The following is a 144179-nucleotide window of genomic DNA, read 5'->3' on the forward strand; positions in this document are numbered from 1 at the left end:
CTTCGTCTTTACGCTCACATCTCTTCAAATCTGCAAACCAAAATTTAAAAGAAAAAAATGTTAATAAACTTCAATTCTTATATTAAAAACGAAATAAATACAGTCATTATAATAAATAATAGTAAACTTACGTAAGATCGGAGGAGAAAGGTGAGCGAAAGAGAAGAAGTCATAAAACTCGGAGAGTTTAGGCGTCGGGCGAATGGCCGCCATGTCCCAACAAGACGACAGAGGCGACATAACCGACGCGCCATCGGAGGGTGACGTGGCGCGTAGCCGATTTCGGTCATCAGACGGCGCAGGCGTATTCGATGCAGGCTGGTGAGGCCTACTTCCGTTCTTTTTGGTGCGTGATTCTGATGATGGCGGTGACCGGGCGTTTCTGGTCTTGGAGAACCTGGTGGTGCACGCTACGATATCGAGGAGTCTCCGCACGTGAGCCACCGCCTGAGATTCGTCGGTGTAGTCCTCTGTTCCACATAGTGGCAGAAATGTAATAACAAAACATTTCAGGGGCAAAATTTCATACTTTAGAACTAAAATAGAAACAATATAATTTTCACTTAATTTGAGAACCTATGAATAATATTACAAGATTTAGAGTAAACTAAACGTTTATTATAGTCAGTCCCCTTATATTTGCTGAAATAACAAAGGTCACCCATAGATATCAGAAACATAGGGTGTTTTTTGCCATTTCATGAAACATACGGGAGTTGATTAACAACACTTATAAAACAGGTGCGGATTTAAACACATAAATCATGTCTAACCTAACCTAAAAAGAATCTTAGTCTTATGTGGGGTGACAAAGTGAGATTAGATTCTATGGTACAATATAGAATAGCAATTTGAATAAGGCCAAGCAATGGCCACATTTGACAGGTCATTTTCATGAAATAAGGTAAACTAACCATTAGCTATAAAAAGAAAGAATCTTTACATCTACCCAAAATACAAGAATAAACGTTTGCTTCCTTGACCTCACTATCCATATATATTAAACTCATGTGTCTTTCACCCACTTGCACTAATCAATACCAAATATCAAACTACAAAATTATTGGAATAATAATATTACGTGTAAACTATTCTTAGGTGACTGAATGATTGGACCAAGACTCTTTGGTATATTATTTAAAAGGTTTTAAGTTCAAATCACCTACTCGATCATTAACTTTAAGAGTCATCTCAATTGTTAATAAGGATACCCACTAAAGACTCAGTTTCTAATAGAAATACTCATTGAAGACTTCAATTGCTAATAGAGATGACCTTAATTACTAATAGGAATACTCATTGAAAACCTCAGTTCCTAATATATTTACCCATAATAGAAAATACCCGGTCATTAACTTCGTGGCCCTGGCATTAGGAAAATGCAACTAAACAAAACTTGAAAGACCTATAGTGAGGCCCTAACAGAACCAACCAATATGCAATAATTTTGAGTGCAAGGCGGCAGTGGAATGGAAGCTAATGATGCTTAGCGTTGGCGATAAAAACAATGTGCGAAATTAATGAAAATGGACCCATTACCAAAAAGGCAAGATTTGCCCATTTTAGATTTTATTCCAATCACGGTTTCAAGCCGAATACTTCATTGTGAAATCTGACCTCTCTCTGATACAACATGACTAATTTTAATGTACGTTTAACACGTTTTTTTTAATATAAAAAAAAAAAGTATGTGAAACCTAAAATGATATTATAAATAATTAACGTATTTGATAAAATATAGTTTACAAGTATATTTTATTATAAAATAACTAAATAAAATACTATATTAAATAAAGATATATTATAAAATTTTAAAATTAAACAAGGATAATATAGTAATATACTTAGTCAAATTAACTTATAAGTAAAGTGCTATAAACAAAATAAAAATATCTCTCTCTCAAACTTTTTTTTTTTTTTTTTTTTTTTTTGCTTATAAACTCAACTCCCAAGTTCAAAAAAGTATAAAACAAACAGATTAGCTTAATTTTAGAGCTTATAAATTTAGACAAACGCTCCAAAAAGATACGTACGCACAAAATAGAAATTAGGCATACTAAACATTGGAAAATGCCTAAGGTTTGGGCACAAATTTTGTCCTATTAAATATGATATAAATATTATATTAAAGGTCCACTGCAAACTGTCAGTCCTGAAATTTCTAGAGCTATTAAAATTGTACCTTGAGTTGGGAATACTTGAAGCCTCAATGTACAACCACAAGAAGCATGGTGTCAGGTTGAAGATGCAAATTTCGTCTTCCTAGGAATAATTTTTACTATTTTTATAATGGTTAAAAAATTATTCAAGAAAGTTTAAAATTTAATAACTTTTTTTCATCCACTTTTAAAATACAATTTTATTATTTAAATATTCTAGCATAGTTACAACCTCACACCATTATTCTCTTTATTGATCATCACTCACCAAAACCTCTCAATCTTACTCCTGCCAACCCCTCCAATCACCGACAATCAAGTGATTTGTATTTACGCAACCGTCTCGCCCAAGTCAAATTTCGATCAATCTCAATCACCAAAAGACTCATCGACCTTCCCTTTTCAAAAATTTAACAGCTTAGAACTGTCGGAATATAAATTTAAGTGATAAAGTAATAATTTAAAAGTTTGTGGGTGAAAAAATGTCATTAAATCATTATTTGGGTGAAAAAAAGTTGTTAACTCAAAAATAATTTTGTGAAAGAAAGAAAGGACTACCACTACCCACACTTTGTTTTACTGGGTTTTCATTATATTTTCAATTTTATCATCCACAAAATCTACTCAATTTATGGTTTAGGAGAATATTTTATAGTTTAAGCCCGCCTAAATAAATAAATACAAATTAAAAGATATTAAAAGAACCCACATGGGAGGGGTGATGCTGATTGTGAAATTTTATTATGAGAAAAAGAGTTTCACCTACCTTCAACCATTTGCAGCAAACATGGCTTCAAAGTAACCACCTCTACTCTGTCATTCAATCTCTGGCCTTTGACCTGATAATTAATTAATTAATTATAAATATTTATTCAAAGTTAAATATATATATATATAGTGAAAAATAAAAATACCTCATGAGACAAAGAGTAGTTTGTTAGGTGGCAAGTTTCTACATTCACAGCTAATAGCTTTCTCACATCAAGTATCTTGTCAGTGGAGATGCCCTTCACATAAATAACAAATAATTATACCATTTAATTATCTTCCATTAATGCAGAAAATATAAAGAATATGTTTACCTTGAGAATCACTTGTGATTCAGATGGAGTGATGACTGTTATATCAAGAACACTAGGCACCACCACTGCACAAAAACAAAAAATATGAATAAATGCTTTCATTCAAACAACACCTTCTGAAAGTGATTTTCTTCGTTCCAGAAACAAAAAAAAAAAAAAGAAAGAAACTACTGTCAAATAGATTCAAAAGTGATTGAAATAAACCTTTCTCTTCTTTGTTCTTCTTCTTCTCAGCCTTGGTTTTATTAGACTTCCCTCTTCCAGACCTTGGAGCCATTGATACTTCAAGTAATCTCTCTTTGATAATCTCTTCAAAAAACCAGACACAAATTCAAGAACCCAGTTGCAAGAACATTGATATTGTCACCAACAGACATTCAACATAAAAAATTTCACTCCACCAACGGCAGGAATGAACCAATGATGCCTAGATAGGAACAAGCAGAAGCAGAAATGAAAATGTCTTTCAAAAAAAGCGCTTTTGTAAAAAAAGAAAAAGAAATACAAACTGGTAAAGGAAGATAGGATAAGGGGTTTTGGGTTTACCCTCTTTGTGGATTGTTGAGCAATCCTGGCCTCTCCTTGTTGCTAAAAGTCTGATTGCCTTTCTCTCTCTCTCTCTGTCTCTGTCTCTGTATCTCTCTCTCTCTCTCTCTAATTATAGGAGGAAGCGGCACTTGCATGAAGACAACGACTCAAATTGGTGGGCCAATGGGTTCAAGATTTTGGGCCGTTGAGATTGTGACACGTGGTGGGTATGGTGGGTTTGCAGTTATAGTTGAGCCAGTTTTGTTTTATCAGATGTTTGGGGCCGTTGGGTTGCGGTCTCACCGGTGCATGAGTGATTAGTGTAATTAATTAAAATCAGGACTCTTAATTTGGCACATTATTACATGAATGAAAGGTGTGGTGTGGTGTTTTTTGTCACATTTTTAGTGGTAATTAGTGCTTGTCAATTGTCATTATCGAGTCTCTTCCCATTATCATATCTTTTTTCCAACTGAATTTTTTTTTTTTTCCATTTTTCTGAATAAAAATGAGAATTTTATTTGGTTTAAAATTTTTAATTGCATATTCCTTTGATTTATTTGATAAATAAAATAAAAAAGTAATTTACATTCATTTGAAATTTCATATTCCTTTGATTTATCAAATAGAGTAAACGACTTTTTCTCACCCAAGGTTTGCCTTAATGATACTTCCCTATCCAAAAAGTTTCAAAATGCTACTTTTCCACCCAAAGTTTATATTTTGTTGTTACCCAAAGCTAATTTCAACCGATTTCAGCGATTAAAATTCTCTCTGTCACCGTCATTTGAACATCCGGTCTCTTTTATACAAAACTTTCTCACTCTAACACCTGATCTCTCGTCGATTTTCGAACAACGCAAAACTAGGTTTCCTGTTCTTAGCTTATTTCGACTGATTCCGACGACGAATATTTAATCTATCACCACCATTTAATCCACTGGCCTCCACTCTATAAGATCTCTCTTACCTTAGCTCCAAGTAATTCGCTGAACACCGATTTAGAAAGTGAAGTATATTTTGATATTAACAAAATATAAACTTTGGATAAAAAGTGGTATTTGTCGAGAATGTCATCAAGGCAAACCTTGGGCGAGAAAAGTCGTTTTCTCTTATCAATATCATTCCTTCCCACATTGGAGCGTCTATTAATATGGGTTAATATATCAAATATACGTTTAGTCCCATGCTTTTCCAAAACTATCACTTACAAACCCTATTATAATTTATTAGGTGTTAAATATATACAAGTTGATCATTATTGAGTAAATGTATTTATATATACACTACTAAATATACATTTTTAATCCTGAATTGACTATTTCACCCCTAGAAAATTATTTGAATTAACAACTGAAACAATTATTAAAAAATTCCAAAATCTTCAAATCAATCACAAAACTTGAATTTCCTATATTCAAGATGAAACTTAAAATCCAAAATGTTTTACATGTTCCAAATCCATGGTGAAAATGTTTGACATGGTCCTCAGCGTTAACCACGATCTTTGATAGTGAAAATATAGTAAATAAATATTTTGTCACATCAATTTACTGTTAGTATTATTCTGTCATATCAACACATCATAGATTCATAGTATATGGTAGGAGTGTTCAAAAGAACCGGTTGGAATCGGAGCCGGCGGGTACCCGAGGTTTGATCCCAGTTCTTACCTAGAATCGGCCGTCAATGGGTAGGTTCCAGTTCCAAATTTTTGGAACCATTATTGTGTGGTTCCGGTTCCAGTTCCTATAGTTAAGAACCGGAACCGAGATTAATATAAAATAAAATTAAAGAGTAGGGGGGTTAATAAAATTTTTTGTAGAAAAAGTAACGTGAATATATTTATATTTATATTTATATTTCATAACATTTAAAGTAAGTTGGTTTGATTTTTGAGAATCTTCCTATACAAAGTAATGGAGTTTGTAATTTTGAATTTATAATTTGTAATTTTTTTTTTTTTTTTTGTTAACAAGTGCCAAGTGGGGGCGTATTTGTAAGTTTTTAAGGTTTTTTTGCCATTTTAAAAACTTTTGGGGGGTCATTGTAATTTTATAGGGTACCCAAAACTAGGTTCTAAATTTCAAGGAACCGTCAGTTCCGGTTCTGGTTCTGGTTCCTTCAAAAAATGCAAGGTACCCGGAACCAAACACCCCCAGTATATGGGATGCATGTGAATCACAACCACCTAATTTATGTTGCATGTATTAGCAATTAATTATTAATTAAGGAGTTAGCGACTTTTTCCCACTCAAATTATAGTTTAATGACACTTTTTCACCCATAAACTTTTGAAATATCATTTCACTATCCAAAATTATATTCCAACGACGAATCGAAAGCAAACTCCGTCCAAGCTATCAACTTTTGAAGGGGAAAGTCTATGAGTCTTTTGGTGATGGAATGTTAGATTTTGGTAGTTGAGATTTATCGGAATTTGACTTGGGAGGGACAATTGAGTAAACCCTAATTGTTTGATTGCTGGCAACTGGCAGGGTCAGCAGAAGTATGATTTTGAGGGGTTTTGGTGAATGATGATCAAGAAAGAGAATGGTGATGGTGTGAGATCGCAACGATGTTGGAACCAGAAAGAGAATATAAATTTAAATAGTAAAATAATATTTTGAAAGTCTGTAAGTAAAAAAATATTATTAAATCATTATTTGGGTGGGAAAAAATCGTTTACTCTTAATTAAGCCAAACAAATGTATGTCCACATAATGTTAATGAAATATGTACTAGCTATATCTTAATAATAATGCATATTTAAAAGTAAAAAATTTAGGTTTGTCAATTATTGAAATTAAACGTGAAAGGGATGTTTTCATCCTTTTTCTAAATCACCGCTGTTCATTCATAATCACAACCGTGGACTTATCTTCCCAAATATTAATTGGAATTAAAAATAAATAAAACAAACCGATCACTTTAACATATGTTTATTTAATAAAATTATGTAAATTTAAATTTATATTTAAATTTATATTTTTTCATTATAAATATTGTTTTTAATAAGTTTTAAATTATATGTATTTTAATTTATTGAATATGTAACCTGTGGTTATAAAATATTATTTGTTTTAAAGTGTGAAGATTTTTTTTTTATTTAATTTGTATATATTAAAATGCAACTCCCAACCGCCTTAGATCTCACATGCTAGCCATTAATACCAACTCGCAAGCGCCAAGCATGCTTTAGCTTTACAACCAAATTAATTTAAAAAGAAATAAAAAAGTGTAAAATGAGTAAAGCATGTACAAAAATGTTTATTGTAATTTTAATTCTTTAGTTTAATTAATTTATTATATCTCTACCAATAGATTAATTATTGGTCTGACATGAAATGTTTCTAAGTGATCACTAAAACAAGAAATCGGCAGACATATAATATGAGATATTTATTTTCTTAAAATTTTAATATTTGTATTTATTTTAAATATTACAAAGTGTATATAAAATAATTAATGTGACATGCAAGAAAAGTTAGGTTTCATAATAAAAACTCATTAATTTAATATATTAATTTACCAATATCACACCAAAATCATGAAGATATAAAATATCACACCAAAAATCAAGAAGATATAATAAGACACATGTTTTCACCCAAAGTTTAGCGAAATGGCAAACTCCTACCCCTGGTTTCAGAAATTTTAGATTTTCACCCTTAAAATAATATCGTTAACAACTGTTGGGTTCTGACACAGATGTAGAGGGTGCTATTACCAAACTGCCCTCCCAATGACCCAAACCACCAACGCACGACCGCTGTCTCAGGGCAATCCGACTTGATTCTGATGTCGTCCAACACCACTAACACACTCCCCTTAACCCAATCACCAATACCCCTTTCATCCCCCACCCAATTGCACCACCATTCGTTGGCCATCGCCCACTATCTTGACCCATGGGTTTCAAGCTTTTCCTGTCGAATCCGTCATCAACAAACGCCCCCAACCCCACCATCAACCTCACTAGAGTCCCCCCACCACAACCCCCGACCTCGCCCACCACAATTGCACGTCGACCGCCACTACCAACCCTTTAGGGTTTTAGGCAATTATTGTGCCTTCCCATCAAAATTCCGACTATCAGTAAAGTAACAAGTGTCGAAGTAGAAGCGGTTTTGTAGTGTGGAGGCCAATAGTTCAAAAGGTGGTGACAAAGATAATTTTCTCCATAAAAATCGATCGGAATCGACTTAGAATAAGGAGAACGATGTTTTGCGGTATCCGACGAAGGGTGAGAGCAATGGAGCTGGAATCATAGGGGTTTTGGTTAGTGGAGGATGGGTATATTAGTGATGAAGTTGGAGGAGCAAACCATGTCGGGAACCGGCCAAACCAGGCTTGAGATGGTGATGCGCGTGGCTAACAACAAAGCGTGAAAATGGCCAAAAATCGGCCAGAAAACCAATCAATAAGGCAAGAAGGCTAAACAAATAGGACAAGGATGAAAATTTCCGTTAATGTTCAAGTGAAAACCGTCGGAAATCAACGCAAAAACAGCCAGCGGAGGCACCGACAATGGAGGCCAGTTGAGATCAATTTCCCTTATAAATGACAATTTTAGTCTTTAATAGTTAAAAAAAAAAAAAAACGGTGTTAATTTAAGGATGATAATATGAAATTTATGAAACTAGAGGTGGGCACTTGTCATTTTGCTAAACCTTGAACGAGAACATGTTGTTCACTCCATATAATATTTCAAACATAGCATGATCATGTCAAGATTTTCGAAGCTTAATACTTGAGTGGTTTTTTATGAATTTTCTGCTTCAATGAAGATTTGTTGGATGTTAAAAAGGAATAAACAAAGATTTATATTTACCTAAATTAAAGTACATTTAAAGACTTAAATTGAAGTACATTTCCATAATAAACCTATGAGTAATCATCTTCCATTTATTTTTTATTTTTATACATAGACGGTACACGAACTTTCTATTTGACTATTTGAGATATTACGTAATAATTCTCACCAACTACAACCGTACACATGTTTTTCCTTTCCCTTTTTCTAAATTAACATCTCACGAACTTGAATTTGAACTATATATACATATATAGAAAATATAAATTAAATAATTATTAAGAATATGATTAATAAAATACTAAGTTTTAGTGTTTTACAGATATTTTAAATGGGCGGCATTTCATTTTCTGGTATTTCCGGTCCAATCTACGTAATAAAACTTCATCAAATTGTGTAGCATTGTCTTACTATTTGTTTGGCCCAATTCTTAATATTATATAAAACTATTTTAATACATATCATAACACTAATTTCTTACATGTTTGATATACATATATGAGTAATACATGTGATTACTAATTTTTTTTTTGTTTTTTTAATAACTGAGGTGTTCAGACCAGATTACGCATACCTCAATTAAATCATCAGGGAAAACTATCTTACAACAAGTCAACAACCCACTATAGCGGCCCTCAGATAAATCATAGATAAATGTACTACCTTTTGCGCCTAGTGAGGAATTGAACCTGAGACTGTAGGTTGAAGCCAAACATAACGCCCTTAATTATTAGTGTTAAAAGATAAAATTTCGGAAAACTTTCTTGCATTCAAATTTCAAAAGGAAAATATTTGCATGTAAAAGATTTCGTGTATATAAAGTTATATGTTTAAACAAGAATATTATAATCCTGCTAAGATCGCTTAAACTTCACAAGTTAAACAGATATATGATATCATATATATTAAAATGTACTGAATCAAATTAGTTTTAATTTACTTAATCAAATTCATGGTTTTCCAAGTCATGATTATGTAAACTCGACGATTTATAAAGCCCTATCGTAATTTTGAAGTCGTTGAAACTCATATTTAAATAAGAGTATTTAACTTAAACTTAAACCTTTAGATCTAATTATTAATTAACCATATTATTAAGGCCAATACCCCCCCTCACCCCACCAGACATTTTTATAATAAGTTAGGTTTAGGGTAATTAAGACGAGTTTGATTTGCAAATATTAATGTAGTTTAATTAATTAATTAATAGGATTTTGTAGCCCATGTTTAAGACCAATGAAATTATTTTAAGTGAATATTGCAGTCCACGATGTTAATTAGTAAAGTGAGATAAAATTTAAGCACGTGATGCATAATCTTCAACTACCATTATTCCAAGTTCCAAGTAGTAGTTGAGAAGTAAAATTTCAGACAATGAATCAATTAACTGTTGACGAAGAACATAGTCAATGCATTGACTTTGGGGATTTCCACGTGTTTCATAAAATCTAATTAAAATCATTCATATATTTCATGAATAAATTTCCATTTGATATGTTTAGGAGAAGTAATATTATTTAAAATATATATATATATAAAATCAAATCCAAATCAAGATTACTATCTATTTATCTTCTTATATCAAAAATAAAGATTAAATTTGAAATGATATATCATAAAAAAAATTAATATTTTAAATAAAACATTATATATTCTCTTTGTTCTGTTATATTTTCTCCTTCTTTCTTAAAACAAATTTTCTTTTTTTAAATCAATATTTTTAATACAAAATTACAAACGGAAATCAACCAATGACATATTTGAGACAAACTTTTCATGATTAATAAAATAAATGATAATTTAAAGAGGTTTTTAGATAAATATGTCTTATGCATTTTCATTTTTTATGTTTTCGGACAAATATACTGAATACGTTTTCATTTTTTGCCTTTTCCAATCATTTTCAATATTTTCAAAAAAAACAAAAAAAAAATAAAACCACACCACACACACACAAAATCATTAAAAAAAAAAATACACTCTAATTATTCGAATTAAAGAATAGATTATATGAATATAAAGATCATTAACGTCTTTCTGTCACGAAGATGACACATCTCAAGTATTATCTAAATTTCCAACCGCAAACAAAAAGTCGAAAACGCATGTTATGCTTGAATATTGGAGAAATTAAAAGATTGTAAGTTTTCAATAAAGTTGACAAAATTATTTCTTTTTTTGGTAAAAGTCTCAAGTCTCTTGTACTCGTGATCAGGGCTTGGGGTAGACTCCTAGCCACAAGGGCTTCCAGTGCGGTTCAAACAACTTGATATTGCAAGTAAAATTCGTCCCACTGGAGCCAAGTTACCAGCTGGGCCACGCCTTATGGTAGACAAATTGTTCTCATATGAAAAAAACTATAGAAAAAAAAAATAAGGAATGTTATTTTTTAATTTTAATTTTAAAAATTTTAAATTGTGTATTTAAAAAATGTTTTTGAAATTTAAAAAAAAAAAAAAAACTATAATATTTTAAGGGTATTTATAAACCTTCTGCCTATAACCTATTCTAAAATAAATTTTTTTGTTCATATTATTTTTCAAAGTCATTTTGTAAAATATTTTTTTTTTATTTCGTACTTTCAAAATTTTAAAACATGTATAATGATTATATTTAGAGACAATTGAATTTCTGAAAATAAAAATAGTTTAAACATGTACCCATAATACGACTCTCAACACTTCTTTCTAAATATATTCGATCCACAAAACAATATGTATTCCAAAATCGGCCCAATACGTTTAAGGAAGGCGATGTGAGATAGCTTATGTGGCAAACCAATTGTCATCATTTTCGAATTCTTTTTTAAATTCAATTTAAATATTAAAAAAATTATAATTTGCTTGATAAGAATATTATACAAAACATAATTTTGAAAAAGTGGAAATAAAAAATCAATTGTGAGTTTGTTTCTCTATTTTGAGTAGGATTTTTAATATCTTGACTAAAATACATATTTGTTTTCTTATTCTATAAATCTAATTCTATTATATTTAACTATAAACCTCCAAGGTTTATTAATTTAACTGAACACCCCTAACAAAATTTTTTTAAAAAATTAACAGAAACACCCTTACCTATCCACATTTGTCAGATTCTGATCACTACTGTCGGAAGGTGGCCGGAATCATGCATAATGGCATACTACTGGCTAGATTTGGCTGGTAATGCGCCAATCTAGCATTTTTCAGTTAGAACCACTGTGAATTTGGTCGAAAAGACCAGATCTATAACCAAAGATCTAGTCATTGATGGCCAAATCTGGGGACGACCAAATGTGGCTAGATCTAGCTGTCAACTAGTGATGGCAATGGACCGGGCCAGGCCGGGACCGGGTACCCCTTGGCCCAGGCCCAAGCCCGATCCAAGCTCGTCACGGGTATAACAAGTAAAGCCCAAGCCTGGCCCGACAGGCTTTTTGTAACCTCAGGCCCGGCCCAAACCCACCCATTTTTATAATGTGAATTTTTAAATATTAATAAATTTCAAAATTTTTTTTTATATTTTTAATTCTAGAAACAATTTTTAAATATTAATTTTTTTTTGAATACTCACAATTCATCCATGTAGGGTTTGGGAAAAATGAGTATATATATGTAGGATACTCTTGTAATTAAATATATAGTATAAGGGTAATTTAATATAATTAATACTATAATTGTCGGGTCAAGCTTGAAGACATACCCAGACCCAGCCCGTACCAGAGGTCGGGCCTTAAAATCAGGCCCAGGCCCAGGCCCAAGTTCAAGCCCGAAAACATCGAGTAAAACCCGACCTTTTTGGGTCAGGCTGGGTACCCAGAAATATCGGGCCCATTGCCATCTCTATTGTTAACAATTAGATCTGGCTGTAGATTTGGCCGAAAAAAGTCATATCGGCGCACGACCAGCCAGATCCAACCGGTTGTACGCCATTACGACTACTTTTGACCACCCTCTGGCAGTGGTGGTCGGCTGCTGGCATTTAATGGGTGAGTGAGAGTGTTTTTGTTAATTTTTAATGTTTTATTGTAGGGGTGTTTAGTAAATTAACAAACTTAGAGGGTGTTTTTGTTAATTTTTAAATCTTATCTTGTAATAACCACTCAACTTAACTTTTTCAAAAATCATACCCAAAATAATAAAACAAACACAGTTTTAATTTATCTACTTTGTAAGCCATAGATGGAAACCTACAGTCAAGACATCTTATTTTATATTATAAAAAGAGTTAACAACTTTGTTCCACCCAAATAACGACTTAATGATACTTTTCCACCCTCAGACTTTTAAAATACAATTTTACTATCCAAATTATATTTTGGTGGCGAACAAAGAGCAAACTTTATCCAAGTTGTTAAGGCATTTGAAGAGGGGAGGCTGATGAGTTTTTTGGTAGTGGAAAGTTGAATTTTGGTGGTTCGGATTGATCAGAATTTGACATGGGAGGTGTGGTTGCACAAACCCTAATGCTCAATTATCGGTGATTGGTAGGGTCGACGAGAGTAGGGATTGAGGGGTTTTTTTAAGTGATGATCGGGGAAGAGTATGATAGTGGTGTGGGGTCGCAACGATACTAGAATTAGAAACAGAATATAAAATTGGTTAGTAAAGTGGTATCTTAAAAGTATGTGGGTGAGAAAGTGTCATTAAGTCATTATTTAGGTGGGAAAAAGTCATTTACTCTTATAAAAAATTACAATAAGTATGATCATAATCAATAGGGAGAATAACATTTTCCCACCCAAGGTTTGGGAAAATGACACTTTCCCACCCTTTAAGTTTCAAAATGACACTTTCTCACCCTTCTTCACTCTTCAGGTTCTGTTATGTTTTCTGTTACTATTTGATTGGAAAGATGAAAATAACCTTAAATATTTGATTTTATAAAATTTTTATTATTTTTTAATTAGCCAAAAAGTCAAAAAAGAAAAAGTAGTTAACCACAACTAAAAAGTTAAAGAGTAATGTTATAGAATTGTTTAAAGTTAAATGACCTTAATTTTTATTTATTTATAATATTATCAATATCCCATCACTATTATTCAATAATCCACTAAATTTATAATATTTTTCATTTTTATTAATTAATATAGAAAATCAATATTCCTATTTAATTAAATAAACAAAAGAAAAGATATATCTTTACACTTGAACTAATAAATAATTGAGTAAATATTTTGACTTAACAAAATTTTAATTTAGAATAAACTAATTAAAAAGTAAACTATTTAGGGGTATCTTTGTCTTTTCAGTCAAATATTAATAGAAAATACTTACAAAACCTAACGAAAGGGTGGGAAAGTATCATTTTGAAACTTGATGGGTGGGAAAGTGTCATTTGCCAAACCTTGGGTGGGAAAATGTCGTTCTTCCTAATCAATATGTATAATTTCCTTGGCTTTCCTTCAAGTTTGCGGTAGGGATGGGCGTTTGGCCCGCCCTCCCCGACTAGGGTGGGGATCCCTCGAATTTGTAATAGGATGGGGACGGCAGGGAAAAAATCCCCACCCCTGGAGACGGAGCAGGGATGGGCATGTAGTTTGCCTCGACGGGGCCTCGCCCCACCCAGCCCATCTACAACAAATTTATTAAAGACTTTATTTTTATTTTTATCTTTAATAGATTATGTATAAAATTAGAATCTCATGATTTAAGATTTTAAGTCATGTACCAAATTATCAAGATTTGTGATAGTTATCTTAAATATATTATTGTACATTTTAATTATGGAATAAAAGTAACTTAAAGGCATATGGTCTAATTTCTCAAAAGCGGTAAATTAATTCTTCCATGATGGAGATGAAGTATGGAAATGAATAAATTTAAAATTGACTCAACGAAATTGTTAAGATTTGAGAGTCAAATAATAAAATTGAAACCATTGAGAGTCAAATAATAAAATTGAAACCACTCTTGGGTGGCTAAGTGGTTGAATAAGGACTCTTGGAGTATTATCCAAGAGATTCTGAGTTCGATTCACCTCAGTTGTTAATAAAAAAAAAAATAAAACTGATATATGAAAATGTTAATTCACCAAATAAATTATGTTAAGATTGAATATAGTTTATTAATTTTATGAAAATGTTAAATGTTTTTCTTAATTCTCTATAATATTTAATTAAAATTTGTATATTATATTAAACATTAGAATACAACTAAGATTTTTGAATTTAGCATCATATCTTCGTTTGAAAATAACATTATTTTATTTTAATTTAATGGTTTACAAATTATAAAGACTTAGACGTATGAATTATGATGTTGATTGCTGATGTATCTCTAATTATATTAATAATTTCTCATTATTTGATTTTGACTTATGTCCCCTTACCAGATTGTTCTTAAATTTTATTAAGTTTTTTTTTTTACTATATTATATGGCTTATTGCAAAAAAACTATACAAAATCAATATAAAAAGAAGTTTGAAATAATCCACTGTTCAGGGAAAATTCCCCGTGGAGATTAATACTCTCAATCCCTGAACTCCGGGGAGGGGTGCGACGGGTGATCCCCCAAAGGGTTGGGGACGGGGTCGAGGAAACCATCCTCGCGTCCATCTCTAATTTGCCTAATAGTTTTAGAATTACCTGTTACCTCCTTTGTAACCGTTTTCTAGATTAAAGATAGTAAAAAGATTCAATTATATTTGATAACAAAACAAAATATAAAAAAATTTCATTGGAAATATCTATATCAACATATGATAAAAAAAAATTTATAGAAAAAACAATAGATTCAAACTAAGATTAATCAATTTAAAATCCTAGATTGGTCTTGAAAGTCTTTTAAAAGTTAAAACCCATCTATTCTATAAGCATTTTTGACCTTTTTTAAGGTTTTGTTTAATTATCAATAATTGAAGACACTTTAGAGGAGATTTAACTATTCTTATAAGGAAGATTAACCATAATTTTCAATTTATTGGAGTTGATTATATTGCAGTAAAAGTTATGGGATCTAATTAAAATTTCCCCTAATTAATATCACTCAAGTCTCGTCTCGTCACTCACACCTCTGTCCTCACTATCAAAAAGCGCGCGAAACTCAGCGGCCTAAACCCTAGCGAGTATGCCGGAGCTACCGGAGGTGGAGGCGGCCAGACGGGCCATAGAAGAGAACTGTGTGGGCAAGAAGATAGTGAAGTTGATTATCGCTGACGATCCCAAAGTGATCGACGGAGTCTCTGCGTCGGAGTTCGAGGCCTCTCTTTTGGGCAAGACCATCGTATCTGCTCATAGAAAGGGCAAGAACATGTGGCTTCGTCTCGATTCTCCGCCTTTTCCTTCTTTCCAGTTCGGTACAGTTCAGTACAACCCTAAAAAATAGAAAAAACAAAAAAATCACCTTTTTGATGTCCTGTTTGGATGGGTTGTTTACGCTTTTAGTTATATTATGGTGTTTTTATTATCTCAAAAGCGCATTTGTGTTGCTTTGTAATGTATGGAGAAAGGGACAACATTTTGACACTAAAAATGCGTTTGTGATACTGCAATTTGGAGAAGCATTTTGTATGTTTTTTTTTCAAAAGGCACTTGCTTTTTGAGTCAAGGAAATACATTGACAGTACTTTTCAGAGAACTTGGTTGCTGCTTTTATGGAAAGTTTAGTTAAGAGTTTTAACAGGAAAGTTTTTGGCACTAAAAATGCATTTATGTGTTCTTTTTTTCGAAGAAGCAATTCTTGTGTTTTTCTTAAAGAACTTTTGCGTCAAGGAAAAAAATACTTAAGAGAAACCTGGTTTGCGCTTTTACGTAAGGCTTGTTCAAGTGTTTTAACATGAAAGCTTTTGTCACTAAAAATGCATTTTGAAGATGCACTTCATATGTTTTTCTTAGAAGCACTTTTTGGGTCTAGGAAACACTTGGGAGTGCTTTTAAAGGGAAACTTGGTTGGTCCTTTTACAAAGAGCTTGTTTGGTGTTTTTCCATCAAAGCTTTCAGTAAATGCGGCTGTGTGTGTTTTTATTTATTTATTTATTATTTTTATAATACATTTTCAAAAAGAACCCTTAGGATTTGATCTTTAGATATCGGATATGATATGAAACGATAGTAGATGAGTTTCCATGCTGATGCGGTTTAATGCATTTCAGGGATGGCAGGAGCTGTTTACATTAAGGGGGTTGCTGTTACAAAATATAAGAGGTGAGGTGTGGTCATATATATAGTTGTGTTGTATTGACTGATGCAATGAAATGTAAAGTTAGATCAATAAGTCATTTAATGAAGATTTGTTTGCTTTGTGGAAATGAAAGGCATTAATGCGACCTTTAATATGTTGTTTTTATGCTGCATTAGAAGGAAAGTGCAATGGGAATGTGTGCAAAATGCCATTTTTTGAATTCAAAATTTATACGAGAGCAATTTCTGATTATTATTCTTTTAGTGAATTATCTCAGATAACTTAACCAGTTTGGCTTTGATGCTTTGTTCATTTTACTAATTGTTCTGTATAGAACAATTTGCAGTCACTAATTTTAATGATTCAAATCTTGCTTACAGGTCTGCTGTAAAGGACACTGATGAATGGCCTTCAAAATATTCAAAATTCTTTGTTGAAGTAAGAATCGCTGCTCACAATTTTTTATATCATTTTGCTTTTACTCTGGACCTAACCATTGCATGCAATGCCCTATTTTAGCTTCTACTCTTGTAATGGATGCCCACAATACTCGGTGTTAATCTTATTAATAACCTTTGCTGCTTGACCTAGGTCCTGTGCTCCTATTTAACTGATTTATTTCCCTAAAAGGCTGTGCCCAATATCTCAAATTAGGACCACAAAAATCCCTGTTCAAATTGTAATTTGATGTCCTGCTGTGTTGTGATTGTGTGGGAGGAAGTTATGTTTATAGCTTTTTTCTTGACCTATGTATTTGATTAATTTAGTATGAGTTGCTTATTAATGTTATCTATCACTACTAAATCTTGATGGCCCAGTCAGTTTGTTTCAACTTTAGTGGCAACTAAGCAGGTTGCACATTGTCGAATGCTGAGATTATTCTCTGTTCATTTTCTCTTTAACACGGAGTCTCGGCTTTTTAATTATGTATTCTGATGTTAAAAGTCATTTTCTAATAGACATGAGTTTGAGCGTCTTCATAGTTTCTAATTCAAGGGTCTTCCTTTGATAAATATAAACAGGGAGCATACACTGTCCAATATTGTTTTAGAATTCTGATTTTGAATAAGTATCCAGGACTCAACTGGTCTTGATAAAAATAGTTCCGTGGTGCAGTCTATTACGTTTGTTGTTTCCTTGGCAAGAAATGCCAAACAGTGGTTGGAATTTCTAGGTGCCATGCCTTTATATGTCCTCTAAAAGCATTCCTTTATGTAACCTGCAGATTATTTGTTATCCATGTGGTATGTCTCTTGATATCAGTTTCTTTAGGTGTGCCATTGAAACAATGTATTCATAATAATTGAGGAAGTATGCATGTATTATCATAAAAAATATCTTATCTACCATTGTACTCATGAAAAAAGTAATTTCTCCATGTGCAGCTAGATGATGGTTTGGAGATGTCTTTCACTGACAAGAGGAGATTTGCTAAAGTTCGCCTACTCAAAGATGTAATATAACATCATTAGCTAGTCTATATATAAATGATGCCAATTTACTTTGGTGGCATTATGCTAATTTTTTTGTAATTGTTTTGTTGGTATAGCCGGCTTCTGTAGCCCCCATATCTGATCTTGGTCCTGATGCACTATTGGAGCCTCTGACAGTTGATGAATTTACCAAATCGTTAAGCAAAAAGAAAATTGCGATTAAGGCTCTATTACTTGATCAGGTTAAAACATTTATGCGTATTCCTCTTCCTATTTCCTAATATTGTTTACATGATGTTTGATATTCTAAACAATTTTAAGAGAAGGTATAAGTGATAGAACCTTTCTGGCCTGGTTATTTGGGACAGATTAGCTTCAGCCACACATCATAATTCTCTTTCTCTCTCTCTCTCTCTCTTAAAAGTACAGGACTGGTTCTTTTAATGTAATCTTCCACTATGTGATTAATGACTTTTGGTGACTGTTTATTTAAAATCATTAAAAGTACGGTTCTTTTAAACTTTCTTTGATACTCACAGCTCTCTTTTCCGTATCGTTATTGACCCTTATGATTTAATCACTTTTGCAGAGTTTTATTTCAGGAATTGGCAATTGGGTTGCAGATGAAGTTTTATACCAAGTTAGTGAACACCTTTTTGTCCAATTTCTTTTATGTATTTTTGCTAAGTATTTGGGTCATATCATTTGCTTAAGTAAAGAAACTTCAACATATTGTGTAGAGAAGGATGAAAACTGTTGGCTGAGGGAGGGAGAAAGTACATGATGGCCTATGAACTTATTTGGTATAAGGAGAGAATGTTTATAAGAATTTATGTAGCTCAACTCAGACTGAATTGCATGCTTTGTATTGTTCCAGCTTGATATTGGAAGCCAATATTGCTACTTTATTTATGTAATATTTTGGTATATGTAAGAACCATTCTGTTGTTGCTGGAAAATGATTTTTATATATATACTAGTCTCATCATCTTGTGAGCTAAATGAACTAACTTAAGCCTGAGTCAAATAATGTTGTTTGATGTTTCTAATTCTATTTCATGCAGGCCAGAATTCATCCGCTGCAAATATCTGCCGGCTTGTCCAAAGAAAGTTGTGCAACTTTGCTCAAGTGCATCAAAGAGGTAAGAGCAAGTGCTTAAATTTTGTGTTTTAATTGCAGTTATAGAAGTTTGTTGTACAAAATTTGTGCTCTTCATGGAGAATATAGAGAAAACCAATATTTGTAGGTTGTTCAAAATGCGGTTGAAGTTGATGCTGACTGCAGCCGCTTTCCTCTTAAATGGTTGTTTCATTTTCGATGGGGCAAAAAGCCTGGAAAAGTTAGTGGTAAGATACCTATGACTTGACTAATCTCTATGACAATGCAATTTATTTTACAGGTAATTGAAAAAGCAATTGAGGTTGGGGCAGACAGTAGTCAGTTTCCTAATAATTGGATTTTTCATTCCCGTGAAAAGAAGCCTGGCAAGGCTTTTGTTGATGGTTTGGTTTCTGTCCCTTGTGATCTCTCCTATATTATCACATTTAGTTCCCTCTTTTCATATAAACAATAGCTTTTGTTTGTGTCTGTGTAGCATTCTGTGCATGTGGTGGTGGCCATTATTATTATTATTTTTTTTTCCTGGAGTTCTTGCAAATTATTTTTAGTGTTGGCATCGACTTACTGGCTTGACTCATGATTCTCTAAATAATGGGCCCCTTAATTCATTTCATTTAAGAAAACTTTATCCTTTCTGTTTTTATCAGGAACTTTAGTTTCCTTGGTTAAAACATTGATGGTCTTTTGTGTAATGGCAGGTAAGAAAATTGATTTTATTACTGTCGGTGGTAGGGTAAGTAACTCTAATAACAGGGCTGTTTATGTTATTTTACTGTTCTATCGAACTAGTTGATGTGATGGGTCTGCATTCCTGGTTGCAGACAACAGCTTATGTACCAGAGTTGCAAAAGCTAAATGGAGTCCAATCTGCGAAAGCGGTTGTTAAACAAAAGNTGTGTAATGGCAGGTAAGAAAATTGATTTTATTACTGTCGGTGGTAGGGTAAGTAACTCTAAGAACAGGGCTGTTTATGTTATTTTACTGTTCTATCGAACTAGTTGATGTGATGGGTCTGCATTCCTGGTTGCAGACAACAGCTTATGTACCAGAGTTGCAAAAGCTAAATGGAGTCCAATCTGCGAAAGCAGTTGTTAAACAAAGGAAGCAAACTTCTAAGAGAAAAGGCAGTGAGGATGATGACGGAGACAATGGTGTTGATGTACCAGAAAGTGCTGTGGAGGAGGTTACTGAAAATGTAAAATCAAAGGGAGGGCGGAAACCTGGGGGTCAAGGTGCAAAGCCTTCAAAGAAAAGAACATCTAAAGAAAGTGATGATGATGACAGCGAACATCATGCTGGTGATGACGATGACGATGCTGATGAATTGCAAGCTGGTGATGACGATGACGATGCTGATGAATTGCAAGAAACAAAATCAGGGAAGGCTGATGAATTGCAAGAAACAAAATCAGGGAAGGCGACAAAGAATAAACAAGCTAAGGCTGTGAAGACATCGAAGGAAAAATTTACCAGTCAAAAAAGTAAGAATCAAAAGAAGAAAGCAAAGTAGGTTGCTGCTGAGGTTACCAGTCCATGTTCCGGAAGACTGAAACTGTGGTCGTATTTTGTAAATTATCGTAAATGGTGCATCCTTTTTGTCCTGACTCCATGTCAGTTCTGATTCATTGGCAATCTTTCCTGGACTTGCCAGTGAGTTCTGTGAAGTGTGAAGACTAACCAGAACTGGAATGACTCTGAATTTTGGATAAACCGCATTGTCTTAAATTCAATCTTTATGGAATTATCTTAATGCAAACAGTGTGTAGTTATTTTGCATTATTCATGATTTGGGGTTAGATTCAGTCATCAAATAGTTCAAAATAAACGGAATGCAGTGGATTTCTGAGTTGCTGTCACACTTCGGAATCGTAAAATTATTGACAGCTCAATATTGTATTTACAATAATCAACTTCAAACTTCAAAGTTAAACCCCCTAAAGGAATGACAAAAAAAAAACCTTCTTTATGAATTTTCCTATGTGGGGTTGACATCAATGTTGAATTAATTGTGTTTATTTGTGATTGCATATGTTCATAACCTTAGAGCATTGCAACTTGGCTTGTCCATTCAATTGAATCAATTCCAGATATCAAAATTTAGATAATAAATTTCGTAATCCAAAGAGATTCATAAATTTGTTGACTTCTCATTTTTCACTGTAACTTATGCATAGAGCTTTATACAAACAGAGAAACATTGATATCAGAATCCTTGCACAAATAAAAGCTATGCAATATTCACATTCAAGTGAGATGAATCTTGAAGGTATGGTGGTTCGGTGCTTGAGTTTAAAAGAATAGTCTCAAAGCATCGACAACTTTCTCAGGCCTGTTAATATTGTTCAATGATCAAAATGTTAACAATTAGAAAGGAGAAAGAAGTAGAAAATACAAATAAATGAGAGTGAATTACCAGTCTTCTTGGGGCATATGCCCAGCTCCTTCTATCAACTTGAGCTTCACCACACCAGGGTTTCCTTTTTGGAACTCTTCTGCCACAGATTGAGGCAAATACTTGTCTGATATTCCCCACGCAACTAGCACTGGTTTGTCCCAGCTGTAGTCCGAAAGCCATCAAGTTCATAATGCTCAACAAAGTCAAATATAAAGTTCATAGGCCAGAGAATAATTGAAGCAATACGTTAAAGCCTACAAAATACAATGGATTTTTGGAATAAGAATCATGTTATGGGGCAACACATGTAAATACATGCATTTCTGGTTTTATATTCAAGCGTTTGATCTCAATCACTCGGGAATTCCTGGCAAGCCCTTACGTTAGGAAAACTCCAAGATGACTACCATCCTAATAGTGGATTCAACATGAGTAATTATGATGAATATTTGAAGATGTTTTGCATCAGGAAACAAAAATGTCGTCGCTCAAATTATATTAAGCTTATAGATCATACATGAATAAGAAATGTTAAGCTACTTTTCAACACAGCTCATGCAGAATACAGAGCTGGTTGCAACAACTAGCACCATTTTACACTGGACTAATTTAGCCACTAGAAGCCATGTCTTGAAGCTTCATATACATTGTCGAACTTTCTTATTCTTTCATTATTATTGTTTATCTTTCATAATACTAACTTAAAGGTAAACTCTAGCATAGAACCAAGTACTGATTCATTAGACAAAATACTCTTTTCTAGTTCAAGAGATTTTTGATCCAATACCATATGTTACACTTGGTTTAATCCCAACAAATTATCAAATTTGGCCACTATAGAAATTCGATATGCTTGTTGTTAGCGTTACTAATTTTGTGTTTGTTTCATCCAAGGCTAAAACGAACCAAAGTAATTGCAAATACCACACCAATACAGTTTTCCTTCGGCGGTCTGGAAGCAACTAAAACTAAAATCCAGCCAACAATTTCTTGATTTTATTTTTTTATTTTTTTTCGAATCTCATAAGGCTCAACTTCTCTTATCATGAAAGTATTGATTTTCAACTTAAAACTGAAGGAGCATGTCCAAAGTAGTTGTAACCTAGAACAGAATTATAAAAAAGAAGATCCAGAAAAATTGTACCTTCCTGAAGCAAAGCCAGATGCTATTTGACTTAAGGTATCTGTGAAATTAATTTTTCTTGTGGCTTCAAGCAGAGCTGAAACACCAAAACCGAAAGAACATGAAAGTTAGCTGGTACCATATTTTTACTACACAAATCAATCCAAGGAACATTTATCAATAACATAAACTCGGCAGGAAATCTAAAAGCTGAATTTAGTCACAAACCAAATCCAGGTCCACTGCTTGATAGATATGGCAATCGATAAACGTCGGCCTTTTCCAGCTTCAAGACATAGCTGTGGATGAATATATTAGTTTTGTAAGAGAAATACCTACGAAATAATAAGTGAACCAAAAATAAAGCTTATTAGCAACTACGATGTTCAGTTATTTCTCTAGAAGCAAACTTACAATTTAAGTGTGCTTCCTATATAACAAAGCTGACCAAAAACTTTTATCTACTGCTCACTGAAGTTGCTCGTGAATGCATCATTCAACTTCAACATAAAGTGATATCATGGTGCAAAATTTTGAATTCAATAAAATAGTTAAGGTTTATCTACTCAATTCTATAAGGGCTGTTCTTAGGTTATAATCACAGATGATATGAACCATTCTTGCATAAGCATTTTTCAGTTCTGTGAATCTAAAAGCTTTACATTAGTAACTCAGACAAGTTATTGGAAAACCATCATAATTAAATGTCTCCCTCAGCACTGTGTATTTTTTATTCTGATATCAACTTTGCAAAAAATTATAGAGAAGAGTTATGTGAAGCATCGAGTTACTCTTTATCCATAAGTAGAAACACTTTGGATACATACGGGCTACCTGCTTCAATAAAGCGCTCTGCCGTGATAGCGTTCTGACAAGTAAATTCGCCATAGAGAGGGATTCTGGTAAAAGACAGAAAAGAAAAATCAAATAAACAATCTTAACTTTATCAAGCACAAGTAATGGGATTCCATTTTCTGCAAACAAAAGGACTTTAATTTTGAGTTGAAAGATCACACTTGTTTCCCACCACAAAATCTTTAATGGGAACGATATGTGGGTTTTGAAAGAGTAATGCATTTCTAACCCATTGGCAGTAGAAACATATAAAACAGTTGCTATAAAAACCGTTCAAACAAGTTTTTTATGCACATAAAAAGAGGAAATGAGGCAAGAATCTAGTGCTACATTCTGAAATGGTGTGTTCTGAAATCCTAATATATGCCATTTATCGTGATATATGGTTAGAAGGGAACCTCAGCTTTGTAAATAGTCCAGGAGTAGGAGATGAAACTGTCAGGGGACTATTTAGGATTACGAGCTTAGATATCTTGCTCTGATTTTTCAAGGCCCAAGTTAATCCATATGAACCTACAAGAAACCCCTTCAAGAGAATTTGGAAGAACAAGTTAGATATCCGGGTTTGGGGCAAAAATCGATCTAGTTATATTGTTGATTGAACATTGACATAAGTCTTTAGAGCTATTTACATATATGGCTCACGTAACAATTCATCATAGTCACTAAATTTGTTCAAACCTGAACGACTAGAAAGAAAGGAGATTTGACCTCCAGCCCATCAAGTAATTTATCCAATTCCTCATGGAATTCCTTCTCTGCAAAAACAGGAAGTCATCTTAGAAATATGAGACTTTTAGAAGAAGAAAAACGCATGTTACAAAGAGATTAATTTATCAGACACGATATGAGACCTGTGTAATTGAAACCATATCCCGGCTGTGGTTTGTCACTGAAACCGAACCCTATCCAGTCAGGTGCAATGCAGTGAAATCCAGAGTCTGACATCTAACAAGGACAAACAAAAACAACGTTCAGTGAATAAATGCAGCAGCCCACAGTGATAATACTTTAGTATTCTTAATAATGTATCACATTTTGGAAGGGTTTATTAGGAAAAGATCTTTAGTTTCATGTGGTTCAGGCTTGGCCTCTTTCCAGAAGTACACATGCATAACAAGAGAAATAAATTTACAAAAGATATGCTATTGACTCAAGGCATTTTATAACTTTCAGAAGAAAATCAACTAAGCAACCTGAGACATAACATTTCGATAGCTATATGATTGTGTTGGAGCCCCGTGAAGAAAGACAATTGTTCCACGCCTGGTCTCAGGGGATCCTGCAATCAAAGTTAAAATCGTCAAGGTTTTATGTAGAAATGAAAAGGAATAATTACTTATCCAGTGGAGAAAAGTTTACCAGTCCGTCTCACAAACCATACCAACTTTCCACATTTGATGTATTTGCCAAACTCCTTTCCCTTATCTTCTATCCTCTAGAATTCAAAGCATGTGTATTACAACTTAGAAAGTTTTAGTGTCCATGTCAAACAGACACTTCACATAAATTATCTGACAATACACTTGCAATTTCCAATTTCCAAACAGTTCTGTTGAATACAACAGGTTACAGAATTCTGTCCATAATTGCACAACTTTCACCCAATTGAAAATTAGGCCATCTTGAATCATGTAGAAATCATCACAATCTACCACAAGTTTCTTAAAATGGAGAGACAAACAGACAAATAATTTATCATTGAATAATACAAAAACTTGATAATTAATCATTCTTCTGCCAATACATTATGGTTTCTGTAAAGATTTTAACTTTTGGACTCTGAACTAATCCCAAAACTAAAATGGCATCCTTCCATTTTCTAAAACAAAACAACAAAAACCGTTATACTGTACGTATTATAAAATAACTACATCTCATCTCAATCAATCCAGGCAATAAACAGCTAGCTAAATTAAACCCACAGGTTCAAGATCAAAACTTGATCACTTACATAAAGCATTTGGCCGACATTTCCATCCTCAGCGGGGCTCTCAGGGAGCTGAATGGCGCTTCGACTAGAAGGGTTATCAGTGACAAAGCCAAAAGGGTTGAAAGCCGGAGAGTCTTTGTCACTATCATCGCTTTTACTTTCTCCTTCAGAAGCATTAGTTATGATTCTTGTAGCTCTCTTTCTTTCAGAATTACTTCTCCAAAGGGTGTGGCACTTGATGGTGGCGGCGGTGAGGGTGGTTTTGGCGGTGGAGGAGATGGGAAGAGTGAGAGGAGAAGGCGGAGAGAGAGACCAAGCCATTGGTTAATTGGGTGGTGGTGGCGAGTAAGTGAGAGTGTGGAGGTCGTTTTTTAACTGAATTAACGCACCCTGTCAGAAAATTTTGTGGATGATGTGCCTTTGTGTTTGTGTTTCTAAGGCCACGCTCTTCGACCACGCGCTTCCTTAAGTGAATTAAATTTTAATAATTAAAGAATTTTATTAATTTTCATTCTAATTTAAGTTATAAAATGAATTGAAAAATTCTTATTCTAATCCAATTAACCTAAAAGGGATTAAAAGATCTAAAATGATATTAGGATATTATGTTGTCCATACAATCAATTAGTGAATTTGTGCTGACTACAAATATATTCTCTCTCTTCAATCTTCATTATGAATATGATATATGTAACGTGTGATATCATATATGTTCTAAGAAAATATTTTGTTACTGATTCCATAATGTGATAGTATTTTGATTATTATGAATAATTTTTTCGATTACTGATATTAAAAATAGATTATATATATATATATATAAATTTGATTTAGAGTGATGTTATTGTCCTCTTGCATTCTATCTTTCAACAACCCATTTCTAAGATTACCCCATTAAAATATTTTAGCATATGCAAATGATTTTATATATCCTATATACTTCCAAAAATAATCTTTTATTTGTATTTTTAATATTTTTTATTTTTCTTATTTTGAATATAATGTTCAGAGATAAAATTCATTTGCACGTGTTTTTACTTCCAAGATTTTTTTTTTTTAAATGATTGGGGGTGTCTAGACCAGCTTGCGTGCACCTCAACTAATCTTTCGGACCCTATAACTATCAACTAGGTAAGAACTCCCGTAGCTACCCCTATTAGCAGTCGTGGGGACTCAAACTCGAGAGATCATGTTAGATCCTCCTCACCTTTATTCATTTACATGTGTTTTTACTTTCAAAATTGTAAGAATAATAGTTAAAAATTTTAAATTCGTCAAACTATCTTATAAATTTTGGAGAAGAAGAAAAAAGTAAATAAAAATGAAAAAGGAAAATAACAAACCCAAGAATTTAGCGTTTACATGATCTTGATCAAACTCTTTCAATTGCATAAATTTTGTCTCTATTGTTTGAAAATAGAATTAGGGTTTATGATTGAAAAAAGAAATAATTTTTTAGATATGTATAACTGTTTTATGTGTTATTTAGTAATTTTAATAAGAAATAAAATTATAATTAAAAATTTAATAATAATTGGGGTCCAAAGAGATATAATGTGAGGGACAATAGCATCGCTCTTTGATTTAATCTGATAAAAATAATATGATAATGTAAATTATCCGAAATGAAAAAAAATGAAAACAAAATGGAAAATGAGATTTGAGTCAAGTTGTAAATTACTCGATCAATAGTTTCAGGATCCTAAAAGATTAGTTGAGGTGCGTGTAAACTGATCCGGACACCTTGGTTATAAAAAAAAAGTTGATATGGATGGATTTTTTTTTTTTTAATTTTAATGACCTTACAATTACATTTAATCTCAAAATTAAATCATTTGAATAAAAATAATTAATAATGACCCATTAGTTTAATTTTGAATACCTGGAATTTGATTACAATCCCTAGTGCGTGCAATGCACGTAGAACTAGCGCGTAAAACACCACCACAAGAACAGCTAACTTCATATATTCAACAGACCCCCGTTAATTTACTTATTTTAAAAAGTCCCAATATTTTTAGATTACCCAAAAAACAAGGACCAATCCCTAAAAACATAAAATTGCTTACATAGGGCAAAACTAATTCGACAGAGAGCGAGGGAAGCATGACCGGTGGTAACGCGTTTTCTCCCGGCGATCAGGCGTTGTCACCGAACCCTAACCTCGAAATCATGGTAAGTTCCTGGATGATCTCCTCTTCTTCGGTTCTGTTGCTCTTAATCATTGTGTTTTCATGTGTGAGATTGTACTATGCTGTTATCATTTTCAAAATTTAGCATTTGTGTTTGAATTAGTTATTGAAATGTAGAATGAATTAAAAGGAGAAATTTGAGATCTTTATATATTTATTTTCTTATGAAGCATTGGTTCAGGGACGTAGTTGAGTATTTTGGATAGTAATGTTAATTGAGGAATGCTTATTCTGGATTATATGCAAGAAAGATGGATTACTGCAATCTAATCTAGTTTAAATTGCAAGTGCTATGTAACTGAGGAAAGATTTAGTGTTGTTTTTTTTTTTTTTTTTTAATTTTTTTTTAAGTTAATGAAAAAATTCCGACCCACTTTTGATAGAGAAAGTGTAAATCCTTGATATTTATAACTATCTACAAATCATTTATACCAGTTGAGTGTATTTGGATTGGGTTGAATATGTATCTGACAGCTTGAATTGGATAGAGGATGATATGACTTGAACAGTGTGATGTTAATTAAAGTCAGTCTGATATTCAATAGGCCTTTTTTTTTTTTTTGGGTATGCCACTAGAGTTGAGAATATTGATTGATATTTGTTATCTTGATAAGATCTTTGGGTTATGATTAGTATATTATGGGAATGACTTTGGCTTGAACTGGGTTTAGTAAGTGTGTGAAAGAGGAAACTCGGACGGGTAGATTCCCTAGCTTGCGTGATGAGATCTTTGAATGTCAATGAAGGTCTTAAATTTAGTTGAGAGATACAAGCAAAACTGTTATATTGCCCCCTTCCCCTGGAGTGACTAGTGAAGTTATTGCAAAAGTACATTGATGACTAGGTAGAGGAATTAGTTGGATTGAGGAAGCCCTAGTTGAATATATGATTAAAAAAAATAAGATGCTGCAGAATCTAGCGATGATTACTTTAGTAATCACTTGACCAAAAAGTTAAGTTGATAGGTAACAATAGTATCTAAGCTTTAACACGCCATTTAATGTGCACTTGCACATGGATCAAACACAAGGACACCATACTGAGCCCACAGACACAACTTTATTATCAGTCCATGAACACAATCAGGGGATTTGAACACAAGACCATTTGTTCAGCTTGTTTTTGAGACCATGTTAAGTAGCTAATTGACTCAAAAGCTTAATTTGCTAGGTAATGTCTTAAATAATAGTATAGAAGATGAGGAAATGTTGCAGGATTATATGTTGGCTAGATAGTGTGTCCATTAAAGAAACAATGAAGGAACCATAATAAAGGAAAATAGCACTTTCAAAAATCAGTGTTGTGGATGCTATTTATAGGTTTGGTTGACAATTTATTGTTTTGTGATTTTATCTTTCTTTTGAGTGTTAAAAGAGGAAAAAGTGGAGAAAATAATTATGTAAAAGGACTCTGCTATATTTTTTATTTTTTTATTTTATGTTTGGAAAGCTTGTGGATAATATTTTGCTACATGAATCTTGTCGGTTTGCTCTTTATATTAACTATCTGCTTAGTTCAACATTATTGATATTTGGTTCTTTGTTTTGTATTTCAGATAGAAGAAGTATCTCAAAACAGTGACCACCTGCTTGAAGATGAAGGCAACGACCTTGAGATTGAAGATAGTGACCTAGGGATTGATGGCAATGACCTTGATCTTGAAGGTGATGACCTTGATATTGAAGGCAATGAACTTGAGATAGAAAGTGATGGCCTGGAGATTGAAAGCAATGACTTTGAAAATGACAGTAAGCAAATCCTGGAGACAGGAAATCATTGCCATGAAAATGATGGAGATGATAGAACTGCACTTAATGGTCAAAGTGATGTATCTCAAGCAAATGAATATCCTCCACCGGTTGTGGGAATGGAGTTTGAATCCTATGATGATGCTTATAACTATTACAATTGCTATGCCAAGGAGCTAGGATTTGCTATTAGGGTAAAATCATCGTGGACCAAACGTAATAGCAAAGAGAAACGTGGTGCTGTGCTTTGTTGCAACTGCGAGGGTTTCAAAACGATTAAAGAAGCAAATAGTCGTAGGAAGGAAACAAGAACTGGTTGCCTGGCCATGATAAGGTTGAGACTAGTGGAATCTAACAGGTGGAGGGTGGATGAAGTTAAGCTTGAGCACAATCACTTATTTGATCCTGAAAGAGCGCAAAATTCCAAGTCACATAAGAAGATGGAGGCTGGGAGTAAAAGGAAGGTGGAGCCAACTGTTGATGTGGAGGTGCGAACAATCAAGTTGTATCGAACACCTGTTTTAGATTCCGTGGGTTCTGGAAGTTCAAACTCTAACGTAGGAGAAATTAGTAACCATGTAGATCTGTTGAAGCGTTTGAAGCTTAATAAGGGTGATGCCCAGGTTATATATAATTATTTCTCTCGGGTTCAGCTAACTGATCCAAATTTTGTGTACTTGATGGATCTCAATGATGAAGGGTATCTGAGGAATGTGTTCTGGATAGATTCTAAGTCTAGAGCTGCATATAGTTTCTTTGGCGATGTGGTTGCATTTGACACGACATGCTTGTCAAATAAATATGAGATTCCACTCATAGCATTTGTTGGAGTAAATCACCATGGGCAATCTGTTCTGCTGGGCTGTGGTTTGCTTGCAGATGAGACATTTGAAACATATATCTGGTTATTTAGGGCATGGCTTACTTGTATGCTAGGTCGCCCTCCTCAAACTATCATCACAGGCCAGTGCCAGGTAATGCAAAGCGCAATTGCAGAGGTTTTCCCTAGGGCTCACCATCACCTTTGTCTGTCACATGTCATGCAAAACATTCTTGAGAAGTTGGGAGATTTTCTGGACTTCGAGACATTTCAAATGGTATTGAGTAGGACAGTTTATGACTCTATAAAGGTGGATGAATTTGAAATGGCGTGGGAAGCTATGATCCATCGTTTTGGACTTGTAGATCATGAGTGGCTCCGACAATTGTATGAAATTCGAGAACGATGGGCTCCTGTTTACTCAAAAGACACTTTTTTTGCTGGAATGTCCACTTTTCGTAAGGGTGAATCTCTTTGCCCATATTTTGATGGCTTTGTGCAACGGCAGACTTCTTTAAAAGAATTTTTTGACATCTATGAGTTAGTTCTACAAAAGAAGCGTCAAAAGGAAGTACTTGATGATTTTGAAACAAGAAATTCAAGCCCCATCCTGAACACACAGTGTTATTATGAGTTGCAGCTTTCTAAATTGTACACAAATGAAATATTCAGCAAGTTCCAGGATGAGGTTGTGATGATGTCCTCTTGTTTTAGCATAACACAGGTTCATGCTACTGGACCCATTGCAACATATGTCGTTAAAGAACGTGAAGGTGAGGGAAATATGACTAATGTTAGGAATATTGAAGTCATGTACGATAAAGCTGGAGCAGAAGTTCGGTGCATTTGCAGTTGCTTTAACTTCAATGGGTATCTCTGCCGACATGCTTTGTGTATTCTTAACTATAACGGCATGGAGGAAATTCCATTTCAGTATATATTGCAACGATGGAGGAAGGACTTTAAGCGCCCCTACGTGCCTTATCTTGGGTCTAATAATGTTGACATCAATAACCCAGTTCAGTGGTTTGATCATCTGTACAAACGAGCAATGCAGGTTGTTGGAGAAGGGATGATTTCTCAAGATCATTACATGGTTGCTTGGCAAGCATTCAAAGAATCTCTGAATAAGGTTCGACTCGTAGCAGACAAGCATGTATAAATATTAATAATAGGAATGTATAGAAATTTTTGTAGCTAGTTTTCTCTCTTGCATGTACCAAAACTCTTCAATCTGTGTCTGCACATGTCATACTGTAATCTATGTTGTAGATTAACTCACTGAACAGCATTATAAACATAGTGATTTATATATTGCGGAATAAATCATTTAACAATCCAAAGGCGTCTTTGAGCTGAGCCGACAGTTATTGTCTTTTTGACCCCTACTGCAAATTTTCGTAGTATGAGTCGATTTTGTTTAGATTTCTTTATGTACTTTGGAGGTGTGGAGATTGTTGGATAAAAAACATTCACTTTCTGCTACTTGTATTTAATATATGTTGCAGGGAATAAAGACTTGAAGCAGAAGAAATCTGCTTAATCCTACCATTATTTCTGATTTGCTCAATTTTCATGGCTAGTTTTGTTGAAATTTGGCTCATTTGCACTCTGGCTTGCCATATTCTAAAACCACCATGTTCATAAAAGAACAAAATTGTACTTTGTAAAATCTTTTATTTGAAGAGAAAGAAATGTTGTTGAGCTCACAAATCTTAAAAAGTTATATAAATTAATATCAGATTTAAGGTTTTTTTTAATGAAAACATTGTTTTATCTAAAAAAGAGTTATGTTTTTCTTAAATTTTCACAAAGAATGACAATTGATGATAATTTTTTACAAGGGAAATTAAAAAAAAAAAAATGATTATTGTGAAATGCAAAGTTCAAAATTATTTATTATTTTACGAGTATGTTATTATTTTTTAATTTTAAATTATTTTAAAATATGTTAATTTGTATAAAACGTTTGTATATAAATATATATTTTTATTTTATTTCGATTGAGCTTAAAAAATATTCATGAAAATATACATATGTATGAAATAAAGAATATATTACTATTGGATTGCTGACGTGGCGCACTCACATAATGAACCTGTGATATCATGTAAAAGGAAACCGGACTGATACCTGACCTGGAAACACTAAACTCACCCGTCAAGCTCGCAGACTTTTTTTAACCACCAAACAAACAAACGCCGCTTCTCAGTCAGAATCACACCGTGATCTTCGGGTCATCGGGTCCTTCTCGTCGGATCCAAATCGCGACAAAAAAACGACGCCGTAAGCTCCTCCAAAATTCTCTGGTCCTTCCTTTAATTTTATCAATTGAATCTTGTTTAATGCTTCTTTCTCTGTATTTCGCTGTTTGGTTGCCATGAAAGTGAAGGAAAAATAAATAAAATAAGTAAATCTGAATATTTTCGTTTTGTTTACTTCTTCATTTTCTCGGCAACCAAACAACTTAGAAGATTAACGTAATAAAGTAGTTACAGTTTGGAGCTTATATTGAGAAAAGGTTATATAGCTCCAGAATTAGCGATTTTAAGCGATGTTTTCACTAGCACCTTAAATACTTAGTGATATGGAGAGGTTGCTATTTATTATTGTGATTTTTAATCTTTACAAGTTGTGTATGATAGAATTCTTCTGAGGTTGAGTCTACTGACATGAATAAAATTTATTGTTTAAACCCGTGACTGAGGAACAGTTATTGCTAGAACATGTGTATAGTTGAATAAATGGAAATGCTAGAGAGGATTTGAAACTTGAGGAAAATATTAGACACCAATAAGAAAGCCAGCTTTGCTATTTGGTTATGTTGAAAGATTCTGAACTGGTAAATAATAATTCTGGCACATTGTCGGCGAATAAATGATTTTGAAGTGTTTCTTGTTTCAGAAGTTGCTTCTCAATCCATTTGGTTGTCAGTAGCTTAACATTTTAATTGCTACTCTGGAATTCAGTCAATGTGAAATTGTGGTGATACAGAGAAGGAGTCTCTTTAACTAAATTATTCATCTCAGCATTGTTAATTTTTCTTTATTTGCTTATTGCTCCATTTTTTGTGTATGTTAATTACCAAGAAAATTAGTTGCCACCTTGGACAGGAGACATTCAATCTTGTATGTCGGGGTTTAGTTTCAATATTTGGCTGACTGAAGTCACCATTATTTGTTTGAGGTATTAGTTGGATTGCATGTGTATAATGTGAGTTTTGATAAATATTGCAGATGGAAGAAGCCCCTCTTAGTTGTGAGCAAGTACCTGAAGGTGAATACTGTGTGTCGCAGAAAGAAAGAGATGGTGAAACAACAGTATTAGATGGTCAGAATGGTTTAATTGAAGAGAAAAAAGAATTTGTTGCTCCAGCTGTTGGGATGGAGTTTGAATCATATGATGATGCTTATAACTATTATAACTGCAAAGCTAAGGAAGTGGGCTTTCGTGTTAGAGTGAAGAATTCATGGTTCAAGCGTAATAGCCGGGAGAAGTATGGTGCAGTACTTTGCTGCAGCAGTCAGGGTTTCAAAAGAATTAAGGATGTAAACCGTTTAAGGAAAGAAACAAGAACTGGTTGTCCTGCAATGATAAGAATGCGATTGGTGGAATCCAAAAGATGGAGGATTATTGAAGTTACTCTTGAACACAACCACATATTAGGTGCTAAGGTCTACAGATCAATAAAGAAGATGGGTGCTGGAACCAAAAGGAAGTCACAGTCAAGTTCTGATGCAGAAGGACGGACAATCAAGTTGTACCGAGCACTTGTAATAGATGCAGGGGGAAATGCAAACTCGAACTCAAATGGAAGAGAACTCAGGAATCGTTCTACTCATCCTAATCAGTTGAACCTTAGAAAGGGTGACTCTCAAGCCATTTATAACTACCTATGCCGAATGCAATTGACGAATCCAAACTTCTTTTACTTGATGGATCTCAATGATGAAGGGCATTTGAAAAATGTTTTCTGGGTTGATGGTCGGTCCAGGGCTTCATGTAGTTACTTCAGTGATGTTATCTATGTTGACAACACTTATTTGTCAAGTAAATATGAAATCCCACTAGTGGCATTCGTTGGAATTAATCACCATGGCCAATCTGTGTTGCTGGGTTGTGGCCTGCTTGCTGGTGAGACTACTGAGTCTTATATTTGGTTGCTCAAAGCATGGCTTACATGTGCTTCTGGACGGTTTCCACAAACTATTATTACAGACAGGTGCAAGGTGTTGCAGACTGCAATTATTGAGGTGTTTCCAAGTGCTCATCATCGTTTTGGTTTGTCTCACATAATGAAGAAAGTTCCAGAAAAATTGGGAGGGTTGCGCAACTATGATTCCATTAGAAAGGCACTTATCAAAGCAGTTTATGAATCCCTGAAAGTTATTGAATTTGAAACGGCATGGGGATTTATGGTCCAACGCTTTGGAGTTGTTGATCATGAGTGGCTTCGTTCTTTGTATGAAGATCGAATCGTATGGGCTCCAGTTTATTTAAAAGACACTTTTTTCGCTGGAATGTGTCCTACACAGCTAGGTGATATCCTTAATCCATTTTTTGATAGATATGTGCATAAGCAAACTCCTTTGAAAGAATTTCTTGATAAATATGAATTAGCTCTACAAAAGAAGCACAAGGAGGAAAATCTTGCAGATATCGAGTCAAGAAGCTCGAGCCCTACGCTGAAAACAAGATGTCCATTTGAGTTGCAGCTTTCTAAAATATACACTAGAGAGATATTCAAGAAGTTTCAGTTCCAGGTGGAGGAGATGTATTCTTGTTTTAGTACAACACAGTTACATGTTGATGGGCCAATCATAATATTTTTGGTCAAGGAGCGCGTATTGGGTGAAGGAAATAGGAGGGAGATCAGGGACTACGAAGTTTTGTACAATAGAACAGCTTGTGAGGTTCGTTGCATCTGCAGCTGCTTTAGTTTCTATGGGTATTTATGTAGGCATGCTTTGTGTGTGCTTAACTTTAATGGCGTGGAGGAGATCCCTTCTAAGTACATCTTGTCACGGTGGAAGAAGGACTATAAACGCTTGTATATTCCCGATCATGTGTCCAATAACGTTGATGCCATTGATCGTGTGCTATGGTTTAATCAGTTATATAAAAGTGCCTTGCAAGTTGTGGAGGAGGGAGTGATTTCTCTGGACCATTACAAAGTTGCATTACAAGCTTTTGAGGAATCGTTAAATAGGGTTCATGATGTTGAAGAAAAGTAAGAATAACTAACGATGCAAAGGTGCGATATTTTTTGTAAATATTATTCCTCTCTTTATCCTATTAGTTCTCCCCCCCTCAGTTTGTTCACTTTGAGGTTTTCAGTCTTGTGCAGAATATCAAAATGTCATTATCATACATAAAGAGAGTATCATATACCAATTTTCTCTAGTTTGTAGATTCCATGCTAATGAAACTAATCAAGTTTAGATTCAGTTCTCTGATGGTCAAGATAGTTTTTAATTAAGTTCAAACATTTAGTTAATGCAGCATATTGTTTCGGTACACAAAGATTTTGTGTATTAGAAACGTTTTGTATCATTTCAAATGCGCTTCCTGATTAATTACAGGACGAGAGACTTCATCCCAAGGATCGTATAAATACTTTTGTTGTTTCTTTGCGGTGTACAATAGATTACACTGGAAAAGATACATAATTTTGTACCAGGTTTTAACATTCAAAAGCACTAAAATTAGAAGAGAGCATTTTCCCTAAACCCAATTATGTAGCTTAAGGGAGCTTCTCAATTTTCCCTAAATTCTGTCTGTAAAATCCTTGGAGCATATAAATTAATTACCTGATATAGTTTTAATTGCAACTATTCGTTTTTGTTAATAGGACTTTCTATTCATGGCTTTAACTTTCAATATGAAAGAAAATATTTATTGTCTTAAAGTTGTATGTTGCAGTACAATTGAAGGGTATATGATTAATTAAGCCATCAGACAGTAATGGTCAGTTCATTATTTCTTCACTTAATTTTTTCATCTTTAATTTATATGATTGTGTCCCTGCTTTTAACAATACGGTGTTTCTATTTTTAAGAAGGCCTATATATTGGTTTTTGAATTCTTTACGGCCCATTAATACTCTATAGAGATTAGAGAACTCAATTAATTTCATTCCAATTGTCTCCTCTAAAACTTACATGGTTAAATTTAATCCATTCGGGGTCCATTTATGTAGACAACATTTCAAAGCAAAAGATGCTCTTTCAATCACTAGAAAATTATAGAATTAATTAAAATTGACTAAAAGTCAATGCATATATATATATATTATGATTTATATACAGCCTCCATTCTTGAATAAGATTAATTTGGGTCCCATACGTGGAAAAATTTCCTAGAACTTTACTGATTGAAAGAGCATCTTTTGACCAATTTTCTTCTTCTTTTTCTAAACTAATAACACATCATAATTGAGGGACAAAATTGTTTTGAAAGAAGATGGTCCTTGGCTTAAAGTTAATCGAGTGGGGGACAAAATAATTTGGAATGAAAGGAAAGAAAAGGAAAGGAAAGGAAAGCTATGTGCATTGACATGCTTGAGAGCACTAAAATTCAAGCCATACATGGAAAAAAAATTGCTAGAATTTGGACTATAGTGATTATAATTAATTATTTAGAAAAAAGTAGAAGAAAATTGGCCAAATTTTTACTGATTCCAGCCAGCGTCCAAAATTTAATCAAACACCACCATCTAAACCATCGGTCTCCACTCTACAAAACTCCTCTAACTCGGCACTTGATAGCTCCCTATTTGCTGGTCATGACTCTCATATTGGGTTGAATTTTCCAACCAAATTTTGGATTATTCTGACGTCCAAAATTCAATCCGACACCACCCCTCGAACTATCGGTCTCTATTTTACAAAAGCCCTCTAACCTCAATACTTGGTAACCCCTCGTTTGTTGATGATCAAATTATGGATTTTGTGAATAGTAAAAAATAGTAATCAGACCAAAGAGGCTACCGGTCTTGATTGGACTGGTCCGATTGGCTAGTCCAGTCTGGGTTTTAAAAGTGTAACAGCCCCCTACAGCACTTAAATTTTAGGGTTACTTCCATTTTATACATTAAAGTCATCTTACTCTTCTCATTATTTACCCTTTTTTTTTTTTTTTTATNTATGTGCATTGACATGCTTGAGAGCACTAAAATTCAAGCCATACATGGAAAAAAAATTGCTAGAATTTGGACTATAGTGATTATAATTAATTATTTAGAAAAAAGTAGAAGAAAATTGGCCAAATTTTGACTGATTCCAGCCAGTCCAAAATTCAGTCAAACACCATCACCTAAACCATCGGCCTCCACTCTACAAAACTCCTCTAACTCGGCACTTGATAGCCCCCTATTTGCTGGTCGTGACTCTCATATTGGGTTGAATTTTCCAACCAAATTTCGGCTTATTTTGACGTCCAAAATTCAATCTGACACCATCCCTCGAACCATCAGTCTCTACTTTACAAAAGCTCTCTAACTTCGATACTTGGTAACTCCTCGTCTGTCGATGATCAAATTATGGATTTTGTGAATACTAAAAAATAGTAATCAGACCAAAGAGGCTACCAGTCTTGATTGGAACGGTCCGACTGGCTGGTCAGTCTGGGTCTTAAAAGTGTAACAGCCCCTTGCAGCAGTTAAATTTTAGGGTTACTTCCATTTTATACATTAAAGTCATCTTACTCTTCTCATTATTTACCAATTTTTTTTTTTTTATTCCAATTTATTTACTAATTTTTTTTTTAAGAAATTCATGTTCCTTTTCATCTTCTTTCCTTCTATTCCATTTCTCTCTTCCATTTTCTGCAGAAAATTCTCACCCTTCATAATTTTCTAGGAAAATTTCTCATTGTTGCACTTAAAATTTGCTGCAAAATAGGATGCAAAGGTTCCATGGGAGTGGACCATAAACTCCCATAATCTGAAAATTCTTGAACACCCAGCACCAACTATCCTGACACCTAGCACCTCGTTCCAAACACCTTAACACACACAAAAAAAAAAAAAAAAAGAACAGAGAACAAACAATTCTTAGGCACCCAGCACCTAACAATCTCAAATTCTCAAATCAAGAGGTGGAGGATGAAGCTAAAAGATCTTTCGAGAGCATGGCCACTATTGTTGGTCCTGAGACACAAAAAATAGTACAAGATCCAAGTGTTTATTCGTCTCTGTTAATTTCTCACTACAGTTACTTTTCAGAGACATCATTTCTCAAAATAACAAAAGCACATAAAAGGTAATCGTCATTATTGTTTCAAAAGTCCAATGTCTCACATCTTCAGATCAAATGTTAGAAGTCCACAGGCTCCATGATGCAACTAAAGCAAACCGAAAAAAATTTGAAGAAACAAATTCTTTGTTTTCAACTGGAACCACCACCACCACCACCAGATAAAGTTAGTGCGTTCAAAAAGCTAATCTCATGTTTCTGAAAGAGTATAAAATATCCAACCTAAATTGATTTACAAAACAAAAAATAAAAATAAATAAAAATAAAAAGCAATTTTCAGATATCTCAATTAACCTAAATTATAAAAAAAGTAACAAATTTGTTCCAGCGTTGGTGTTGTAGACCAATTTCTCCGACCAGCTTAGGCCGCATTGTTCTGGCACTGCCCTGGGTGTCCGCAAGCATGGTCTGAAATGCCACTTCGTAGTCTCCTACACCAGGTCCGCATTGGAGGTTGCTGCTTTTCCAGTGGTGTAACCCTTTGAATATCAGATGTAGGAGAGAATTTGTCAAGCAACTAGGAATTATTCCTGACACAAGGAATGCAAACTCCACATACAAGAATCTGTCACCAAAAACAAACACATGATAGTGAATTACACACTAGAAAAGAAGATGTTATAAACCAGATGAAAAAGCACATACCAGTGTTATTTTAATGTCCTTTAATCATGAATCAGTAGATTCAAAACATGGAAGAAAAACATTATAAGTGGCTTCATCCTCCCACTGCAGCTCTGCACTTTTGGAATTAAGAGGAAGCTTCTTAAGCTTTAGGGGTATCGCCACTTTTAGTTCCTTTAATTGTGGAAAGGGCAGTGCTTCCACATAGATGTTAGTGAAAGAATTGGAGTTTTGAGATAAGAGTTTAGAGGATCACTCTCCTCCCACAAAAATCAAATAATAACACAAACTTCTTGCTTAAAATCTTGAAGATGTTTGTTGCTTTCTCGATCAAGACTTTTTTTCTTCCACAAAACATTGAACATACTTATTTGTTTATTTTTCCCTACTCCTCCCATGCCATATAAGCCAATAATTCCCACAAGTACTTGTTTATTTTTACCAATTCCTCCCATCCCATGTAAGCTAATAATTCCTGCAAGTACTTATTTGTTTAGTTTTACCCGTTCCTCCTATGCCATATAAGCAGATAATTCCCACAAGTACTTACCTGTTCCTCCATGTCGTATAAGCCAATAATTCCCACAAGTACTTATTTGTTTACTTTTACCTATTCCTCCCATGCCATATAAGACAATAATTCCCACATTTTCTCTAAGGGCATCTCCAACTTTACTAAATATTGATTCCAAGCCTACTTTTGTTTAGTAAAGAGACCTTTCATCCATTGTTTGTGCACGCACCCGCACACTTAACAATTGGAAAATTCCCTTATCCAATAGCTGTTACTATAGCGCCACTATTTCCCCCCTTTCAAGCACTGAATGCCATAACATAACCGTCCATTTCACTTTCAAGTTATGAAAATCTTTTCACATCTTTCCATAACCGAATATGATCGAACACCTGCAATACAAAATAATTTTTCTTCTCAAGCTACCCTTAAAAATCATATCACAAATCACATGCATTTATATACTACATTCTGCTTCTAATAAACACGCAAAAATAAAAATAAAAACACCAATAATTCTGTATCATAGATATTCTGATCCACAGCTATCTTATCCATCCACAAAAACCTAAGCAATCAAACAATCTATTAAGTTTTCTTCATAAATTCTATTGTCTTATGGAAATAAAGTTAAACATAGATATAATAAACTCATCATTCAAATTATCAATAACTAATTAAGAATCAAACCAAATTAATACACATCTTTTTCATACCTGACAAAGAAGGGGATGCGCAATGGCTGGATCACTGACTGCTTGTAGAAGACTGTGACTCTCTTTCTCCCTACTCCTCCCATCCCACATAACCAAACAGTTCATTTGTTCTCCCCCGAAGGGAAAACTGATATTCTCCAACCAATAATGTCGAGAGAGAAGAAAAGCACGGCCATTGTGGTGTAAAAAAATGAGGGTTACCTATTTTAGTAAAGTAGTGTTTGTCGTTTTATTCGGGTTAAATAACATTTTCCCCACTCATGTTTAATAAACAAATTTTAGCCCCTCCTGATTTGGGAAACACAAAATTGCACCATGTGATTTTCTCGCGTTGTTATAAAAATCCGCAACAACCAGCGAGACTTGATCGATCTTGGTAGGATCAAATCCAATGGGTGTGTGGTGTTAGACTTTTTATTATGGTTCTACACTTTTATACGAATGTGGTCATACGATTGTGTCTCTTCTCTTGAGCAGTTGTCTTTGATGGAAAGACAACTGCATATAAAAAGGAGACTTTACAGGTCCCCATTAGACGCAATTTTCATTTTAGATTCCCAGAAACCATCATTCTAAAATTGCAATCAATGGAAGATCCTGTAATTTGAAGGAGCAAGAAGATTAAACAATAATTGTTATGGCTGGAGGTTTGTCATTTACTTCCGCATATATTCCATGGAGATTGTATGATGAAACTGATTGCATTATCAACTTTTATATGAATATTGGAATATGAATGTATTTTTACATGTGGTTGTGGATCAACCAGCAAAGTGAGACGAGCAGGTCGATAATGGAAGATAAATAGGCCGAAAGTAAATAGAAACAAAAAAGGATTTTTAAAGAAGTGTGGCGGCTGATTTCCAAGCATATGTCCTTTGTTATTTTATTGCTCATGATTAACTTTACATTCAGGGCAATTACAGGGGGAAGTGTTAGCAAATAAGTGCACAACGAGGTAAACCGTCTGGCTGTTCTCTCTTATTCTCTTTGGGCTGACTATTTTTCTTTTAAGAGTGTAATGAAATGAAGGAGGTTTCCCTTTTATACCCTCCGTCTAACTGTGGTTGAGGGTTGGTGATTACGAGGAGATTTAAACGCAAGATCCCTCCTAATCCGGATTGTATTAGGTATGCCATGCCTAAGACAGTCAGCCACATGCCTAAGACAGTCAGCCACTGCACTAGTGCACTTGAAGCTGTCAGTCTTGATGGAGAAGTCTATGGTTGGGGCGATGCCACATGGGAAGAGAGTGGCCTTTGAGAACAGTAGGTGGACAGATTGCGTGCATCCTATGACTAGAAAATCTATCTCAAAACACTTCGGGACATGAATTTATGTGGCCGACGGATCAGCTATAACATTTGGTTGAAGAAAGAACATTAGCTAGAATAGAAGGAATTAACGATGTCTTCAGCACATGGCATGGTTCAATGGTTACGGTTGCAAGAAATATGAAGTAGTCCAAGCAACGATTACAATTAAATTTTTTTTTTTTTTGGACTATGAAAATGTTTAAGGAAAGCAAAACTTCTGATCAAAGAAATTAGACAACTGGGAAGAACTTAAAAAACAGCTTAAGAGATTTGTAAGAGATCTCCTTAAGAAGGTGCAATGGTTAATTTGGACCATCTTAAAAATGACCCTTTCACATTAAATTTACATGGTACCACTTCATTTAATTCTCCTTTGCAATTAAATTTTACAATTATAATGGAATCCAACACCATAACCTGGAAATTAAAGAACAGCATATGATAAAATACCAACCATTGGATTTTCTCCTCCTCGCGGATCAATGCTACACTGATCACGTTTAAAGACACAAACAGGTATAGGAAGAGTGGTTCTTCGGGCATTGGTTTGGATAACAGTGAAGGTTGTCCAAAGTGTTTCTTTAACTCCTAGAAGGCTTTCTCGCACTCTTCTGTCCATTTGATACCCTTGTTGCCCTTTAACACCTTGAAGAAGGGCAAACACCAATCCGTTGCTCGAGACACAAACCAGCTAAGGGCGGCTACTCGCCCTATCAAACTTTGAACTTGTTTGAGCTTCGTTGGACTTCTCATGTTCAACAGCGCTTGAATTTTTTCTAGATTCGCCTCAACACCGCGCTGGTTTACCATGAATCCAAAAAGCTAACCTTGAATGCACACTTCAGAGGGCTTATTTCATTTAGTATTTTCTAAGAATATTGAATGTCTCTCTAAGGTGCTCGACATGGTCTTGTGCATTTTTTGACTTGACTAGCATATCGTTGATGTATACCTCTATGGTTTTGCCTATCAGTTCAGCGAACATTTTGTTGCTAAATGTTGGTATGTTGCTCCGTTGTTCTTTAGGTTGAATGACATGACTTTATAACAGTATATACCATGGTTGATGACGAATGAGATATGCTCCTGGTTGGGCTTGTACATCAAGATTTGGTTATATCTCGATAAGTATCCATGAAGCTAAGTAGAGCTTTTTTAGTTGTTACATCTACTAGCTGGTCTATCCAAGGTAATGGGAAGTTGTCATTCAAGCACGCCTTATTCAAGTTTGTGTAATCGACGCAGGTTCTGTTAGGAGATCATGCAGCGGAAAACATACATTCGAGATAATAACATAGGAATAAATCATACCACACAAAGAGACATGATATTTATGTGGTTCGGTATAACCATCCTACATCCACGAATGAGGGAAATCTACTATATATAGTTTCATGAACATGATATACAAAAGTACACAACACCATAAACCCAGTATATAAAACAGAGCAAAAACATCCTAATTTCTAACCACGCTCAACCTAGTATCTAGAGTGGAAACAATCCTAGTTTCTAAGACATTCTCCTCATGGTGTTTAATAACTCTTACATCAAATACTCTGTGTTCTCATATTCACTTATAACCTTGAATTGGTTCTCACTCTTATATTTATAGGTAATATATGGGATATTTTATTTCTAATAGGACTCATATTTCAATTCCTATTAGGATTCCTAAATTATATTCCTGTTTACAATTGTATTATTTACCAAATAGTTTTCCTAAAGACATACAATTTTACATGGGAACAAATAGGAAAGTGGGCCATAATATCCCAAAAATCTCCACCTTGGCGAGTTTTCCATCACGGCGATGAGCATGACGAAAATAACGCTCCACCATCATTAGGGATGGGCACGGGGTGGGGGACTGGGGATTGGGGTCCTCGGACCTGTACCCGACTCCTTGGGGTTCACCCATCCCCACCCCATCAGTAGGACAAGGATGTCTTGAGATTTTATATTGTCCATCCCCGCCCCGAACCAGAGGTCAGGGAATTGTGGGTATCAATCCCCATGGGAATTTTTCCATCTCAACAGAGAATTTTCCCTGGGTGGCTTATAAGAATTATTTTAAAATATTGATTTTGTATAATTCTCCTAAAATGTTCCCAAAGTTTAGATAATTTACTTAGAAGAGAAACTCAATTACCTTAGTTTATGTAATAGTGCAATAAATTTACAAATTACAAATCTTTAAGAGATTAATTACTTACTTACAATGTGATTAGATTATTAAGTTATTAAATTGTATTGAATTAATTGACTAAATTTTAAAATATTATATAGAATATTAAAATTAAATATCAAGATTGATATTTGATAACTCATAAATCATAATCAATTATTTGATTTAATTACTTTTTTAATGAAAAATTTTTAAAGAATCAGAAACCATTAATGAAATTCATGACTAATTAATAAAAATAAAAATCAAGATTGATACATCATACATCATTGCATCAAGTCTTAACGAACCATTGAATAAAAATAAAACAATGTTAATAAAGTTTGTGACTAATTAATTGATTAGAAAGACATGAGAATAGAATTTGTGTAAAATAAAACAATGTTAATAAATAATTAATTAACTAATTAATTGATTAGAAAGACAACAAAATTTGTGCAATTTGATATTTATTTTCTAATATAGATTTCTCCTAAAATGTTCCCAAAGTTTAGATAATTTATTTAGAAGGGAAACTCAATTACCTTAGTTTATGTAATAGTGTAATAATTCAACAATTCAACATCATGAACATAACAATATGATTAAACAAGTCAATGTAATTTGTAAACCATTAAAAATAGTTAAAAAAATTAATATAACAATATGATTAACCTAGATTTTAATAAAGAGTAATACTACACTTACAAATAAATTTTACAAAGATCTTCATATAAAGTGATGTGACAAAAAATGAATGGAAGAGTGAATATAATGAGTTTGACTTTTCGTTTCACTCTTCCATTCATTTTTTGTCACCTTACTTTGTATGCAAATCTTTGTAAGGTTTATTTGTAAGCATAGTATTATTGTTTAATTTATTACCCCACTTTGGATCTAATATGGTAAAATAAATTCTAAATTTAAGAAATTATATTACATAATCATTCATCTTATTTAAAATAAGCTGAATTGTATTTCTAATAATTTATAAAATTTTGAAATATAACTTATTCACATTTAGTTAAAGATAATAAATGATGTAATTTAATAATGTGAAGCATTGAAGAAGATACTTGGACTTTTTAAGTCATATTGCTTTCGTTCAAATTAATAATCAAATGATGAAATGATATATAAATTAATAAACAGTCTTAGATTAATAATATTTATTCATCTAATATAAGATAAAAATGACTAAATTGCACGTATATGTATTGAAATACTAAATATAAGACCTATTTTATATTTCATTTAGATATATAATAATATATACATTATTATATAAAAAAAAAGGTATTTAGATATATAATAATAATATTACATTATTGTATAAAAGAAGGGGCTAGGCTACAATTTTTCAGGGCAGGGCAGGTCGGGGATGGCATGAGGCGGGGTTTTCACGAGGCCATCGAGGGCGACACGAGTTAGGGTTTTATGGGGCTTTTTGGAAGGGGGGGGGGGGGGGGGGGGTGAGGCGAGTTCCCGTCGAGGAAAACTAACCTTCATTCCCGCCTCGTCCCTGGGTGCAGGGATTTTTTTCTACCCACCCCAACCCATCACCCGAGAAATTTGGGGAATCCCCGCCCCAATCGGGTCGGGTTGGGGTGGTTCCCCATCGGGGCAAGCGAAACGGCCATTTCTAACCATCATGGCATCCAAGTCACAGACTAACCTTGTCTATTTTTTCTAGTATCCAGGTCGCACAGTAACCATGTCAAATTTTGCTGCCAAGATTTGAGAATGATCCACCTATAACTTAAACTTGTTGTAGTTCGTCTCTTATGTGCATCCACTATCTCAAAAGAACTCATCTCCCAGGTCGTAACTTGGAGCTCTAATACCGCTTGTTAGAAGATCGCGTAACAGAAAACATACATTTGAGATAATAAACACAGGAATAAATCATACCATACAAAGAGACACGATATTTATGTGGTTCGACATAACTTATCTACATCCACGGTTGAGAGAAATTCACTATAGTTTCATGAACACAATATACAAGAGTACATGATATGATAAACCTGGTATATAAAGCAGAGCGAAAACATTTTAGTTTCTAACCATGCTCAACCTAGTACCTAGAGTGGAAACCAATGTTTTTAAACCCGGACTAGACCAGACCAGTCGATCTGATCGGTTCGACCGGGTTTTGTTCAAAAATCCAGTTCACTAATACAATAAAAATGCATTAATTATTTAGACCATTTTAAACTGTTGTTGGACCGGCAAGACATTGCCAGACTGTCGGTCCAACTGGCCTGATAGCAAAATTTGGTCCACAATAAATCAAAATCCCTAAAACCATTTCACCCCATCTCTCCTTCTTCATTTGACATTTTCAACTTCGAAACAGCTTTAGCCTTCAAAGTTCAGCTCTTATCTCTTACCAAAGAAATTGATTTTGTTATTCAATTGAATTAAAACAAAAACACCCTAAATAAAAACAAACTCACATGTTCGCATATTGTGTGAGAGCATTGAGACAAAAAACACCATCGATTCAATCCCATTTCTCTTGCATTTCTATATATCTGGGTTTCACGTGTGACTTGCGGGCAAGTTGCTTTTTTTGGTTTATTTATTTATTTATTTTGTTTTCGTTTTGTTTTTAGAAGGCTGAAGCAAACCAAATCCACAATCCAAAATTGTAACTTGATGATATGCAGGGGAACTAGGCTTGAAAATCTCACCTAAAAAAGAAAGAGAAAAGGACAGGAGAAAGAGGAGAGAGAGAAAAAAAGATGAAGGAAAGAAGAAGCAGAGGAAGAAAAGAGGAGATGAGTTGATCGGTGAGAAAACAAAAAAAAAAAAAAAAAAATATATAATATATTATTATATATGAGAGAGAGAGAGAGAGAGAGAGAGAGAGAGAGAGAGAGAGAGAGAGAGAGAGAGAGTTGTTGACATCAGCTCTCTGACCCGCTAATCATGCCAGTTGGATCACCTAGACCGAAAACCGGTCATTTGGCCGAGTCACCTCCAGGTCCGGGTTTCAAAACATTGGTGGAAACAATCCCAGTTTCTAAGACACTCTCCTCATGATGTTTAATAACCCTGACATCAAATACCTTGTGCTCTTACATTCTCTCATAACCTTGAATTGGTTCTTACCTGTATATTTATAAGTAATATATGGGATATTATATTTCTAATAGGATTCATATTTTAATTCCTATTAGGACTCCTAAATTATATTCTTATTTACAATTGTATTCTTTACCAAATATTTTTCCTAAAGACGTACAATTTCATATGGGAACAAATAGGAAAGCGAGTCATAATATCCCAACAGGTTCGTCATTTGCCATTTGGTTCTTTGACGAGCATGGGATTTGCAAGCCAATTTGAATACTTAACTTCCCGAATGAACTTGATTTCAAGGAGCTTGTCAACTTTTTCTTTGAGCACTCGAGAGCATTTTGTATCCATTGTCCTTCTTTTCTGGCAGATAAGTCGAGCCTTCGAGTAGATATTAAGATGGTGGCAAATGACCTCGTGGCTTATACCCACCATGTCGATGTGGATCCAGGCGAAGACGTCCAGGTTTGCCTTTAAACATTCAACCAATTGTTTAAGCAACTTCTCGTCGAGGTTGCCCTCCTCAATCTTAAGCGTGTGAGTAGGTTCTTGCTCTTCGATGGAGACCTCGCGCAAATCCTCTATCGAGCCAATTGAAGGTTCGTCCTTGTGAGCGCGAGGATCAATGGTATCCCTGCTTGGTCTAGGCTGAGGCTTAGTCCTTGTGATCATCATTGCTTAAGGTCACGTTTCCTTGTCCCAGTGCAAGTGCAAACCGACGCACCATTTGTGGGTGTCCAATTGAAGTGAAGTGTGATCTTTGCGTGCTCGTGAGGAATTTGCTTGTCTTTGGCGTGGGTTCAAACCAGCAGGCTGGGCTTGATCATGCTCTCACTAAGAGTGAGCAATCTCACGACGACCTTCTTGATTGTTGTTTTCAACATTGTCGGCACGGTTAGTATCAATTTGGCTCTTGGAATTTCAGGTGCATACCATAATTGCTATGGGGCGGCTGTGATTGTTGTTGATGAATACGATTTCTTAGGGGAGACCCTCTTCTAATGCCAAAATATTGTTACAAAAATACGCAATAAATAGAGTTACCCCATTGACCTTGGTGGAATTGGATAAGATGCGCATGATTATGGAAAATCAGCAAGTGATTGATTAGAATAAAAATAAGAAGAAACAAAAAGGATTTTTGAAGCTGTTCAGCAAGTTTGAATGAAGCTTATGTCCAAATGTTATGTTATTAGGATGCTTTTGGGTTGATTACAAGAGAATTTTGAGCCGCTCGCTTACAAGAATAATGAATGGTGAGCTGTTCGCTTACAATTATAGTGTTTTTTTCTCTCAAATGCAAAACCCCCTTTCTTGATTTTATAAGGGTATTTATACTATCCGATTACAACATGAGAGATTTTAGGGATAATGGCCTGATTTTTTGGAAGTTAATCCCATGATTCTTGGCATGGTTGATACTTGATAGGCCGCAATTGTACGAACTGTTTCCGTGATCTGCTCGTTGATTTCCGTAGATAATGCTTTATCCTTGATTTTTAGTGATAAGGTATATCTGTAAGATGGAAGACAACTGCCTAGCAACTGGCTCTAATATGATCGTCGCTATGCTGTCTTTCCCGTGCTATAGCTTGCTCCGAGCTGGTGGCATAATAGTGTTAATTTGGCACCAATCCAATTAATTTTTTGGTTCGCCCTTTGTACGCCGTTCTACTTGACTATCTCAAATGCTTTTATCAAAATTCCAGATGCTTGCATGGCAAAGCTATCCTCAATGTAAGAGCATAATAAAATAACTACCAGTTATTTTCATGATTAAATAGTGGTTTGCTTATAACTGAGTCATACAACCAAACAAAATTTACACAAAATTTATGTAAAATGACTACGTTGTATGACTCAGTTGTAAACATACCATTGCTCTTCATGATTTGTCCTATATTGGGATTCTCAGATATCACAATTAACTTCAGATAAAAAGAAAATAGCTAATCTTTAAGCCTGGGTTCTTGGAACAATTTGTGAGTCAACCATTGAAAGAAAGTTCCAGATCCAATGCTCTATTGAAGAGAGAACAATATTTGGTAGAGGAAAGAAACATTACATTGGATTTTTAAAATGCAACTGCAATGGTATCACACAGACCCAAAAGGAGTTCAAAATTAACAAACAAAAGGCCATGTTATCCAAAATGTTAATTCTGAAACAGAGGACTTAAATACAACCAACTTATTCTTACATATTGGCTTCTTGACAAGATTATGGCCTTCTCAGGTAAAAAAGCAGAGAAGACTGCAGGGACAGAGGAAATGAAAAATAGAGATAATCAAATAACAGGCAATCTACTCATTACTCCTGATTCAGATCAACCTCAGAGTGACTCAATTTAGGGAAGGCAGTGGCTAGGCTACTGAGTTACCAAGCACATCGGCGGCGTGATCTGTGACTAGCTTTTGCTCTTTCATTTCCCTTGTTGGTTTCTTCTACTTCTTCTCAGATGCCACTGCTGTATTCTGCTGAGCAATGGAGAGGCAGATGAGAGTTAATCATTCATGAATTTGAAGCTGTAGAGACTGGTAAAGTACTGACCAATCTTTCCGCAGCCTGTATGACAATGAACCATCAGTTATCCAAATTGATTCCCACATGCTCAGAAGAACTAGAATGTAAAAGGCAGTCACCATGATTGTTTAGAATGTCCAACCTCAATTTAAAATGACACAATTCTCAGATAAAATTTTTGAAGTTCAAAAGTTCCATAATGTTATTTCGAAGAAAGAAAATCTTTTTTAAATTCTCACAATGATCTACCAACTAACAAATTTTGATGAACTAAAGCAGTTGCCACAGAACATCATTTTTGTTTGCCTGCCATCATGTATGGTGCCACAATAATTGGCCATCATGTATGGCCAATTATTGTGGCAAGTTGAAAACTCAATATGCTTAATTTCAATCTGAATATCAAACATGAAGCAGAAAATATGATCATTTAACTGTACATTACATGCAATCTTCTTGTTATGTTTGATTTAAAACAACCTCAAAAAGTACCTTGTTTTGGAGGAGACAGGGTTTGGCCACTGAGTTTCTTCCAGCAACTTCTATCATGAGTCTTCCTGAATTGGGTACAAAGAGTGGACGGAAACAATTGCAGGATGGAGCAGGAAGACTCATGTTTTTGAAAAGAATATCAGGAACTCCATGGAACTGGCCACAGCATAGTAAAGTACAAATTTATTATCAAGAATAAACCTAACTTTAAATTGATAAAAAATCTGAATGGTTAGATTTTTTAATATACTGGTTAACTTTAGATTGTAAAAGAAATAGCAAACCTTTGAATCTTGATCACAAGAGAAAATTTTTCAAGCAACTAACCAGCTCCCTGACACCAGCCACATGCATCCAAGAATATGACACACACAAACATAAAGGCTTTTAAAAGCAAATTACAAATCAGAAAGAAACAAGAAACCCAAATATATTAAATGGAAGAAAATTAGCAGCACATACCAGAAACCATTTTTGAAACAGGCTCAAAAATCTACATCCCGTTAGTAAGGTTGGAAACAAGGAAGAAAAGCACTTCGAGTGGCCTCGCTCTCCCATTCCAGCCCTTTCCACCAGTTTTCATTTCCACTAATAACAATTTTCTGTCCCTTTGCACTGTTGGCATCAAGTGGAAGCTTCTTAAGCTCGGGGCATACACGTACATAAAATTGATTAAGATGTGGAAAGGGCAAGGCATTCCAATAAATGCTCTTCAAATTTGGTAGATGCCGTATGTTTATAAAGTGAAGTTTTGCGAAAAGGTTTAGATTTTCCATCAATTCTGGAAATTCTTCAATCAATTTTCTTTCACTTATTATTTCTTTAATCTCATTACAATGAGATACAAAAAGATACTTGAGGTTTGGAACAAAAACAAGCCATGTCAAGTCTCTTATTCTAGAGCAACAAACTATTTGAACTCTGTTAAGGCTGCAGAAATTGTTAGGTTCTCTTGTTTTTTGCACTACTACCTTTACATGCTCCATCTTCAACTCTTCCAAATTTTCACAATTTTCAATTTCCAGTCTGCGAAGATGCTTGAGATCTGCTAAAGACAAAACATTGAGCATCTTAGAATCGTCAAGGCGTCGAAGCGTTAGACCATGAGTATAATTCTGAAACTTGTGGGAGTTCAGAAATGTATGGAGAGCATGACAGCTTTTTAAGGTAATACTCAGCACACATAAAGATTCCAAACCAAGCAATTCCTTCACCAAATCTTCTCCACCACCAAACAGAACACTATTTTCTACCACTTCTTGATTATAACCACAACCAATCATTCTCAGTATATATAATTCTGAAAAATTGGATATCAGTTGACTTGGAATTGTACAGAGCTTGTATGTATACTCCAGGCTTAAACATTTAAGATTTACCAAAGCTTTTAACTCCATTGGTAACTCAATTATTGTGGACCATGACAGATCAAGATGCTGCAGTGATACCAAATTTGAAATCCCAGATGGTAATTGTAATAGAAAATTATTATAAGATAAGTTTAAGACTTTGAGGGAAGACATGGATTGGAAAAAGCTACTACTAATCATCTTTAGGTTATTACCATTAAGAAACAAAGTCAAGAGATCAGGACAAGTGGGCGTCACTGATAATTCCTCAATTTTGTTTTCCATCAGGGATATCCTTTTCAATTCTTCCCATTCTTTGATCTTTGGTGCTTTAGTTAATCCAACACCCACCTGAACTAAAAACTTTTGCTGCTCCTCCTTAATGTCACATGCTATCCACAAAGTCATATCACGAATCACATCATGCATTTTTACAAAATAATCTCCTCTTTCTTCTTCTTCTTCTTCCAATAAACAGGCATGAACAAGAACACCAATAATGTAGTAACCATGGCTGTATACTTCACTTGGATCATATACATCCAAAAAGTTCTCACAAAACCAATAATCTATCAATTTTGTTTTAATAATACTAAAGTCTTCTGGAAATAAACTACAATATAAAAGACATGATCTAATCTTGTCATCAGGCAAACTATCATAACTAAACTTTAGAAGGGGATACACCTCTTTCTCCATACCTGGAAATTTAGAAGAAGCTCTCCTTAACACTTGAATTGCATATCTACATTCTTCAGGTGTCTTCTTGCAAGACATGGCTCTACCAATTGTAATGAGTGCAAGTGGTAAACCGCCACACTCTTTGGCCAAAAGTTTAGCTAACTCCAAAATATCAGGATGACTATCAAGAATTTCTCTCCCAATCTTTTTCTCAAACAATTTCCAAGCTTCCTCTTCTCCTAAACATTCCACTTTAAACTTCCTATCAGCTTCCATGAGTCCACAAACATCAAGAAAACGAGTAGTGAAGACTATTTTACATCCAACTTCCACACTACGAAGAGGGATACCCACTTTGATCAAATCAACCCTCTCCCATATATCATCTAATAAAACAATAAACTTCTTTTTGCGCAAAATCTTAAAGATGTCTGATGCTTTCTCATCAATACTTTTATTCTTCCATGACTCTCCAACTAAGCCTATCTTTTGGCCGATCCTTTCTTGAATCTTCTCCAGTTGCAAATCTCTAGACACCACTACCCAAATCACAGTGTCATAACTATTTGAAAAATCAAGAAGCTTATTGTTAATTTGGATTAAGAGGGTAGTTTTTCCAACTCCCCCCATGCCATAGAGACCAACCGTTCCCACTTGTTCTTCCTCAATACATCTCCAAGCTTCATCAAATATTAATTGCAAACCCATTGTAGGCTCACTAGGCCTTTCCTCCACCACTGATTCTAGGGGCCTCTCCGCCACTACTTCAAAAGCACCTTCACCCTTTAAAGTACAAACAAGTCTCAGCTTTTTAGCTACTTTCTTCCCAAATTTGTAGCTTGAATTGCAATTCTTAGAACAGTAGCCTCCACAACATAATTTCTCAATTTCTTGAGATCTAATTTCTGGTACTTCACCCAGCTCCAGCTTCCAAATCTTGCACCCTTGAAGCCAGCCTTGCACTTGATCCGTCCGTTTCATTTGTTGCTGTTCAGAATATTAACCCTCCTCATCACATCGTTTCTTGCTTCAATCAGTTTCTGCAATTCAGTCTGCAAGGCATCAAGATTATCTTTGGATCACTTTATACCTACCTTTCCAGTAGTGCAGTCTAAGATCCGAGAGACAATTGGGTCACATGAGACAGAGGCCGAGCAAACATTACCCATCGATTTCAACAAGGAGTCGAAGAAATGATTACTGAGTGGAGTAATTGAAAACTCGTTGTTGTATACGTTATAAGGGCATCTCCAACCCACGCCAATTTGTGTAAAAAACACCAATGGCGTGAGTTGTTGCTCCAACCCACGCCAAACGCCCGCCATTTGGCGCAGCACTGTAGCGCCAATAATTTTTTTTTTTTCTTTTTTGTTTTATTTTTTTTATTTTGTTAAGTTAATTTGAGTATTAAATTTTACATCAAAAATCATACCAAATTTGATTATTTATATTAATTTAATTAATTATTATTATAATAATAAATCTACTAATTATATAATTAAAAAATGATAAAAATTAAAACTAGAACTTCATTCAATGCAAATGTTAAACATAATAACTCAATAAAAATAACTCAGAAAATTAAATTACTATCGATATGAAATTTTACCTTTGTATTGTTTTTTTTTTTTTTATCATTTTATATTAGATGTATATTTTTCTATATTAAATGTAATGTTTTTTTTAAATAAATGTTATTTTTATAAATTAGTATAATTTTCAAAATAATTATTATTTAATAAAATATCATTCCCATATTTAATTAATATATACAAAAATAATGAGTGAAATATATTAATTATTGATTATTAGCGCCAATAATTTTTTTTTACTTTTTTTTGTTATTTTTTTTTATTTTGTTAAGTTAATTTGAGTATTAAATTTTACATCAAATCACACCAAATTTGATTATTTATATTTAATTTAATTTAATTATTATTTATAATAAAATTTATAATAATGAATAATTAAAAAAATGATGAAAATTAAAAATAGAACTTCATTCATGCAAATGTTAAACTATAATAACTCAAAATAAAAATTAACTCAGAAAATTAATTACTATCGATATGAAATTTTACCTTTGTATTGTTTTTTTTTTTTTTTTGTATCATTTTATTTAGATGTAATATTATTCTATATTAAATGTAATGTTTATTTGATTAAATAAATGTTTAATTTTATTAAATTAGTATAATTTTCAAAATATTTTATTATTTAAAAAAATATCATTCCCAATATTTAATTATATATACAAAAATAATGAGTGAAATATATTATTATTGATTATTAGCGCCAATAATTTTTTTTACTTTTTTTTTTGTTTATTTTTTTTTATTTTGTTAAGTTATTGGTATTAAATTTTACATCAAAAATCACACCAAATTTGATTATTTATATTTATTTAATTATTATTTATTTTTAATAATAATTTAATAATGTATAATTAAAAAAATGATGGAAAAAATTAAAATAAACTTCATTAATGCAAATGTTAAACTATAATAACTCAAATAAAAATTACTCAGAAAATTAATTACTATCGATATGAAATTTTACCTTTGTATTGTTTTTTTTTTTTTTTTGTATCATTTTTATATTAGATTTAAATCTTTTTTCTATATTAAATGTAATGTTTATTTGATTAAATAAATGTTTAATTTTATTAAATTAGTATAATTTTCAAAATAATTATTATTTAATAAAAATATCATTCCCAATATTTAATTAATATATACAAAAATAATGAGTGAAATATATTAATTATTGATTATTACAATAAAAGAAAAAAAAATATTCTAAAGAATATTCTTTTTGATGCAATATTTGGTGTTGTGGGTTGGAGATGGAATAGTGTTTTGCACCACATTGGTTTAATGGGTTGGAGATGGTCTAAGCAATGTTTTAAAACCCTAACGGTTGTCAGACCCAACAAAGTGACCGAGTCGCTGGTTGATAGGTCCAAACCAGCGACATAAGAAAGTTTTTGAAAAATTTATTAGTCCTTAATATTTTAATGTATTACAAAAATACCTCTAAAAACTTCAACTAATCCCAAAAAATTTTAATTTTCTACAAAAAGTCCCAAAAATTTATTAGTCCCTAAAGTTTTGAAGCATTAAAATACACCTAAAAATTTTAATTAGTCCCTATAGGTTTGAAATCTAGCAAAAACCTCCGTAGAACCTGAACTAAATCAGAGAGGCCGTCGGGTCCAGATCCGGGTTTCAAAACACTAGTTATAAGTTGCGTTGGTCAAAGGGGTTATTTGATTTGATTTTCTCAAATACTTATAAACTAGTATATTCATGAATGAGGGTAAAATGGTATTTGTGTATAATATTATACAAATCTGTTAATTTTTACTAATGTTTGTTAAATGTTTGGGTGTACTTATTACTTTCCAAAAGATTTGGGTGTAGGGAAAACTACGAGGAGGTAATAATCCCTTTGCTTTGTCTATGGAAAGTAAAACGCTTAAATATTGAGCAAACCTGTATTTAATAACTAGGCAGTCATTTCAAAATGCAAATGAATGTTTAACTTTTAATTAACTGCCCGGCCTATAAGATTGATCAAATTAAGAATTTTAGGGGCTAGCCATTTACATAAATAACCAGTGTTGAATAACATTATTAGAGTGCCAGGGGGGAATATGAGAGAATTTACGTAGGAGGAGCTAGCCATCGAAGCCTAGTCTAATTTACATAAATTAAGAATGGTACGGGCTGGGCCGGGGTATGTCGTCCGACCCGGCCCGATAATTTTAGTATTAATTATACTAAATTACTCTTATACTATATATTAAATTACAAGATTATCCTACACATATATACTCATTTTTCTCAAACCCTACATGGATGGATGGATGCACTTTGTGGAAAGTTATTTATATATTTGGTGAGTATTAAAAAATAAATTAATATTTAAAAATTGTTTATAGAATTAAAAATAAAAATAAAATTGAAATTTATTAATATTTAAAAAATCACATTATAAAAATGGGCGGGCTTGAGCCGAGCCTGAGGTTATAAAAAGCCCGTCAAGCCGGCCTTGGGCTTTAGTTGTGATACCCGTGACGGGCTTGGGTCGGGCTTGGGCTTTTGTTATGAGGTCAGGCTTGGGCCTGGGCCAAGGGGTACCCGATCCCGGCCCGGCCCATTGCCATCATTAGTTCAAATCCTTCATAAGTTGCTACTAAGGATAGTTACTGGAGCTCTTACCCGACCGGTAGTTTCAGGGTCCCAGAGAATTAGTTGATCCTCGGTTGCTAATAAGGATAGTCACTAGAGCTCTTATCCGGCTGATAGTTCTAAGGTCCCGGAGAATTAGTTGAGATGAGCGTAAGTTGACTTAGACACCCTCCGTTCATAAAAAAAAAAAAAATTATTTCACAATTTACCTTTATATATTAATATATATATGAGTACTGATCTATTTAAAACTTATTATAACTGTAATACCAAAGGGATTTCTATAATTAACACATCATATTTTGATCAATGTTTAGCTGCATTGATATTTTGGAGAAGATTTTTAAATTATTTTTTTTCTTTTGAATAAATATTAAATGAACAAACTCTTATACACAAACTATCACAATAAAATTGAAGGATAAGTTCATATAAAATTCAACTCAATAAATAGGATAAATGTTACATTATGTTATTTACAAAATTATAAAATGGCTTCTCAAACTTGGAGACTAATCACTCTATATTAATTGCTACATATGTAATCTCTTTGTCATTAGATTTACATTTTCAAACTAGTAATAGCAGAAGAACCCCCACCAATTTGGCATAAGGTTTTTACACAAAGAGTGTGAGTGTTAACATGACATTGATTCATGTTCGAGTCATCTCGGTCCCTAATGGGGATAACCATTGGGGAGTATATTCGGTCGTTAAATTTAGACCCGACGGATAGATGAGCATTAACTTTAATATTGTAATAAAACCTTACACATGCACAACATATAGGTATTTTTAATTTATTAAATTCACACACACACACAAAAACATGTCATAGTGATTAATATATTTAGATTTATAAATATGTATATATATTTATTAACTTTCTAATATATATTGGAAATAAAATTTATATTTTTGCAAGCAAGTATATAATATTTTTTTTTCTAAAAGCAAGTTTTACTTTAATTAAAAAATAATAATTCTTGAATAAACTAAAAATAAATATAAATGTAAATTAGCCATCTAACAATCATATATACATGCAATATATATATAGGCCGAACGAAATACACCCACCCATAGTTTGCTATAAAGATAACGTGGTACCTAAAAAGTAAAAAGTATAAAAACATCAATTACCTACCTATGGTCCAAATCTGTTAGTAAAGTTAATTTAAAAAATGATAATATGATAATTTTATATCCAAAAAAAATATAACATTCTGCCCAATTTCTCTCTTTAATATTAATTTTTTTATAATCTTTCTTCTCAGTTTTAATTATTTTATTTTTATAATTAATTTTAATTAAAATCTTGTCTTCATCTTCTTTGTCTCTCGCCAGAACTAGAGGACAACCATCAGCAAAAATGACCAAAGCCCCAAAAAAACCTCACTCAAATCACCAAAAGATTCAATGCAAAAAATCCCAAAGAATCACTCTTCAAACACTCAAAAGAACCAAAACACGCAAGGCACAAAAGGCTTGGGGCAAAACCTCAAACAAGTGGTGAACTTGGAAAATCAATCATCAATGCCAAAACCGATCAGAAATCCCCAAAAATCAAACAAAAACACACAGAAAAAAAAAAAAAAAAACACTCTCAATTAATCTCCAATCATCAATTTCCCATCAAAAACACCAATCAATCCCAATTCAACAAACAACAAAAACCCTAGGAATTCAATGGGCGGTGAAATGTGAGCAAACGACGAAGGGGAAAATGGGGGTTTTGGAGAGGGCACACCGAAAAGAGGCAGGGAGAGGAAAGGTTTTCGGTGACGGGGCTTCCGGAAAATGGGTGGGGAAGTGCAATAGCTTTGCAAAAGACCCCCCTTTTTTGCCCTTTTATGAGAGAGATGAAGAAGATGAAGACGAAAAGAGAGAGAGGAGAGAGGCGTTCGATCTGGTCATATTCTGGTGCCGAGTTTATGCCTAGTGACTGGAGGAAAAAGAGGGAGAAGGAAGGGAGATAATAAGAGAAAGGGGAGAAGAACTGAAGAAGACAAAGGATAAGAGATTTGGGCGGATTTTTTTTAATATTTTATTAATTCAATTTTTTTAACTTTTTTTTTTTATGCACAAACCCTACAACACAAAAAGCCAAAATTACCCCCACAAAAATGATAGAATGTCGATAATACCATTTTAGTTAAAAGATTTACTAACAGATTTGGATGAAAAGTGGGTATTTATTATTTCAAAACTTTTTGGGTACCAATTTATCTTTAAAGTAAACTCTAGATATGTGTAAGTCATTTCCCATATTTTTTATCTACGTAATAAGTCACTAACATGGACACCTTCTTATTGAAGCCAAAATATTTATAATTGTATGTTTGAAGCTCCCTGGCATGAAACTTTTGGTATTTTTGTACTATATTCATCCTCGTTCATTTTCTTGTCTAATTTCAGTAATGATTTCTTATTCAGTTAAAATATACATAACGTGTTGCTCATTTAGATTAATAAGGAAGATATTAATATCAATTTGATTAGTGTTGTGAAGTTGTTGAATCTAATCACTCAATTTTGTAACGACTTTTTGATATTAATTTTCATACTCAATTTTGTAACGACTTTTTGATATTAATTTTCATACTATTCTAATGGTAGTAAAACAATGAATCAAAATCTTAATACTACTAAAACATGAATTATAAAATAAGAAATCAAAATAATTATTTTTTAATCAAAATAATAATTTTTATAACTATATTTCATTAAGTTATAACTTGTTTATACTGATCAATTTAATTTGTGCCGATGAATGTTGTAGGGTTGCCATACTATATATATATATATATATATAATATAATATATATAATAAACAAGTGCAAAATACTGGTTTAGAAATTTAAATGTAAAAGAGAAGCAGTATATAAAAGAGATTTTTCAAATTGATGTTCTATTCATATATCTTTAAAAAAACATTTATTTTAGAAATCGCCTGTTCTTAAGAATCATTTTTAGTCAATCTTAATATTAGTAATTTTAGGAACTGCAGTAAAATATTTGGAATTGCAGAATAAAAAATCAAGTTGTCATACTTGTGGGTTTCCGATTTCTGGTTGTTTAACGACAAAAGCAATCAAGGAACAATTTAGTTTCAATTTCTGTTCTCGAATTTCAACTCAGTGCCCAGCTGAGTACAGGGCTTTAGTCTTTGGAATTCTCTCAAAATCAAATAAAAGTGCGGAAGCCCCGATCCCATCTCGAGAACGTTTCTTTGCTCGAGGAACTGATTAATCTGAGGTGGGTTTCATTCAATTTTATGTTTTTCCATTTATCTCATAATGTTCGATGGAATGTGTGAAAGAGTTGAAGTGTGACTTGCTTTAAAGAAATAGTTTCAATTCTTGTTCCACTTCGTTTATTTTCTATGTTTATTGTGGAAGTTTGATTTTAACTTGTGAAGTTAAATCTAGAAACTGGGTACATTCTTCTTTTGAGGTGAGTTTGGGGTAGGATTTTATTGAGTTTCAGTGTAAAGGTCTGTGTATTCGCATCTTTAATAATAAAAAAAAAATGTGTTGGCTCAAGGAATTACTTGGGTAGCTATGAGGGTGTAATTGAGAGCTTAAGAATGTTGGGGATTCATTGTCAAGGGTTTTAAACGTCTTTAGCTGGCGATGTGGAGCTTAATCTTACAAAATGAAGGGATGTTTGGATTAAAAAAGGAAACTTGTGCTACTTAAAGAGGAGATATTTCCTTCAATGTAGATGCTGTATACTTCATATTGAATTTTTTTATGGCAAAAAACAAAATACTCTTGAAAAATTTTAAAATGCATTTGGCTTTAGCTGTGGTTGTAAAGAAATGAGGTCGGCTGTGGAAAGTCTTATGTTAAGTTTTATCAAAGAAAATAAAAGAAGATTTGAAGGAGAAATGGGGTAATAGAGAGAGATTTTCTCTCCAAATTGTAAGAGGAAGAGTAACTTGAAAAATATGCAGTATTGTGGACAATCGACTTCAAATTATTTATCCTGTGATAGAATTTGAGGTGAGCCTAACTCTTTACCCAATAAGACCTTGTTGAATAGGAGGATTACCCCCTCTTATAAACCAGTAGGCTTGAGTGTGCCTAGTCGGTGTGGGACTCCAACACTCCCCCTCACGGTCAAGCCCATATGTTGGGTCATGTCTGTTGATGAATGTAGTTGTTGGCTCTAACTCCTTACTTGCTAGTCAAGGACTCAGCTCAACTGAATCTAGGCTTTGATACCATGATAGAATTTGAAGTGGGCCTAACTCATTTGAGGTGAGCCTAACTCTTTACCCAATAAGGCTTTGTTGAATGGGTGGATTATTCCCTCTTATAAACCAATAGGCTTGAGCGTGCCTAGTTGCTGTGAGACTCTAACACTCTCCCTCACGGTCAAGCCCATATGTTGGGTCATGTCTGTTGATGGAGGTAGTTGTTGGCTCTAACTCCTTACCCGCTGGTCAAAGACTCAACTCAACTGAACCTAGGCTCTGATAACATGATAGAATTTGAGGTGGGTCTAACTTCTCACCCAATAAGACCTTGTTGAATGAGAGGATTACCCCCTCTTATAAACCAATAAGCTTGAGCGTGCCTAGTCGGTGTAGGATTCTAACATCCTGAATTCCTATCTTGAAGATATAACATAAATAGATGTGACACTGGTCTTGTTATTTCTTTTGCCCCCTTGTCTTCTTTTTTGTGTTTCAATTTTTTCATGTAAATGAAAGCTTCAAGAAGTGATATAAAAGGGTTGATTTATTAGATTTATATTTATAATCTTGACTGCAACCTTGCTGATTGTAGACCATGAAGTTGTCTGTATGTGTGGTTTGTGGTTGTTTTGTTACCATTGAGGCAGAAATGTTGACGCGTGACTCAATAACTTTTTACGACCAAATTCCAATGTCGACTAGCCTATTCTTTTGTGTTTCTAGTCAAGTTCTTATGTCATAAATTTATGTGTTCTGGTGGTTAATTTGATCCTTGGTATGATTGAGAAAGGAAAATTGAGGAAAAACGATCTTTGGTATGATCGAGAAAGGAAAATTGAGGAAAAATTAATACAAGTGTAAGTGATCATTATAGAATCAAATTATTAAAGCTCAAGTTTTAAAAGACCTTTTTTAAAATTCCTTTAATTTTGTGAAATATTGAGCTAAATATGCAGCCTTGCAGAAGCAAATGTCTAGTTTCTTCATTTCACTTTTTTCGGCATTCATTTTCTTTATTTTCCTTTTTTCATAAAGCTCACTTTCTCCTACATCTATTGCAGATGGATGAAGTTTCTCTCAACATTGAGCCAACAGGTGATGATGATACTGATGATTTTGAGGTTGTTGGAGATTATGCAATGACAGAATATGTAGGTCAAACTGGTATAATCCAAAATCCCCTGCCTCCCGCAGTTGGAATGGAGTTTGAAACGTACGAGGATGTATATTACTTCTACAATTGCTATGCCAAAGAACAAGGATTTGGTGTCAGAGTTAGCAATACATGGTACAGAAAAAGTAAAGAAAAATACAGAGGAAAACTTAGCTGCAGTAGTGCAGGTTTCAAGAAGAAAAGTGAAGCAAATCGCCCAAGACCAGAAACAAGGACTGGTTGTCCAGCAATGATAAAGTTCAGGTTGATGGAAAATAAAAGGTGGAGAATTATTGAAGTCGAGCTTGAGCACAACCACTTGATTAGCCCAGCAAGTGGAAAGTTTTATAAGTCACATAAGCACATAGGTCCTGGAACCAAAAGAACATTGCAGTTAGATGGTGCTGATGAGGTACAAAAAATTCGGCTATTTCGAACTGTGATTATTGATGCTGAGGGAAATGGAAATGTAGATGTTAATGGAGAATTTGGGAATAATGTTGACCATGCCAATAAATTGAAGCTTAAACCTGGAGATGCCCAATCTGTTCATAATTTCTTTTGTCGCTTGCAGTTGATGGATCCTAACTTCTTTAATGTGGCAGATCTAAATGAAAAAGGATGCTTGAGGAATCTATTCTGGACTGATGCAAGGTCAAGAGTTGCATATAGGTATTTTGGTGATGTAGTTTCAATTGACACTACATGCTTGGCAGACAAATATGATGTGCCTCTGGTTTCATTTATTGGCATGAATCACCATGGACAATCAGTGTTACTGGGCTGTGGTTTACTTGCAGGTGAGACCATTGAATCTTATACATGGTTGTTTAGGGCGTGGCTTACATGCATGTTAGGACGCCCTCCACAATCAATCATCATGGACCACTGTAAAATTTTGCAAGTTGCTGTTGCTGATGTTTTCCCAAGAGCTTATCATTGTTTTTCCTTATCGCATATCATGCAAAATGTTCCAAATAAGTTACAAGGATTGTTTGAATATGAAGCAATTAGAGTGGCATTGAATAGAACAGTTTATCACTCTTTAAGGCCTGAGGAATTTGAAACATCTTGGGAAGACATGATCCAATGTCATGGAATAAGGGATCATAGATGGATTCAAACTTTATATGAAGATCGAAGACGGTGGGCTCCAGTTTACTTGAAGGAGACATTTTTGGCAGGAATGTTTCCAGTCCATCAGAATGAGGTTAATTCTTCATTTTTTGAAGGATATCTTGAGAAAAATACCCCTCTGAAAGAATTTCTGGAGAAGTATGATCAAGCTCTACAAGCAAATTATCAACTTGAAGCTTTGGCAGATAAGGAATCAAGAAACTCAAGTTATATGCTTAAGCCAAGGTGTTACTTTGAGTTCCAACTCTCAAAACTGTACACAAATGAAATATTGAGGAAGTTCGAGAGGGAGATCGATGGAATGTACTCTTGCTTTAGCACAAGGCATATGAATGCTGAGGGGCCAATTGTAACGTACATAGTCAAGGAAGAATTTGAAGTTGATGGAAGTAGGAGAGATTCCAGAGTTTTTGATGTCCTGTACAATCCATCCGAAATGGAGGTGCTTTGTGTTTGTGGGATGTTCAATTTCAGAGGATATTTATGTAGACACATCCTGAGAGTTCTAAACCAGAATGGTGTGCCAGAGATCCCATCTCATTACATTCTTTCACGATGGAGAAAAGATATCAAACGTTCTTATGTTCTTGATCATAGCTGCAGTGGCATCGATATTGATAATCCAGTACACAGGTATGATCATCTATACAAACACATCGTGCACGTTGTCAAGGAAGGGAGGAAATCTGAAGATCGTTACAGGGTTACAATACAAGCATTAGATGAGATATTGAAGAAGCTTCATCTTGTAGAGGATGGTCAAGTGTAATCTATAAAGGTTAGGATTAGATGTGTGTATTATGTATTTGATTTTCCCTTTGTTATAATTTTATTAAATAACAAATTTAAAATAACAGATGTATTTGGGAGGGCTTTAGGCAAAAGTGCTTGTAAAAACTTATGTCTGTATTTTCCAAAACATATATCAATTACTGGATCTTAATTTCCCAGTCTTTTTGGCTTCATTTTCTATTATCATTATTATTATTATCATTATATTCATCATCGTCATGAGATCATCATCATCATCTCAAAGCTTTCTAAGATATACTGATATAGTTGCAGATACCCACCAGGGCCTTCAAAGGAGAAATCTCCTTTAGCAGGATCATCTGACTGTCAAACGTCAAATTTCATAATTGGATAAGGAGAACTGAAGCCATATGTACAAGAAAATGCAAAAACAATATCAATATGAAGCCAAGACAACCCTGAAAAGACCCTGTACAGTATTATATATAATATCATATAGATGTAAAAACTTCTTCTGCAAATGTGAATTTGTTTTCAGGTAATTCAAAATGAAGGAAACTGATAAAGATATCCATAAAACACAAATAATCTGGACTAAGAGTAGAGCAGAGCAAGAATGATGATGAACACATCGGATTGTTAGTTGGTTGTTCATTTCATATGAAAGCTTGATCATCAGTGATGGCAATGCTTGAAGCTTCTTGTTGGCTGTTATGAATTTACTTGAGCTTTGTTTATTCATTTTTTTATTTTTATTTGCAAAACACATCTCCATTTTTCGTGTAAACGAGATGTCGTTCCTACTTCGATTTCAATTTTTTATTAATCGTAAATATCACTTTTGTCCATTAAGATTTAAGAACCATCAATTTTTGGGTTTTCTGCGCTTTATCAAATGATAGGGGGTGCAAAAAATATTTCCCATCGTGCAACACGCCGTTTACAAAACGGACGACCTGTCACTTTATTAAAAAGAATGATATCGTTTACACTATATGCTACGACATCGTTTTGTACTGAGCGAAACATAATCGTTTTATTTCCTTGCAAACGACGTTTACACCAAACAAAATGGCATCGTTTTGTACTGACACAAACGACGTCGTTTTAGGGACAAATGAAACGGCATCATTTTCTGATAACAAAAACAGTGTCGTTTCTAGGAAAAGAAAACAACCTCGTCTCTTTTCGAAGAAATGACATCGTTTATGGGAAAAGGAAACTGCGACGTTTTCAAGGAACAAAACAACATCAATTTTGGGTTTTTCTGCACTTTATCAAATGATAGGGGGGTGAAAAAAAACGCTCTGTGGGGAACTCATTTCATGTCAGCGTATTCATGCCAGTTTGACTATTGCGCGACATGCCGTTTACAAAACGGATGACTTGTTGTTTTACAAAGGGGCATGACGTTGTTCACACCAAACTATACGCAGTCGTTCCGTAGCAACGTAAAACGGCGTCATTTTAGGGAAACACAATGACACCGTTTTATTCTCCTAAACACGACGTCGTTTATAGCAAACAAAACGGGACCGTTTAGTACTAAATGAAACAACGTCGTTTTGGGTAAAATAAAACAGTAATGTTTTTAACTTAACAAAAACATCGTCATTTAAGCAAAAGTGAAACAGCAAAGTTTTCTACTGATCGAAATGCGTTGTTTTAGGGAAAAGAAAGGCATTGTTTTCTTCTCACAAAACGACAGCATTTACCAATACAAACGACATCGTTTCTTTTCAATGAAATGACATCGTTTTTACCATCGTGCAACATGCCATTCACAAAACGGATGACTTGTCGTTTTACCAAGGGGACAATGTCGTTGACAACATTGATACAACATCGTTTTGTGCTAATGAAAAACGACGGTGTTTTGGGTAAAGAAAAACAGCATCGTTTTTATTTTCTACAGAACAACGTCATTTTGTGTAAATCGAAACATCATCGTTTTATCTTCAACAAAACGACGTCGTTTTTACTAAAAGAAACGTCATCATTTGTACTTATCTAAACAATGTCATTTCGTCATATAAAAACGGTGCCGTTTTGTTTGATCAAAACGACGTTGTTTTAGTTCTATGAAACAACATCGTTTGTTTCTAAACAAAATGCCGTCGTTTTCGTGAAAAAGAAACGATGCCCTTTTCTCTTCATTAAACGATGTTGTTTGTGGCAAATGAAATGTCATTGTTTATTGTCAAAATGACAGCGTTTCTGGTAAAGCAAAACGACATCATTTTTTGAGTATGAAAACACGTCATTCGGGTAAATATCAGTTAAACCCATATAATTTGGTAAATCGTAAAAAAACCCCTATTTTCAGGATTACGATGGACTTAGATGGCATTTACCATAAAGAATTTTATTTAAACTTACGGAAACTTCAAGCCTTCAACAACACGTCATTTACACAAAACACACCGTTGAAGAAACACAAATGTAAACGACATGTCACGTTTACAGTGTATGAAAATAAACGACATGTCTTTTATTAAGGATTACGACGGGTTTATAGATTTGAACGCAATGATTTTTAATGGGCCTAAATGAGATTTACCATGAATAGGTCACGTGTTTACTCGGCTGGAGGGGTAAAGATTTTAATTTTATTTCTCGATAAATTTCTAATAATAAATCCCCCATTTTCACTGCTTTCAGTGCATTCCCTCTCAATCTTTGGCGCGCGATCTTCAAAAGGTAATCCCTCTAAACCTAATCCTCTGTTTGTTTCCCGAGAAAATCCGAAGTTTAAATTTTATTTTTTCAATTCCTTCATGCAACTTGTGATAAACGAGAAATTGCTCATTTCTAAAGATCAATGTTGTACGTAGTTTTAGATTCAAAAGAATGGTAAAAAGACTTTTTTTTGAATCAGCTTGTGAAATCTTGTACTTTGTTATGGTCGACCATTTGAAACTGTTTTTTTTTTTTTTTTTATTGCTTGTTTTTTTCTCAGAAACAATAGCTTCAATTTGCTTCAGTTTGATCTCTTGTTGGTGATACCATATCGATTGAGAAGTGAAACAATATTATATACTTAATAAACTACTTAAAAATAAGAACTGTTTATAGGATTTAATATTAATAGTATAAGATTTCCGATTTTCAAGTTATAGGTTTTTGCGTGTGATATGGAGTTATGTTTGACTTTGTTTGTGTATAACTGGATTTTTTTTTTTCTTTATTTCCCTTGAATTTATTTTAGCCTCAAAAAGAAATTTAATTTTTGATATTATTATTGTTCTTTTCGTTGAACCTGCTTTCTGTGATGGTTTGTCTTATCACTGCCAATACAGCATTTGGTATGAATAGGATCTTCTTTATAATTAAAGCTTTCCGCTTCCTCCTGAATCTGCAGTTGTTTTGTTACCACTGTAATGATTAATTAGTATTTAGTTGAAGCTTGTTGATGTATGAGTGATATCTTTATTAAGTGCCTTCTTTTTGTTTGAACTTTCACCTAATTTCACATTAGCATACATCATTTTCTTTCTTTCTTTTTCATTTGGACATGGTGTGACGTTGTTTGTGCAGGGCAGATATGTTACATCATGTTGGTTCTGTTCCAAAAATTGTTTGCAGCCTTTTTGAATAGCTTGTGATTTAACAAACATAATTTTCCTTTGCTGGCTCTTGGATGTAATAGCTTCAAGTTGGCTTCAGGCAGCGGATCTCTTGTGGTGAGCTCGATCGATGAGAAATGAAACAATATATTCCTTATACTAGTATACTATTAAAATAAGAAACTGTTTATAGGATGAAATATAATAGTTATAACGATTTCCGATTTTTTTTCAAAAAAAAAAATAAACGGTTTTAAAAAATTAGGGGGGGATAATTTTTTTGCGCTGTGTGATAGGCTCAGCTGCTTGCCTTGTTCGGCGTAAACTGGGTGTTTTTTTTTTTTTTTTTATTTCTGATCTTATTAGCATCAAAAAGAAATTTAATTTTTGATATTATTATCTGTTCTGTTTTTTCGTTCACCACACTGTTTTCTGTGATTGGTGTTTGTGTCGTATCCCTGCCAATACAGCCTTGGTATAAATACGGACTCGTTTCATACTTAAAGCTTGCCGCTTCCGCGATGAATCTGCAGTTGTTTGTACCAATGTAATGAGATATAGTTAGTAGTTAGTTGAAGCTTGTGATGTCCTTTATGTTAGTGACGACACTCGTGAATTAAGGTGCCTTCTTTTTGTTTGAACTTTAACCTAATTTCACCATTAGATACATCGTTTTTTTTTTGTGTTCTTTTTTTTTAAAAAAGATGCATTGAGTGAACCTTTCCTATGTAAAAAGATTCTTAAGGACATGGGTGAGACTGTTGTGCAGGGCATATATATTACATCTGTGGTCTGTTCCAAAAAATTGTGGTTCCCAGCCACCACCGCAATACTAAGAGTGTAGCTCACCCCTTACTGTTTTAAACGTCATCTGTTCTGCACCGATTAAAGCTTAATGAGTTATGGAGAAAGAGGCTACATTGTTTCTAGTATAAGTTTAGAAGTTGGTGAAATATTACCTTATTTTCAAATATACGTTTCCACGTCATGCTAAGTATCTTATCTGTGTCCTTAGCTAGTCTTGGATAGGTATTTTTTTTTATCATTACAAGAAAGGTGACCATTCAGCTCTTTTTCCCTAAAAGCAACCAATTAAATCGCATTTCACGGGTGCATATGAGCATTGAGTATTGTTCTTGATTTACTTTCGTCTATCTCCTCTCTCCCGCAAGGGGCACAGTATGTATATTAGTTTTTAGAGATATGTGAGGAGCAGATTAATAGAACACGAGATGGACGTTCATCATGGCACTTTTGGCAGGAGAATGAGTAAACTATGTAGAAAGGCAGTTTCTGTGCAGTCATTAGACAAAATGGGGACAAATATGCCACTCTTCCTCACGGAGACCACGCATTTCTTCCTTCATAACTTATACGTCGGTGATGCTGGTACTTCCATGCATTGACACAGTTTCACAAAGAACTCTGTTGATGATACCGTTCCAACGCACAGACGATGAGGCGGATCCTGATCATTGCTTGCCATTGACATAGATCTATTCTCCAACGTGCAGTTCCAGTAGCAGTGTCGACAGTGTTCTGAATTTGGTGGTGGTGGCTCTCAATGCTCAATCTCCTTCCAGATAAAGAGTGTGTGAAGAATGCCCCCAAATTGTACACAACCATGTCTTTCTTACATTTGAAACAAAGGTGGTATAATGTTGATGTAACTCCAAGAGATCCGATTTTCACGAAACCATGTCATATGGGTCTAAGTTTTGAGCTTCACACTGCTCTAGATATGGCCTGTTATAAGATTCGCGAGCCTTCAGAGCGGGTTCAGGTTCTGAAGATTTACTTTCGAGCCCTTGCCATGTAATCTATGAGACCGGTAATGAGCATTTTGGTTGTCGAGATGGTTGCTTCACACGACTTCATAAGCAATATCTTCGGCGCCTGCTGATTGTACAGTCTGGGCAACTGACTATGTAGTGTGAAGGATCTGTTTGTGCGCTACGCTGAGTTGCAAATTGCCGGTTTATGGGAGAGCATCCGCTGTTGCTCCAGTCCTGATCCTATACAGAATCTCAGTGCTCAGAGTCGTTCAGGAGATGTTGGGCAGTTTGCGGGGAGAGCTCAAGTCTGTAAAAGTAAGTGTCAAACACTTTTCCAAGAGGGTCGCCCTAGGTCTCACTTGCAAAACCAGATCTGTGCTTCTATGGGATTCTTCCACAGCGTGTGCGCTGCAATGTTATATTCTCCAGTTGTTCGTTCATTCGGCTACACGTCAGTGTCAGACACACTCGCACTCCCGGTTTATATGTGCCAGATGCCAGTAATATACATTCCTGGTTGATAGTCCACAGCCTGGATACTCTTTGTGGCACCGCTTGTGATGTTTTCTCGTTGCTGGTCGCTCTTATTTGAACTACTAGTTTCATGAAAGAAGTTTTGTCGCGCTGTTTCTCCTAAATGCCTATCTTTGAACTCGTTGTTGGTTGGTATAATGTCTGAAGCAAAGTACGTGAATTCAAACGAGTGGTAGTTCTTAAGAGTAATTGGCTAGCAATGATTCTTGCATTAATTTATTTGAGACTGCAGCTTTGCATCTTCTGGATTGCAGTAGGAAGGAATGTGGCGGTGCAATAGTGTTGTAGTTAGCAAAAAAGTAAGTTCGCCGCCCTCCGAGTTACTGACATACACTTACATCAGATTAGCTATTGCCGATCCAAGGCCCATAGATTTGCGCCTTCTGCTCTCCGTTGCTGTTTCAAATTCGAGACTTGGCACAGGACCTATGTATGTTTCCTCTGATAGTAGGTTAACTATTATATATTCCCGAGCCCTCCGTTAGCTAGCTTTCACTTAGTTGACAGGCATTACTTCTCACTACACATCCATTGTCCAACAGCCATGCTTCAGTTGCTACTTTGGTCGCCTAAAGATATCTAGGAGGAAGACGCGTAGCCCCTACCTTCACACAATTAATATAAAATACCCTGCAGATTATTTGTCTCTTCTTACAAGCCTTTTATTTCCACTTCTAACTCACTTTGCCCCATTCTATCCATAATAATCTTTACATGACACCAACTGCACCATCCACTCTTGGAACTTGATGGTATATCGACCATGTTCATCCGGACAATCATTCTTCGGGCACTCTACATTCGAGTGTTATTTTCTTATTCTATTCCAGCCTACACGGGTTGGACCGTAACCGTACCCTTCTGAGGTTCGTTCACAATTCTAGTCGTGGCCCCCAGGTTCTGAATTGTCAGCCCAAAATGCATGCCATATTCCTCACATGCCGATAAGCTGCACATCTTTTTTTCATTCCTAGATCAAGAAAACACTCCGAGACAGTATCAGGCAAAGTACCCCAACAAATTTCAGTCACGTTCGCAATTTTTCCAACAACCACCACCAGAGATTTCTCCCCGTTTCCGGATGGCACTGGTGCCCCCGGCACCACATTTCTGGACCATATATTACACTTCATCTCTCTCATGTGCGTGCGCCAACGTGTGTGGTCTTGCGTCCTCCGGAAGTAGGACATCAATGTCTAACTTCCGCAGCTCTCTCACTATGGCTACGCAGCGCGCCAATTATGTTTGTGTGCCTTCGCAACCCATGATACACCTATTTCAGCTCTCCTCCCCATTCAAGGACTAATCACACGATTCTTGTTTCACGAGTGTCTTAACTGTTTGTTTTTCTTATGTCATTCTCTGACCCCACACTTTGCTGACCACACCGTTTTCCCAACGACTACCAATGGAAGAAGCTCCCCAGACAATTGAATTTGGTTTCATTGGCATATTCTTAATAACTTCCAGAGCTTCTTTTAGACGCCCAGCTCGGCCAAGAAGATCAACACATGCATCCTAATGCGTTACATAGGCTCAATATGTGTGCGCTGGTCATGCCAGAGAAATACTTCTTCCTTCATCTACCATGCCAGTGGTGAGTACAGGCACAAAGGACACCAACATAAGACTTCATATGGTGTTATGAAGCTCTAAGCTTTCAGAGAACATATCAAGAGCTTCTTGACCATGTCCATTAATGGCAAGACAACAATCATGGCCGTGCCATGTAAATTTGTCCTTTCGAGATCTCTCTAAATATGCTTCGTGCTTTCTCGACATTTCCCATTTACAGTACATGTCAATCAAAGCATTCCCCAAACATGTATCATTTTTCACCTATATTTGTATGTAAGTCTTTACCATTCTCTAATTCTAATCCCCTAGATGGCACAAGCTGAAAGAATGCTGACCATGGTGAACTCATCTGGCCTTATATTGAGGTTTGCATCTCACGGAAAAGAGTTAAGCCTCTTTGAACCTATTCACGAAGATACCCATCAATCATGGCTGTCCATGAGACAAATCTTTTATTGGCATATCATCAAAAAATTCCCGATCTAAATCATACTGTCCTCTATTCAAAAATCCCGAACATACTCCAAGAAATTACATCTCTATTTTTCATCAGTTCCAAAAATCTCAAGTGCAACAATCCATTCTCCACAAGCTGATCCTATCAATCAAAGCATTTTCCAATATCAATTGGGTTCAATGTTAACATCTTTGACCATACCTATGAACCCGCTTGTCCACATCTCATATCCTTCATTTAGCACAAGCTGTTAGCACCAAAACAGGTAACGAAGCGATAACATCCTTTCAACTCCACTCCACCAAAGCTTCCTGGTCATCCTCACCTCTTCATTTCTATTATACCCTGAACATGGCATTCCACGTACCGCATCCTCTTTACAGCTCTATCAAAAATCCCTCGTGCCACATCAATCTCACCACACCGAATACACTAATCAACGCATTTTGACCCCCCTTAGACCAAACCCAAATTTCACCACATGTACAATGCAACTCTTCCCAAACTTTAGCAACATCACGTGAAAAACCCTCCCAACAAGAGGGCGTATAATGATCCGGCTTAACATCGCTATTAGCATATCTAAGTACATCGAAACCCCGTTGCGCAATCAATCCTAGAATACCCTTTTATCATAGTCCAGCGCAACCAGTGGTGGGGATTTTTCACAACACTGATCCAGCATAGTCATGTTCCCATTTTCATGGGCCACCAGGCCTGAGTTTTTTGGAGCGGGGGTGTGAAAAGGCCTGTTTTGATGGTTTGGGAGTGGATTTGTTTAGATGGTCCATGGATTTGCGGTTTCAAGGTGGGTTACACGTAGGTTTGTTGGGGGTGGCGTGAAGGTGTTGGAGAAATTGAAGCGCGTTGAAGAGTGAACATTTTGATTTGGTGAGATTAAGAGTTTGTTTCAAAAGTCTGGATTTGGAGTGTGAATGTTGAGGGATTGATGAGAGTGGATAAAATTAAGATGAGTAAATTACTCATCCCTTCATTTGAAATCAATGAAATGATATCATTTTTTTAATAAAATTAGTATTTTTTTTGAAGAAATAGAAAAAAAAAAAAGAGCTCAGACGGCACTTGCGACATCAGTAAATCAGACGGTGGCATGGACCGCCATCGCAGAATGGTTATCTCATATCCCACAATATGCACCGCGGGAATCGAACGCGGTCTGTACCGGGTCAGGGTACTATTCTACCACTAGACCCTGGTGCTTGTTATGAGGGTTTCAATTATTTATGTAAATCAAATTGTGCTAGTGGATCGTGACTTTCTCCCGGTCTGTGGCGCACCTGCCGTACACCCTTGGAGCTAGCCAGCCATGACCGCCAGGAGGGGCTTGTCAGTGGCAAAAGACCTTATCCACCGCAGCATCTTTTTTTAGGGGACGACAAGTTGTTTGTTCCCGTAGTTTGGTGTTGACACCACTTTACACTCACAATGACCGTGAGTTATGCTGAAGAAACTCGAGATGGAAGTCTATATTTTTGTTCTTGACGGTAAATAGATCAAGCACCCATGGCTTCTCAAAGAACCATGAGAAGATAGTGAACCTTAAACAACAACCCCATCGTTTATGAACGTACCTATCTACTCCTTTGGTCATTATTATCTTCCCCCGTTCAAACAAGTCAACCTTGATAAGGATGCATGAACGTTAATCGTTAGGCGTGCTTAATAGTTCCCACTGCTCTTTAAGGGTTTGAATAACCTACAATAACGTCAAGCGAAAATGCTTAGTTGTCATAGACAACAATACTTATACAGATTACTTCACATTGATCCTTTTAATTATTACACTTTAGGCATGGTTTTCAACCACTAACACCAATCAACATTATATGTGCGGGTATTAGCAAGTAAAATGAAAGCTTTGCAATTAATCACTGTTTGGGTGGTCGCTTGGGATGAACAGATCGGCTATCGCTCTTCGACCCGTGTTCTCATTTATCTGTTTCGCACTCCCCTTAGTTGTTTATGATTGGTGTTACGTACATTGTTGTGGTTTGAAGTGAACGGGTATTGTTCATGGTGGGGCTATCCGTCGTCTTCGGGTCCGCCTTTCCCGCGCGGAGGTCGAGTCCAGGGGCCATGCAGGGTAATCTCCACCCCCAACCAGAAGGTTTGAGTGTATGTCTTACGGCCAGGCACTGCCATCCCCATAACTACACCCTACAGAGACATGACTTTTCCTTTCTTCTTTCTTTGCCCTTCTTATCACAATTGAATGTTTGTGTAAATTGATATGTTTCTTATTATTTTTTTTTTTTTTTTTTGTGACGCGAGTGCAGCGGGCCACTTGCGACACAGGGCTGCATAATCTCCTGGACCCCTAAGTTAAGAAGTCGGGTAAACCCTTCACCAAACTGGTGAGATCAATAGCCCATGGTTGACTGAAAGGCAACCCGAGCTAACCCTATGTAACAAAGTACTAGAACTCTGGTGCTAAAAGCTAACAGCGAATTCGACAAGTTAATCAAGACAGTAAGCATTGGTACCACTATGTTCAAACGCTTAGTCAATACGTTTAGGTCTTGTCATATTACTCGAAGCAATAACACAACCCTTTAATGCGGACATTGCTTGTTTCTATCAGCATCCTAATAGATTCTGGTTCCAATTTCCAGGACTCGTCGTTTTGTTCTGGTTCCTTCCAAAGTTCGGGTACTGGAAGAACCCGAACCCCTACACAAAGACAAGAAAAGGACATCTATGCGGATACAACTTACCTCAAGGCGACATAACACACAAGCATATACCTCCAGACATCGTTTATTACATCACACATTCTGACACAGTGTACCACATGCTAATAAATATATGTGAGTCATAGATTCATTCTTTCACTATGTTTGTTCAGGTGGTTTTGAACAACTCAAGACTGGTTTAGTACTTAGCAACTCTCCGCCACTTTTTCCATGTTGAAACTCAATCCTACTACTTGGCTTGGAGGGATAATTGGGAAGGTTTGGAAATCGGCCCAACAGGTAAATGTGGTTTAAGTATTCTCTTTAATTCTATAATTAATCCGTTAATTGTTTTAGATCTATTTGAAAAAAAAAATAATTACAACTGCTTTTTATTGTGCAAGCGTATATTTGGGGTGTTTTTTATTTGTTGTTTTTTTTTTCTTTTTTTCCGTCTAAAACATAAACAAACTTAGTAATTAGTTAGATACATATGTGGTTGTCATTACGGCAGCGGCAAAATTTATATTTACAATAACTCTGTTATCTATTAAATACTATACATATAATCTTTCATGGACAAGTGTATCTTGATGTGTAAATATTATCAGTAAGCCTTGGATAATGATAAACAACGAGATACATTTTTTATTTTTAGTTTCTAGATTATTGATCGCTTTATAAAGGAATACATGAAATACTGACAATTGTTCATATTTGTGGGTCACGATAGTACTTGTCGGCATCTGTAATTAACCCATTCATCAAATTCTCCATTTGTCTATCCATTTCTGAAAACCTTTGAGATATCAATTAGCTCCAATATTCTGAACCCCTCTTTCATACTTGATCTCCTATGTTATATGTGGTTTAACTTCATTACTTTTTTATACATTATTTGAAATGAAACGAGACTTACTCTGGGTAACCTCCCACAAATTCCATCATCGAGCATCTTAACCAGGACCATCCATAGCTCCTTTCACCTTATTTATTATTCATGCCCCAAACAAAAGTTTTATGTGAATGTATATAGACTTCACCTGATATTCCAGACTCGAGTTTCCAACCTATCTCTATTTTGTGTCGGTTACTAATGAACACATCGAGGTATCCACTACACTCCCTTGACAGTTGCAGAACTCAGTCTAGATCCCAATGAGATCTTCTGAAGCCTTGTCTTACACCTCACTTAACCTGCTGACGTTTAAATCTTAATTACACAAGTGATCAACCACACCATGAAGTTCAGAAAACATCAGCAGATCCCATATGAGAAATCTTCTCTCATTGTAACCTTCTCTAGATTTGGCAAAACCATGACATTATCTCCCTTTAACATGAATCAACAGATAAATCAACAGGGTATGAAAATGTGAGGGAGGTGGAGATGATTTCTAATACTTTTGGGGTTTGTTATAGGTTAGATGATTTGGTGCTTTAAAACAAAAAGTATCAGCGAAAAGGCAGGAGAAGGCAATTGTAAGAAGAATGGGAAAATCTTGGTAGAAAATTAATTGCCTTTGGTAATGGTAGTTTTAATCTTTTCGTGTTGTCTCCATTGAGAGCTCAAGAGAGCCCACGAACTTCCAGAGGGAAAAATTATATCAATGGATTTGGCTATAGATGTGATGATGAGGTTTTACAGGACCGCCAAGTTTTCGTTATGAAATGACGACTTCTTGAAACATATATGTATGTCTCAACAACATCTTATTTGTCAACATGAAACACAATAGTATTTTGAAGTGATCAGATGTTGTTTAGAGACTGAAATTCCTATTAGTTTTTTGAAAGTAGATTACAGAAACTCTTGCTGATGTATTTATTGTCCCTTTCATCCCCATTTCCAGCCCTTACAATTTACAAATAGGTTAAAGATAGCAGTGGAAATAGCTAATGCTATTGCATATCTTCAATTTAGGTTCCCCAAACCTATATTTTTCAAAATTATTAAAACCGTGGAATCTTAATCGACAACACAATGTTGCTAAATTATATGATTTTCGCTATTTGTGTATTCTTGAAGCAAGGCTCACATAAAAGCGCCGGAGAAGAGAAATAATGGGATTGTGTGCTCTTGAGTATTGACTACCCAAGGCTGTTCAATGAGAAGTGTGATGTGTTTTTGCTTTGGTGCATTGCTATTTGTGTTTGACCGGACATAAAATAACTGATTATTCGGGTGTGAAAAAGGGTGATGAGTTTATAGTTATATGTGAATTAATTTTAGTTAAATGTGTTGTATATCTGGAGAAGAAAGGCAACAATGATTGATGTAGCAAAACTTGATGTTTTAAGATTTAAACGAATTAGTAATGCAGTGTTAATGTATCATATGACATATTTAGTTTTATCATATATATGCTTAGGCTGTTTAGACAATTTTGGCAAAATGATGGCGGTCGTTGCATAATAAACACGATTAGACCGTTGACTTGACGTTTCCTTTTGCGAAGACAACTTGCGGTTCTTGAACGTCAGAAATTTGCGTCAAAGTAGAAGCATTAGGCAGAGAAAACTTGATGCGTCTAGAATGAAACTTCTTCGGTGTAGGACCAAGAACATGAGCGATTGATTTGCACTTGATCTGCAAGTTGGTCGTGAAAACCTTTGTTAGTTGTTGAACGTTTCTAATATTTATATATATTATAAACAATATGGTGTTGATATATGACCACATTGGATAATCATAAGGACGAGCGTTAAGATGTGTGGTTAAGGTATACGATCCAAATTGAATTCTTATAGTTAGATGTTGGGCTGGTCTCAATAGGGAATATGAAATTTTATATGCCAAACCTTGTTGAATTTAAGGCTTTAGAACGCCCAAGCTTTGTTGTATATATCTCTATGATGACAGAGGTTCAAGATGGCATTCTCGAAAGTTACAATAACCCGAAAGAAGCGCACTGTACACCATGTTTTTGAAACTGAGTTGGTGGGTTGGTCGTTCACAGTTACTCTCAGCACGCCCCTATATAAAATCACTTGCTCTGCATTAATTTATAGAACAATCAAGAAGCATTCATATCAAACCTGAGCAAGAAAATGAACGAAGAGAAGAAGAGAAGAAGAAGATGAGAGAGCAAGTTGACATCAATGGATTATCATTTACTAAGTGAGTTAATTCGATATGGAGAACAGAAGACTCTGGTATGGTGGCAGTGACAACCGACTGAGTCAGTGACAAAGGCAACCTACTGTCAGCCTTGAAGAATGTAACAGATTGAAAAAGAACGAACAAAAAGAATATTGAATCTCTACATGTATTTGGAAAATAGTTTTTTTTATTTTTTTTAAACTTGATAAACGGGGATGTGTTGGGGGGGAAAAAAACCCCATTGGCATGCAAATTAGATTTCATAATTAAGGCCAAAGATCCACACTCTCTCATTTATTCAAATTGAGTATCTCCAACTCAACATGAAGTACAATCGTATGGAGGAGAAAAACTAGTGTAAAAAGTAAATCCTAACTCTTGGAAATCACACGTCCATTCAATAAGCATTTAAGCACAAATCAGTTTAAAAAGTGTTTTGATCATTTGTTCTTTGTGTTAACTCTGCATATTTGTCTTTGTATTGTTCTATGTTGATCCACGGGATCACGCACAATCTACGTTATTCTACCTAGGTTAGTGTAAATCTCTGCATTAATGAGGAAGAAGAAAAAAGGGGGAAATGATAAGGCCTTTTTTGTAATAGAGTAGAGGATTACATAATCAGTATAATTTTATTAATAAATCTTATTGAATTAGAGTTTAGAAAGAGATTTAGTGGGCTTAAATAATACACTCTTTAATTATATATTTATACTTTAAAATATCTGGGGTGTCTTTCGCTGAATGGGCTTAGACACTTCAAATTATCTAGGGGTGTATTTAGCTGATATATATCTTCAAGAGCCATTCTTTGTATTAAGTTTTATTGTTAGGAACAAAAACCTCAGGACAGTTGCGGAGACTTCTTAAAACCTAAACGCAAAGAGAATAGCAGTGAAGACGCCGCCGTTTCAGCCGTTAACGACAATGCCGAAGTCGAAGCTGACGAGCAGTGGGTTGTGTGTCTTCTGTAAACGTAAAATTTAGTAATTTGATGTAATGTGTTTAGAATGAATGAATTTGCAGTCCCTTTGGAAAAGACGAGGAAGAAAGGGAGAACACACAAGAAATGATGTGAATTCGCCATAGAGAAGCCGTGGAAAATTACAACTCCATTTATGTTTTCTCTCTTCAGAATATGGAAATCTCAAGTTCAAAGAGTTAAGATCAGCTCAAACCTACCAGCCGGTCAGCTAATAATTTTTTCTTTAGGTTTTAGTCAGTACATGGTCGTGTAGCACATTAATGCCTTTTCATGTTGATTATTTTGTTCGATTCTTTCTTGGCTTCAAACAAAGTTATGCAAGTGGTTTGGGTCGGGCCGTTGCCGAGAGATAACGCCCTAGCCTTTATAAAGTTCAAGGTAAAATATTTATGTCGTGTTCTTAAGATTATTATTATTGTATGATTTTAAGAGTTTATGCATTTAAAAGTAGATTAGTATGTGTCTTTTTTTACCAAATTAATAAATAAAAGATTATAAATAATAGTTTCAACAAACAAAAATGGGATCTCAAATAAATAAATAAATAAAAGAAGGCTGCACAACCAGAAATGAGTTATGTTACCTGAATGGATGTGTAGAAAGCGGTGGCAACTTGTCCTCAAAAAATAGAAATGATTCTTCATGATTTGTTTGGTAGTTACTGTCAAAGATGGTTGGTATATCTAATTGTACTAGACAGATTAATGATGGGCTAAAGCATCAACAAATCTAATATTAATACGACTTTGTTTCTGCACAAGTAGTATTCAGTGAGAAGTATTTATTACTCTTCTGCTGCCTCATATGAGAAAAAAAATTGTGTTAATATGATATTTCGTTGCCCCATAATAAGGGACATACCCTAATATGTAAAGGCATATTTTTACTAATAACATAAGTGACCGATTTTCTTCACTTTCCTTTTATTTTCTTACTTGCCACAACATCCTTACAATCCTTTCTTAGCTTGTACTCTGATGAGGCTAATCACCTTCAGAAATGTTAGATAATCTATCGGATGACAGCTAGAATAAACAAATTTTCACAACATTAAAAAAGTAATATTTTATAATAATAATTCAAGCTGTTTCTTCTCGAATATTAATAGAACTAATTGTTCCTTCTCATTGTTAAATCAGGCATCCTTCATTGCATTGAATTATAACATGAATCCTTTAAATCATTGCAAATCTTCATGAATAGTGAAAAATAATAATAATAATAATGAAAACGTTATTATTTAATAGAAAGCAAAGCTAAATCAGCATGTATACGCACCTTATTATGAGAAAACAATATAAACCAAATTCAGGAAAAACTTGAACTGAAGAAATTATGTAGCTAGTTTTATAGAATTATTGAGAACCAAATACAACAGAACAAAATGTCACGTGCCAAAGGTAAAAAGATTATTCAAGTTACATAATGTGGCCTAGCATGATACATATTTTGAAAGCATAAAAAAAAACAAATCATTCATCATTCACAATCACAAAATAAACCATAGACGCCAATGTGAGTGATCCAAAGAATCACCAATAACCCCAATATGATAGTGACATATGATCCAAAAAAACTCCAATAAAATGCCACCTGTCAATTGCAGATTCTTCTCCTTCTTCTCATGTGATGGTAACAAGGGTGGAGTTGGCACATGGTGCAGCTCTTATTGATTAGGGTAACACATAGACAGAATTACTATAACAGCTTTCATCAAAGGTAGAACTGACGTTCATTAGGAGTCAACCCAGACAAGTTGTATGACACATTGAAGACAGCTAACTGGTTAACTCGGTCAATGTTGAGGAATTTGGCCGCTTAATTTTATATTGAAAGATCTAAGCTTTCTATATTTTAAGTTGGAAAAACTCTTGGTATGGATCTCGCCAATAAATTATTGACAAATTCAATGCTTTGATACCTTGAAGGTCTCCGATTTCTGATGGGATATCTCCAAATAAGTCATTGTTTGCAAATCCATTCCAGTCATAAAGTAAGAATGTCCACCTCGTAAGAACGTACCTATTCTTGTCAAAAATTCACTTCAAAGGATGTATGAATATGAAAATATTCTTCAATCAAACTCAATGATAAATGGAACTGTAGTCTATGAATAATCACCCCAATAGTAGTCAGGTGCCAAACCAATTGAACTAACTCATATGAGATATCACTTTGTCCCATCCAAAATATCATCCTAATAAAGCATGAAGGTATTGATCCATTAAGTCTATTATGTGAAAGATCTAAGAGTCAGGTTCTTAATTGACATAACTGATTAGGTATAGGACCTTGCAAGTGATTGCCTCCAAAAGAAGAACACGTAAACTGAATGCTTATTGATCAAATTAGGATACTCCTGAAAATGGTTGTCCCTCAAATTGAGCATCAATAATTCAGAGCTTCTAAAAGTGACTTGGAATGGCCGGTGAAAGCATTCTTCTGCATGAACAACTCTTGGATAGATGAAAAATTAAAAGATGTAATGGGTCCAGTCAATTATTTTCAGAGACATCTAAAACGATAAGGGATGACAACTGCTTAATTGAACAGGAATATTCCTTCTAGAATGTTTTTGACATTAGAAGAACCGGAGGTTTGAAAAGTTTCCTATCCAATTGGGAACTTGACAGTACCTTGTTGTTGGAGATATCTAGATCTAAAGATGTGAAAATTTTGTAATCCTTTCCAATTTTTCCACTGAAGTGTTATTGTTCAAATATATGACCCAATGGAGGCATGTTCAATATGAGGAAATATTTGCCCATTAAAATTGTGTTTAAAGTTCAAAAATTCCAATGAGAAGCAACCAGTGAGAAAATCAGATGGTAACTCTCCTGAAAAATGGTTGTTGGCAAATCCTCTCTAATTTCACCCATGAATATTTAGCGTGGACCATGAAATTGTTGTGAGAAATATCAAAAAGGGTAATGGAATCATGTTTGGTGTTTGGCAGTTTAAGAGTTCTGAGAATGAGTTGTCACCAAATGCATTCCTCTCAAGTTGTTATTTACTACAACGAAGATGGAAATGTACCAACCACTATTATGAGGGGTCAAAGGATAATAAGTCATATTGTATAGAAGAAACATAGGGATGGCTTAATTGCAATGAGTTAACTGAGGGCCTCAACTGAAATGCAGGGAACCAATTATCATTTTCCAATGAAACGAGTTTTTTGATGAGAGTGCAAGTATCTGAATTGAATGGTTGGCATGACCTAGAGAATATTTTCTTCAAGTTATTCTCTTGGACATCAAATATTCAAGAGATTTGTGTGAGTAAAAGCAGATGGCAAAGCCGCTTAATTGATTTGTGAGAGATCAAGAACCTTGAGGTAGGTGAAGTGGTGAGACATTGAGGGACTTGACCACCCAAATTATTGCCCTCAAGATTTAGTTCAACAGATCCATTAACTCACATATTCCTGATAAAAAAAGTTGAAGAAATCAGCAACAAGCTAATAGTGAAAAAGTTTCATAAATATACTATTAATTAGAAAACAATATGTAAGTTTTACGCTACCCGAACTTGATAGAGAGCCATTCATTTCATTATAACTGAGATCAATGCTTTCAAACCTTTCAAATTCGTCTAACTAAACCAATGAAAGATAAAAAGAATTTAAAAATAGATAGTGGAAATTATAGAAAAAGTAAGACACACAACATTTTCACAATCTGTCAATTGAGACCAAAAGAGATAAAAACTAAAAAGAATAATCAACAAAATTTGAAACAAAGTATGAAATATTTGTAAAGGTTATAAATTAAATTTCTAGATTGCTTTCTTCACTTTACGAGATAAATATTAATTTCGTAACCAATTGAATAAAGAGTGTTGGAAAGTCCTTCATTTAACTTTAATTGTGATGTGGCAACAAAAGAGTTGTACCAAACATCCATATATATATAAAATTTATATTTATATAATTAATTTTTCATGCAGTCCACTCTTAATTAATTAATTTCTCAATATTACTCTAATTAAATCTATTTAATCTCAAATCTAGTACAAACTTTCTACTTTTATATATATATATTTTTTGCATTCTTTATTCATTACAACCAACCAAAACAGTAATATTTACTTGTATATTTTGAAAAATTACTAAAATATAATTATTACTAAACAAAAATCAATTTAGTTTTGTTGTTTTATACTTTTCTTGCAATAAAAAATTCTCAAAATTATTTAAAAAGGGCATATAATTCAAAATTTAGTTTAAGATGTTTCATCTATAAAACAAATAACCAATTCGGATTTGCAGAGCCACAACTTCTAGTTTTTATTCAATTTAGAACCAATTTTAAAGGAGCCATTGATCTGGAAATGAAAAAGATAAATTTGTATTGTCCTAACCGTTTATGAAGTTGCCAGTAACTTCAACGTTTCCAAGGCTGTTAATTATCTAATCCTATACCAATAAAGAAAATATTAGATTTATAAATTAGAAAATTAATTCAGAAAATTATAAGATTAACTCAAGTTTAAAGGATGAATATCCGATATTTATATATTAACTCAACATATCATCTAAAACAATGTATAAAGAAAAGAATTAGGAAATTAATACAACATTTCAACCTTTCCAAATTTGATAAACCTAAGAGAAATGAAAAATTAAAATGAGATCAATTTAGAACACAGGTAAATAACTGGATATACTATTTAACTGGAAAAGTCAAATTATTAAAATTGTACTAGAAAATTAACTTTTTTTAATTTAATTATTGGAAAAATTAATTTGATATATTTGGAAAAGATAGTCCTATTTAATTTCTATATTCTAGTTCTATATTTTAATCTCATTGTTCTTTAACGTGCCATAGAAATACTGTGAGGAGCTCATAATTTAAAATATTTTTTCATATTTCCTCAATTTTCTTAAAAAAAAAAAAAAAAAACTATTGATCAAAAAACAAACCTCAAAGTACAGTGTATGAAATATACAAAACAACAATTTTAGATCCCGCTTTGCTATTATATCTTAGATCCAATATCCAAGGTTGTTAAATTCTAATTGTACCAATAAAAGGATCTAAAATTTAAAATAGATAGAAAAGTAAGAATAATTACATGTGTGTATCAGATAAATTGGTTCAACAATTGAAACGTAAGTATTTGATCTAATTTATTAGAGAACCACTTGAGACTCAAAAGGTTAAGTTGTTATAAACAAACAGAATTGAGGAAGATGATTGTAACTTAATATTTGAAATGTTAAAAGGTCAAAAGGTCAAACAATAGATTTGAAATGTAGGTAGAAAATACAGAAGAAAAAATTAAAAAGTTAAGCAATATCTAAATATATTATTGAAGCAATTTGAGAAGATGATTGTAACTTTATTTTAAGGTTGTAGTTTTGTTACCTAGCAATGTTAGAGAGCCTCATTCCAATATCCCAAAACTCAACTCTTCCAAGTTTCCTCAACATTTTTAATCCTGTGCAAGAGAAAACCATAAGATTTTAATTGAAAAATTTATTTTAATTTGTTTTCATAGTTGTCATATGCAAAGAGCGTTTCAAAAATTTATAGATTGCATACCTAGGCTTGATAGAGAGTGTTGATTCGATTCCTACGAGATTAATAATTTTAGGTTGTCAAATTTGCTAAACCTGTGCCAAACAATAAAGAGATTTAGAGTTAATTACAGCAAATTGATGGAAAATTTTAAGAAAAGGAAACTGATTTAGAAAATATTATATTATCTATATATAAAACGTTAATTTAAAATAAATTGAGCACTCCACATGACATTTAGAATTTTATCTATAATATGAGTAGATATATTATCTTCCGATTTGTCACTATATCAATCATGTCAGTAGTATAAATTATAAATTATTATATGCCATCAAACTCGCAAATTGAATCACTTAGAGATAATTTAGGAAAATGAACCCAATTCAAATATTATAAATTCATAAAACTATTTAAAAATATATCTCAAGAAAATGATTAATAATATCTACAAGGAAATCCTCTAATATCAAGGGAGTTTCTATATACCATTAATTAGAATTTTTGGAAAGATAGTCCATTTATTTAATAGTCTAGTTCTATATTTTCAATCTCATGTTCTTTAAATCCTAAGAAAACACTGTGAGGAGCTCATAATTTAAAATATTTTTCTTATTTCCTCAATTTTCTGAAAAAAAAAATCTATTGATCAAAAAAAACAAACCATCAAGTAATGTTATGAAAACTAACAAGCACGATTATATCTTAGATCAATATCTCCAAGGTTGCTAAATTTTCTAAGCTTGTACCAATAAAGATAACTAAAATTTTAAAATTCATAAAAGTAAGATAATGACATATGTGTATTCAAAGAGAGTTTGAGTTCAAAATTGAAACTGTAAGTATTTTGATCTAATTTATTAGAGAACCACTGAGACTCAAAAGGTTAAGTTGTTATAAAAAAGTTTCACATTGGAATTTAAGTATTACATATTTAAATTAGGGTTTCAAATTGTTAAAGCAATGGATAAAAATATTAAAATAGTTGATACCAAATGATTGTAACTTTAAAATTTGATCTAAAACTTTGACAAATATTGGGTGCATTAATGTACTAACGAAGTAGAGAACCGCTCATTCCATTATATGCCATATTCACTCTTCCAAGTTTTTTAGATTTTGTAAACCTCACCAAGAGACAGTTGGATGAGAAAATAAGACAGTGAATAATCATGCGAATGATAATATTCAATTTGTATAGTAGTACACATACTACTAAACACTTATTAGAAAATCTTTTAAATAAATTAATGAATGTTTGTAAGATATCATTTAATTTTTATTTTGTGCAAGAGTACTGTAATTTACTTTTTTCAAAGTGTGATATGTATAGCATACCTAATATTGTACATACCTAAACTTGCTAGAGAAGTGGTTGATTGATATACTTAGATCCAAGCTCTTCAAGTTTGTCAAATTTGCTAAACCTGCACAAATAAAAACAAGAAGCAAAACCAGAGAAGAAATAGAATTTGAAATGTAGTAGAAAATACAGAAGAAAAAAGTTAAAAAATCAGGTAAATCTAAATATAATTAGAAGCAATTGAGAAGTGATGTAACTTAATATTTGATGGTTGTAGTTTGTTACTAGCAATGTTAGAGAGCCTATTTTCATTACACTCAAATCCAAATCTTCCAAGTTCTCAACATTTTTAATCCGTTGCCAAGAGAAACCATTAGATTTAAATTGAAATTCATTTTAATTTTTATTCATAAGTTGTCATATGCAAAGAGTGTTTCAAAATTTAATAGATATTGCATACTAGGTTGATAGAGAGTTGTTGATTCGAATTCCCAAAGAGATTTAAACTTTTAGGTTTGTCAAATTTGCTAAACCTATGCCAAACAATAAAGAGATTAGAGTTATAAAAGCAGATTGATGGAAAATTTTAAGAAAAGGAAATGATTTTAAGAAATATTATCTATATATAAAACGTTAATTAAAATTAAATATTGGGCACTCCAACATGAACATTTAGAATTATAATAATATGAGTATATATTATCTTTAATTTGTCAATATATATATCAATCATTAGCATTATATAAAATTGTAAATTATAATGCCATCAAACTCGAAATTTTAATCACTTAGAAGAAATTTAGGAAAACGAAACCAATTACAACATCATAAATTCATAAACTATTTAAAAAAATATCTCAAGAAAATGATTAATAATATATACAAGGAAAATCTTCTAATATCAGGTGAAGCTTCTATATACCAATTTAATTACAATTTACTTTGAATAATTAGAATAAATAATAAAACTTGCTTCATGACGTAGCTAGACTGATAGAGATTACATTTATGATTAAAACTTAAATCCATACATTCAAGTTTTTCAAATTTGCTAAACTACACAAATTAAAAAAAAATAAAATAAAATAAATAGAAGTTAAAAATCATATATAGGAATCAATAATTGAAAGACAAAAAATTTATATATCGTTCCAAGATTCAGAGTAGTGACAAAAAAGATGCAGTAATTGATACACTGGTTAAACTTACAAATTCGAAAAATAATTTTACCCAAACAAAATTGAAACAATGTAATATAATTTATTCTTCTATTATAAATCTATTAATACACCATAATTAGAAAAAAAAAAAAAAAAAAACTCTTTCACTTAAATTCTTTTCTATATATAATTATTAATATAATTAATAAGGGTGTATAAATTAAACTCATTAGTTTTAAAATACATTATGCATAATAATTACTAAGTTTTAGTGTTTAGAGAAAAAAGAGAAAAACAGCCCCTAAGTTAACCGCACAATGAAAAGATTATTTTTTTTTTTAAAATAAGAATAAAAAGTTAAGATTAATTAAAAGAAATTAAAGAATAATACTTAAAACATATAGACTTGTTTGGCGATTTCAAACCTTCTCCCATATATTCCCTCCAAGATTTAAAGTGGTATGAAGTAGGTTATTCAAGTATGGTAAAGGTGGCGTTGAAGTAATTGTAAGTAAGATCCAAGAAGATCTTGAGTTGTTTCAAACACCGAAGCCATCATATGCTGTAAAGGTAATGTCAATACATTATGATCATATATTTATTATTACTCAATATTATTTTCACTATTCAAAGAAAAACCATTAATGCATCACATACATATATAGATCAGAGTAATCTACATAGCTTATATAATCTATTTGTATACATCAAAACAATACTTTACAATTAATTAACAAATTAATAAGCATGTTTGTAAGTTAATTAAGGGTGTCAACAAGACATAAATTTTTGTAGGCCCATATCTAAATGTAAACAATGAAAAAAGTTTTAAAAATAAATAAATAGATATGCAAATTGTGCAAAAGTAAATTTAATTGGAGCATATATTTAAGCTAATACTTAAATAATATACATACCTTATTCTCAGTGCCAACCTTCAAAGAGAATTTCTAGATAAATCAAGGACTTTTCAACTCTTCAAAGGATGAAACAAGGACAATTTAGAGTTGGAAGTCTATCAAAAGAGTAATATTGACTAATTGCCTTGTATTATTAAGGGAAAGTTTGATGACACGTCAGTATGTGTTGCATTGAACTCCCTCCCAATCACAACAATTAGACAATTATCATACAACAATGAAACAAGAATTTTTTCGTTTGAAAATCACTTACTTCTTTTAAGAAGGACTTTAAATCTAACAGCACAATCCTTTCATTCTCAAAAAATATGAATCTAGAATGTTTGAACCAAAAACTAATATAACCCAAAAGGACAACTAATTAACACTCTTTCATTATAACAATTCTTCGCTCAACACCTATCAATTTGCTTCTTCACTCTCTTCAAGGTTCTTTATTCCCCCTTTTGTTGATTTATGAAACTAAATTTGAAATCCTATCAACTTTTGTGTTTTAGTCATGACATCTAATCAACTAATAGAGCAAATTAGACGGCCAAAATACTATTTATTTGGTCATAGCAATCTCAATCAATTAATGGGTCATAGTTTTTGTTTAGTTTACCTCAAACTTGAACATCAAATCAATGATTGATTAAGATTATTAAAAAAATGATTAAATTTTTTTTTAATCAAACATATAGAAAAGAACAAAGTTTTTTTTTTTTTTTTTTTTTTTTTTTAAGTCATGACAACATCAATCAAGCAGTGGAATAAATGGGGATGACCAAAACTTAGTTTGTATCTTTCTTAACTAATTGTCCAATATAATAGAAATTATTAGGCTTTCAAAAAATTTATATAAAAAAGGATCATGATGATGATATGATAGTAATATTGATTGTAATTGCAAAATATATGCACTACTCACACAAATGCAGGGAATTATTACTTGCAAACATTAATTTATAATTATAAGAGAACTGATAATCTTTAATACTTTAAATTTATATATAATTGATATTTAAAACAAAGTCAATTGCATTTTGGTTTCACAATCTCAATCAATTGATAGCCCAACCTTTTTGTTTTTTTAGTTTACCATAAATTTGAAAGCCAGCTAAAGACTTTCTGATTCACTCGTCAACTTTAATAATTTCAATCAAAAAATAGAATAATGAACGGCCAACACATTTTTATTCCTTAATTTTAATAAAGGAAAGATTTCCTTAACCCCCATGTGTTTCAATAATATCTAAGCACTCTTGCTTTTTGAAATAAATTTTTGTTCAACTATTAAAAGACATTTTGCCTTGAAACTAAAATAAGAATCTAAATATTATCCAAACTTTTAAATGTTATCAAATTTCAGAAATTTATCAAAATTTATTTTTACCTAAAAAAATTTGAAAAATATCCCTTTACCCATTAATCTTAAAATCAAATTAAAATATTAAATCAATGTCTCCCATTCTCCTTCCATCTAAAACCGCTATTTAAATCAGTAAACTCACACAAATTCGTCATCATCCACGTGAATTTTCAATGAAAAACAACTTTTTTCACACCACCACAAAATCCACCATTACCATTGAGAAAGCCACAGCAAAACCCACCATATATCATCATCACCATGGATCTTCACCAAACAATTTTTTTAACAATCAAATTCATGTAATATTTCACTCATTATGGAAGGCTTAACAAGACAACTAAGGTTAACAATTAAAAATGAAAAAATAAAAACTAAAGAAGAAAATTGGAAGTTGTTGTGGACTTGGTGGTGGTCATGGCCATCGCCAGAGCAGTAGGATTTAGTTGTCGGCATGGCCATATGGCCATCCAGATATAAGCCGCGACTGGCCCACATGTCGACGACTAGACTGCTATCTTATCTCCTCACACAGGAATTGGCATGATAGATCTGAGGAAAACAATTTTTTAATAAACTTTTAAAATAATAATATTGAAATTTTACTAATTATTCCATACAATAACAATAACCTCAATGAAATTTGATGTTTTAAAGTGATTATGTCAGTATCATTAAACAAATTAAATAAAAGAAATCAAATTACATAAAGAAACCCAGATAATACACATTTTCTTAAAGGAATCAAATTAAACAAATCAATTAGAAGAGGACTCCATGGTAACAGATATTTTTCTAAATTAAAAAAAAAAATCATCAAGTTTAGGGAAAATATAAACTTATAATTTTTTTACATATAAACGAATCAATTAAATTCGTATGACATGGACCATATTATATATCTAAATATTGCATTTATCTTGTTTTTGGGTTTGATGATTGGATTAGTAATTAGAAATTATATAAATTGACTAAGGTGTAATGCAATTTTTAAAAACCTTGCAGATGTTTTGAGAATTTCAGGGAGGGCAGATTTTTGAGATTTAGGGAGGGCATGGCCCACCAGGCCAATGCTGGGCCACAATGAGAAATATATTCTGGTTTAAATTGAATGGAATCTCAATCAAACAACAGATAAAATTGAATGGTGACAACTTTTATCTCTTAATTTGTGTGAGATTAGTAGTCAAGTCTTGTATTTAATATATATAATATATATAATTGTTGAAGTTTGATTAGAAGAAAATATATCTCAAATTAACAAGAAATATCAGATCTTGCAAATTGTCGTTTAAAATTACGCAAAATATAATAGTAAGTCTTTAAAAAGACAGAGAAAGAGAACGATAGTCAATAATATTATACAATATGTACTTCGATGGGCAAAAAAGAAAGAATCCAATCAAACTAAGGAGTAAATTAGACGGCCAATAATACTATTAAATGGTCATAGTAATCTCAATCAATTAATGGGTGCATGTTTTGTTGTTAGTTTACCTCAACTTGAAATGTCAAATCAATGATTATTAAGTAATATTAACAAAAACGATTAATTTTTTATTTTATTTTTAATCAGACTATATAAAGAACAAATTTTTTTTATTTTTTTATTACAGGGGTCAACTCTTTTTTTTTTAGTCATAACAACATCAATCAAGCAGTGGAATAAATGGGATGACCAAATTTTAGTTTGTTTTGTTCTTAACTAATTTACCAAATATAATAGAAATATTAGGCTTTTCAAACATTTTATAAAAAAGGATTATTGATGATGAATGGCATTAATATGTTTTATTGCAAATATATGCACCATCACACCACATGTAGGAATTAATGCTTGCAAACATTAAATTTATGATAAGAGAACTCTCATAATCTTTATATCCTTTATATTTATTTATTATCAAATAATTATTTAAAATCACAAGTCAATTGTATTTGGTTTAACAATCTCAATCAATTGATGACCTAACCTTTTTGTTTTTTAGTTACCATAAATTTGAAAGCTCAAGCTAAAGACTTCGATATCACTTGTCAATTTCATAATTCAATCAAATAATAGAATAAAATGAACGGCCCAACAATTTTTATTCCTCTAATTTTTTATAAAGGGAAAGATTTCCTTAACCCCCATGTGGTTTCATTAATTCTCTAAGCACCCTTGGTTTTGAAATAAATTTTTGTTCAATATAAAGACATTTTTACCTTGAAACTAAAATAAGATCTAAATATATCCCAAACCCTTTAACGTTATCAAATCTCTGAAAATTTATCAAATTTTTTTTACCTAAAAAAAGTTTGAAAATATTCTTTTACCAATAATTCTTAAAATCAAATTAAAAATTAAATTCCACGTTCCAATTCTCCTTCCATCTAAACCCGCTATTAAATCAGTAAACTAACACAATTCTTTCATCATCCACCGGACAATTTTCAATGGAACAAACTTTTTCACACCACACAAAATCCACTGATACCATTGAGAAAGCCACACGCAAACCCACCATAGTCATCATCACCATGGACTTCACCAAACAATTTTTTTTACAATCAAATTCATGTAATATTTTCACTCATTAATAGAAGGCTTTACAAGACACTAAGGTTTAACAATTTAAAAATAGAACAAAAAAAACATAAAGAGAAAATTGGAGTGGATTGGACTTGTGGTGGTCATGGCCATCACCAAGCCGTAGGATTTAGTTGTCGGCATGGCCCATATGGCCATCCAGATCTAGCCTAGATCTGGCTATATTTATCTCCTCACCAAATGGCATGGATGCCATGATAGAGCTGAGAAAACAACTTTAATAAACTTTAAAATAATAATAAATATTGAAATTTAATAACTTTTATCCATCAATAACAATAACCTCAAGAATTTGAGTTTTAAAAGTGGATTATTGTCAGTATTATTAAACATTAAATAAAAGAAACCAAATACATAAAGAAACCCAGATAATAAACTAATTTTCTAAAAGGAATCAAATTAAACAATCAATTAGAAGAGGAACTCCATGGTAACAAGATTTTCCTAAATTAAAAAAAAATCATCAAGTTTAGGAACAATATAAACTATAATTTTTTACATATAACGATTCAATAAATTCGTATGACATGGACCTTATTGTATTATAACTAATTATTGCATTTATCTGTTTTTCGGTTTGATGATGGATTAGTAATTTAGAAATTATTTAAATTGACTAAGGCATAATTGCAATTTGAAAATTTCAGGGGGGCATGGCCCACCCTAGGCCAGTGTGGCTCCACCACTAAGAATTATTACTTCTGTTTAATTGACTGGAATCTCAATCAAACAAACGGAAATAATTGAATGGCTGACAAACTTTTATCCTTTAATTTGTGATGACTTTACTAGTCAAGTCTTATTAAAATTAAATATATATATCAGTTTAGTTTGATTAGAGGAGGAAATATATCTTGACAAAATTAAAACAAAGAAATATCAGATCTTGCAATTGGCATTTAATTACATAAAATATTAATAGTCAAGTCTTTCTAAAAGACACCGAGAATGGCACAATATGTCAGTACATATTTGACAATGTATCTTGTATGGGCAAAAGAAAGGAATCCAATCAACTAAGAGGAGTAAATTAGACGGCCAATAGATTTATTTAATATGGTCATAGCAATCTCCAATCAATAATGGGGTCAATAGTTTTTGTTTGTTTGTTTACCTCAACTTGAAAAGTCAAATCATGATTTATTAAGTAATATTAACAAAAACGATAATTTTTTTATTTTTTTTATTTTTAATCAGACTATATAGAAGAAAAAAGTTTATTTTTCAATGTTTTTTTTTAAGGGGTCAGCTTTTTTTGTTTTTTTTTTTTGTTAGTCATGACAACATTAATCAAGCAGTGGAAATAAAGGGATGACCAATAATTTAGTTTATTTTTTCTAACTAATTTTCAAAATATAATAGAAATATTAGGCTTTTAAAATTTTATTAAAAAAATATCACGGATGATGATATAGCAGTAATCTATTATGTAAATCAATTTATTGCAAATATATATGCACTCACTCACACACATACAGGGAATTAATTACTTGACATTAACATATTAATTTATATATTATAAAAGAAAACTCTATAATCTTTTACTTTTATATTTATTTAATAGCATGATTTAAAATCACAAGTCAATTACTATTTTGTCTTAACAATCTCAATCAATTGTGGCCTAACTTTTTTGTCTTTTAGTTTACCATAAATGAAAGATCAGAATAACGACTTTCTGATTATATTCACATCGTCACTTTTATAATTTCAATCAAATAATGGAATAAATTGAACGGCTAACAATTTATATCCTCTAATTTTTAATAAAAGGGAAATATTTCTTAACCCCCAATGTGTTCATATAATTATCTAAGCACCTGGTTTTGAAATAATTTTTGTTCAACTATTAAAGACATTTTACCCTGAAACTAAAACTAATAATCTAAATATATCCAAAACCTTTAAATGTTATGAAATTTTCGAAAAATTATCAAAATTTATTTGTTACCTAAACAACTTTAAAAATATCCCTTTTACCAATAACTTAAACTAAATTAAAATTAAATATAAATTAAACATCTACCATTCTCCTTCCATCTAAACCCGCCATTTAAATCAGTAAACTCGACACAAATTCTTTCATCATCCACGTGAATTTTACAATTAAACAAATTTTTTTCACACAACCACAAAATCCACCATATACATTGAGAAAGCCACATGCAAACCCAACTTATATCACATCACCATGGATTTCACCAAACATTTTTTTTTTTACATCAATTTCATTTAATATTTCACTCATTAATGGAAGCTGTTTAACAAGACAACTAGGTTAACAATTTAAAAAGACACAAATAAAAACTAAAAAAAAGAAAAATTGGAAGTTGTTTGTGGCTGTGGGGGTCACGGCCATCACCAGAGTAGTGATTAGTTGCCGGCCTGGCCCATATGGCCATCCTAGCTACCGTCGACATGGCCCAAATGACCGGCCAGATCGCTATCTTATGCCTCACACAAGACATGGATGTATGTAGATCTGAGAAAAAACACTTCTTAATAAATTTTTAGCATAAATAAATATTGAAGTTTAAAAAAACTATTTCATACAATAGCAATAACTTCAAGAAATTTGATGTCTAAAAAGTGATTATGGTCGATTTTAAACACATAAATAAGAAATCAAATTACATAACGAAAACCAAATAATAACACTATTTTGTAAAAATAACAAATTAAACAAATCAATTAGAAGAGGAACTCTAGGTAACAGATATTTTTCCACATTAAAAACAAAACATGAAGTTTAGGGAAAAATATAAACTTATAATTTTTTAAACTATCGAAAATATTAAATAATCTTGACATGGACCTTATTTATTTATAATCTAAATATGCATATATCTGTGTGTGGGTTGATGAGGGATAGTAATGATTGGATTAGTAATTAGAAATTATATAAATTGACTAAGGTGTAATTGCAAATTTAAAAAACCTTGTAGATTGTTTTGAAAATTTCAAGGAGGCATTGGCCCACCTAGACCAGTTGTGGCTCCACATTGAGAATTTTATCTGGTTTAAATTGAATAGAGTTCAATCAAACAACAGAATAAATTAAATAGCTGAAAACTTTTATACCTTAATTTGTGATGACTTTAGTAGTCGAGTCTTTCATTAATGATATATATAATTTATATGGCCCACCTAGGACAGTGTAGCTCCACACTAAGAATTATTATTTGATATAAATTGATAGAATCTCAATCAAACAATGGATAAATGAATGGTCGACAACTTTTTATCTTATTTAATAATAGGGTTTAACTTTTATTTACAATTAAATTTAGACAACCATGTTTAAATAAAATGAAAAAGATATTATTTACGTTAGAATCTTACAAATAACAATTTTTAGGTATATTAATAATTATTTAAGGTTTTATTCCAAACCTGGGTAACACCACATGTACATAATTAAATTTGGGTTTTAATTCAATTTGACCTTGTGAAAACCATCAGACATAAGATCGGAAAAAAGTCACAATATTAGAATTATCCCATCCCCAAAAATTACTTACTATATTTACTTTAAGTTTAAGGTATATATTAAAATAAATATATGAAAAACTATTCTAAAGAGATAAAATTAAATCAAATATGAATGTCTCTAAAAATGTGTGTAATACATTTTTAGAAAACTTTTTAAAAATATTTAAAGTGCATTTGTTGAAAAAACTATTCTGATAGGATAAATTAAAATCAAATATGATAGAATTTTAAAAAACGTTTAAACATTTTTGAAAACATTTTTCAAAAATATGAGCATTTTGTTTAGATATTTAAAGAATATTTTTAAATATTATTATTTAAAATTGAATGTTATTACGAAATAGAATTTAAAATTTTAAAATAGTGAATAATTTAAATAGAACTTTAAATAAATAAATTTTGATTTGAATACAAATAAGATACAAAACAAACACGGATTTTAGTTATTGAAATATTATTGTAAAGTAAAATTAGACAATTATTACAAGATAATGAATGGTTATACAGAGTGAGATTTGAAAATAAAAAAGTTGAATAAACTATTCTGAAATGAAAAAATTAAATCAAATGATAGAATTCTAAAAATGTTTAATACATTTGGAAACATTTTCAAAAAATATTTTAACCCCTAATTGTTAATTCAACTAATACCCCCACAATAAAGTTTATAATATAAAACCCCCACAATAAAATTTAAATTAAAAAAAATACCCCACTTATCCAACCAACGCTGACAGCTGGCCACCAGCCACCGCCACTATTCAAACTTTACTAATAGGTGGACAGAAATCAAAACCCCACACACAACAACTAAGAATCATAGTACAAGACGCATCATTGTCGGATCATACACATCCAGGCATATCAAGATGATAAGAAGTAAAATCTTCAAATTGTACATGAACCTAAACCATTCCATTATGCTGATTCAACATCCGATTCATCAGTCTCTCTATAAAGTTCAAAATCCTTGGGATCCATCGGCAAATTAGGTGAAGTTTGAAGGTAGCCATCTGATCCCCACAAACGCTGCAAAAAAGAAATATAAGGTCAATCACGTCAATTCCCAAGGAACAGGATATTACAACCACACTGAATATTAAAAGCACACGATAGCAATTATATTACGAAATGACCGAGAAATAACTTTGACAGAGGTAATATAACAAACGCTTCATGCATTCACCATAAAATGACAATGAGCATTGGGGGGGGGGGAAGGGAAGCTGCAGCTAGTTCAGCATTTGAAACACAAACAATTACAAAGGGAAAAACCTAAATTGAAGCAAAGAACATTCCCTGGTGTTAACATGCCAAAAATTTTACGACATTAAAATAAAATGCAAGGTTTAAATATGGAATATACTAGGATGCTTTGATCCTAAGGATCGATATATACTGCAATACCAAGTCTATTGCTAGGACTAATATCATAGATGACGACATTAGTGTGCTGCATAGAATAGACAAAAAGCACTACTGTTAAACACATTAAAAAGCATTACTTTTTTCACAAGTGAACCAAAATAACACAGAGAAGGCAAAAAATGAATAAAGACTCAAAAATTTATTAACAGAATCAAGCACCCAGTGCTGCCAAGCTAGGGACTCCCACAATACTATAACTTAAAAAATAGCAAAAGACCAGAACAACCAGTATGCGAGCTGACTCGGGTGATATAGGCTTCCTCTTCACACACAACAAAATCTGAAACAAGTTCCACACACTGGGCAGCAAGAATAAAATTAATAGTCAAACATAACTTTTCCTATTTAATGTATGACGCAGAGCAGCAAGAAGAAAGCAATAAGGCTCACCTTTGTTTAGCCAACAGGCATCCCTTGCTTCTAATAAGGGCTCCATCTCGTGTGTGAACTGTTCAAGAGGACCTGAAGAAAGTTCACCTGAAAATTTTTGAAAATATGCAAAAGATTTAAAGCCAAAACATAAAAAGCATATCATGATTCCAACCATGCTAACAAATCACTAATGATTCAGACCAAAGAAAAGGCATAAATTAGAAGAATCATAGCATTATGACCAAAAAGTTGTATTGAGTATCAAGAACTTTGAATCTTCAAATCATCTCCCTCAATCATCAACAAAAGGATTAGACTTCTGTTTTATAAATATATCATGCAGAATTTCTGTGGCAGTGCTTCCTGTCCTTGCAAAGTCATATTCTTCATATATTAAATAAGCTGCAAAACAAAGAAAAGTAAATGAAAGTGAAAATATAACACACGGGAAGCAGAGATTTTTTAAAATACACAAACAGGTAATTAATTGAATTGGAATGCATTAAAAGCATCAATTGGCATTACAAGATTCAATTAGGTTAATATCTCCAAACACATTTCATTTTAACATAAGCAAGGGGGTTATGGCCCTCATTCTATAATCTTGTTAATCAATTCAAATCATTGACAAAGAACAAACTACATTTCCATGACTTAATTTATAAACTTACATAAAAAGAATCATGCCATCAAAATAAATTCCCACCAAATCAAATAAATAAAAAACCCAACGGGATATCTATATATATATACTTCTTGATAATATTTGTAAGAAAAAGACCACTACTCCACGAAGCAGCTGATAGAACAGGCAAAAAATTAATAAACCAATAATAATCTACTTCATAAATGTCATAACTCTTAAAATCATACTAATAATAAATAATCTTAAGAACACGAAATAATATTTACCTTAGAAACAATTTATAAAGGCCAGGCCTATCTCATCGGCAACGGACCGACCCAAAGCCACTTGCATAACTTGTGTTGAGCCCGAAGAATCTGAACAAATAATCAACAATGAAAAAAGCATGTAAAAGAGAAGCAGTATAAAAATCAAATGTAATACTGGTTAGAAATTTAAATGTAAAGAGAGAAGCAGTACATAAGAGAATTTTCAAATTGATGTTCTATTCATATATCTTTTTATAAAAAACAAATATTTTAGAAATGCTGTTCTAAGAATCATTTACATTTCTAGTCAATCTTAATATAGTCATTTTAGGAACTGCAGATAAAATATTGGAGTTGCAGAATAAAAAATCAAGTTGTCATACTGTGGGTTTCCGATTTTGCGGTTGTAAAACTATCAAAAGCAATCAGGAAAAAATTTAAGTTTCAATTTCGTTCTCGAATTTCAACTTCAGTGCCAGCTGAGTACAGGGCTTTAGTCCTTTGGAATTCTCTCACAAATTCAAATAAAAGTGCGGAAGCCCGATCCCATCTCGAGAACTTTTCTTGCTCGAGGAACTGATTAATCTGAGGTGGGTTTCATTTCAATTTTATGTTTTTTTATATCTCATAAATGTTCGATGGCATGTTGAAAGAGTTTAAGTGTGACTTGCTTTAAAAAATAGTCAATTCTTGTTCACTTCGTTTATTTTTCTGTTTATTGTGGAGTTTGATTTAACTTGTGAAGTTAAATCTAGAAACTGGGTATCATTCTCTTTTGAGTTGTGGTTTTGGGTAGATTTATTGAGTGTCAGTGTAAAGGTCTGTGTATTAGCGATCTAATAATAAAAAAAAAAAAAAAAAGGTGTTTTGGCTCGGGAATTACTTGGGTATTGCTATGAGGGTGTAATTGTAGAGCTTAAGAATGTTGGGGATTCATTGTCAAGGGTTTTAAACGTCTTTTAGCTTGCGAGTGGAGCTAATCTTACAAAATGAAGGATGTTTGGATTAAAAAGGAAATTTGTTCTACGAAGAGAGATTTCCTTCAATGTAGTGCTGTATCTTCATATCGAATTTTTTATGGCAAAAAACAAAATACTCTTGAACATTTTTAAATGCATTGGCTTTAGCTTGGTTGTAAAGAAATGAGGTGGCTGTGGAAGGTCTTATGTTAGTTTTATCAAAGAAAATAAAAGAAGATTTGAAGGAGAAAGTGGGTAATAGAGAGAGATTTCTCTCCAAATTGTAAGAGGATGAGTAACTTGAAAAATATGCAGTATTGTGGACAATCGACTAAATATTTTACTGTGATAGAATTTGAGATGAGCCTAAATCTCACCCAATAAGATCTTGTTGAATAGGATGATTACCCCTCTTTATAAACCAGTAGGTCTGAGCGTGCCTGATCAGTGTGGGACTCCAACACTTCCTCACGGTCAAGCCCATATGTTGGGTCATGTTATTGATGGAAGGTAATTGTTGGCTCTAACTCCTTACCTGCTAGTCAAAGACTCAGCTCAATTGAACCAGGCTTATGATACCATGATAGAAATTAAGGTGGGCCTAATTCTTCACCAATAAGACTGTTGAATGGGAGAATTACCCCTCTTATAAATCAATAGGCTTGAGCGTGCTAGTCGTGTGAGACTCTAACACTCTCCCACGGTCAAGCCCATGGAGGTCATGTCGTGATGGAGGTATGTTGGCTCTAACTCTTACTCGCTGGTTAAGGACAACTAAATAAACTAAGGCTCTGATATCATGATAGATTTGAGGTGGGTCTAACCTCACCTAATAAGGCCTTGTTAATAAGAGGATTACCCCCTCTTATAACCAATAGACTGAGCGTGCCTAGTCGGTGAGGACTCAACATCCTGAATTCCTATCTTGAAGATACATAGAGTAAATGTGACACTGGTCTTGTTATTTCTTTGCTCCCTCGTCTTTTGTGTTTCAATTTCATGTAAATGAAAGCTTCAAGAAGTGATTAAAGGGTTGATTTATTAGATTTATATTTATATCTTGACTGCAGCCTTGCTGATTGTAGACCATGAAGTTGTCTGTGTGGTTTGTGGTTGTTTTGTTACCATTGAGGCAGAAATTGACGGTGACTCAAACTTTTACAACCAAAATCAAATGTGACTAGCCTATTCTTTTGTGTTTCTAGTCAAGTTCTATGTCAAAAATTATGTGTTTGGTGGAATTGATCCTTGGTTATGATTGAGAAAGGAAAAATGGGGAAAATGATCTTGGTATGATCGAGAAAGGAAAATTAAGGAAAAAAATAATTCAAGTGTAAGTGATCATTATAGAATCAAATTATTAAAGCCAAGTTTTAAAAGACCTTTTTTTAAATTCCTTTTATTTTGTGAAATATTGAGAAATATGCAGCCTTGCGGAAGCAAATGTCTAGTTTCTCATTTCACTTTTTTCAGCATTCATTTTCTTATTTTCCTTTATAAAAGCTCACTTTCTCTACTCTATTGCAGATGGATGAAGTTTCTCTCAACATTGAGCCAAGGTGATGATGATATTGATGATTTTGAGGTTGTTGGAGATTATGCAATGACAGAATATGTAGGTCAAACTGGTAAATCCAAAATCCCTGCCTCCTGCAGTGGAAGGAGTTTGAAACGTACGAGGATCTTATTACTTCTACAATTGCTATGCCAAGAACAAGGGTTGGTGTCAGAGTTAGCAATACATGGTACAGAAAAAGTAAAGAAAAATACAGAGGAAAACTTAGCTGCAGTAGTGCAGGTTTCAAGAAGAAAAGTGAAGCAAATCGCCCAAGACCAGAAACAAGGACTGGTTGTCAGCAATGATAAAGTTCAGGTTGATGGAAAATAAAAGGTGGAGAATTATTGAAGTCGAGCTTGAGCACAACCACTTGATTGAGCCCAGCAAGTGGAAAGTTTATAGTCACAATAAGCACATAGCTCCTGGAACCAAAGAACATTGCAGTTAGATGGTGCTGATGAGGTACAAAAAATTCGGCTATTTGAACTGTGATTATTGATGCTGAGGGAAATGGAAATGTAGATGTTAATGGGGAATTTGGGAATAATGTTGACCATGCCAATAAATTGAAGCTTAAACCAGGAGATGCCAATCTGTTCTAATTTCTTGTTGCTTGCAGTTGATGGATCCTAACTTCTTTAAGTGGCAGATCTAAATGAAAAGGATGCTTGAGGAATCTATTCTGGACTGATGCAAGGTCAAGAGTTGCATATAGGTATTTTGGTGATGTAGTTTCAATTGACACATACATGCTTGGCAGGAATATGATGTGCCTCTGGTTTCTTTATTGGCATGAATCACCATGGACAATCAGTGTTACTGGGCTGTGGTTTACTTGCAGGTGAGACCATGATCTTATACTGGTTGTTTAGGGGGTGTTACATGCATGTTAGGACGCCCTCCACAATCAATCATCAGGACCACTGTAAATTTGCAAGTTGCTGTTGCTGAGTTTCCAAGAGTTATCATTGTTTTTCCTTATCGCATATCTGCAAAATGTTCCAAATAAGGTACAAGGATTGTTTGAATATGAAGCCATTAGAGTGGCATTGAATAGAACAGTTATCACTCTTTAAGGCCTGAGGAATTTGAAACATCTTGGGAAGACATGATCCAATGTCATGGAATAAGGGATCATAGATGGATTCAAACTTTATATGAAGATCGAAGACGGTGGGCTCCAGTACTTTGAAGGAGACATTTTTGGCAGGAATGTTTCCAGTCCATCAGAATGAGGTTAATTCTTCATTTTTTGAAGGATATCTTGAGAAAAATACCCCTCTGAAAGAATTTCTGGGAAGTATGATCAAGCTCTACAAGCAAATTATCAACTTGAAGCTTTGGCAGATAAGGAATCAAGAAACTCAAGTTATATGTTAAGCCAAGGTGTTACTTTGAGTTCAACTCTCAAAACTGTACACAAATGAAATATTGAGGAAGTTCGAGAGGAGAAGATGGAATGTACTCTTGCTTTAGCACAAGGCATATGAATGGAGGGGCCAATTGTAACGTACATAGTCAAGGAAGAATTTGAGTTGATGGAAGTAGGAGAGATTCCAGAGTTTTTGATGTCTGTACAATCCACTGAAATGGAGGTGCTTTGGTTTGTGGGATGTTCAATTTCAGGGATATTTATGTAGACACATCTGAGCGTTCTAAACCAGATGGTGTGCCGGGATCCCATTCATTACATTCTTTCACGATGGAGAAAAGTATCAAACGTTCTTATGTCTTGATCCTAGCTGCAGTGGCACGATATTAATAATCCAGTGCACAGGTATGATCATCTGTACAAACACCACGTGCATGTTGTGAGGAAGGGAGGAAATCTGAAGATCGTACAAGGTTACATACAAGCAAGATGAGATATTGAAGAAGCTTCATCTTGTAGAGGATGGTCAGTGTAAGCTATAAAGGTTGGACTAGATGGTGGTATTATGTATTTGATTCCCTTTGTATAATTTGATTAAATAGCAGATGTATTTGGGAGGGCTTTAGGCAAAAGTACTCGTAAAAACTTATGTCTGTATTTTCCAAACATATATAAATTACTGGTCTTAATTTACCAGTCTTTTTGGCTTCGTCTTCTATTATCATATTATTATTATTATTATATTCATCATCGTCATGAGATCATATCATCATCATCTCAAAGCTTTCTAAGATATAGGTGCAGTACCCACCAGGGCTTCAAAGAGAAATCTCCTTTAGCAGGATCATCTGACTGTCAAACGTCAAATTTCATAATTGGATAAGAGAAGTGAAGCCTATGTCCGAGAAAATACAAAAACAATATCATACGAAGCCAAGACAACCCTGAAAAGACCCAGTACAGTATATATATCATATAGATGTAAAAACTGTTCTGCTAATGGGAATTTGTTTTCAGGTAATTCAAAATGAAAGGAAAATGATAAAGATATCCTAAAAACACAAATAATCTGGACTAAGAGTAGAGCAGAGCAAGAAATGATGAACACATCGGATTGTTAGTTGGTTGTCATTTCATATGAAAGCTTATCATCATGATGGCATGCTTAAAGCTTCCTGTGGCTGTTATGAATTTACTTGAGCTTTGTATTCATTTTTTTTTTTATTTGCAAAACACATCCATTTTTCGTGAAACGAGATGTCGTTCCTACTTCGATTTAATTTTTTATTAATCGTAAATATACTTTGGTCCATTAAGATTTAAGAGCCATCAATTTTTGGGTTTTTCTGCACTTTATCAAACAATAGGGGGTGAAAAATATTTCCACGCAAACACGCGTTTACAAAACGGGACCTGTCATTTTATCAAAAAGAAGATTTCTTTACACTATATGCTACGACATTGTTTTGTATGAGTGAAAATGGCATCGTTTGTACTAACACCAACTTTTCATATGAAAGCTTTATCATCAGTGATGGCAGTGCTTAAAGCTTCCTGTTGGCTGTTATGAATTTACTTGAGCTTTGTTTATTCATTTTTTATTTCTATTTGCAAAACACATCTCCATTTTTCGTGTAAACGAGATGTCGTTCCTACTTCGATTTGAATTTTTTTATTAATCGTAAATATTACTTTGGTCCATTAAGATTTAAGAGCCATCAATTTTTGGGTTTTTCTGCACTTTATCAAACAATAGGGGGTGCAAAAATATTTCCCATCGTGCAACACGTCGTTTACAAAACGGACGACCTGTCATTTTATCAAAAAGAATGATTTCGTTTACACTATATGCTACGACATTGTTTTGTACTGAGTGAAATGGCATCGTTTTATTTCCCTGCAAACGACGTTGTTTACACCAAACAAAATGGCATCGTTTTGTACTAACACAAACGACGTCATTTTAGGGACAAATGAAACCGCATCATTTTCTAATAACGAAAACAGTGTCGTTTCTGGGAAAAGAAAACAACACCGTCTCTTTTCGACGAAATGACGTCGTTTATGGGAAAAGGAAACTGCGACGTTTTCAGGGAACAAACAACATCAATTTTGGGTTTTTCTGCACTTTGTCAAATGATAGGGGGTGAAAAAAATTACTCTGTGGGGAACTCATTTCATGTCAGCGTATTCGTGCCGGTTCGACTATCGTGCGACATGCCGTTTACCAAACGGACAACTTGTCATTTTACAAAGGGGCACGACGTTGTTTACACCAAACTATACGTCTTCGTTCCGTAGCAATGTAAAACGGCGTCATTTTAGGGAAACACAATGACACTGTTTTATTCTCCTAAACACGATGTCGTTTATAGCAAACAAAACGGGACCGCTTAGTACTAAATGAGACGACATCGTTTTGGGTAAAATAAAATGGTAATGTTTTTAACTTAACAAAAACGAAGTCATTTAAGCAAAAGTGAAACGGCAACGTTTTCTACTGATTGAAATGGCATTGTTTTAGGGAAAAGAAAGGCATCGTTTTCTCCTCACAAAACGACATCATTTACCAATACAAACGGCATTGTGCGACATGCCATTTACAAACGGACGACTTGTCGTTTTACTAGGGGGACAATGTTGTTTTTAACATTGATATGACATTGTTTTGTGCTAACGAAAAACAATAGTGTTTTTGGTAAAGAAAAATGGCATCATTTTTATTTTCTACAAAACGACGTCGTTTTGTGTAAATCGAAACGTCATTGTTTTATCTTCAACAAAACAACGTCGTTTTTACTAAAAGAAAAATCATCGTTTGTACTTATCTAAATGATGTCATTTTGTCAGATAAAAATGGTGCTATTTTGTTTTACCAAAACGACGTCATTTTAGTTCTATGAAACAAAATCATTTGTTTCTGAACGAAACGCCGTTGTTTTCGTGAAAAGGAAACGACAACGTTTTCTCTTCATTAAATGACGTCGTTTATGGCAAATGAAAAGGCATCGTTTATTGTCAAAATGAAAACGTTTCTGGTAAAGCAAAACGACATCATTTTTTGAGTATGGAAACGACATCATTTGGATAAATATCAATTAAACCCATATAATTTAGTAAATCGTAAAAAATCCCTATTTTTAGGATTACGAATTTACGATAGACTTAAATGACAATTACCATAAAGAATTTTATTTGAACTTACGGAAACTTCAAGCCTACAACAACACGTTATTTACACAAAACATACCGTTGAAGAAACACAAATGTAAACGACATGTCTTTTATTAAGGATTACGAAGTGGTTTATAGATTTGAACGCAATGATTTTTGATGGGCCTAAATGAGATTTACCATGAAAAACTTAAATTCAAGGTGGTGAACAGGTCACGTGTTTACTCGGCTGGAATGGTAAACGATTTTAATTTTATTTCTTAATAAATTCTAATAATAAATCCCCCATTTTCACTGCTTTCAGTGCTTTCCCTCTCAATCTTTGGCGCGCGATCTTCAAAAGGTAACCCCTCTAAACCTAATCCTCTGTTTGTTTCCCGAGAAAATCTAAAATCCAAGGTTAAAATTTTATTTTTTCAATTCCTTCATGCAACTTATGATAAACGATAAATTGCTCATTTCTAAAGATCAATGTTTTACGTAGTTTTAGATTCAAAAGGATGGTAAAAAGACTTTTTTGAATCAGGTTGTGAAATCTTGTACTTTGTTATGGTCGACCATGTGAGACTCTTTTTTTTTTTTTTTTTTTTTTTTTGATTGCTTGTTTTTTCGTAGAAACAATAGCTTCATTGCTTCAGTTTGATCTCTTGATTGTGTACTATATCGTTTGAGAAATGAAACAATATTATACTTATAACTACTTAAAAATAAACTGTTTGGAGGATTTTAATATTATAGTATAAGATTTCCGATTTTCAAGTTTATGGTTTTTGCGTGTGTGATATGGAGTTATGCTTGACTTTGTTTGTGTATAACTGGATTTTTGTTCTTTGTTTCCCTTGAATTTATTTTAGCCCCAAAAAGAATTTAATTTTTATATATTATTGTTCTTTTCGTTGAACCTGTTTTTCGTGATGGTTGTCTTATTACTGCCAATAGGCCCAATGCAGCATTTGGTATGAAGGATCTCTTCATAATTAAGCTTTCCGCTTCCTCCTGAATCTGCGTTGTTTTGTTACCACTGTAATGATTAATTATTATTTAGTTGAAGCTTGTTGATGTATGGGTGATATCTTTATTAAGTGCCTTCTTTTTGTTTGAACTTTCACCTAATTTCACATTAGCATACATATTTTTTTTTTTTTTTTTTTATAATAAAAAAAAGATGCATTGATTCCTATGTGAAAATGATCATTAAGGACATGGTGTGAGACTGTTTGTGCAGGCAGATATATTACATCATGTTGGTTCTGTTCCAAAATTGTTTGCACTACATATCTAGTTAGTATTATTAACTTCTGTTTTCGCACCATATTAAAGCTTAATGAGTTATGAGAAAGAGCTACATTTTTTTGAGTATATTTAGAAGTTGGTGAATATTACCATTATTTCAAATTCTTTCCATCTGCAATATTCATCTTTCTAGGTTAGTACTTGATAGTATAATTTTTTTTATTTACAAAAAGGTTGAATCATTGCTTTTTTCCTAAAAGCAACCAATTAAATCTGCATTTCTAGGGTGCATGAGCCTTGAGTATTGTTCGGATACTTTCTCTATCTCCTCTCTACTGGGCAGTATGTTCAATTGTTTTTCTGAGAAGTGAGGATGGAGTAATAACAGATGAAGTTCGGCATTTCTGACGGAGAATGTATAATCTCTTAAAAGGATTTCTCCAGCCTTGACAAAATGGGGAAAATATGCCACCTCTTCCTCACTAAACCATGCATTCTTCCTTCACACCTTCTCAGTGGTGAGGGGATTCAATGCATTGCACAGTTTCACAAGAAACTCTGTTTGATGTTACCGTATCTCAAGCCAGAATGAGGACCGATTGCCTTTGCCATTGACATATCTATTCTCCAACGTGCAGTCCTTAGCAGTGTCAGCATTTGTTCTGAATTTGGTGGTGGTGGCTCCACTGCTAATCGCCTCCAGATAAAGTTGGTGAAGAAGCTGCCCCCAAATTGTACACAACCATGCCTTTCCTTACATTTGAACCAAGGGGTATAAGTCTGCTGTATCCAAGACTCCCGATTTCAAAACCATGTCAAGGGCTCAAGTCTTGAGCTTCAAACTGCCTAGATATGGCTCAGATTTGCCTCAGACTCTGGTTCAGGTTCCAGATTTAATCAGTTGCAGAATATAGAACCGATGAAGCTGTTGATTTGCTTTATTCTTCATAAGCAAGTAGGCGATCTGCATGTACAAGTTTCAACACTCTGATCAGACTTGGTACTGAGTTAAAAATTGCCGGTTATTGGAGAGCAGCTGTTGCTCCATCTAAACAGCATCTCAGTGTCAGAGTCGATCAGAGAGGGCAGTTTTGCGGGGAGATGCTCAGTCTGTACAAGTAAGTGTCAAACACTTTTCCAAGAGTCTCCAGTGTCACCTTGCAAAACCAGATTGTGCATTCTATGGATTCTTTCCACAGAGTGCTTGCTTGACAGTTATATTCCAGTTTTTCGTTCCAGGTACACGTCAAACAGATAAATCAATCAGTTTACATTGCAGACTTCCAGTAATAAATCCTGGCTGATAGTCAGCCTGATCCTCTTTAGTGGAATTATTGTGATGTTATAGTTGCTGGTAGCTCTTCATTTGAACTTAAGTTTCTGAAAGCAGTTTTGTAGCACTGTTTCTTCATTAAATGCCTATCATTTAACGTGTTTGGTTGGTATAATGTCAGAAGCAAAAAGAAGTGTTAGTTTGCATTAATTTATTTGAGACTGCAGATTGAGGTCCTGATGTGTTTGCAAGGGATTGCGATGTATGTGTGACATAAAACATCTGATTGCCAAGGCAGAGTAATACATTAGTCGGGTAAATTATGAATCAGAGTCAATGGAAAATGAATTACTTAAAAGATTTCATTAAGAAAGTCACTTCTCCCTAAAGAATCTGGATATATTTTTCTTACAATACGCAAGTTTCTGGGTAATACTTGAAGATGATCTCATCGGAATCCTTCCCTCTGCTCTTACTACATCCCTACCTTCAAGTGCTTCTCAATGGTTGATAATATGTTTTCAATGATAAAAATTTGCAAACTTCGTCCAAAATTTACTTCTTGGATTGCAGAATGAATGTGGATTGCTCATATAGTGTTGTAGTTATCAAAAAGTTCGACGCCAACAAAATCAGAAAATATTGAACAAAATGCTGCCGTTGCCATTTTCAAATTTGAATTTCACATGAATTCTGTAGTATAAAGTATAAATCCAGCAAGTTATGAAAGTTTGAAGATATTCTACTAACACATGCAAAACCATGATTATGTACTTCTGGCATCAAAGGATCTTAGGAGGAAAGAAGTAATAACAATTAATTATCAAATAATGAGAATCAAACCCTAATTCAACTCACCAATAATCTTTACATGAACATGATCCATCCCTGAAATGATGGAATCGAGTTTTATCCCGGACAATCACTTCTCTATCATACACTTTCGAGACCAATTTCGCCACACGGTGACAGTCCATGCACATTCTGAGGTTCTTCACAATTCTAATCGTGGCCCCAGGTTCTGAATTGATCAGCCCAAATGCCATAGCCAACTTCTCACTATGCCGATAAACTGCACTCTCTTTTTCTTCTTCCCCTATATCAAGAAACACCTCCGAAGTATCAGGCAAATACCCAACAAATTTCAAGTCACTTGTCATTTTTTCCAACTTCAAGTAGATTTCTCTCGTTTCAGGATGTGACTGGTCCCCGGCAACAAATTCATGGACAACACCATTCATCTCTATCAAACTGCAGCCAGGGGTTTTCTTGATTCCTCTATCAAGCATCAATTGTCTAACTTCACGCAGATTATCTAATCTATTGCAAGCAGCGTATATATTACAGAGCAGAACATAAACAGCTCCATTATCAGGATCTAACTCAAGAATCTGCTTCGCTGCCATTTCAGCCATTTCTGCATCTTTGTGAACTCTACATGCACCAAGAAGAGCTCCCCAGACAATTGAATTTGGTTTCATTGGCATATTCTTAATAACTTCCAGAGCTTCTTTTAGACGCCCAGCTCGGCCAAGAAGATCAACCATGCATCCATAATGCGTTACATTAGGCTCAATACTGTGTTCGCTGGTCATGCCAGAGAAATACTTTCTTCCTTCATCTACCATGCCAGTGTGAGTACAGGCACAAAGGACACCAACATAAGTTACTTCATCTGGTGTTATTGAAGCTCTAAGCATTTCAGAGAACATATCAAGAGCTTCTTGACCATGTCCATTAATGGCAAGACCAACAATCATGGCCGTCCATGTAAATTTGTCCTTTCGAAGGATCTCTCTAAATATGCTTCGTGCTTTCTCGACATTTCCACATTTACAGTACATGTCAATCAAAGCATTCCCCACAAATGTATCATTTTTCACCTTATATTTGTCAATGTAAGTCTTTATCCATTCTCCTAATTCTAATGCCCCTAGATGAGCACAAGCTGAAAGAATGCTGACCATGGTGAACTCATCTGGCCTTATATTTGAGGTTTGCATCTCACGGAAAAGAGTTAAAGCCTCTTTGAACCTATTCACTCGAAGATACCCATCAATCATGGCTGTCCATGAGACATAATCTTTTATTGGCATATCATCAAAAAATTCCCGAGCTAAATCAACTTGTCCTCTATTCAAAAATCCCGAAACAATACCAGTCCAAGAAATTACATCTCTATTTTTCATCATTCCAAAAATCTCAAGTGCAACATCCATTTCTCCACAAGCTGCATACATATCAATCAAAGCATTTTCCAATATCAAATTGGGTTCAATGTTACACTCTTTGACATACCTATGAACCCGCTTTCCAACATCTAGATCCTTCAATTTAGCACAAGCTGATAGCACCAAAACAAAGGTAACTGAAGTAGATAACAATCCTTTCAACTCCATCTCACCAAAAAGCTTCCTGGTATCCTCATACCTCTTCATTCTATTATACCCTGAAAACATGGCATTCCACGTAACCGCATCCTCTTTACAGCTCATATCAAAAATCCCTCGCGCCACATCAATCTCACCACACAAAGAATACACATTAATCAACGCATTTTGCACAAACACATTAGAACCAAACCCAAATTTCACCACATGACAATGCAACTCTTTACCAAACTTTAAAGCAACATCACGTGAAAAACCCTTCAACAAGAAGGGGAACGTATAATGATCCGGCTTAACATCGCTATTAAGCATATCTAAGTACATCGAAACCCCGTTTCTATGCAAATCAATCCTAGAATACCCTTTTATCATAGTATTCCAGGCAAACACAGTTGGTTGGGGAATTTTATCAAACACTTGACAAGCATAGTCCATGTTCCCATTTTCATGAGTACAACAGAAGGCAATGAGTTTATTTTGGACGCTGGGGTTTGTGAAAAGGCCTGTTTTGATGGTTTGGGAGTGGATTTGTTTAAGATGGTCCATGGATTTGCAGGTTTCAAGGTGGGTTACAAGTAGGGTTTGTTGGGAGGGTGGAGTGAAGTGGGTTGGAGAAATTGAAGCTAAAGAAGTTGAAGAAGTGAACATTTTGATTTGGGTGAAGATTAAAGAGTTTTGTTTCAAAAAGTTTAATGGGATTTGGAGAATGTGAATGTTGGAGGGAATTGATGAGAGTGGCATAAAATTAAGATGAGTAAATTACTCATCCCTTCATTTTGAAATCAAATAAATGATATCATTTTTTTAATAAAATTAGTATTTTTTTGAAGAAAATAGAAAAAATAAAAAATTAGAGCTCAGACGGCACTTGCTGACATCAATAAATCAGACGGTGGATGGACCCTGCCATCGCAGAATGGTTAATCATCATAGCCCCACAATATGCACCAGCCGGGAATCGAACCCGGGTCTGTACCGTGGCAGGGTACTATTCTACCACTAGACCACTGGTGCTCGTTGATAGAAGGTTCAATTATTTTATAAATAATCAAGTTGCTAGTGGGCGTGACTTTGTATATCGGCTGTGGAAACACTGCCGTCAACCGCGAGGAGGGGTTGTTAAAGGCAAAACTAATGACTAAAGAGAAGTCATGATAAGGTAGTTGTATTTGATGGTACAACTTAATCGCATTTTTTTTTTAGGAAGAGTTAATGTTTGTTCCGTATTTTGGTTTGACACCACTTTACACTCAAAATGAAGTGAGTTATGCTGAAATGAAACTTAGAGATGGAAGTCTATATTTTGTTCCTTGACGGTAAAATAAGATCAAGCCCATAGGCTTATCAAAGAACCCATTGAGAAATAGTGGAACATAAAACGAACCCTAATCTTTATGAAGTATTATATACTCCTTTGGATTATTATTTATCCCCTTGAAAAAAGTATCAAAAATCCATTGATAAGGATGCACGATACTTTAAGTCTTAGGCGTGCTTAATATTTCACTATCTCTTAAGGGTTTGAAATAACCTAAAATACGTAAGAAGGAAAATGCTTAGATTGTCAATAAAATATATAACATTAACATTGATCCTTTTAAATTATTACTACTTTATGCAATGGTTTCTAAACACTAAACCAATAAACATTATATTTGCGGGTATTAAAGTAAAATGAAAGATTTTAGCAGTTAATCACTTCTGGGTGGTTGGGTGGGGCGATAAAGACTATTGAGCGTATTCCTCAAGTGATCTTGAGTTCGATTCCCCTTAGTTGCTAATAGGAAATTTTTTGGGGCGGGTTAGGTAATTGGTGGGGATTTTTTTAAGTAGACGGGTAATTTTCAGGGGTGGGCGATATGCGAGGCATTTTCGCGTGGGGTCGAGTCAGGGACATTTAGGGACACACACACCCCCAACAAAAGGTTTTGAATGTAGGTTATGTCTTATGGAAGACACTGTCTCCCAAACACACCCTAAAGAGAAGAGAATTTTACATTATTATCTTTTTATTGCCATTTTAAGCAATTGAAATGTTTGTGTAATTGATAAATTATTATTATTTTGTGACCAAGAGTGAGCGGGCCAGCTTGTGCACACATTGACTAATCTCTCAGAACCCTAAAGTTAAGAATTCGGTAAACCTTTCACAAACTGGTGAGATCAAAAGACCATTGGTGAATGAAGGCCAACAATGCCTACACTATTTAACAAAGTATATGAACTCGGTGCTAAAAGCTAAAGAGAACGACAAGTCTAATCAAGACAAGTAAGCTTGGTAATCAACTAGTTCAAAGAAGTCAGTTTGAGGAATAAACTATTAGTCGTTGGAATATAGAAGCAAAAACACAACATTTTATGAGGAATTGACTTGTTTCTAAGCACTTAATAGATTCTGATTCCAAATTTCAAGGAATCGTCAGTTCTGGTTCCGGTTCCTTCAAAAAGTGCAGGGTACCCGGAACTGAACACCCCTAACACAAACACCAAGAAAAAGAAAAGGCCATAAGATAGTATGTAATATAGAAGGAATAACAAGATTAACTAAGAGCAAGAATATACATACAAAGCTATGATGAAAACTCAGATAGCTTTATTACATCTAACACAAAATTCTGGACAAGTTGCCTACCCTACATCTAATAAATATATTGAGTCAATAATGTATTGACATTACTTTTACAACATATGATGGCTTCAGGTGTTTTGAAACAACTCAAGATCTTGGATCTTAGTTATAATTACTTCAACGCCACTCTTTTACCGAGTACCCCTCAAATCCACCCTTCCAGTTTCTCACATTTTTATCCTGTTCCAAGAGAAACCATTAGATTTAAATTGAAAATTTCATTTTTAATTTTATTCATAAGTTGTCATAGTGCAAAGAGTGTTTCAAAAATTTAATAGATATGCATACCTAGGCTTGATAGAGAGTTGTTGATTCGATTCCAACTAATTTAATACTTTAGGTTTGTCAAATTTGCTAAACTGTGCCAAACATAAAAGAGATTTAGAGTTAATTAAAGCAACGATTGATGGAAAATTTTAAGAAAAGGAAAGTGATTTTAAGAAAATTATCTTTATATATAAAACGTTAATTTAAAATTAAAATTTTGGGCACTCCAACATGAACTTTAGAATTTTATCTATAATACGAGATATATATCTTCCATTTGTCACTATATATATCAATCATGTCATATATTAAAATTGTAATTATTATATGCCATCAAACTCGAAATTTTAATCACTAGAAGAGAATTTAGGAAAATGAACCCATTCAAATATCATAAATCATTAAACTATTTAAAAATCTCAAGAAAATGAGTATAATATCTACAAGGAAAATCCTCTAACATACCAATTTAATTAGAATTTTTGGAAAAGATAGTCTATTAATTTCTATATTCTAGTTCTATATTTTAAATCTCATTGTTCTTTCACTCCATAGAAAATACGTGAGAGAGCTCCTAATTTAAAATATTTTTTCATTTTCCTCACATTTTCTTAAAAAAAAAAAAAAAAAAAAAAAAATCTTTGATCCAAAAAACAACCTCAAAGTACATGTTATGAAATATACAAAGCACGATTTTGTTAGATCGCGGCTATCAGTATATCTTAGATCCAATATCTCCAAGGTTGTTAAATTAAGGGTTTCAAAGTGTAACGCATGGATAAATTATTAACTAATTGATACCAAATGATTGTAACTTTAAAATTTTGATCTAAAACTTTGACAAATATTGGTTTTATGTTACCAAGCGAAGTAGAGAACCGCTCATTCTCTTATTTAGCTATTCACCTCTTCCAGTTTTTTAGATTTTGTAACCTGCACCAGAGACGTGTGATGGAAAATAAGACAGTGAAGTAATCATGCGAACGATATATTTCAATCTTTGTATAGTTTACATACTACTAAACTACTTATATAAATCTTTTAAATAAATTAACTGATATGTTTTGTAATGTTATCTATTTATTTTAATTTTATGCAAGAGTACTTTAATTATACTTTTTTTCAAGTGTGATATGTATAGCATACCTAAACTGCTAGAGAAGTGTTAATTTGATTATACTTAGATCCAAGCTTTTCAAGTTTGTCAAATTTGCTAAACCTGCACCATAAAACAAAAGCAAAAACCAGAGAAGAAATTGAATTTGAAATGTTGTAGAAAATACAGAAAAAAAATTAAAAAATTAAGGTAATCTAATATAATTATTGAAGCAATTGAGAAGATGATTGTAACTTAATATTTTATGTTGTAGTTATTGTTACCTAGCAAGTTAGAGAGCCCGCTCATTCCATTACCACTCAATCCAACTCTTCCAAGTTTTCAACATTTTTAATCCTGTGCCAAGAGAAACCATAGATTTTGAATTGACAAATTCATTTTTAATTTTTATTCACAAGTTGTCATATTCAAAGAGTGTTTCAAAATTTAATAAATATTGCATACCTAGGCTTGATAGAGAGTTATTGATTCGATTCCAATCGAGATTATACTTTTAGGTTTGACAAATTTGCTAAACCTGTGCCAAACAATAAAAAAGATTTAGAGTTAATTAAAAGCAAGATTGTGGAAAATTTTAAGAAAAGGAAACTATTTTAGAAATATTACTTATATATAAAACGTAATTTAAAATTAAAATATTTGGGCACTTCAACATGAACATTTAGATTCGAACATAATTTTTACCAAACAATTGAACAATTGTATATTATTCTTTTATTCTTCTTTATAAATCTATTAAACACCATAATTAGAAAAAAAAAAATATATCTTTTTTTTTTTTTATCACTTAATTCTTTTCTATAATATTAATTTATTCTATATATTAATATAAAATTAGTATAAAATTTAAACATCATTAGTTTAAAAAACATATGTATCTATAATTACTAAGTTTTAGTGTTTAGAGGAAAAAAAAAAAAAAAAAACAGCCCCTAAGTTTATACTGCACCAATAAAAAGATTTTTTTTTTTTTTTTTTAAATAAGAAATAAAAAGATTAGATTAATAATAGAAATTAAAGAATAATACTTAAACATATACCTTGTTTGGCCGATTTCAAACCTTCTCCCATATTCTTCCTCCAAGATTCAAAGTGGTAAGTGAAGTTAGTTATTCAAGATGGTAAAGAGTGGCGTTGAAGTAATTGTAACTAAGATCCAAGATCTTGAGTGTTTCAAACACCTGAAGCCATCATATGTGTAAAGTAATGTCAATACATTATTGACTCAATATATTTGTTATTTACTCACATATTATTCATTATTCCAAGAACACAATTAATGCATCAACATACATATATAGCTCAGAACAATCTGCATAGCTTATATATCTATTTTTATACATACATATAGTACTTTTACATTAATTAAAATTAATAACATGTTTTGTATTTAATTAAGGGTGTCAACAATGACATAAATTTTTGTCTGACCCATATTCTAAATGTAAACAATGAAAAAGTTTTAAAAAAATAAATATATTTGCTAGACTGTTGCAAAAGTAATTTAATTGGATCTATATTTTAAGCTAATTACTTAATAATTACATACCTCTATTCTCGTGCCAACCTTCAAAGAAATTGTAAGATAAATCAAGACTTTTCAACTCTTCAAAAGGATGAAACAAGGATAAAATTTAGAGTAGGAAGTCTATCAGAGAGTAATATGACTAATTGCCTTGTATCATTAAGGGAAAGTTTGAAAAACACTCCATAGTGGCATTGCATTGAACTCTCTCCCAGTCCAATAATTAGACATTTTATCATCAACCCATGAAACAAGAATTTTTTCCGTTTGAAATCACTGACTTCTTTTATGAAGGACTTTAAATCTAACAGACTATCCTCTCATTTTCCAAAGAACTATTGAATCTAGATGTTTGAACCAAACTATACCCCATGACACTTAATTAACACTCTTTCCATTGTAACAATTCTCTCTCTAAACACCTATCAATTTGCTTGTTCACTCTGCTCAAGTTTTTTCTTTATCCCCCTTTTGTGTTGATTTATATAGAACTAAATTTGAAATCTCCCAACTTTTGTGTTTTTAGTCATGACAATCCAATAAACTATGGGTAAATTAGCCGGCCAATATACTATTTAATATGGTCTTACATCTCAATCATTAATGGGTCAATAGTTTTTGTTTGTTAGTTTACCTCAACTTGAAAGGTCAATCAATAGCTAATTATTAAATTAAAGATATTAGCCAAAAACGATTAATTTTTTTATTTTTAACAATATACTTTTGTTTTTTAGTCAGACATCAATAAACTAATGGAGTAATTAGCGGCCATAAAACTATTTAATATGGTCGTAGCAATCTCATCAATTAGCCGGCCAATAATACTTTTTTTTTTTTTTTTTTAGTCAACAACATCAATAAAGTAGTGGAATAAATGGGATACCAATAATTTTAGTTTGTTTTTTTTCTTAACTAATTTGCCAAAATATTAATAGAAATTATTAGGCTTTTAAAAATTTTATATAAAAGGATTACTGATGATGATATGGCAGTATATTATTTAAATCAATTATTGGAAAATATATGCACTCACTCACACACATGCAGGGAATTAATTACTTGACATTAAAACATTAATTTATTCATAAGATAACTCTGATAATCTTTTAATCCTTTATATTGTTTATTTATCAATTGATATTTAAATTACAATGTCAATTACTATTTTTGCTTAACATCTCAATCAACGCTGGCCCACTTTTTTGTTTTTTAGTTTACCATAAATTTAAAAGCTCGACTAAAGACTTTCTGACTATTCACTCATCAACTTTAATAATTTCAATAAAATATGGAATAAATTGAACGGCAACAATTTTTATTCCTCTAATTTTTAATAAAGGGAAATATTTCCTTAACCCCCATGTGTTTTCGTATAATTATCTAACCCCGTTGGTTTTTGAAATAAATTTTTGTTCAACTATTAAAAACATTTACCCTTGAAACTAAAACTAAGATCTAAATATTATCCCAAACCTTTTAAATGTTATCAAATTTTCAGAAAATTTATCAAATTTTATTTTTACCTAAAAAAACTTAAAATTATCCCTTTACGCAATAATCTTAAATCAAATTAAATTATTAAATTCAACATCTCCCATTCTCCTTCCATCCAAACCCGCCATTTAAATCAGTAAACTCACACAAATTCTTTCATCACCATCTTAGAATTTTCAATTAAACAAGCTTTTTCACACCACCACAAATCCACCATATACCATTGAGAAGCCACACGCAAACCCACCGTATATCATCATCACCATGGATCTTCACCAAACAATTTTTTTTTAACAATCAATTTCATGTAATATTTTCACTCATTATGGAAGCTGCTTACATGACAACTAAGGTTTAACAATTTAAAATAGAACAAATAAAAAACTAAAAAAGAAAAATTGGAAGTTGTGTGGACTCGTGGTGGTCATGGCCATCACCAGAGCAGTAGGATTTAGTTGCCGGCATGGCCCATATGGCCATCCAAATCTACCGTCGACATGGCCCAAATGACCGGCCAGATCTGGCTATCTTTATGCCTCACACAAGCATGGATGCCATGATAGATCTGAGAAAAACAACTTTTTAATAACTTGTTAACATAATAATATATGAAATTTTAATACTATTCCACACAATAACAATAACCTCAATGAAATTTGATGTTTTAAAATTGATTATTGTCAGTATTATTAAAAACATTAATAAAAAGTCAAATTACATACGAAACCCAGATAATACACGTTTTCTAAAAGTAATCTAAATTAAACAAATCAATTAGAAGAGGAACTCTATGTAACAAGATATTTTTCCTACATTAAAAACAAAATCATCAAGTTTAGGGAAAAATATAAACTTTATATTTTTTTTACACATAACGAATTCAATTAAATTCGTATGACATGGACCTTATTTATTTAAATCTAAATTTGCATTTATCTTTTTTTTTGGGTTTGATGATTGGATTGTAATTTAGAAATTATATAAATTGACTAAGGTGTAATTGCAAATTTAAAAAACTTTTAGATTCTTTTGAAAATTTCAGGAAGGCATTGAACGAAATAGAGAAGCAACTGGAACAAAATAATAAGATAAACAAAACAAACAGTAAACAAAAAATTATACGCGCGATTTACCCTGGTTCACCCAATGTGGGCTACGTCCAGCTGAGTCATATTATTGAAATATGCCTCACCTCTCTCTTTTACAATGAATGAATTGCTCTCACACACAACAGAGAAAAGAAGTTTATATACTAGGTTTAAGAGATTAACCTGTTTTACAAGAATTCCTATTCCTAAGCCCAACCCAAAAGGAATTAATAACTTAAAAGGAATCCTACAGCGGTTATACATGGAAAAACCCAGAACCGCTACGGGCTCGGGGGCGCTGCCCCCGCGCCCCCGCCCGCTCACCGGAGCGGGCACCCGCCCGCTGACCGGTCCGAGGGACCCCCGAGTGCGTCTCTGTTACCCATAATTCTGAAGTAGTCGCAACTCCAACAGGCATTGGCCCACCCTAGGCCAGTGCTGGCTCCACTACTGAGAATTATTATTTTTGGTTTAAATTGAATGGAATCTCAATCAAACAACGGAATAAATTGAATGGCTGACAACTTTTATCCTTTAATTTGTGATGACTGTAGTCAGTCCTTTCCTATATATATATATATATATAATTATATATAATATATATATAATTATATTGGTGAGTTTATTTTTGAGGAAAATAATCTTGACAAATTAAACAAATAAATTCAGATCTTGTAAATTTGTCATTTAAATTACGCAAATATTAATAGTCTAGTCTTTATAAAAGACAAGAATGAGAACGATATATCAATACATATTTTGACAATATGTATCTTGTATGGGCAAAAAAAAGAATCTCTCTTTAACCTTCTAATTAGAAGGTTTCTAAATATTGAATTGTCAAAATCATAAAATAACGTAGAGGTTTAGCTTTTAATTTTTAGTTATGATTAAAACAAAATGAAATCATAAGCTTATTCTATGTAATTGGTTGCATTGTCAAATTTAAGTGAAAGAAATGAATCTTAATGTATTAGACAGTGGAGCTTCGGAGATTTAGTTTGACGAGTTTAACTTACATCAAAATCATAAAAAGAATATTAACTAATTCAATTTAAATTCTTATAAAAATTAACAACAGTGTTCCAAATATTTGAGGCTAAAACAAGGTCAGATACTAGAGCTCACTTTTCGAAAGTTTGTTTAGTGTTCGTCAATTTAATGGAGTCCACAAAAATTTTAAAATTTATAGACCACCCTCAATTTTTGAATATAACCCTTTTAGCCCTAGTAATGCAACCATTTTTTCTGGCCCTACAACTCATTGAATATTGCAATTTTCCCCCCATAAAAATTTCTGGTCCCACCTATTGTATACACATATGAAAAGAAGAATACACTGTGAGAGAGAACTCTACATGAATAATATGAGTACAACACATGATTAAAACATGAGTTGTGTTTATTGTTGAAGAAGATTATTTCTTATATTTATTGGGTTTATTATAGAGTAATGTTACTCACTAAAGTAGTGTACCAAATTTTGTCCCGAATGACGTGACAAATCTTGACCGTTGATTAATATTAAGTTAAAATTATCAACGGTCAGAATTTTGCCACGTCATTTGGTGCATCATTCGGTGCACTATCGTCGTGGCTGTATTATTTTTCTTATGTTTCATCTTGTTTGTTTCTATTTTCTAACACCTCGAGTTTATAGCCACAAAATAAGAATTGCTTCATAAGGTAAAAATAATAATAATGATATTTGAAATTAAATGATACATGAAAATTGAAAAATAATATTTTTAAAACTCTTATAAATATGTTAAAATTAATCTTCTAATTATAATTACCTTCCCAAACTTAGGACATGTCGATTACAAGATTAAGACTATTGGTCACATACATTTTCTTTGGTTGCATGAGTTAAAATGCAAAGCCTAAAATAAAGATGGGAATTTTATTCGGTCATGTACTTTCTATCTCAATAGCCTCTTTGTTAAATACATGTTAATTTAAAAATCTCATTAAATCTAAATTTACTCTCTTTCATTATTATATATATTTGAATTATAATTTTAGATGGCCCACCCTAGGACAGTGCTAGCCACCACTAAAATTATTTTCTTATTTAATTGATAGAGTCTCAATCAACAGTGGAATAATTGAATTGCCAACAACTTTTTATCCTTTATTTATAATAGTGTTTTAACTTTATTTACAATTAATTTAGACAACCATACTTTAATAAAATGGAAAATATATTTATTACGTTAGAATTTACAAATAACATTTTTTAAGTTATATGAATATTTTATTTAAGAGTTTTTTATTCAATCCTGTGTAATCCCACATGTACATAATTAAATTTGGGATATATTCAATTTGTTGAAAGCCATCAGACATAAGATCGGGAATAAAATAGTCCAATCTTAAGACTTACCCAATCCCCAAACATTACCTACTCTTATTTACTTTAGTTTAAGGTAAATTATTTGAAATATGATATCTAAAAACTATTCAAAGGAGATAAGATTAAACAAATATATATAGTCTAAAATGTGTTTAATACATTTTTACAAAACATTTTCTAAAAATATTTAGGATGCATTTGTTGAAAAACTATTCTAAAAGGATAGATTAATCAATATGTAAGATTCTAAAATTATGTTAATCATTTTTTAAAAACATTTTTCAAAAATATTAGTACGTTTGTTTAGATTTTAAGTAGTATTTTTTAATATTTTATTAATAAAATTGAATGATTATTACGAAGTAGATATTTAAAAGTTAAAATAGTTAATATTTAAAATAGGATTTTGAGAAATATAAATTTTGATTTGGAATACAAATAGAATAGAGAAACAAACACGTATTTTAGGCTTCGTTTGGTTCGCTTTTGGAATACTATTATTAGTATTTCAAAAAAGTTAACATTAAAATGTCATTATTCCCAAAATTTATTCTATATTTTTTCAATTTCTTTAAACCTCCTAAATTTTTATTTTAACTAAACACCCCCAAATATTTTTTTTTAGAAATTGCAAAACACTCCGACCACCCTCCGTGTTGATGGCGGCTGTCCGTATTTAATGAGTGGGTTGAGGGTGTTTTTATTAACTTTTATATTTTTATTGTAGGATGTTTAGTAAATAAACAACCATAGGAGATATTTTTGTTAATTTCCAAATCCTACATTGTAATACCTGTCCAATTTAACTATTTCTTTACAACCACAGCTAAAGCCAAATATTTAAAATGTTTCGAGTATTTTGTTTTTTGCCATAAAAAATTCGATATGAAGTATCCAGCATCTACATTGAAGGAAATATCTCCTCTTAAGTAGCACAAGTTTCCTTTTTTAATCCAACACTCCCTTCATTTTGTAGGATTTAATATTAATAGTATAAGATTTCCGATTTTCAAGTTATAGGTTTTTGCGTGTGTGATATGGAGTTATGCTTGACTTTGTTTTGTGTATAACGGATTTTGTTCTTTGTTTCCCTTGAATTTATTTTAGCCCCAAAAAATTTAATTTTTGATATTATTATTTGCTTTTCGTTGAACCTGTTTTCTGTGATGGTTTGTCTTATTACTGCCAATAGCCCAATGCAGCATTTGGTATGAATAGATGTTCTTCATAATTAAAGCTTTCCGCTCCTCCTATCTGCAGTTGTTTTGTTACCACTGTAATGATTAATTAGTATTTAGTTGAAGCTTGTTGATGTATGAGTGATATCTTTATTAAGTGCCTTCTTTTTGTTTGAACTTTCACCTAATTTCACATTAGCATATATCTTTTTTTTTTTTTTTTTTTTTAAATAAAAAAAAGATGCATTGATTGACTTCCTATGTGAAAATGATCATTAGGACATGTGTGAGACTGTTTGTGCAGGCAGATATATTACATCATGTTGGTTCTGTTCCAAAATGTTTTGCACTACATATCTGTTAGTATTATTAACTTCTGTGTTCTGCACCATATAAAAGCTTAATGAGTTATGGGAAAGAGGCTACATTTTTTTAGATAAGTTAGTAGTTGTGTGAATTATTACATTATTTTCAAAATTCTTTCCATCTGCTATTCATTCTTTTCTAGTAGCTTGATAGTATATTTTTTTTTATTTACAAAAAGGTTGAATCATTGCTATTTCCCTAAAAGCACCCATTAAATCTGCATTTCTAGGGTGCATATGAGCCTTGAGTATTGTTCTGATACTTTCCTTCTCCTCTCTACTTGGGCAGTATGTTCAATTGTTTTTCTGAGAAGTGAGGATGAGTAATAGACAGAGAATGATTCAAGGCATTTCTGACGGAGAATGGAGTAAATCTCTTAGAAAGGAATTCTTCCAGCCTTAGACAAAATGGGGAAATATGCCACCTCTTCCTCACTAGAGACCATGCATTCTTCCTTCACAACCTTCTCAGTGGTGATGGGTTCTGCATTGCCACATTTCACAAAGAAACTCTGTTTGATGATTACCGTATCTCAGCCAGAATGAGGACCGCATTGCCTTTGCCATTGACTACTATTCTCCACGTGCAGTCCGTAGCAGTGTCAGCATTTGTTCTGAATTTGGTGGTGGTGGCTCCACTGCTAATGCCTCCAGATAAAGTTGGTGAAGAAGCTGCCCCCAATTGTACCCCACCATCTTTCCTTACATTTGAAACCAAGGGGTATAAGTCTGCTGTAATCCAAGACATCCCGATTTCAAACCATTGTCAGGGCTCAAGTTCTTGAGCTTCAACTGCTCTAGATATGGCTCAAGATTTGCCCAGACTCGGTTCAGGTTCCAGATTTAAATCAGTTGCAGAATATATAGACCAGTGAAGCATTGTTGAGATTTGCTTAATTGTCTTCATAAGCAAGTACGGCGATCTGCATTACAAGTTTCAACAACTCTGATCAGACTTGGTACAGAGTTTAGAAAATTGCCGGTTATTGGAGAGCAAGCTGTTGCTCCATCTGACGACAGCATCTCAGGCTCAGAGCGATCAGAGAGGGCAGTTTTGCGGGAGATGCTCTTCTGTACAAGTAAGTGTCAACACTTTCCAAAGTCTCCAGTGTCACCTTGCAAAACCAGATTGTGCATTCTATGGGATTCTTCCACAGAGTGCTTGCTTGACAGTTATATCCAGTTTTTCGTTCCAGGTACACGTCAAACAGATAAATCAATCAGTTTACATTGCAGACTTCCAGTAATAAATCTCTGGCTGATAGTCAGCCTGATCCTCTTTAGTGGAATTATGTGATGTTTATGTTGCTGGTAGCTCTTCATTTGAACTTAAGTTTCTGAAAGCATTTTTGTAGCACTGTTTCTTCATTAAATGCCTATCATTTAACGTGTGTGGTGGGTATAATTCGAAGCAAGTCAGATTCAAAAGAAGTGTTAGTTTGCATTAATTATTTGATTGAGTCGTTAGTTTGCATTAATTTATTTGAGATTGAGGTCCTGATGTGTTTTGCAAGGGATTGTGATGTTGTGTGACAAAAACATCGGATTGCCAAGGCAAGTAATACATTAATCGGTAAATATAGAATCGGGTCAATGGAAAATGAATTACTTAAAAGATTTCATTAAGAAAGTCACTTCTCCCTAAGAATCTGGATATATTTTTCTTCAATACGCAAGTTTCTGGGTAATACTTGAAGATGATCTCATCGAATCCTCCCTCTGCTCTTACTACACCTACCTTCAACTTCTTCTCAATGGTTGATAATATGTTTTCAATGATAAAAATTTGCAAACTTCGTCCAAAAATTTACTTCTTCTTGATGCAGAATGAATGTGGCGTGCTCATATGTGTTTAGTTATCAAAAAGTTCGCCGTCAACAAAATCAGAAAATATTGAAAAATGCTGCCGTTGCCATTTTCAAATTTGTATTGCACATGAATTCTATAGTATAAACTATAATCCAGCAAGTTATGAAAGTTTGAGATGATTCTACTACACATGCAAAACCTGATTATGTACTTCTGGCATCAAAGGCTCTAGGAGGAAGAAGTAATAACATTAATTATCAAATATGAGAATCAAACCTATCAACTCACCAATACTTTACATGACTGATCCATCCCTGAAATGATGGAATGAGTTTTATCCCGACTCACTTCTCTATCATACACTTTCGAGAACCAATTTCGCCACACGGTACAGTCCACGCACATTCTATGCTCTCACAATTCTATTCGGCCCCAGGTTCTGATTGATCAGCCCAATGCCATAGCCAACTTCTCACTATGCCGATAAACAGCACTCTCTTTTTCTTCTCCCCTATATCAAGAACACCTCCGAAGTATCAGGCAAATACCCAACAAATTTCAAGTCACTGTCTTTTTTCCAACTTCAAGTAATTTCTCTCGTTTCAGGATGTGACGGTCCCCGGCAACAAATTCATGGACAACACATTCATCTCTATCAAACTGCAGCCAGGGGTTTTCTGATTCCTCTATCAACTCATTGTCTAACTTCACCAGATTATCTATCTATTCAAGCAGCGTATATATTACACAGCAGAACATAAACAGCTCCATTATCAGGATCTAACTCAAGAATCTGCTTTCTGCCATTTCAGCCATTTCTGCATCTTTGTGAACTCTACATGCACCAGAGAGCTCCCCAGACATTGAATTTGGTTTCATTGCATATTCTTAATAACTTCCAGACTTCTTTTAGACGCCCAGCTCGGCCAAGAAGATCAACCATGCTCCATAATGTGTTAAATTAGGCTCAATACTGTGTTGGCTGGTCTGCCAGAAATACTTTCTTCCTTCATCTACCATGCCAGTGTGAGTACGGCACAAAGGACACCAACATAAGTTACTTCATCTGGTGTTATTGAAGCTCTAAGCATTTCAGAGAACATATCAAGAGCTTCTTGACCATGTCCATTAATGGCAAGACCACAATCATGGCCGTCCATGTAAATTTGTCCTTTCGAAGGATCTCTCTAAATATGCTTCGTGCTTTCTCGACATTTCCACATTTACAGTACATGTCAATCAAAGCTTCCCCACAAATGTATCATTTTTCCACTCTATATTTGTCAATGTAAGTCTTTATCCATTCTCCTAATTCTAATGCCCCTAGATGAGCACAAGCTGAAAGAATGCTGACCATGGTGAACTCATCAGGTCTATATTTGAGGTTTGCATCTCACGGAAAAGAGTTAAACCTCTTTGAACCTATTCACTCGAAGATACCCATCATCATGGCTGTCCATGACATAATCTTTTATGTCATATCAAAAAAATTCCCGAGCTAAATCACTTGTCCTCTATTCAAAAATCCCGAAACAATACCAGTCCAAGAAATTACATCTCATTTTTCTCATTCCAAAATCTCAAGTGCAAACCATTTCTCCACAAGCTGCATACATATCAATCAAAGCATTTTCCAATATCAAATTGGTTCAATGTTACACTCTTTAACATACCTATGTACCCCTTTTCCAACTCTAGATCCTTCAATTTAGCACAGCTGTACCACCAAAACAAAGGTAACTGAAGTAGATAACACTCCTTTCATCTCCATCTCACCAAAAAGCTTCCTGGTATCCTCATACCTCTTCATTCTATTATCCCTGAAACATGCATTCCACGTAACCGCATCCTCTTTACAACTCATATCAAAAATCCCTCGGCCACTCAGTCTCACCACACAAAGAATACACATTAATCACGCATTTTGCACAAACACATTACCAACCCAATTTCACCACATGACATGCAACTCTTTACCAAACTTTAAAGCAACATCACGTGAAAAACCCTTCAACAAGAAGGGAACGTAATACTCAACATATCTATCTAAAACAATGTATTAAAGAAATAGAATTAGGAAATTAATAATACAACACTTTCAACCTTTCCAAATTTGATAAACCTAAGAGAAATGAAAAATTAAAATGAGACCAATTTAGAACACAGGTAAATAACTTGGATATACTTATTTAAACTGGTAAAAGTCAAATTAATTAAAATTGTACTGGAAAATTAACTTTTTTTAATTTTAATTATTGGAAAACATTAATTTGATATATTTGGAAAAGATAGTCCTATTTAATTTCTATATTCTAGTTCTATATTTTAAATCTCATTGTTCTGTAACATCCATAGAAAATACTGTGAGGAGCTCTATAATTTAAAATATTTTTTCATATTTCCTCACATTTTCTTAAAAAAAAAAAAAAAAAAAATCTGTTGATCCAAAAAATAAACCATCAAAGTACATGTTATGAAATATACAAAACACGATTTTGTTAGATCGCTACTTATGCTATTATATCTTAGATCCAATATCTCCAAGGTTGTTAAATTTTCTAATCTTGTACCAATAAAGATAACTAAAATTTTAAAATCAGATAGAAAAAGTAAGATAATTACATATGTGTATTCAAAGATAAATTGAATGCTACAATTGAAACTGCAAGTATTTTGATCTAATTTATTAGAGAACCACTTGAGACTCAAAAGGTTAAGTTGTTATAAAAAGTTTCAACATTGGAATTTAAGTATTACATATTTAAATTAAGGGTTTCAAAGTGTTAAAGCAATGGATAAAATTATTAAAATAGTTGATACCAGATGACTGTAACTTTAAAATTTTTGATCTAAAACTTTGACAAATATCGGTTGTCATTAATGTTACCTAGCGAAGTAAGAGAACCGCTCATTCCATTATATGCCATATTCAACTCTTCCAAGTTTTTTAGATTTTGTAAACCTGCACTAAGAGACAATTGGATGAGAAAATAAGACAGTGAAGTAATCATGCGAATGATAATATTTTAATCTTTGTATAGCAGTACCATACTACTAAACTACTTATAGAAAATCTTTTTAATAAATTAACTGATATGTTTGTAATGCTATCTATTTAATTTTTAATTTTGTGCAAGAGTACTTGTAATTATACTTTTTTTTCAAGTGTGATATGTATAGCACACCTAATATGTTACATACCTAAACTTGCTAGAGAAGTGTTGATTTGATTATCACTTAGATCCAAGCTTTTCAAGTTTGTCAAATTTGCTAAACCTGCACAAATAAAAACAAAAGCAAAACCAAAGAAGAAATAGAATTTGAAATGTAGGTAGAAAATACAGAAGAAAAAAAATTAAAAAATTAAGGTAATATCTAAATATAATTATTGAAGCAATTTGAGAAGATGATTGTAACTTAATATTTTGATGGTTGTAGTTATTGTTACCTAGCAATGTTAGAGAGCACGCATCATTCCTTACCAAACGCAAATCCGAACTCGTTCCGACAGTGTTTCGAAACAACATTTTTACCTGCTGGTGCCAAGAGAGAACCATTGATTTAAAGTTGAAAATTTCATTTTTTTTATTCTATAGTTGTCATATTGCAAGAGTGTGTTCAAAAATTTAATAGATATATTGCATATTCCGTAGGTGTTGAATAGAGATATAGTTGATACTGATTCCCCACTGGGATTTAATAACTTTTAGTTTGTTGGGGTCAAAAAACTTTTGCTAAACCTGTCCAAACAATAAAAGATTTAGTATCGATTAATTGTAAAAGCAGATTGCAGGAAAATTGTCTAGAGCAAAGGAAACTGATTTTAAGTAAATATTCTCGTTTAGATATACAACGTTAATTTTAAAATTAAAATTTTTGGGCACGATCCCACAGAAACATTAGAATTTTAGTCTATAATAGTGAGTAGTATTATCTTTCTGATATTGTCACTATATAATCATCATATCATTTACTAAAAATTGTCACATTATTCTATGCCATCAAACACTAAATTTTATCACTTAACAATAAGTTAGGAAAATGAACCCATTCCATATCATAAATTATAATAAACTATTTTAAAAAATATATCTCCAATGAAAAGTGATTAAAATTATGCAAGGAAAATCGTCTAATATCAAGGTGAATTTCTATATACCAATTATTTAAATTTTTAATTTGAATAATTAAAAATAAAAATAAAAATTGCTTCATGGGACATAGGTAGACGTTGATCAGATTCATTATATGATTAAAACTTAAATCCAATCTTTTCAAGTTTTTCAATTTTGCTAACCTGACACACACCACAAAAAAAGATATAGGAGTTAAAAATCTATATAGGAATCATAATTGAAAGACAAAATATTATTTATTCTCAAAAATTTCAGAAGTAGTGATAAAAAAGATGGTAATTATGATAAATGGTTAAAACTTTACAATCTCGAACAGTAATTTTTACCCCAACAAAAATTGAACAAATTGTAATATTATTTCTTTTATTTTTCTTTATAAATCTATTAATACCACCATAATTAGAAAAAAAATATACTCTTTTGTTTTTAATCACTTAAATTCTTTTCTATAATATTAATTATTAATATATTAATATAGGTTGTATAAATTTAAACATCATTAGTTTAAAAATACATTATATCTAATAATTACTAGTTTTTTGTGTTGGAAGAAAAAAAGAAAAAAAAAACAGCCCCTAAGTTTATACCTCAACTAAAAAAGAGTTTTTTTTTTTTAAAATAAGAAAAAAATTAAGATTAATAATAAATTAAGAATAATACTTAAAACAAATATCCTGTGTTTGGCTGATTTCAAACCTTCTCCCATATTATTAACAAGATCAAATTGGTAAGTGACAGTTTAGGTTATTCAAGTATGTAAAAGAGTGGTGTTGAATGTAATTGACTAAATCCAAGATCTTGAGTTGTTTCAAACACCTGAAGCCATCATATTCTGTAAAGGTAATGTCAATACAGTATTGACTCAAGATATTTATTATTTACTCAACATTTAGTCAATTTTCAAGAAAAACACATTACTGCATCAATAACTATATGAGCTCCCTAACATCTGCATATCCTTATTTAATCTATTTTTATACATCAAAACAGTACTTTTACAATTAATTAACAAATTAATAAGCATGTTTTGTAATTTAATTAAGGGTGTCAACAATGACATAAATTTTTTGTATGGCCCATATACTAAATGTAAACTATGAAAAAAGTTTTAAAAATAAATAAATATATATTGCTAGACTGTTGCAAAAGTAATTTAATTGGAGCATATATTTTAAGCTAATTACTTAAATAATATACATACCTTTATTCTCATGCCAACCTTCAAAGTAATTGTAAGATAAATTAAGACTTTTCAACTCTTCAAAAGGATGAAACAATGACAAATTTAGAGTTGGAAGTCTATCAAGAGAGTAATATTCACTAAATTGTATTGTATCATTAAGGGAAAGTTTGATGACATGTCCAGTAGTGGCGTTGCATTGAACTCCCTCCCAATCACAATAATTAGACATTTTATCATCAACCCATGAAACAAGAATATTTTTCGTTTGAAAATCATTGACTTCTTTTAAGAAGGACTTTAAATCTAACAGACCAATCCTCTCATTCTCCAAACAACTATTGAACCTAGATGTTTGAACCAAAACTAATACAACCCAAAATGACAACTTAATTAACACTCTTTCCATTATAACAATTCTCTCTCTCAACACCTATCAATTTGCTTGTTCACTCTGCTTCAAGTTTTTCTTTATTCCCCTTTTTGTGTTGATTTATATAGAACTAAATTTGAAATCTCTATCAACTTTAGTGTTTTTAGTCATGACAATCTCAATAAACTAATGGAGTAAATTAGCCGGCCAATAATACTATTTAATATGGTCATAACAATCTCAATCAATTAATGGGTCAATAGTTTTTGTTTGTTTAGTTTACCTCAAACTTGAAAGGTCAAATCAATGATTTATTAAGTAATATCAATCAAAAGCGACTAATTTTTTTATTTTTTATTTTAATCGGACCATAAAGAAGAACAAAGTTTATTTTTTAATTTTTAATTTTTTTTATTAAGGGTCAACTTCTTCATGACAACATCAATAAATCAGTGGAATAAGTGGGATGACCAATAATTTTAGTTTGTTTTTTGCTTGACTAACTTTCCAAAATATTCATAGAAATTATAAGGCTTTTAAAAATTTTATATAAAAAAGGATCACTAATGATGATATGACAGTAATTATTAATTTAAATCAATTTATTGCAAATGTATATGCACTCACTCAAACACATGCAGGGAATTAATTACTTGACATTAAAACATTAAATTTATATATCATAAAAGAACTCTGATAATCTTTTAATCCCTTATATTTATTTATATATCAATTGATATTTAAAATCACAAATCCATTACTATTTTGGCCTTAACAATCTCAATCAATTGATGGCCCAACCTTTTTTATTCTTTTAGTTTACCATAAATTTGAAAGCCCAGCTAAAGACTTTCTGATTAGTCACTCGTAAACTTTCATAATTTCAATCAAATAATGAAATAAATTGAACAGCCAACAATTTTTATTCCTCTAATTTTTAATAACAGGGAAATATTTCTTGACCCCCATGTGTTTCAAATAATTATCTAAGCACCGTTGGTTTTTGAAATAAATTTTTGTTCAACTATTAAAAGACATTCTTGCCCTTGAAACTAAAACTAAGAATCTAAATATTATCCCAAACCTTTTAAATGTTATCAAATTTTCAGAAAATTTATGAAATTTTATTTTTACCTAAAAAAAACTTTAAAATTATTCCCTTTTACCCAATAATCTTAAAATCAAATTAAAATTATTAAATTCAACGTCCCCCATTCTCCTTCCATCTAAACCCGCCATTTAAATCAGTAAACTCAACACAAATTCTTTCATCATCCACCGTAGAATTTTCAATTAAACAAGCTTTTTTCACACCACCACAAAACCCACCATATACTATTGAGAAAGCCACACGCAAACCCACCGTATATCATCATCACCATGGATCTTCACCAAACAATTTTTTTTTAACAATCAATTTCATGCATTATTTTCACTCATAAATGGAAGCCAAGACAACTAAGGTTTAACAATTTAAAAATAGAACAAATAAAAAACTAAAAAAATAAAAATTGGGAGTTGTTGTGGACTCACATTGGTCATGGCCATCACCAGAGCAGTGGGATTTAGTTGTCGGCATGGCCCATATGGCCATCCAAATCTAACCGGCGACATGGCCCAAATGACCGGCTAGATCTGGCGATCTTTATGGCCTCACACAAGCATGGATGCCATGATAGATCTAAGAAAAACTTTTTTTTAACATAATAATAAATATTGAAATTTTAATAACTTTATTCCGTACAATAACAATAACCTCAATGAAATTTGATGTTTTAAAAGTGATTATTGTCAGTATTATTAAACACATTAAATAAAAGAAATCAAATTACATAACGAAACCCAGATAATACACTGATTTTCTTAAAGTAATCTAAATTAAACAAATCAATTAGAAGAGGAACTCTATGGTAACAAGATATTTTTCCTACATTAAAAACAAAATCATCAAGTTTAGGGAAAAATATAAACTTTATAATTTTTTTTACATATAACGAATTCAATTAAATTCGTATGACATGGACCTTATTGATTTATAATCTAAATATTGCATTTATCTTGTTTTTGGGTTTGATGATTGGATTAGTAATTTAGAAATTATATAAATTGACTAAGGTGTAATTGCAAATTTAAAAAACCTTGTAGATTCTTTTGAAAATTTTAGGGAGGGCATTGGCCCACCCTAGGCCACTGCTGGCTCCACCACAGAGAATTATTATTTATGGTTTAAATTGAATGGAATCTCAATCAAACAATGGAATAAATTGAATGGCTGACAACTTTTTATCCTTTAATTTGTGAAAAAATGTTATCCTTACAAAAACAATACAAAGAGGGCTACAAAGTGACATCAGCAAGAAGGAAAAAACAAAGAAAAAACGGAAAGAGAGAGAGAGAGAGAGAGAGAGAGAGAGAGAGAGAGAGAGAGAGAGAGAAAGAGATCATGAAGATGAAGGGTGGCAATTTTCCTTGTATGCCCTCTTTGTTTTTGTCTTTGTAAGACTAGTATTGTTCTAATTTGTGATGACTTTAGTAGTAAAGTCTTTCATTAATATATATATTGTTGAATTTTGATTAGAGGAAAATATATATTTAAACAAAGAAATATCAGATCTTGCAAATTTGTCGTTTAAATTACACAAAATATTAATAGTCGAGTCTTTTAGTAAAAGACAGAGAAGGAGAACGATATGTCAATACATATTTTGACAATATGTATCTTGTATGGGCAAAAGAAAGAATCTCTTTTTAACCTTCGTAATTAGAGGGTTTCTAAATATTGAATTGTCAAAATCTTGACAAACGTGACAAAGAAAGATAGAATGTTGTTCATCTTGCGCTATAAATTGAGTACATTTTTTAAGATATCAAGACTAAATAAAGTAATGAGGTTTGAGATTTTAATTTTGTAGTTATGATTAAAACAAAATGAAATCATAGCTTATTCTATGTAAATTGGTTGCATTGTCAAATTTAAGTGAAAGAAATGAACCTTAATGTTATTAGACAGTTGAGCTTCAGGGATTTAGTTTGACGAGTTTAACTGACGATCAAAATCATAAAAAGAATATTAACTAATTCAATTTAAATTCTTATATTAAATTAACAATAGTGTTCCAAATATTTGAGGCTAGAAACTAGGTAAGATACTAGGAGCTACTTTTCGAAAGTTTGCTTGTGTTCGTCAATTTAATGGAGCCCCACAAAAATTTTGAAATTTAAAAGGAACATATCAATTCACTCTCATAGATTTAGTTTACCTTCTGGACACCCTCAATTTTTGAATACAACCCTTTAGCCCTAGTAAATGCAACCTTTTTTTCTGGCCCTACAACTCATTGAATATTACATTTTTCCCCCATAAAAAATTTCTGGCCCCACCTATTGTATACACATATGAAAAGAAGAATACATATATGAGAGAGAACTGCTACATGAATAAAATATGAGTACAACTACTTGATTAAAACATGAGTTGTGTTTATTGTTGAAGAGGATTAATTTCTTATATTTATTGGGTTTATGTTTCATCTTCTTTGTTTCTATTTTATAACACCTCCGGTATTATAGCCACAAACATAAGAATTGACTTCATAAGGTAAACGTTTAGGTAAAAATAAGAATAATGATAATTTTGAAATTAAATGATACATGAGAATTAGAAAAATAAAATAATTTTAAAACTTTTAATAAATATGTTTAAAAAATTAATGAGTCTAATTATAATTACCTATCCCAAACTTAGGATATGTAGATTATAAGATTAAGACATATTGGTCACATCCATTTTCTTTGGTTGCATGAGTGAAAATGCAAAGCCTAAAATAAAGAGTGGGAATTTTATTCGGTCCTTTACTTTCTATCTCAATAGTCCTCTTTGTTAAATACAATGTTTAAAATTATAAAAATATCATTTTAAATCTCATTAAAACTAAATTTACTCTCTTTCATTATATATAATATTTGAATTATATAATTTTATATGGCCCACCCTAGGACAATGCTAGTTCCACCACTAAGAATTATTATTTCTGATTTAAATTGAATGTAATCTCAATCAAACAATGGAATAAATTGAATGGGCGACAACTTTTTATCCTTTATTTAATAATAGTGTTTTAACTTTTATTTACAATAAAATTTAGACAACCACACTTTAAATAAAATGGAAAAGATATTTATTTACGTTAGAATAATTACAAATAACAATTTTTAAGTTATATTGACTTTTTTATTCCATTCCTGTGTAATCAAACATGTACATAATTAAATTTGGGATTATTAAGTCAATCTGTTGAAAGCCATCAGACATAAGATTGGGAATAAAATAGTCCAATCTTAGACTTATCCCAATCCCCAAACATTACCTTACTCTTCTTTACTTTAAAGTTTAAGGTATATTATTTGAAATATGATATTCGGGAAACTATTCTAAATGAGATAAGATTAAATCAAATATAATATAATATAACTCTAAAAATGTGTTTAATACAATATTAGAAAACATTTTCTATAAATATTTAGGGTGCGTTTGTTGAAAAACTATTCTAAATAGGATAAGATTAAATCAAATATGATAGAATTTTAAAAATATGTTTAATACATTTTTTGAAAACATTTTTCAAAAATATTTAGTACAATTGTTTAGATATTTAAAGTAATATTTTTGAAATATTATTATTACATAAAATTGAGTAATTATTATAAAGTAGAATTTAAAATTTTAAAATAGTTAGAATAATTTAAAATAAGATTTTGAGAATAGATAAATTTTGATTTGGAATATAAATAGGATAAAAAAGCAAACATATATTTTAGTTATTTGGAATAGTATTTTTAAAATATTATTGTTAGGTAGAGTTAAAATGATTATTACAAGATAGTTGAATGGTTATTACGAAGTGAGACTTGAAAATTAAAAATAGTTGAATAAACTATTATGAAAGGGATAAGATTAAATCAAATATAATAGGATTTTAAAAATGTGTTTAACACATTTTTGGAAAACATTTTTAAAAGATATTTTAACCCCTGAATTTGTTAATTTAGCTAAACACCCCCACAATAAAAGTTTATAGACTAACAAAAACACCCCCACTTATCCAACCGACTGCCAGCAGTTGGCCACCACCGCCGGCCACTACCTTCAAACTTCTACTAATAGTGTGGACAGAACTCAAAACCCACACACAACACAACTAAGGAATCATAGTACAAAGACTGCATCATTGTCGGATCATATCAGCAAAATCTTCAAATCTTCAAATTGTACATGAACCTAAACCATTCCATTATGCTGATTCAACATCCGATTCATCAAGTCTTTCTCTATAAAGTTCAAAATCCTCGGGACTCCATCGGCAAATTAGGTGAAGTTTGAAGGTAGCCATCTTGATCCCCAACAAACGCTGCAAAAANAATCATGACAACATCAATCAAGCACTGGAATAAATGGGATGGCCAATAATTTTAGTTTATTTTTTTCTTAACTAATTTTCCAAAATATTAATAGAAATTATTAGGCTTTTAAAAATTTTATATAAAAAAGGATCACTGATGATGATATGGCAGTAATTATTGATTTAAATCAATTTATTGCAAATATATATGCACTCACTCACACACATGCAGGGAATTAATTACTTGACATTAAAACATTAAATTTATATATCATAAAAGAACTTTGATAATCTTTTAATCCTTTATATTTATTATATATCAATTGATATTTAAAATAACAAGTCAATTACTATTTTGGTCTTAACAATCTCAATCAATTGATGGCCCAACATTTTTTGTTCTTTTACTTTACCATAAATTTGAAAGCTCAGCCAAAGACTTTTTGATTATTCACTCGTCAACTTTCATAATTTCAATCAAATAATGGAATAAATTGAACGGCCAACAATTACTGTTCCTCTAATTTTTAATAAAAGGGAAATATTTCCTTAACCCCCATGTGTTTCATATAATTATCTAATAACCCTTGGTTTTTGAAATAATTTTTGTTCAAACAATTCTTTTTAATAATCAATTTCATGTAATATTTTCACTCATTAATGGAAGCTACTTTAACAAGACAACTAAGGTTTAACAATTTAAAAATAGAACAAATAAAAAACTAAAAAAGAAAAATTGGAAGTTGTTGTGGACTCGTGGTGGTCATGGCCATCACCACAGCAGTAGGATTTAGTTGCCAACATGGCCCATATGGCCATCCACATCTAGCCATCGACATGGCCCAAATGACCGGCCAGATCTAGCTATCTTTATGGCCTCACACAAGCATGGATGTCATGATAGATCTGAGAAAAATAACTTTTTAATAAACTTTTTAACATAATCATAAATATTGAAATTTTAATAACTTTATTCCATACAATAACAATAACCTCAATGAAATTTGATGTTTTAAAAGTGATTATTGTCAGTACTATTAAATACATTAAATAAAAGAAATCAAATTACATAACGAAACCTAGATAATACACTAATTTTCTAAAAGTAATCTAAATTAAACAAATCAATTAGAAGAGGAACTCTATGGTAACAATATATTTTTCCTACATTAAAAACAAAATCATCAAGTTTAGGGAAAAATATAAACTTTATAATTTTTTTGCATATAACGAATTCAATTAAATTCGTATGACATGGACCTTATTTATTTATAATCTAAATATTGTATTTATCTTGTTTTTGGGTTTGATGATTGGATTAGTAATTTAGAAATTATATAAATTGACTAAGGTGTAATTGCAAATTTAAAAAACCTTGTAAATTCTTTTGAAAATTTCAGGGAGGGCATTGGCCCACCGTAGGCCAATGCTGGCTCCACCACTGAGAATTATTATTTCTAGTTCAAATTGAATGAAATCTCAATCAAACAACGGACTAAATTGAATGGCTGACAACTTTTTATCCGTTAATTTGTGATGACTTTAGTAATCAAGTCTTTCATTAATATATATATATATATATATATGTGTGTCACGACATCACCAGAGTAGTAGGATTTATTTGCTGGCATGGCCCTATGGCCACCCACATCTAGCCTCGACATGGCCTAAATGACCGGCCAATATGGCTATCTTTGGCCTCACACAAGCATGGATGTGTCATGATAGATCTGGAAAAATAACTTTTATAAACATTTTTACATAATAATAATGATTGAAATTTTAATACTTTATCCATACAATAACAATAACTCAATGAAATTTGATGGTTTAAAAGCGATTATTGTCGTATTATTAAAACCACATTAAATAAAAGAAATCAAATTACATAACGAAACACCCAGATAATACTAATTTTCTAAAAGTAATCTAATTAAACAAATCAATTAGAAGGAACTCATGGTAACAAGTATATTTTTCCACATTAAAAACAAAATCATCAATTTTAGGGAAAAATAAATAACTGTATAATTTTTTAATATAATGAATTCATAAATTCGTATGACAAGGACTTTTTTATTTTAATCTAAATATTGCATTCATCTTGTTTTTGGGTTTGAAGATTGGTATTAGTAATTTAGAAATTATGTGGCTAAGGTTTAATTGCAAATTAAAAACAGCCTTGTAGATTCTTTTGAAAAATTTAGGAGGGCATTGGGCCCACCGAGGCCAGCTGTGCTCCACCACTGAGAATTATTATTCTGTTTAAATTGAATGGAATCTCATCAACAATGGAATAAATTGAATGCTTGACAACTTTTTATCTTTAATTGTGATGACTTTAATAATCAAATTTCATACATATATATATATATATAGATTATATATATATATTTATATATATATATATTATTGGAGTTTGATTAGAGGAAATATAGCTTGACAAATTAAACAAAAATATCAGATCCTGCAAATTTTCGTTTAGATGACTAAAATATTAATATTCAGCTTTTAATTAAAGACAAAGGAAAGAGAACGATGTCAATATTTACATATGATATCTGTATGGGGCAAAAAGAAAGAATCTCAATCAACTAATAGAGTATTAGACGGCCAATAAACTATTTAATATGGTCATACATCTCATCAATTAATGAGTCAATGTTTTTGTTTGTTTAGTTGTTTCCTCAAACTTGAAAGGTCAAATCATGATTTATTAGTAATATAAAACAAAAACGATTAATTTTTTATTTTTTATTTTTATTCAACTATTATAGAAGAACCAAGTTTTTTTAAATTTTTTTTATTAAGGGGTCAACTTTTTTTTTTTTTTTTTTTTCTTTTCACACCACCACAAAATCCACCGTATACCAATGAGAAAGCCACATGCAAACCCACCATATATCATCATCTCCATGGATCTTCACCAAACAATTTTTTTTTTAACAATCAAATTCATGTAATATTTTCACTCATTAATGGAAGCTGCTTTAACAAGACAACTAAGGTTTAACAATTTAAAAATAGAACAAATAAAAACTAAAAGAAGAAAAATTGGAAGTTGTTGTGGACTTGTGGTGGTCATGGCCATCACCAGAGCAGTAGGATTTAGTTGCCGGCATGGCCCATATGGCCATCCAGATCTAGCCGTCGACATGGCCCACATGTCGACGGCTAGATCTGGCTATCTTTATCTCCTCACAATGGCATGGATGCCATGATAGATCTGAGAAAAAACAACTTTTTAATAAATTTTTTAACATAATCATAAATATTGAAATTTTAATAACTTTATTCCATACAATAACAATAACCTCAATGAAATTTGATGTCTTAAAAGTGATTATTGTTAGTATTATTAAATACATTAAATAAAAGAAATCAAATTGCAGAACAAAACCCAGATAATACACTATTTTTCTAAAAATAATCTAAATTAAACAAATCAATTAGATGAGGAACTCTATGGTAACAAGATATTTTTCCTACATTAAAAACAAAATCATCAAGTTTAGGGAAAAATATAAACTTTATAATTTTTTTACATATAACGAATTCAATTAAATTCGTATGACATGGATCTTATTTATTTATAATCTAATTATTGCATTTATCTTGTTTTTGGGTTTGATGATTGGATTAGTAATTTAGAAATTATTCAAATTGACTAAGTCGTAATTGCAAATTTGAAAATTTCAGGGAGGGCACTGGCCCACCCTAGGCCAGTTCTGGCTCCACCACTGAGAATTATTACTTCTAGTTTGAATTGAATGAAATCTCAATCAAACAACGGACTAAATTGAATGGCTGACAACTTTTTATCTGTTAATTTGTGATGACTTTAATAGTCAAATCTTTCATTATATATATATATATATATTTTTTTTGGAGTTTGATTAGAGGAAAATATATCTTGACAAATTAAACAAAGAAATATCAGATCTTGCAAATTTGTCGTTTAAATTACGCAAAATATTAATAGTCAAGTCTTTTATTAAAAGACAGAGAATGAGAACGATATGTGAATACATATTTTGACAATGTGTATCTTGTATGGGCAAAAGAAAGAATCTCAATCAACTAATAGAGTAAATTAGACGGCCAATAATACTATTTAATATGGTCATAGCAATCTCAATCAATTAATAGGTCAATGGTTTTTGTTTGTTTAGTTTACCTCAAACTTGAAAGGTCAAATCAATGATTTATTAAGTAATATTAAACAAAAACGATTAATTTTTTTATTTTTTTATTTTTAATCAGACTATATAGAAGAACAAAGTTTATTTTTCAATTTTTTTTATTAAGGGGTCAACTTTTTTTTTTATATAAAAAATGATCACTGATGATGATATAGCAGTAATTATTGATTTAAATCAATTTATTGTAAATATATATGCACTCACTCACACACATGCAGGGAATTAATTACTTGACATTAAAATATTAAATTTATATATCATAAAAGAACTCTATAATCTTTTAATCTTTTATATTTATTTATATATCAATTGATATTTAAAATCACAAGTCAATTACTATTTTGGTCTTAACAATCTCAATCAATTGATGGCCTAATCTTTTTTGTTCTTTTAGTTTACCATAAATTTGAAAGATCAGCTAAAGACTTTCTGATTATTCACTCGTCAACTTTTATAATTTCAATCAAATAATGGAATAAATTGAACGGCTAACAATTTTTATTCCTCTAATTTTTAATAAAAGGGAAATATTTCCTTAACCCCCATGTGTTTCATATAATTATCTAAGCACCTTGGTTTTTGAAATAAATTTTTGTTCAACTATTAAAAGACATTTTTACCCTTGAAACTAAAACTAATAATCTAAATATTATCCCAAACCTTTTAAATGTTATGAAATTTTCAGAAAATTTATCAAAATTTATTTTTACCTAAAAAAACTTTAAAAATATTCCCTTTTACCCAATAATCTTAAAATAAAATTAAAATTATTAAATTCAACATCTCCCATTCTCCTTCCATCTAAACCCGCCATTTAAATCAGTAAACTCGACACAAATTCTTTCATCATCCACGTAGAATTTTACAATTAAACAAATTTTTTTCACACAACCACAAAATCCACCATATACCATTGAGAAAGCCACATGCAAACCCACCTTATATCATCATCACCATGGATTTTCACCAAACATTTTTTTTTTTTACAATCAATTTCATTTAATATTTTCACTCATTAATGGAAGCTGTTTTAACAAGACAACTAAGGTTTAACAATTTAAAAACAGAACAAATAAAAAACTAAAAAAAAAGAAAAATTGGAAGTTGTTGTGGACTCGTGGTGGTCACGGCCATCACCAGAGTAGTAGGATTTAGTTGCCGGCATGGCCCATATGGCCATCCAGATCTAGCCGTCGACATGGCCCAAATGACCGGCCAGATCTGGCTATCTTTATGGCCTCACACAAGCATGGATGTCATGATAGATCTGAGAAAAACAATTCTTAATAAACTTTTTAGCATAATAATAAATATTGAAGTTTTAATAACTTTATTCTATACAATAGCAATAACTTCAATGAAATTTGATGTCTAAAAAGTGATTATTGTCAGTATTATTAAACACATTAAATAAAAGAAATCAAATTACATAACGAAACCAAATAATACACTAATTTTGTAAAAATAATCTAAATTAAACAAATCAATTAGAAGAGGAACTCTATGGTAACAAGATATTTTTCCTACATTAAAAACAAAATCATGAAGTTTAGGGAAAAATATAAACTTTATAATTTTTTTACATATAACGAACTCAATTAAATTCGTATGACATGGACCTTATTTATTTATAATCTAAATATTGCATTTATCTTGTTTTTGGGTTTGATGATTGGATTAGTAATGATTGGATTAGTAATTTAGAAATTATATAAATTGACTAAGGTGTAATTGCAAATTTAAAAAACCTTGTAGATTGTTTTGAAAATTTCAAGGAGGGCATTGGCCCACCCTAGACCAGTGCTGGCTCCACCATTGAGAATTATTATTTCTGGTTTAAATTGAATAGAGTCTCAATCAAACAACAGAATAAATTAAATAGCTGACAACTTTTTATCCTTTAATTTGTGATGACTTTAGTAGTCGAGTCTTTCATTAATATATATATAATTTTATATGGCCCACCCTAGGACAGTGCTAGCTCCACCACTAAGAATTATTATTTCTGATATAAATTGAATAGAATCTCAATCAAACAATGGAATAAATTGAATGGTCGACAACTTTTTATCCTTTATTTAATAATAGTGTTTTAACTTTTATTTACAATTAAATTTAGACAACCATGCTTTAAATAAAATGAAAAAGATATTTATTTACGTTAGAATAATTACAAATAACAATTTTTAAGTTATATTAATAATTTATTTAAGAGTTTTTTATTCCAATCCTGTGTAATCCCACATGTACATAATTAAATTTGGGGTTATTAATTCAATTTGACCTTGTTGAAAACCATCAGACATAAGATCGGGAATAAAATAGTCCAATATTAGAATTATCCCAATCCCCAAACATTACTTTACTCTTCTTTACTTTAAAGTTTAAGGTATATTATTTAAAATATAATATTATGAAAAACTATTCTAAATGAGATAAAATTAAATCAAATATGATATGTCTCTAAAAATGTGTGTAATACATTTTTAGAAAACACTTTTTAAAAATATTTAAAGTGCATTTGTTGAAAAACTATTCTGACTAGGATAAAATTAAATCAAATATGATAGAATTTTAAAAATACGTTTAAAACATTTTTTGAAAACATTTTTCAGAAACATTTGATACATTTGTTTAGATATTTAAAGCAATATTTTTAAAATATTATTATTTAAAATTGAATGGTTATTACGAAATAGAATTTAAAATTTTAAAATAGTTGAATAATTTAAAATAGAACTTTCAGAATAAATAAATTTTGATTTGTAATACAAATAAGATAAAAGAAACAAACACGTATTTTAGTTATTTGAAATATTATTGTTAAGTAAAATTAGACAATTATTACAAGATAATTGAATGGTTATTACGAAGTGAGATTTGAAAATTAAAAAAAGTTGAATAAACTATTCTAAATGGAAAAAGATTAAATCAAATATGATAGAGATTCTAAAAATGTGTTTAATACATTTTGGAAAGCATTTTTCAAAAATATTTTAACCCCTACATTTGTTAATTCAACTAAATACCCCCACAATAAAAGTTTATAAATTAATAAAAATACCCCCACAATAAAAGTTTATAAATTAATAAAAATACCCCCACTTATCCAACCAACTGCTGACAGCTGGCCACCACAGCCAGCCACTACCTTCAAACTTCTACTAATAGTGTGGACAGAAATCAAAACCCACACACAACACAACTAAGAAATCATAGTACAAAGACTGCATCATTGTCGGATCATAACAACATTCCAGGCATATTCAAGATGAATAAAGAAGTAAAATCTTCAAATTGTACATGAACCTAAACCATTCCATTATGCTGATTCAACATCCGATTCATCAAGTCCTTCTCTATAAAGTTCAAAATCCTCTGGACTCCATCGGCAAATTAGGTGAAGTTTGAAGGTAGCCATCTTGATCCCCAACAAACGCTGCAAANAAGTTGAAGAAGTGAACATTTTGATTTGGGTGAAGATTAAAGAGTTTTGTTTCAAAAAGTTTAATGGGATTTGGAGAATGTGAATGTTGGAGGGAATTGATGAGAGTGGCATAAAATTAAGATGAGTAAATTACTCATCCCTTCATTTTTAAACCAAACAAATGATATCATTTTTTTTAATAAAATTAGTATTTTTTTGAAGAAAATAGAAAAAAAAAAAAAAAAAAAAAATTTAGAGCTTAGACAGCACTTACTGACAACTTAATCACATTTTTTTTTAAAGAGAGTTATGTTTGTTGGGTATTTTGGTTTGACACCACTTTACACTCAAAATGGAGTGAGTTATGCTAAAATGAAACTTAGAGATGGAAATCTATATTTTGTTCCTCGATGGTAAAATAAGATCAAGCCGCCCATGAGCTTATCGAAGAGCCCATTGAGAAATAGTGAAACATAGAACGAACCTTAATCTTTATAAAATATTATATACTCCTTTGGATTATTATTTGTCCCCCTGAAAAAGTATCAAATATCAATTGATAAGGATGCACGATACTTAAAAAAAACGTAGGCGTGCTTAATATTTCACAATCTCTTAAGGGTTTGAAATAACCTAAAATACGTAAGAAGGAAAATGCTTAGGTTGTCAATAAAATATATACGATACTTTTTAAAAATTGTAGGCGTGCTCAATATTTCATTATCTCTTAAGGGTTTGAAATAACCTAAAATACGTAAGAAGGAAATTGGCTAGGTTGTCAATAAAATATATAACATTAACATTGATCCTTTTAAATTATTACTACTTTATGCAATGGTTTCTGAATACTAACCCAATAAACATTATATTTGCGGGTATTAAAGTAAAGTGAAAGATTTTATCAATTAACAACTCTTGGATGACTGGATGGGACGATGAAGACTCTTGAGTGTATTACTCAAGTGATCTTGAGTTTGATTCCCCTTAATTGCTAATAGGGATGACCACTAAAGGTTTATCCAATTCTTAACTTTAAGGTCCTGGGAGATTAATCTATCAGATGACAACTAGAATAACAAATTTTTGCCAACATTAAAAAAGTAATATTATTATAATAATAATTTACAAGCTATCTTTTTATTCTAATATTAATGGAAGTAATTGGTCCTACTTTATTGTTAAATCAGGCATCCTTCATTGCATTGAATTATAACGTGAATCCTTTAAATCATTGCAAAATCTTCATGAGAATAAGTGAAAAATAATAATAATAATAATAATGAAAAACATATTTTATTATTTGAAACCAAATACCATATCCCCCATCCAAACTAACCAATATAAATCTAACTCATATAATGTGTAGATACAATGAATCTTCTTAGTGCACAATAAACATAGGACACAATGATTTTGACAAGAAAACAAACANACACTCTTATATAATACAATAAACTAGTCCAATTCTGGTATCAGATTGGTAAATGTCAGCTCTATCACATCTTTAAAAATATAGTTCCAAGGATCTAGTAAGGTCGGGTAAGTTTTTTCTCTAATTCTGGGATGCTGGAAGGGAGTCGTTGTTACTCCATGGCTGTTGGTGTGGGCAACAACAGTAGTTCCTCCATTGTGCTGTTTGCGATTAGAAGAGGCTGTTCTTTTTATGAAGCTGTTTGTCATTTTGATTGGCGGGGTTGGCTCTTAGTTTTTGTGTTTGCTGCTTTTAGAAAGAGCCATATTATGGGTAACGTTTTTCTGAAGTTCTATATGCTTTTACGAAGCTTGAGATGCGAGAATATGTTTGCCATCCCAACCGGGTGAAATTGTGGCAGGTTTCCTGTTCATTTGTTGATAAATTTGATTTTGTTTTGTTTAGGCCTTATTTTGTCCAGGCTCCTCTTGTAAAGGATTCTTCCATGTAATTATGTAGCGTTTGTACAGTTGTTTCATTGGGCATGTCCAATGTTAGAGTTGATGAATTCTATTTAACGTTTAAGTACCCATTTTTAAAGATGCAGTTGAATGATTTACCAAGTTGTTCTAACACAGTTAACTTTACAACAAATCATAAAAATCAAACTGTAAATGTAAAGCACATCAACATATACATGGTTCGACTAAATTCACTTTTAACCTACATCCAAGAGACTTCATCTAAATAAAAGTAAATCCACTAATCAACAAACATTACAAGATATAGTTCGCAGTTAATTTTAGTTACAGCAAGAGAACTCTCTGTTCTATTTGCACTTAACACCATATTTTGAATCTCTAATGTCTTATTGCACCACGGATCTCTTCACACCAGGTTCACTCCTGGAAAATGCTTGAGCTCCATCCAAGCTTCAGTCGCTCAAAACACACTCCAGCATCAACAAAGAAACCATGTTCCAGCCACCATTCAACAATGAAGATAAACAAGAAAGTTTCTAGCATAAACCCATATAAAATAACCTAACCAAGAATAATTCTCTGAAAAGT

General features: G+C 32.6%; 9 protein-coding genes, 2 non-coding genes and 4 pseudogenes across 13 annotated transcripts in view; 6 read left to right on the top strand and 9 right to left on the bottom strand.

Annotated features, from left to right (window-relative positions):
* Positions 1-3751, bottom strand: part of LOC116107895 (protein TSS) — a 16200-nt gene extending 12449 nt beyond the window's left edge. Inside the window, exons 1-6 of the mRNA XM_031394168.1 lie at positions 3446-3751; positions 3242-3306; positions 3074-3166; positions 2926-2998; positions 132-470; positions 1-30 (exon numbers count right to left, since the gene is read on the bottom strand). The exon at positions 1-30 is cut by the window's left edge and continues 32 nt beyond it. Coding sequence (XP_031250028.1) covers positions 1-30; positions 132-470; positions 2926-2998; positions 3074-3166; positions 3242-3306; positions 3446-3518 — 673 coding nt within the window. The 5' untranslated portion in view covers positions 3519-3751. The remainder of the gene's footprint in view (positions 31-131; positions 471-2925; positions 2999-3073; positions 3167-3241; positions 3307-3445) is intronic.
* Positions 3752-15559: 11808 nt separating this feature from the next.
* LOC116107832 (formamidopyrimidine-DNA glycosylase-like) lies at positions 15560-20997 on the top strand. 2 transcript variants are annotated; one of them, XM_031394120.1, is made up of 11 exons: positions 15560-15864; positions 16660-16711; positions 17069-17126; positions 18074-18142; positions 18238-18363; positions 18711-18761; positions 19186-19263; positions 19369-19468; positions 19940-19974; positions 20063-20133; positions 20343-20997. In XM_031394120.1, the coding sequence occupies exons 1-11, from the start codon at positions 15636-15638 to the stop codon at positions 20749-20751; spliced, it is 1278 nt and encodes a 425-aa protein (XP_031249980.1). In that variant the 5' UTR covers positions 15560-15635; the 3' UTR covers positions 20752-20997. The 2 variants fall into 2 exon arrangements, with proteins under 2 accessions (XP_031249980.1, XP_031249979.1); XM_031394119.1 differs by lacking the exon at positions 19369-19468 and adding an exon at positions 19522-19624.
* A 369-nt stretch (positions 20998-21366) lies between these two features.
* Positions 21367-25921, bottom strand: LOC116107885 (cis-3-alkyl-4-alkyloxetan-2-one decarboxylase-like). Its single transcript, XM_031394160.1, has 11 exons — positions 25569-25921; positions 24977-25052; positions 24811-24896; positions 24469-24562; positions 24296-24372; positions 24013-24140; positions 23587-23658; positions 22988-23058; positions 22781-22856; positions 21655-21798; positions 21367-21570 (listed from the first exon to the last, which is right to left on the bottom strand). Exons 1-11 carry the CDS (start codon positions 25866-25868, stop codon positions 21531-21533), a joined length of 1164 nt encoding a protein of 387 aa, XP_031250020.1. The 5' UTR covers positions 25869-25921; the 3' UTR covers positions 21367-21530.
* Positions 25922-27589: 1668 nt separating this feature from the next.
* Positions 27590-31851, top strand: LOC116107918 (protein FAR1-RELATED SEQUENCE 8-like). Its single transcript, XM_031394192.1, has 2 exons — positions 27590-27722; positions 29295-31851. The coding sequence occupies exons 1-2, from the start codon at positions 27654-27656 to the stop codon at positions 31467-31469; spliced, it is 2244 nt and encodes a 747-aa protein (XP_031250052.1). The 5' UTR covers positions 27590-27653; the 3' UTR covers positions 31470-31851.
* Positions 31852-32465: 614 nt separating this feature from the next.
* LOC116107822 (protein FAR1-RELATED SEQUENCE 6-like) lies at positions 32466-35730 on the top strand. The gene is made up of 2 exons (XM_031394108.1): positions 32466-32593; positions 33544-35730. Exon 2 carries the CDS (start codon positions 33544-33546, stop codon positions 35539-35541), a length of 1998 nt encoding a protein of 665 aa, XP_031249968.1. The 5' UTR covers positions 32466-32593; the 3' UTR covers positions 35542-35730.
* Positions 35731-38816: 3086 nt separating this feature from the next.
* On the bottom strand, positions 38817-40587 carry LOC116107890. 2 transcript variants are annotated; one of them, XR_004124550.1, is made up of 3 exons: positions 40417-40587; positions 39208-40092; positions 38817-39127 (listed from the first exon to the last, which is right to left on the bottom strand). XR_004124550.1 is itself a non-coding variant. In XM_031394163.1 (2 exons), the coding sequence occupies exons 1-2, from the start codon at positions 40497-40499 to the stop codon at positions 38857-38859; spliced, it is 354 nt and encodes a 117-aa protein (XP_031250023.1). In that variant the 5' UTR covers positions 40500-40587; the 3' UTR covers positions 38817-38856. The 2 variants fall into 2 exon arrangements, 1 of the variants encoding a protein (XP_031250023.1); XM_031394163.1 differs by lacking the exon at positions 39208-40092.
* Positions 40588-49024: 8437 nt separating this feature from the next.
* LOC116107906 (disease resistance protein SUMM2-like) lies at positions 49025-53228 on the bottom strand. The gene is made up of 5 exons (XM_031394177.1): positions 53194-53228; positions 50461-53080; positions 50283-50382; positions 49999-50154; positions 49025-49548 (listed from the first exon to the last, which is right to left on the bottom strand). The coding sequence occupies exon 2, from the start codon at positions 53007-53009 to the stop codon at positions 50502-50504; it is 2508 nt and encodes an 835-aa protein (XP_031250037.1). The 5' UTR covers positions 53010-53080; positions 53194-53228; the 3' UTR covers positions 49025-49548; positions 49999-50154; positions 50283-50382; positions 50461-50501.
* Positions 53229-59312: 6084 nt separating this feature from the next.
* Positions 59313-63554, top strand: LOC116107821 (protein FAR1-RELATED SEQUENCE 6-like). The gene is made up of 2 exons (XM_031394107.1): positions 59313-59479; positions 61487-63554. The coding sequence occupies exon 2, from the start codon at positions 61487-61489 to the stop codon at positions 63482-63484; it is 1998 nt and encodes a 665-aa protein (XP_031249967.1). The 5' UTR covers positions 59313-59479; the 3' UTR covers positions 63485-63554.
* A 31864-nt stretch (positions 63555-95418) lies between these two features.
* LOC116107872 lies at positions 95419-98876 on the bottom strand (annotated as a pseudogene).
* A 7044-nt stretch (positions 98877-105920) lies between these two features.
* LOC116107873 lies at positions 105921-106973 on the top strand (annotated as a pseudogene).
* A 426-nt stretch (positions 106974-107399) lies between these two features.
* On the bottom strand, positions 107400-110144 carry LOC116107877 (putative pentatricopeptide repeat-containing protein At3g15930). The gene has a single exon (XM_031394152.1). The coding sequence runs from the start codon at positions 109892-109894 to the stop codon at positions 107618-107620; it is 2277 nt and encodes a 758-aa protein (XP_031250012.1). The 5' UTR covers positions 109895-110144; the 3' UTR covers positions 107400-107617.
* LOC116107921 lies at positions 110007-110089 on the bottom strand. Its single transcript, XR_004124562.1, has one exon. It is a non-coding gene; the product is annotated as a small nucleolar RNA snoR114 (small nucleolar RNA).
* Positions 110097-110167, bottom strand: TRNAG-GCC. The gene has a single exon. It is a non-coding gene; the product is annotated as a tRNA-Gly (tRNA).
* An 11413-nt stretch (positions 110168-121580) lies between these two features.
* LOC116107874 lies at positions 121581-122469 on the top strand (annotated as a pseudogene).
* A 1421-nt stretch (positions 122470-123890) lies between these two features.
* LOC116107875 overlaps positions 123891-144179 on the bottom strand; it is a 24621-nt pseudogene continuing 4332 nt past the window's right edge.

Source organism: Pistacia vera, unplaced genomic scaffold (genome assembly GCF_008641045.1).
Source record: "Pistacia vera cultivar Batoury unplaced genomic scaffold, PisVer_v2 Contig549, whole genome shotgun sequence".
Classification (NCBI taxonomy): domain Eukaryota; kingdom Viridiplantae; phylum Streptophyta; class Magnoliopsida; order Sapindales; family Anacardiaceae; genus Pistacia; species Pistacia vera.

What these genes read in the sequence shown, in the direction of transcription:
- LOC116107832 (XM_031394119.1), top strand. Translation starts at nt 15,636, where the DNA reads ATGCCGGAGCTACCGGAGGTGGAGGCGGCCAGACGGGCCATAGAAGAG. An exon ending in GCTGTTACAAAATATAAGAG is followed by an intron (nt 16,712 to 17,068) that starts GTGAGGTGTGGT and finishes TCTTGCTTACAG; the next exon opens with GTCTGCTGTAAAGGACACTG. An exon ending in TTATTACTGTCGGTGGTAGG is followed by an intron (nt 19,975 to 20,062) that starts GTAAGTAACTCT and finishes TCCTGGTTGCAG; the next exon opens with ACAACAGCTTATGTACCAGA.
- LOC116107885 (XM_031394160.1), bottom strand. Translation starts at nt 25,868, where the DNA reads ATGGCTTGGTCTCTCTCTCCGCCTTCTCCTCTCACTCTTCCCATCTCC. An exon ending in ATCGAAATGTTATGTCTCAG is followed by an intron (nt 24,563 to 24,810) that starts GTTGCTTAGTTG and finishes TGTCCTTGTTAG; the next exon opens with ATGTCAGACTCTGGATTTCA. An exon ending in GGACTATTTACAAAGCTGAG is followed by an intron (nt 23,659 to 24,012) that starts GTTCCCTTCTAA and finishes GTCTTTTACCAG; the next exon opens with AATCCCTCTCTATGGCGAAT.
- LOC116107918 (XM_031394192.1), top strand. Translation starts at nt 27,654, where the DNA reads ATGACCGGTGGTAACGCGTTTTCTCCCGGCGATCAGGCGTTGTCACCG. An exon ending in ACCCTAACCTCGAAATCATG is followed by an intron (nt 27,723 to 29,294) that starts GTAAGTTCCTGG and finishes TTTGTATTTCAG; the next exon opens with ATAGAAGAAGTATCTCAAAA.
- LOC116107822 (XM_031394108.1), top strand. Translation starts at nt 33,544, where the DNA reads ATGGAAGAAGCCCCTCTTAGTTGTGAGCAAGTACCTGAAGGTGAATAC.
- LOC116107890 (XM_031394163.1), bottom strand. Translation starts at nt 40,499, where the DNA reads ATGGGAGGAGTAGGGAGAAAGAGAGTCACAGTCTTCTACAAGCAGTCA. An exon ending in CGCATCCCCTTCTTTGTCAG is followed by an intron (nt 39,128 to 40,416) that starts GTATGAAAAAGA and finishes TTTTGGTGACAG; the next exon opens with ATTCTTGTATGTGGAGTTTG.
- LOC116107906 (XM_031394177.1), bottom strand. Translation starts at nt 53,009, where the DNA reads ATGAAACGGACGGATCAAGTGCAAGGCTGGCTTCAAGGGTGCAAGATT.
- LOC116107821 (XM_031394107.1), top strand. Translation starts at nt 61,487, where the DNA reads ATGGATGAAGTTTCTCTCAACATTGAGCCAACAGGTGATGATGATACT.
- LOC116107877 (XM_031394152.1), bottom strand. Translation starts at nt 109,894, where the DNA reads ATGCCACTCTCATCAATTCCCTCCAACATTCACATTCTCCAAATCCCA.